We start from the raw sequence: 144,179 nt of genomic DNA on the forward strand, positions 1-144,179 counted from the left end.
GTTATTTCTCCTACTGGATTATTAAGAACCTTGAAGTCTGGAACTTAATCTTGGTCATTTTTGTAGCCTCACATTACCTAGGAAGGATCCAATATATAAGTGCTAAAAGAATATGCAAATTTCCATGTTCAAATGCAGAAACATTCATGGTTGTAACTTCACTAATTGAAAATCACTTTGAAGGAGTCTGTCTGCCTGAACATCATAAATGTTCCAAGTTAGAGCAAACTAATTATAGGATATGAATAAACTTCCATAAATACTACTGACATTTTTACATTAATTGTTGTGTAATCCAAGACCCAGATGTTCCAGATTTGTTGTACTAAAACAACTTGAATCAATTTGGCTCATTCACACCCATGGCAGGTTTTGTGACAAGTCAAATCACATTTTGTCTTTCGTTGGATTTGTCTCCTTTTTCTCCATTATGGTAACTTGAACTGGCCAAAGATGGAAGCATTTATTTTTTAATTTTTTTAACGTTTTCATTTATTATTGAGAGACAGAAAGACACAGAACGTGAGCAGGGGAGGGGTAGAGAGGGGGAGACACAGAATCCGAAGCAGCCTCCAGGCTCCAAGCTGTAGCACAGAGCCTGACGTGGGGCTTGAACTCACAAACTGTGAGATCATGACCTGAGCCAAAGTCAGACACTTAACCAAAGCATTAAGAGAGGGTTGTGAGAATCAAAAAAGATAAGTTTATATTGATGATTTTAGAAGTTTCATTTAAATGTGAACTTTTCATGAAAATATTAATAATGATGACTTTATTTTAGACAAAATTGTGTTTATATCGATTTTTAAAAGAATTTTTTTTCTTCAGAAGCCTAGATGGACAGGTGCACCTTGTAATTGTATTAAGGCAGTGGAGATCTGGGTACTGGGTGAGCCCCACTGCCAGGGTCTGAATTCTAATTCCTCCACTTAACTAGCAGGGATCTTGAGCAAGTTATATGACTTCTGTGTACTTCAATTTCCTCATCTGTATGTGGATTTAATTATAGTACTTGTCTAAGAGTAGACTTAGGCATTAAGAGAGTTCATGCATGCAAAACTTCTAGAACAATGCCTTTCTCATATGTAGATGTTGATTTCCTATCATGTTAATGTTGGGATTGGAGATCCAACTACAACTGCCTCTTCATTTAAATGATGAATCCAGGGTGGCTCAGTCTATTGAGCATAGGACTTCCACTCGGGTCATGATCTTGTGGTCCGTGCATTTGAGACCCGCGTCAGGCTCTATGCTGACAGCTCAGAGCCTGGAGCCTGCCTTGGATTCTGTCTCCCTCTCTCTGCCCTTTCCCCATTCACGCTCTATCTCTCTCTCTCCTTCAAAAAATAAACATTAAGAAAAAATTAAATGATGAATCCATATGTTTGTCAAATAAAACAATGAAGACATTTGAGCTTAAAATATACACATGCAATAACTTTGGCGTATCTTTTTTAATATTCTTGCCAATTCTGGTGGTGTCTGATGTTGGCATCAGATATGTTCTTGATGACCTGAATAACTGAGTAAGAAACCATTCTCAGTCAAACACAAGACAAGTTCTCTGAGAGTATACACCTCCCGGTTGCCATTGTTGAAATTCTCTGAGATTATATTTTAGGAATTCCTGTATTTTCCAAATATTTTATTGTTCCTTTTTATTTTATGAACAAATTAACTCAATTTAAACATTTTATTTTATTTTTCATTTTTTGTTTTGAGAGAGAGAGAAGGTGCAAGGGAGCGAAGGGCAGAGAGAGAGAGAGAGAGAAAGAGAGAGAGAGAAGCAGGGTTCACCCGAAGTGGGGCTCATGGTAACCTCATGTTCACTCCAAGTGAGGCACAAGCTCACCCTAAGCAGGGCTTGAGCTCATCCGATGCAGGACTCAAACTCAGTGAGATCACGACCTGAGCCGAAGTCAGATGCTTAATTGACTGAGCCACCCAGGCACCCCAACATTTTATTTTATTTTTTTATTTTTTAAAGAAAGATAGCGTGAGAAGGGCAAGGGGCAGAGAGAGAGAGAGAGGGTGAGAGAGAAAGAGAGAGAGACTCTTAAGCAGGCTACATGCTCAGCAAGGAGCGCGACATGGGGGCTTGATCCCATGACCCTGGAATCATGACCTGAATCAAAATCAAGAGCCAGACACTCAACCAACTGAACCCCCCATCGGCCCTGATTTAAACATTTTAATTAACCACACTTTTCAACATCTTAATCATCCATTGTGAATTGAGTATGTATTCCAACTCCACATCTGGTTTTGACTTTTAATGTCAAATGCTATGTTAATATTGAGATTCTAAGTGTACCTTGAGATAATACGTTACGGGTCAGACTTTGCCGGATGAGTAAACTTTGAAGTATAACTTGAAACCTTATTCGCCTAATGACTTGAAAAATTAAGCACACCTCTGAAAACACCTTGAACTCAGTGAGTTGTTGATTTGCCCCATGGGACTTACTGGTTTTTATCACCAGAAAGTGTCTTCTTTAATAATGGTTGAAATGTAGGTTTGCACTTGGATGGTATTTGCGATTATCTCAGTTCACTAAACTGCAAACCTGATTATTCTCCCAATTAAAACAGCAGTGGTTGCCTATTTCTCAGCAAGACACATGGAGCCACAACAGGGTCTTGAATGACCAAGATTTCATTTCTTTCTCAGAATATTTTATACGATTCAGTAATCAGTAAAATTGGTTCTTCTACAATGGGCCTCCTATGTCATTAGTGAGAATTAGCAAAGTTCTATTGCCCTAAAAAAAAAAATAATAAAGTGGCCTATTGCTGTGAATGAACCTGCTTGTGTGTGTGTGTGTGTGTGTGTGTGTGTAAGACTTCTTTTAATTTTAAGGAGGGCTTTCATGCTTTTGTGTTGTGAATTAAATCACCATTTCATGAGGTTTATCTTTGTCCAGGAGGGAAGAAAATCAATCTTTCATTAAATCTGTGAGACCGAAAATTGTGCTTGCCAAAAGGACTGTAGACCTGGCACATCCAGAAGTTTGTCAAATACAGGGTGTCCAGGGAAGCATTACTCCTCATCCAATGCCCACACTCTGCAGAACGTACATTAACATATCTGTTAAGGAAGTACCATTCAATGTGGTTTTTTTTTTCAGTTTTATACAGGTACACTGATGTCAATATTCCTTAGTTAAGTAGGAATTGTTGGGTTGGGTTTGGATATATGTGAAGTTAAATCTTGCATGCTCTGAAATGTGACACATGCAGCCTGGGCTGGGAGCAATCACAAGGACTGTAGAGTTGTTATAAAGGGACCCCTCAGCATCCGAGCGAGTTGTTGTTTCCTGGTGGGCTTGAACTTCCAGTGTTAAGTCCTCTACAATGCTGTGTGTGTGTGTGTGTGGCCATCCTGTGGTTGTGGGTAGAGATGAAGAGGGGGATAGCAACCCAAACTGAGATGACAAACAACATTGGCATAGTAACAAGAGACTAGGCCTTGGGGCTGTTCAAATCCTAGCTTTATCACTTACCTGCCATGCTACCTTGGGCAAGTTCACTAGCTGAACCTTGGCTCCATGTGTATAAAGTGGACATCATACTTAATCATGTGGTAGTTGGGAGGATCCTTGATATTGTCTATGGTTTACCCCATAGTAGGTGTATCAGTTAGTTTTTGCTGCACAACAAACCAACCCCAAAGGGGCGCCTGGGTGGCTCAGTTAAGCGTCCGACTTCGGCTCAGGTCATGATCTCACGGTCCGTGGGTTCAAGCCCCGCATCGGGCTCTGTGCTGACAGCTCAGAGCCTGGAGCCTGCTTTGGATTCTGTGTCTCCCTCTCTCTCTGACCCTCCCCCATTCATGCTCTGTCTCTCTCTGTCTCAAAAATAAACATTAAAAAAAAATTTTTTTCAAAACAAACAAAACAAACCAACCCAAAGTCTGAAGCATGAACAAAAATTATTTAGTTTGCTTGTGATCCTGAAGAATGGTATGTTAGACTGGGCCCGGCTGGGTCCTTGTGGTCCTGGATGGCCTCCCACATGCATCTGTGAACAGCTCTGCTTATGCCATTTTTGGGGTGCCTCTTTGTGCTTTTTCATCCTACATTAGTGCACACTAGTTCCTTTGGTGGAGGCCAACCTCCAAGGGAGCAGAAGTGCTGAAAGCCTTTTGAGAACAGAGCTTTAATTGGCCAGTGTCTCTTCTGCCATGTTCTGTCGGCCTAAGCAAGTCACCAGGAAGGCCTAAATTCAAGGTAAAGGGAAATAAATTCTGTCTATTAAAAAAATGATCTGTAAAGTCATATCGCAAAGGGCATTGAGATAGGGACGCCATTTATTGAGGTCACCAATGTAATATATATCCCACAGTATGGACAGAGAGACAAATAGAGACAAATCTGTCACCTGGAGTAGAGTAAGCCACTGCTTGATTTTATAAATAAAATCCTATAGGAACACAGCCACACCTATTTGCTGACGTACTATCTATGGCTTCTTTCACACTGTGGTAGCACAGATGAGTAGTAGCAATGCAGATGCTATAGCCTGGAAAGTCCAAGATACTCCCAGTTCCTTACAGAAGTCTTCTCCAGAGCTTTACTACCCTAAGTGTGGTCTACGGAGCAGCAGATTTGGCATCACCTGAGAGCCCGTTGGAATGCAGAATCTTAGGTCTACTGTTTAAGAGTCTGCAAAAAGCTTCCTCTGGCAATGCACACTAAGGTTTGAGCCATGCCAGGGCTAGATACCAGCTACACGGGTTGGACACATTCGGAGGAGCGTGTAAGGGTCCCAGGGATTACTCCTGAAAACACCGGCCCTGGCCGTAAAGCCCAACAGCTGTAGTTCATTTGGGAGCCCGCCTGGCTGCCGCGTTGGTTCCGGGAGCTCTGTCCATCTTTGGCAGAGATCACGCCCTCAACCTAGAGATACAGAAGGGAAAGGAGGTCCCAGAGTGCAGATAGCGAGAATGAGGCTGTGGGCGCCCCAGGAAAATCGGCTGATCAGGACCGGGCTCTGATTTCTGAGGGACCAGAGGAGGAGGTACCAGGGAATAGTCAGGAGCACGGTCTGAATCAAGGTGGCAGAAGCCGGTTCTCTAGCTTGGAGTCCTAGAGGGTTAAGGGAAACAGGCAATTCGGGGGCCACCGTAGTACTGCAGGTGTCGAGCATGGCTGTCAGCTGAGACTTGTAGAGCCGCTGAGACTGGGCCGCTGTGCCTGCACTTGCGGGTGGGGTGGGGGTGCCGGCTCAGGCTGTCTCCTTGGGATTTTAGTTTTTTAATTTTCTCAAGAATATATGAGTGAAAACAAGTACGCATGAGGGGTTTCTGTGAGGCTATAATGGGGAGTCCATAAAACTGGAATATAACAGAACCTGCCTTGTGGATTTCTTGTGAGCATTGAGTTAATTCATACGAAGGCTTAAAATACTGCCTAAAACATACAAAACCCTCAAGAAGTGTTATCTATTATTTCAATCATTTTCTTCCTCCTCCTCCTCCTCCTCCTCATCAGCATCAGCCTCAGAACAAGAACCTAAAAGCCATCAGGGCTTTAGACAGCTCTTGGGATCAGCTTCAGTCCTTGAGTCTCTCTTACCTTCCTCCCATCTCTCACCTGTCTCCCCTCTGCACACCACTCTTAGGGTATCTTTCTCTTTCTACGCATCATCTTCCTCCTCCTCTCCTCCTTGCGTCTCTGGCCAATCACAACTTTGAATTACAAATATCCTTGGCTTGCCACGCTAAGCTCACGTGCAGCTTCACTGCCAGCTGGAAAATTCTCTTCAAGTTTCCTCTCATGAAAGAGTCTGATTTGTCCAGCTTATTCTGCCTTGTCCATAGATGGTTAGATAGCCAGCCTGCGATTGAGTCCCCTTGGGTCAGATGTCCACCCCTGGTCCAATCAGCTATGTCTGGATGAGGGTGGGTGGTTTTCCTTGGAAAAGGGTGTCGGTGGGAGAGATACTGAAGTTTGGTCTTCTCTATGTTGGTCTGGGGGATGGGAAAGGAGCCCCTGAGGACGCAGGTGATAGAAGCTGTTGCTTTTATTGTCAGGGTGAAGGGAAAATTGAGAGATAAGATGTGCCTGAATTTCCAGCTGGAGGCTGGTTGAGGTTCCAGCTTGGAAGAAGTGTGGAAAGACATCAGAATAAATATGGAAGGGGCCATATTACCAATACATACAACTCTGAAAACTAGACGTTCAATCCACAGTTAGGGATTTCCACCATGTGCACAGACCCTTATCGAGAACTTCATATTCCGATTATCAAACACCACTGAGCATTTACTATGTGGCATGTCACTTATAATAATAAATATTATTCTAAAAATCAACATTTACTGGGTGTTACCATGTGCCAGGTAGTAAGACAAGGCCTTAACATGCTTTTCTGACTGAGACCTCACAACAAATTGGGGTCAGACGGGGAGATCCTCAGAATGCCTCACAGCCTATATGGCCCAGACATCAAGAAGTCTGAACAGATGCCAGCTAGAACCAATTGGTAAGACCACAGAGTACACATGGGTTTAACATCAACTCTAGATGCGGTTTGTATTATTATCACCGTTAGTAAATGAGAAAACTAAGACACGGAAAGAGAGACGCATGCCGGCAAGTCATTGTGCTGAGTATTTGCAGCTAAGGCATGTAATTCCAGAGTCCTCTCATCCTTACCTACAACGTTTGGAGCTCTGAAGAGTCATACTTATTCCTGAATTAACCAGAATTGAAGTAATGGTAGCCACCAGCCACAATATTAGTTGGATTATATATAGGCCTATAGCTGGCGTTTTTATTTAATGCAAGAACAACTGTTTTCATGTCCCAGGATAATAGGAAAGCTAATCAATTCCTACTTGAAGATTCAGCCCGAACATTGCACTTTCCTTGCTGCCTCTCCTGAGTGTCCCCACTCTGGTCCATACACACATTTAGAGACATGCCTTGCTTGATATAAGGACTACTTTGTACATACCTCTATCAAAGTGTTTCCTACATTGCATGGAACTTGAGCATATGTATACTTCCTCCAGAAGGACTGTGAGCTCTGGATGTCAAGGGCTGCGGATCTTTTGACCTTGTGTTCCAGGTATCAATAAAACATTTAGGACATAGCAGGTGCCCTACACATGTTGCAAAATGGATGAAAGAATGAATGAATTGCTGACATAACAAACTGCTCACGGTAAAGGCTATGTTCTCATATCATTCAATCCCTGTGAGAAGACAGTCAGATCATGTCGCTAAAAGAAATGCAAATATCTAATAAAAATTTCCACTACATTTATTCTGATTTGTGTATTATTTATTCATTTATTTATTACTACAATCTATTACATCTTGGGGCGGGGGGGAGGAATGCTCAAATTTTTTGACAAGGAAGATTATAAAAATCATTGGTCTCAAAATGCACCATGACATTGTTTTAAAAATCCCTACAAAATGGGGGTGGGGTGGGAGGGAGGGGAGGGGAGGTGATGGGCATTGAAGAGGGCATCTTTTGGGATGAGCACTGGGTGTTGTATGGAAACCAACTTGACAATAAATTTCATATATTAAAAAAAAATCCCTACGAAAAACGTAGCTGTTTTGTTTAAAAACATTTTTTTTATTAGGTGTTACTTCCTCCTTCTCCTGTCTCTGACTTTCCCTTTCCCCACCCCATAACATCACGCAGCACTAAGATGCCACTTCATTTATTTAGATTCCATTTTAGTGGATTAGTCATTTACCTAATGGAGCTGGTCTCTCTCATAGGGAAAGCAAACATACTGAAAAGTAAATACAACTGAACAGATCAAGTAACAACGTCCGGTGGTTGCACCTGCCATTCAGACCACTTTCCATGGGCAATTTGAAAAATATCTGGCAAATTTCTGTATTTACCTTCTGAAGGTGGAGTAGAAAGAGCACTGGAACATGAGTTAGGAAATCTGGGTCACAGCCAGAGCTTTGATCTTAAGACCATTGTGACTGTTGGCTGGTCACTTTCCTCTCTGGGTCTTGTCTTCCTGGTCTTTAAATGGAGGATTGGACCAAATTCTCTCTAAAAGTCTTTCCAATCTTAAAATTCTACATTCATTCAGGTAATAAATATTCATTCAAGACCCACTCTGAGTAATGCATTCTGCAAGGCATTTCAGGGGCTACAGAGTTGCAGACAAGATGCCTTCTGCTCTCTCAGGGCTTGAAAGTAACCAGAGTGTGGACATAGGATCAAAAACAAGCTTGAAATGTGTGTTAAAGTCATTTGTTTTAAGGTTATCTATTTAGTGTATGTTATACATTTTCAAAGAATGGTCTTCCTTTTTTTTTTTTTAATTTTTTTGATATTTATTTTTGAGAGAGAGAGAGATGGAGCTTGAGTGGGGAAGGGGCAGAGAGAGGGGGAGACGCAGAATCTGAAGCAGGCTCCAGCCTCTGAGCTGTCAGCACAGAGCCTGATGGAGGGCTCGAACCCACGAATTGAGAGATCATGACCTGAGCTGAAGTCAGACACTCACCCGACGGAGACACCCAGGTGCCATATATTAATCTTGTTTATTAGTCCTGGTCTCCTTTATTAATCTTCTGAATTTATACTTATACACTCATTTAATTAAATGCTTGCTAAAAGCTCCTCTAAGGACAATTAAAAATGAAAGCCATAAGTGAGAGAAACATTTTCCCATGGTGAATGCATCTTTTTCTTCTCCTTCATTTGGCTAATGGAATTTAACTATTTCTTTTTTTTTTTTTTTAATTTTTTTTAACGTTTATTTATTTTTGAGACAGGGAGAGACAGAGCATGAACGGGGGAGGGTCAGAGAGAGAGGGAGACACAGAATCTGAAACAGGCTCCAGGCTCTGAGCTGTCAGCACAGAGCCTGACGTGGGGCTCGAACTCACAGAGTGCGAGATCGTGACCTGAGCCGAAGTCGGCCGCTTAACCGACTGAGCCACCCAGGTGCCCCTGAATTTAACTATTTCAAGTCTTAGAACATGAATCATGGATTCTCTAACCTCTTGCCTTCAGTAAGCCAACAAAGAACTAATTGTTAACCTTATTCTCTTGAGCTTTCCAAAGTCAGCACCGGAACCCAGCTCTGAGACCCACCTGTTCTGACATGGGCAAATGTGAGGACACTACAGATTGCATTTGTGCTTCACCTAAATTTATTTTCTTTCAGTTGTGGTATGAAGCCTTTCTCCAGACTTCATTTCAGTCAAGTTTTTTAATGTTTGTTTTTGAGAGAGAGAAAGCACAAGCTGTGGAGGGGAAGAGACAGAGAGAGAGGGACAGAGGATCCAAAGCAGACTCCGCACTGGCAGCAGAGAGCCTGATGTGGGACCCAAACTTCATGAACTGGGAGATCGTGACCTGAGCTGAAGTCGGATGCTTGACCAAATTATATTTTTCCACTGAAAAAAATCTTAACAGGTCATTAAGCACCAAAATTCTAACCTCCAAGAAGTCATTTTGTCCCACCAACCATCTGCAATAAAATAAGTATCAGATGTATACTCCCAAGATAGTGCCATTCTAACATCTGGAATAGAAATATATGGGCAATCATTTTGGGTTAGGTGATTAAACATCCTTGGGGCGCCTGGGTGGCTCAGTCGGTTAAGCGTCTGACTTCAGCTCAGGTCACTATCTCACGGTCCGTGAGTTCGAGCCCCGTGTCGGGCTCTGGGTTGATGGCTCAGAGCCTGGAGCCTGCTTCCGATTCTGTGTCTCCCTCTCTCTCTGCCCCTCCCCCGTTCATGCTCTGTCTCTTTCTGTCTCAAAAATAAATAAACGTTAAAAAAATATACATATATATATAAACATCCTTTATAAAAATAAAGACAATATTTTAGTAGCTACTTTGGGGAAAAAATCAATATATGGAAATCCACATTTATGCAAAAATATATTTGTGATGATTCACTTTGTAAAAAGATTCATGATAAAATTATACTTATTATTACATTTTCCTAATACATTGAAAGTAAGTTTATTAATATAAATTTTACTTAGATCCAATTTTAGTGGCACTTACCTATTATGGAAATTATGATCTTATTATAATTATATTACTATATATTATTATATTATAACACTCTTACTTTACTACTTGCCATTTACTGCCTTTTCATCATAATTAAACTCTCTGGATTTCTGTGGGAAATCACTGAGTATCTGAATGTTATGGAAAACTCTGCATTATAATGTATTTGAAATTAAGTAAAGATGGGAAAACAAAATTTTGAAAAAGACAAGTAGTTGGCAAATGACCCCATGCTGTACATGCCCCAATCTCTGCAAAAATGTTTATGATAACTTTTTATAATCATTAAAATAATTCCACTTAGATATTCAGGAAATAATGCCTTGTTTTATTCAGTGTGCTACCATCTGAATTTTAAAATCTGCCTGAAAGGCATATTAGTATTATAATTATACCCTTAATGATCTACAAGTAGGAAATGTTTCTTTTTTCTTAGCAAAACTTTATCCACAATAAGCTTAACAATATACTGATAATTGTTCTTAGTTACTGGATCTAATTCTGTGCAAATGCTCAGGTCTGCCCCCTTTTCCCAGCGGTAGAGGACAAAGTAAAGTCACTTATGTTTTGTTAGAAAAGTGGTTGTTGTCTCTGTCAGTGCCAGAAGAGAAAGAACATAAAATAAATGTTTTATATCAGCAAGAAAGGCGTACTTGGGGGCAGTGGCTTTCAATATTAGTTGTACATTGGAATTACCTGGAAAGCTTTTAAAAATCTCATTCCAGAGGCTACACTTATTCCAGTTAAATCAGAATCTCTGGGAGGTGTGGCCCAGATACCAGTGTTCGGTAAAGCTCTCAGAGAGGATCCCAATGTGCAGCCAAGTTGAGAACTGGGGCTGTAGGATGCACAGGAGGAATAAAACATCTGACCTTTGACGGCCTTCCTAGCTCTCATTACCAGTAGCCCGCATTTCTGAGGTGACCAAATAAAAACATTCAGCCACCTAGAACTTTTGGTCTTTAAAGTCCTGTTCTCATAATAGGCAAGGGTCCCAATCCCTGACCTAGGATCTTGCGCTGATGTCAATCTGAGAAGGGCTCTTCCAGGGAAGAGCTGTGCCCCTGAGAAGATGAGGGCCATCCGCTCCAATCCCTCCGCCAGCAGCATGGCAGCCCCTCTGAGGTCATCTGCTTTGTGTGGCCTGGTCCGTGTGTAGCTTGGCTTTTGCGTGGTTGCTTAGACAAGAGTAGCGATGGTATCGCTCCACGTACTACAGGAGCCCTCCCCTGTGTTCATTCTCCCCTCCTTGAGACCTGTTCTGACAATTGCCCGTCAATTACAAGTATATCTCTTCACCTAAGCAATGCCCAGCATTTGTAAAGAAGAAAATAGAGGTTAAAAATACCTGCGTTAGTATCAAGGTAGAATTCTGATCAAAAAACGGTGCTGTAGACATATAATACTGTACTATAAATAAAATAAGATACCTAAATGTCCTTTCTTGTCTTGATTCCAAGGCTTCATGTAAAGTGTATTTTTTTACTCGGACATAATGTACTTTGGACTCTCTTTTTCCACTTCTCTCCCAACCCCCTTTAATGCCATTAATGTTTTCTCCATTTACTTCTAGACATTTGTCCAGTGTGTCAGGGTACGCCGTCTTCATACTATTATTCCTGCTAAATAACCAATGATAATTCCCAAATACATAAACATCTCTGTAGGTCTTTATTTGAACCGATTTCAAAAGCAAATGTTACTTCATGTCTTCAAAGAACGTATTTAATGGCAAGCATTAATAGAAGCAAAGAAAAAAAGCAAGAGGCTATTATCATATTATCCTATTTCCACCAAGTATCAGGGACAAATGTAATCAATAGCCATCTGCAATGAATAGAATTGAAGTAGTCCCAGAGATTGATATAGAGTGCATTTTTCAAAACTTGAGCTTGACTCCAACAGTATAAAAAGTCTCTAATACTGCTATCTTGAGATCAGAAAAATTAATTGGAAACAGACATCAGAAAACCCACCTCGTGATGACATTACGAGTGGTTTTTTGCTATACAACCTTAGGCAAAATTATCAAGTTCTCTTAACTCCAGTGTTTTTACCTGTACAGTGATAGTAATTCTTGGAGGTCATAATTGCTTCACAGAAGAGCACCTCTGTGGAGTCAGAAAGATGTGCCATTGAATTCCACTTCTGTTAAATACTAGCTGAGCAATTATAGGCAGGTTACTTGACCTTTCTGAGCTTCACATTTTTCGTGTGAAAAAGAGTGAAATAAACCCTTGATTATTTAACGGATTAATAAGATAACATGTTTAAAGTGCCTGTTTAGATGCTGGGAGCACTCTAAGCACTTTCTAATTGGTATTGATTATTATTTCTCCTAAAGTTGGAAGCTAATGCAAAGATTAGTGATTGTAAGAACCAAAAACTGGGCCAAAAATTCTTAATTTGTTCAGTAAATGTGTATTGTGCCTTCATGCATAGAAGCCACCATGCAGAAACAAAATAAATGCGTACAACATTATTTTGCCCTCAATAAGTCATAATTCATTTTTTTAAGTTTGCTTATTTATTTTGAGAGAGAGAGTGTGTGCACACACCCATGCACAAACGAGCACATGCGAGCAGGGGAGGGGCAGAGGGAGAAGGAGAGAGAAAATCCCAAGCAGGCTCCTGGTTGTCAGCACAGAGCTCCACTCAGGACTCGATCTCACAAAGCATGAGATCAAAATCAAGAGTTGGAAGCTTAACCGATGGAGCCACCCAGGTGTCTCCTAGGTCATAATGTAGAAAAGACATGACACTTATACAAGCAGTGTGTTGGGTACTAAGTACCTCATACCTGGCTGGCCAGCCTAAGTGTTTTAAGAGAGCAGAAGTTTCCAGCTACAGCAATTTAGATTCTAGAGGGAAGAACTGGCCTTTGAGTCAGGCCTTGAAGGAGCTGGATGGGCCAAAGGGTATCCAGGTGGGACAACTATGAATTAGCCAATAAAGCAGCCGAAATAATGGATAGAATTTACTTAATTTGGTCACATTTTTGACAGAAGCGACCAGAAGTAATTTGATAGCTAACCAGTTATTATGAGTCATCCTAAAATTGTCCATTTGATTACAGATTCAGTCAAAGTAAATCCAGAATAGACTAATATTTAAAAAAAAAACAAACACAAGACATGGAGGCATTCTGTATAACTATAACATCATTTGAGAACACTCAGGCGGAAATATGCCATGTGATCGAGAATATCAGGTCTCCCCAAACCAAATAATATTGGTTTGACAATTTCTTTCGAGAGAACGTAACTGGAAACCAAAGTGACTTTTCCTAGGGAAGTTTCATTGGGTAAACATTTGCCGTACATTAATTTACCTCTTTATCAATTAATTCTATTTTAAGAGGGCAGGATTTAAAGGATTTGGAAGAATACCAAATATATTCAAATGATCTTATGCCATATGACTCTGTACCATATGTGATCAAACTTAATTAAACTGACTTTAAAAAAAAGATGTCATTGTTTGCCTACAGTGTGTGTATAACCCTTGGAACCTAAACATTCCAAATATTGGAAATGAAGTCATAAAAGTAGTTCAACCGTGCAAAGATTTAATATCTTTTTAAAGACATAGACCTGAGAGAAAGGGATTATCTGTTCATATGGTCAGTGTAAACAACCCACTTTTGGGCCCAACAGATGGAGGCTTTGAATCTGGGAAGGAGAAAGCAGAGAAGAATAAAAATGCAGAGCTTTAAGTGACCATTTGAACTATGTTTTAAAAACCTTCTTCCCTGCTCAGTGTGAGCCTGCAGACTCATCATTACAGGTATAAGGAAACATGAAAATCCTCTGGGTCTGAGATTTCTGACCCAGAAATAGATGACTATAGTAGTAATTCATCAGTAGGAATGCTTGGTTTTACTATTCAGAGTTAATTTTATAAAAACTGAATTAAATAAAATTATCAGATTTTGTTTTCTTTATTTTCAATAATTTATTTCAGTTCCTTTATATTTACCTTGATAATACTATGCTTTGCAAGAAACAAAAATTTTTTTATGATCTTTAGAAAAGAACCAACCATAAAGAGCAATATTTGGTAAGTTTCAAGCCTATGAATTCTTAACTTGGTCAAATGAAGGCTTCTTTCTCACAGAACAAGCACCATTTTCTCCAAACAAACAAAAAAATTTACTTTTAGTAGTATCATGTTAATATTTTCAGTTAACATTTAATCAAATTATATTGAGAAAATGTACTGGACATGTGCATATAACACAACCTAAGGCAGCTAAGTGCCTTGTCATTTCTGTAGTTTTGCTTGAAAAATAGAACAAAAACAAAGATTTCATTTGTTCCCTGACACCGTAAAATAATTTGAGTCCTGGTGAACGAATCTAACATTCTATTCATTTTATATCAAGGAACATTTTATGTTATGAGCATATCATTTATGAAATCAGCATTTCTTATGCAATTCCCAACAGTGGCTATTTGCTACTCCATTCAGGGATAAGATGTTGAAGTGCTGTGAGGTTGAAATGAGAAAGCAGAAATACAGCTCTGGGCCTCTAGCTCCCATGCCTACCCCCAGGCCAGTGGTCTTCCCCACGCACACCCCAACCCTGTCCTCTTTTCTCATGACTTTTTTTTAAGTTTATTTGTTTATTTTGAGAGAGAGAGGGAGACAAGAGAGAGAGAGAGAGAGAAAGAGAGAATCCCAAGCAGGCTCCACATTGTCAGTACAGAGCCCAATGTGGGGCTCAAACTCACTAACCCTGACGTCATGACCTAAGCCGAAACCGAGAGTCGAATGCTTAACCAACTGAGCCACCGAAGTGCCCCATCCTCTTTTTTCATGACTTCTCCTCCCTTTAAGATTAACTTAACCCAACACCTTCTCTCACACCTTCTCTCTGGGACTCTGCTTGATTGCTGTTGGTCCAGCTGGGAGAGCTTCTTGACCACTCTGTATTTATCTCTAGTGGTTGGACTTGGCTATACAGACTGGGAATGTAAAGTTTGTATTAAAATGATCATTCAGGGGCGCCTGGGTGGCATAGTTGGTTGAGCGTCTGACTCTTGATCTCAGCTCAAGTCATGATCTCATGGTTGGTGAGATTGAGCCCCAAGTCGGGCTCTGTGCTGACAACATGGAGCCTGCTTGGGGTTCTGTCTCTCTCCTTCTCTCTGCCCTCATCTGCTTGCATGCACACACACACTCTCTCTCTCAAAATAAGTAAATAAACATTTAAAAATAAAATAAAATAATCAATCAGGGGTGCCTGGGTGGCTCAGTCGGTTAAGTGTCCAACTCTTTCTCAGCTCAGGTCTTGATCTCAGGATCCTGAGTTTGAACCTCCCATTGGGCTTCATTCTGGGTGTGGAGCCTACTTAAATATATATATTTGTATATGTATATTGTGTGTATATATATATATATGTATGTATATATGTATACATATATGTATATGTGTATATATATGCAATATATGTAGTTATGAAATATATCTAGTTATGAAAAGAAAAAAAATAGCTAATAGCTCTTAAATGTTCACTGGGTGGCAGGATCTGCTATTGTACGGGTTATCATTTCAACCTCCTAACTGGTATGCATTATCATTATTCCCATTCTACAAATGAGGACACTAATGCTTGAGAAAAGATAAGCAATCTGCCCAAAGTCATGCTACATGTCATTTGCAGTGAGGGAGCACTTCAACCCAGATTTTCCAGACGTCATAATCTGTTCTGTTAATCATTGTGATGTGCTACCTTTCTTTAGGGTTTTATTCTATGCTCAAGACCTAAAACTTCTTTTGAGATATAAATGCGAAATTTATAAGAAGCATTTATGAAAAGAAAACTTCATTTAAAAAATTTTTTTTAATTAAAAAAAAATTAATTAAATAGGATCCACACCAAATGTGGGGCTCGAACTCATTACCCAGACATCAAGAGTCGCACGCTCCACCAGCTGAGCAACCCAGGTGGCCCTCATTGTCCTTTTAAACAATGAATTGCAGAGCCTGCTTGGAATTCTCTCTCTCCCTCTCTCTCTCTGCCCCTCTCCTGCTTGCGCTCTTTCTCTCTCTCTCTCTCTCAAAATAAATAAATAAACTTTAAAAACAACAAAAACAATGAAGTGGTTTTCTTATCAAATGTTCGGCCATTGTATAATGAACTTTTAGCATATACTACTACTCTTATTCACTTATGTCTCTGGAAATCAGCATGATGATGTTTAACACTCACTAGTCAAACGGCATGACCTGACATTACAGTAAGTCAACAATAAAGTACTCAAAATAGTTTGATTTAAATTATCTTTGGCACAGTCTTCATAGCTAAATGATAATTCAAGTCAAGGAAAGGCAGTTATTTAAGGGTTCCATGTGAACAAAGCATTTTTAACTTGAAAATTAAGTTGTCTTTTTTTCAGACTTTTAAAAAAAACGATAGGTATACATACATATATGTACACATATGTAAATGTATGCATAATATGTATATGCACACATATATATATTATAGAATATGTAAAAAAGATTTTCTCATTCCTTTGAGAAACATAAAGATGTAAGAGCGACCTTGAAAATACCAAAGATTAAGGAAGTCATGAAGGACAGGGATTTTCTATTATTTTGAGGCAACTTTTTTGGAGCCAAATAGAAAAGGGGTGATATTCTGGTGTAACACCCTCTTGCTGTGGGTGAGAAGCCACTTAACCTCTTTGTCTTTTAATTTCTCCATCTGTAAAAACTGGGTTATTGAAATAATTAAATGTAATTATGTATGTGAAGATGTCTTCAACAATGTTGGTACCTGGTCGACTCTTTTTAAAAGTTAGCTCCTTTTCTCTTTCTTTTAACCTTTTTCATACATTTATTGACCCCCTACTAGTGTTCTACTCATGGTTCGTTCCCTGGGAAAACAGAAATTGACAGACAGAATTGAGCCTCCAAAATACTCCGCAGTTTACTAAGAATGATCAGAAGGCCAACAAACAAAACACAACATAATCTGTGCTGCACAGAGGTGAGGACGGCCTGGGGTGAGGAGTGGGGGTAGGAGTGGGGGCCGTCAGAGAGGATGGGTGGTCCAAGCTTGTGAACACTCCCACAGACTGAGAGTCAGCTTCTTTACTCAGTTTCTCCTTTAAACCTCACAACAAACCTGTATGTTACATATAACTGTTTCCATTTTCCAGATGATGAAATAGAAGGGTCTGGAGACTACTTCCCAAATGTTCATAAAGATGAATACCAGAGAATAAATAAGGATGGCAATAATAGAATACCATAATTCAAAGGCATGGCAAAAGAGGGTAATTGACTAAAACCAGGTTGCTGGGCCAGAGTCTCAACATAAGTAAAGCAAGAGACGAACATCAACTCTATATTCCAGGCTGGAGTGAGTAGTGTTCTAAAAACACCAAAAGGCCTCATCCGAAGTCTTTGGGGTGGGGAAAAGTTAGGGAATGTCTGCAGTAGCTAAGAAAACCTCCTTACGTTATCCCACATCTGTCTTTTCCCCGGTCCAACTCAATCCAGGAGAGAAGGCAGCACTCATAAGAGGCCGCTGAGTAAACAGAGACTGCCTAGTTTCAGTACAGCTCATATTAAATAAGAGAACAAACTCAAACACAGGGAGAGGACAATACCAAGTGATGCAAATCAGTCAGCTTTATGTTATCATACTGAAAGACTAATATTACCCATTCGTTAGGAAACAAAAGCCGGGGCGAGTGAACGTACCAGTCAACCCTTAGATTTTCTTGCCTTCCAGGAAAGAGTTACATATGTCAACATTGACTCAGCAGGGCTGGTTGCTATTTAGAAAGAAAGCCATGTTACACCCACTAAGGTTTTTGTTCAATTTATGACAATATTGCCCGAAAAACATCAGCTTCCGCATAGTTAAAATTACGATCTGAGTTGAGGCAAACAAAAAATTTTTTCCCACTTTCCCAAAAATTACATCCTTCTCTCTCTGTTTAATTTTATAAAGGACTCTAATATATTTTGTTTCTTAAATGTCAGTTGAGACTCTGAGATAAAAATGCAAAGAAGTTTATCAGCTCCTATAACAGAGATTGGGCTTGCCTTAGGCGTGTCTCGACTGGCAGTTCCAGTGATGTCGCCAGGCCCTGGTTTTCCTGTCTCTGAGATCTTCTCTCCTCTCTGTTGGCTCCCTTCTCTTGCTGTCACAAGATGGCTGAAGCAGCCCCAAACTTCATACTTCTCACCCTCATATCTAGTAGGAAAGGCAAGCCTTTTCCCCAAGAGAACCTACAAAAGGTTCTGAGACTGTTATAGCTTTGCACTGTGCCCACCCTGGAAGAAAACAATCATTATGGCCACAGGAATGCAATATGTTGACAAAATCCAGGGAAGGGAGAGGTAAACGATAAATACAGAGTGTTCATGAAATACGGTTCAAGGGTCCTTCAAAGGAAAAAAGGAAGAGAATAAAAGCAAATCAAGCTGGTCTTTAAGGGAATGTTAGGTGAGAAAGAGTGTCACCATTCTTATAGAGGTTGACTTATAGCAGTCACACTACTTCAATAGCAAGCTTTATTTTATTTTTTTAAGTTTATTTATTTATTTTGAGATGGGGGGAGAGGCAGAGAGAGGGGGAGAGAGAATCCCAAACAGGCTCAGTGCTGGCAGTAAGGAGCCCAACGTGGGGCTCAAACTCCCGAACTATGAGATCATGACTTGAGCCGAAATCAAGAGTCAGATGCTTAACTGACTGAGCCACTCAGGTGCCCCAACAAGCTTTATTTTCAAATGATGTTTTCCTTGTTTTTACAAATGTCACTTTTTCTATTCACTTATTCTCAGAACCCTTCACCAGATTTTTCTTCTTTGTCGTTCCCTTGAGTGTGAGTGTACTTAAAGACCTGCCCTGGGGATTCTCTTATCATTGTGTGTATACATCTATGCATAAATCCATCCACTTCCATGGCTTCAAGCACTGTTCAAATCCATACCTCAAATTCAGATTCCCTCTTTGGTGCTCCCAAAGAACACCCCTTTCTTGGACTCTCAAGTTGCACTCATCTAATATTTATTAAGCACCTGCAATATGCCATTCACCACTTGATATGTTAGGGTAACAACAAAGCAAAAGTAGGATGTCATTCCTGCCTAGTACTCATTCCGGCATGGAAGGTCAGAAGTAGGTGAGTAATTGCAAATGTAATTAGTGCTACGAAAAGAGAACAGGATGGACTGGTGGTCTCTAAACCCATTCTGTGAACTGCTTGCTGGAAGCTTATTAATTTTTTATTTTCTTTTGGGCATATACATTTAAGACTACAGTTTTAGCTGCATCCCTTAAGTTTTGCAATAAGTGTTTTCCTTCCCAAGTTCTAAATATTTTAAGTTTTCACTATATTCCTTGTTTCTAACATAGTAGGGATGTTTTTTAAAGTTGGAAAGAGGGATAATCTTTTTTTCTAATTGTTTTGTTTTGTGGTTGAAGAATGTGGTCTGTGTAATATTAATTCTGGTATTTATTAAGTTTTCATTTGTGACCTTCTACAGACTCATATTTTGTAAATTTCCATATAGCTTTAAAAGACATATTCTATAATTATTTTATGCAGGATTATTTGTATATATTCATTATATCACCTTTGATCTTGTATTATACATGGATTAAAATTGCCCATGTAAGTTACAGATTTGTCAATTTCTCTCTGCAATTTATTCAGTTTTTGCTCTATACAGTGTTAAGGGTTATTTTCTTAGGGAAATATAGATTCATGATTTATATATTTCTGGTGAATCATTTTCTATGTAATGATAATTTTTTTTTAATGTTTATTTATTTTTGAGAGAGACAGAGACAGAATGTGAGTGGGTTAGGGGCAGAGAGAGAGGGAGACACAGAAGCAGAAGCAGGCTCCAGGCTCTGAGCTGTCAGCACAGAGCCCGACGCGGGGCTCGAACCCACGAGCCGTGAGATCATGACCTGAGCCGAAGTCGGACGCTCAACTGACTGAGCCACCCAGGTGCCCCTGTAATGATAATTTTTTAAATAATGTTTTTTGACTTAAAGGCTATTTGAAATTTATATGATTATACCAGTTATATTTTGATTTGTAAATGCATGGCATATCTTTTTCTATCCTTTTATATTAAAATTTTCTGCATAACTATGCCTTAGCTACACCTTTTATTTTAAAAAACCACACCTATAACTGAATGTGTGGTTGTACTTGTAGTGTTTGCTCTTAAAATCCAATCTGGAGATTCTGGGAAGATGGTAGTGACAGTGTGGTTTTTTTTAATCTTTTTTGAATCCCCACATTAAAGCAGACACAGCAATTAAATAGCGAAACCAAAGATCCATGTACAAAATTACAATAAAATTAGCAACAACGTATGCCCTAAAGGAGCAAATGGAGACAAGCCAGCAACAGTCACAAGACACACGTGGTATTAGCATCTGTGCAGGACAAAGTAGAGGGAAGCAAATAGGGTTGTGTCTACTGTTGACCAGAACCCCCAAACAACCAACAGTTATTTCCTGGGAAGCACAGAGGGGCAATTTGGACCACCAGACACCACTGAGAATGGATTTTTCTCTCTCTAATCCCAAGTGGTTGAACGAGTTGGAGCACTTTAACCCTTATGAACTTTCAATCCTGAAATGCCCTTCCTTTCAATAAAGAAGCCACGCTGTGGAGAAACTACTAGAAATAGAATAAAGTTGAGCAATTTAAGGAAAATTAAGATGAAAAAAAGAGAAGATTCAGATCCAAGTGGAGTAAGGAAGACAGTCAGGAAATCTTAGGAAACAAGGAGCCATAGTTTTAGACATTACATAAAAATAACAGAAGAGGGAGCTTTGTGACATTAGAATAGCGTCCCTGAATCTTGCCTCATTCTGAAAGGTCAGGATAACCAATTTCACATAAATATGAGCAACAGAGAAGTATTCAAGGGCAAATCCCATGTAAAGTTATAATAAGAAATGAGGCAACATTTCTAGAGAACATAAATGGAACATAACATTTCTAGAGATGATGAAAGCATGCCTGAAAATTATGTTCACCAACAGATCAACATGCAACTTACCATTTCAAACTTAATTAAAAGACACCAAGAAAATTATACAGGATATTAAAAAATAACATAAATCAGAATTTTTCAAGCTGAGACCTGAAATGACAGAACTCAGGAAAGTATCAAAAATAAGAGAAAATATGCTTTAAGAAATTAAGACCAAAATAGAAGGATACAGTGTAGAAAAAATACACAGCAAATGAATGAAAGGAAATAGAAAATGAAAACTATTTTTTTTTTTAATCAGGGGAAATAAAGATACTACAAAGCTTCAAGAGAAAGTGACAAATACAAAAATGGACAAAGAAGATCTAACATACAGATACTAGGAGTCCCTGATGAATAAAACCAGAGCAAAAGACTAGGACATGTGCAGATTTTTTAATTAAAAAAAAAAAAAATCTGAAATAAAAAAAAAAAAAAAAAAACTTGTCACTACCTGACACTATTGGCTTAAAGTGACCACTATCAAGAAGAATCCTAGAAAAATCAATAAACTTTCAAGAAAAAGGGAAAAAAATCCTTTGGGCATCTACTAAAAAAGATCATGTGATTTATAATGGAAATAAATTAGAATTATACCAGACTTTTGACAGGAAAGTATTTTATTCCTAAAGAAAATAAATAGCATCACTAAGGTATTTAAAGGATAAAAGTATGAGCAATGGTTTTCATATTTACTAAAACTGACTTTAAAGAATACTGGACACAAATGAACTGTTTGTGAACAACATGCAAGAATGAATGGAATACTGGGGTGCCTGGGTGGCTCAGTCGGTTAAGCAGCCGACTTCAGCTCAGGTCATGAGCTCGCGGTCCGTGAGTTCGAGCCCCGCATCGGGCTCTGTGCTGATGGCTCAGAGCCTGGAGCCTGCTTCCGATTCTGTGTCTCCCTCTCTCTCTGCCCCTCCCCCGTTCATGCTCTGTCTCTCTCTGTCTCAAAAATGAATAAATGTTAAAAAAAATTTTTTTTTAAAAAAAGAATGAATGGAATACTATTCTAAAGGGCCCTTCCTGAGGAATTTACTACAGAATAAGTTTCAAAGAACCTAAATGAATGAAGGACTAAGACTAAATATGAGCTTGAGGGAGAGAGGATATTATGTAATAGATGGATGCTCAGATAATGTAGATATCATAATGTAGATTAAAATGTGATCATAATGGCAAGAACTATGTCACATACCAAGAACCTGGAGCGAATGTTACGTTTCGTGACAAAACATTTAATTTGAAGTCGTGAACAAGTCAGAGATGCCCCATCACCACTTCTGTTCACTATCACGCCAGGGCTCAAAAGAGGTTTGAGGTTAGGAGCAATTAAGTAACTCTCCCAAGATCAAGGTCAATTGGAGAGTAAGTAATGGAGTTAGGACTTATATCTGCATCTGCAGAACAGCAGCACCTGGTCTCTTACTTACTACTCCACAGTCTCTCCATAAAATATTGTCATTTCTCTGGTTGAAACTGAGATGGTATGTTTTCACCTTAAAATCAGAGTAAAGGAAAAATTATATAATCTGAATAAATTCAAAGCAACCAGTTATCTCTCCCAGAAATATCATTCTAGAACTAAACCAACATCATTGTAATAAACATTTCTAGTCTGCTGCTAAGAAACGCACAGGTGACCAGCAGGTACTTTCAAAACAAAAAAAAAATTTTTTTTAAGTGTGAGAAACTTGGAGACTGTGCTGTGTCCTGAAACATGAGTAAGCCCCTAATGCCCCATTTATGGAGTAGGTCTTGCATTGACACATGAAGAAGTTCTTTTAATTAACTGGATAGGAATTTAATATCTTCACATATGCAAGGCAAGTCGACTTGCCCAGGCAACCAGATACGCCAAGCTTTGTATATTAATTCTGCTCTTTGGCTTCTGAGCGAACTTTCTAAGTCATGGGCATTCAGAGTTGTCTTAAGTAATTGATTTTTTACTCAACTGTTCCTTGGAAAAATTAGGATATGCTAACCAGTGGCAGAGAGCACAAGGTGACCCAGTGAATGAAAAACTAGTAATGATAATAATAATAATAAACCACAAGAGCCCAAATAAAAATAGCCAGGAAATTAATTTGCTGAATATCATGTGGTCCTTACTAAATGTGGACAAAGACATCTTGAGAACCTTGCCAACAGGTGAAACTCGCAATTAGGATACCATGCAAGTGCATAGCTGTTCTTGTACGACTTTTTCCGAAACCATTTCCAGGGGTGCCCATACTCAGCTAGTTTTTGTGTTCATCTTAGGGGTCCCTTGAATTCTCAGTTTAACAAAATTGAGGACATTTTTTCCTAAAAATAGAACATTATTTCATCTGATATTTTCCTTGAAGAAATTTAAGAGTGTCACACTTAGGATACACAGAACACTTCCTACAACATTTCTTAACTGTATCATTTATACCTTTAGCATTTTATTACCACTTTATTCAATGTATTTCACTAGGGTCACAAACTCTGTCTCTGTGTATGAAATTATATAACCCTAAGAGTAACTGTCATAATTCTGATTTATTTGTAAATTATCTCCCCATCAAAATTCATTTATGATTCTTTATGCAAAAGCGCTACAAAACTTGTCTGCTTATATTCCTGTCTTTCGTAAAACTTGACAGTGATTACTATCCAGGGGAGACTTGTAGTAAAATAGTCTTTGAGTGGAAATAAGTTTGTTTATTTTTTTAAGATTTAACTCTGCTTTATATACTAAATTCTGATTTTTCCCCTCATTCAACAAATGTTTATTGAGTCTGTACCGTGTGCTGGGAACACGTTAATATTCTATTCTTCGTAAAGCAATTTTTTCACAGAATTACAAAAAACAAGATCACAGAATTTCACAGATGGGAGGTGCCTCGGGTTACTCATTCAACACACCGATTTTAGAGAAGATGAGGGGATTTCGCAAGAGATTGCAAAAGTAAGTTTGCAAAAATAGTGTGGAGCCTAAGGGAAATTAGCGGGTTGGTGCCGCGATGGGACTGACCCCCAGATCTCTTGACTTCGGTGCCAGGACTTCCCCTGTCATGAGTGACTTCTTAGAATTTCTAGGATGTTTGTAGACGAGAAGGCCATCAGAGCGTGCCATGTACTGCGCCTGGAAACGGTTACTGGTTATTTCTGGTCACAGTGCCTCTACTTCAACAGAAGAGAAATAAATCCGCACGAAGAATGTTTATGATCACAGCCGAGAAACTTGAAATTGCGTGCACGCGTTGATTCAATAATTCTACTTTTAGGGGTGTATCCTAGGGAAATAATGAGAGATACACACAAAGATTCATGTGCAAGTTTATTATTGCAGGCCTTTTATCAAAATGTCCCACCGTAAGTTATGTGACACCTATCCAGTAGAATACAATGCAGTTTGAAAGGATGTGGAGTCGTGGGGCAAAATTCACTTAGTATAATGTTAAGTTTTTAAAAGGTACATTGCCTACAGTCTAATTTCAGTTTAATAAAATGAAATTGGATGTGCGAGGTGGTACCTTTCGGTCTGAAAAAAGTAGACCAAACTTGTAAGTGTGATTATAACCACACTGATGAGTTGGGTCTGTTTTTTGAGTAATAGAATTACCAGTGTTTTTAATTTTCTTCTTTTATTTTTTCTGCATATCTAATTTTATAAAACAAACACATATGCACGTATAAAAGTAGAGGGAAAAGAAATGTTATCTTAAGAATACCTTCTATTCAAGGTACACTGGCCAGTGGCCAAGCTGAACAGCCACCCACAAGAAAACAAATTTGAGTTAAGTGAAGCCATGATACCCCTCTATTTCAAACTTTTGGATGGTCTCTTCATGGCTGGTCTGCTGTAAGGCTGTCTTTCCTATCTGGATAGAAACGGGGGCAGGGGGCACCCACAGAACCATAAAGGCTTCAAGAAGATAACCCTTGGCAGCCTGGCCACGTGGTCCCTGCAGGCAGCTGTGCCCTTCCTGCTCCACACGCTCTCCGCCTGCCCGCCCTGGCCTTGAGACCACGAGGCTAATCCCATCATGCCCTTGCATACCTGGTTATGACCCCAGGTCCTCCCATGCCACCCTGACTCTCACCCCTATGCATCTCTGTGCATCCCCTAATCTGACCCAATCTCGCGTGCTCCTTCATGACTCCAGACGCTTCTACTGCAGCCTGGGAAAGGCTGTTTGGTCAGCGGCAGCATGCCCTACATTGGCCACCTCTTCTTTGAGCGTCTCCTTCACTTTTGTTCTTTAACTGAAGCCTGACTGTCCCCTGGAGCCATCCTTTAGTTGAGAGGGACTGGTGTTTTTCTTTTAATTTTTTTGAATACTTATTTTTGAGAGAGAGACAAAGCACACGCAGGGGAGGGGCAGAGAGAGAGAGGAAGACAGAATCTGAAGCAGGCTCCAGGCTCCAAGCTGTCAGCACAGAACCTAACACGAGGCTCAAACCCACTAACCGTGAGATCATGACCTGAGCCAAAGTCGGACACTTAACTGACTGAGCCACCCAGGCGCCCCAGAGAGGGGCTGTTTTCTCATTCTCTACCACCGGCTGGAGGGTGAGTTACCTCTGTGTTTCTCACTGTGGCTTGTGAAACATTGTCGCCCTCCACCCCCTCCCCTCCAAAATACCAATTCCGGTGGAGTTCAGCCATCAACATGTACCCTGTCTTGGGAATATATTTCTTTAATGCGCGGCATTGTTAGTTTCAAACCTGATGGCATGACAACGCTTCTAAAACACGTACATCGAGTGAACCCACACATGAGGCCTCCCCACACTGTAGGTCCCAGAGTTAGTGCCACCGTACATCAAGTTGTGCCATCGTAGCCGGGGAAAAATGAAACCAATCATACTGTTGAAATGGTTGAAAGAGGAAAGGGTTTAATGCAGAGCAGACTGCCCCACTGACTACTGTGTCCCAGAGGATTCAGAAAGGAAATGAGCGGCTGTCCCATCAGGAGTGAGCCAAAGAGAGAGCCCTGGGGACCTCGGCCCCCGCAGTTCCCGATGGCCCAGGCACACAGCAGACCCTCCACACATGCTTATCAGCTGACTCAACAACGGATTTCAGTGCCACTCCACACAATTTAAACTAGTTTAGCCTACAAATTCCTAAAGGCTGACATTTCCCGTTCACTAATTCACAACTTAGCAGGTCATGTGATCTTTGTGTGCAACTAGTTTACTTCAAGACTGGACTGGGTAGGGTCTGTCCCAAAGAATAGAAAACAGATGGACTTAAGAGCTAAGAAATGATTGTTTACTTATAACTCCCAAATTAAAGTCTAAAGCAAAAGCACACCCTGATCATATGGTACTTTCATCCGATTGGATGACTGTCTCCATCTCTATGTTTCTCCTCCTCTCCTTTATTTATCTGGCTACCTGGGCACACGGAACCAAGAACATTGCCACTCGTTCTCTACAGTACTTGCTGTCCTCCAGCAAATACTTATCAAGTGAGCTCCATGTGGCAGGTGCTATGGGAAGTGTCAGGGATGTGACAATAAATAAAACTGATTATGTCCCTGACCTGTTTACCTTTTACCAAAGTGGCAGATAAGTGCCTCACAATATTTTGATTCTATTTCTTATTTTTTTAACTAATTAATTTATTTTGAGAGAGAGAGTGTGTGTGCATGTGTTTGTGTTGTGTTTGTGTGTGTGTGTGTGTGTGTGTGTGTGTGAGAGAGAGAGAGAGAGAGAGAGAGAGAGAGAGAATCCCAAGCAGGCTCCATACTTTCAGAACAGAGCCCAAAGTGGGGTTCAATCTCATGAACTATGAGATCATGCCTTGAGCCGAAATCAAGAGTTGGATGCTTAACTGAGCACCCAGGAGCCCCTATTTTGATTCTATTTCATCCTGTTCCATTTTAATAGATTTAGAGTTACATTAAAAAGTGATAAAAACCATTTTAACAATAATTGAACATTAACAAAGTAGTTTTACACCCAGTATCTTATTTGACGCTCAAAAAAAGTCCCATGGAGTAGGAAAGGGGAGGCTAGTTTTACTGACACCATTTTACAGATGACACAGGCAAAGCATTGAACAGAATGATATTAGCTGGAGTCATTCCGAGGGTACATAGAAACTAAAACACACATCGGGTGGGGGGCATGGCAAGTGGGAAAGGGAGAAGACAGGGGTTAGCATCTGCTAGAGAAAATACAGTCCAGACGCACTGCCTGCCATCACCCTTCAAAATTTCTTAGACTGGTTTGTTAGTTGATTTGTTTGAGTTTTACAGGACTCATGCCATTGTCACATGCTATTGACCTCCATGCCTGAACATCTTGCCTTGGAAGGTCTGTTGACCAAAGCTACCTTTGATCATCCTTTTTTAATATTTCGTTTTATTTTTTTTAATTTTAGAGAGACAGAGAGAGAGCACAAACGAGGGAGGGACAGAAGAGAGGGAGAGACAGAGAGAGATTCCCAAACAGCCTTCACATTAGCCCACCACCCTGCAATCATGACCTGAGTGGAAATCAAGACTCAGACGCTCAACAGACAGAGCCCCCATATGGGCCCCTACCTTTGATCACCCTAAACAGATATCCTCTCGCTGACTTTTGGTGGGAGACCCCTGGTAGGGTGTAATCCATCAGCTTTACAAGCAGAGAACAGCATGTTTGTCCAGACAAGTTTGCCAACATCCTCTGAGTTTACGCTCCTTGAATACAGGCACTGTGTCTTCCTTCTATTAACTCCCACCAAAAGCTTCTAAAAGCACCAAACAAGTGATTACTGAAGAGGTCTCTTTAAGATCAAATCACCATAATTGAATACAAAAATATATTTTCATTTGGAAATGATGCCAAAGCTCTGAAAACTAGACATCCAAAATAGAAGGAAGAAATCTTATAAAACTCAATCTGCAGGGCTGGTTGTATTTATGTGTGTATCTTTCATGTTGCAGGGCAGATGGCCTAGTCCTGGACCGTCCAGCTGAGTGCTATTATTCAAGAGAACGTGCATGCACTGTGTTACCAGAGAAGTCGGGGAGGGGAAATTTCTATTAGATTATCTAGTCTGAGCAGCCCCTTCTGCAAAGTTCTTTTTGTCTGTTGTCAAAGTGGCTGTGTTTGTATCTCTTTGTGGTTTTTAAATTCTAAAGAAATTTAAAAAAATAATATAAAGGAAAGCAAAGGAACGTCAACTTGGTTAAGGTAAGCGTGTGCAAAAGTGGGGCCATCTCTTCCATTCCTGTATAGATTTGGGGTGTAAAAACATCAGTCAGTCGGAACCCAGGTTAGTCTTGAATGTTTCTTGCTTACCTTGACTATTTAAACTTTCTAAGTTGGTTCTTTTCTGTTCTTCATCTTTTTTTAAAAAAAAAAAAAGTAGAGTATTTTTAGATTAAAGAAATAACATATTTTGTGAACAGGTGGGGAGCTAGAAAATTCCAGTCACCAGGTGTCACACTATCAAACAGCAGGTGTAAAAAGTGGAAAAATAACATTCTAGGGTATCTGGGGAAAATTCCAAGAAAGACCAGACAGTTATTATCCTAACCCCTGGCAGCCATTTCGCTTTGCAACTTAACTACAAAGAAAATATGACTATTAAAAAGATATATGCTAATTAGGAGCACCTTCTAATCCAAACCCAGGGAGAAGCATATAGAGAGCAGAGTAGAAGCACACAGTGCCTGTTTCCAGCGTCCCCAGCTTTTTTCTAAGGTTATTCTCAGAGGCAGGGCCCGTCCATCGTTCACTCGCCTGTGGAAAGACTTCCAGTCTCAGAATGTTTTCACTTCCAGAAACTGTCCTTGGTTCCAGTCAATTCACCAACACTGTTTCAGGTAGTAAGGGATCGGCAACAATGAAAATAGACACTGGCCTCATATTACTGAGCGTCTAATGAAAAGATAGACAACACACATTCAACAAACATTCATTGAGTGCCTACTGTGGGCCAGGCCCTATTCCCGTGATACACATTAACATGGTACATATCAAAACCAGGTACTGAGGAGGGAAAAGAGGAGTTGTAGTGTGTGTGTGTGTGTGTGTGTGTGTGTGTGTGAATTTATGCAAGTTACAAGCACATAAGCAGTATCACAATTGTTCATAAATTGGATTCGAGTTATTAAAAAATAATAACAAATGACATTTCAATCATGATTTACAGTCTACGAAGCACCTTCACATCAGGATATTATCGGATGCTCAAAGAAGTCCCTTTGGATGGGGAGGACAGCTAGTTTTAATGACTTCTTTTTTTTAAATTTTTTAAATTTATTTTTGAGACAGAGAGAGAGGAACACAAGCAGACGAGGAGCAGAGAGAGGGAGACACAGAATCCGAAGCAGGATGTAGGGTCTGAGCTGTCAGCATAGAGCCTGACATGGGGCTCAAACTCTCAAACTGTGACATCATGACCTGAGCCAAAGTCGGACACTTAACCAACTGAGGTGCCCCTTAATGACTTCTTTGTACAGATGACAAATGCAAAGAATCAGTAACTGGCATAAAGTTATAAACACATGACCTGGAAGGTACAGCAAATTCAGCAAGGGGCTGCCTCTAGGGAGGGAGGAAAGATGAGGCGTGAGGTGGGCAAAAGGAACCAAGGTGACTTGAAGTTTGTCGGCAACGTTCCATTTCTTCTATTTAAATGAAATCTGAAGCTGAAGGGGCAAAAAGTGAACTTCAGTTAATTCTTGGTGATGAGTAAACAGTTCCCCTATGTGATACTGCTTTTCTGCATTTTGAAAAAAAAAATCTTTCAAATAACAAAGAAGGAAAAAACTATGACAAAAAGGGAATTGATAGCATTTTAAGAATGCTTACACTTCCCTCCCTGTTGTCACCATGTACTGCAAGAATTAAATGTCATAGAGAAATGGAGTTTGTAGCCTGCATTAGTATTGGTGATTAGCATCTAATAAGCTGTCTTTTCTTTTTGTTTTCTTTTTCATTTCCTTTCCTTTGCTTTTCCCCTTCTTTTCTTTGTCCCTACATTCAGCAAATACATTACTCTGATTTATATAACCATTACAGCAAGTAGTTTACAGGTCTTGTAATCCTGATTGTAATCTTGAGCATCCTGAATGCAGGTCTCCTGTCTCAGTCACCCTTGTATATTCAAGGACTGGCACCATGATTTGTTAACAGGTATGTAATAAATGTTTGTTGCAAAATACACACACACACACACACACACACACTCACACACCACAAAAACCACCAGTAGGGATCAAGCTCACCATATCTTTTAAGTGTGGCTGTCTTAATTATAAGTCCTCCCAAACTTGTAAGCAACATTGCGTGGCATTATAGTTGGAGAAAAACGAAGACTTGGTATTGATTTTTTCCCCCAATCCGAAGAGAGTGCAGGTGTTTAAGCATTTATGAAATTGATTGACTCCCCCTAGCAGCCAATTGATAATACGTTTAAGCTTCGGAGTGAGGCTGTAAAAGGTTTGATTATATTAACAATACTAATAGTCATGGGTTCATAAATCTTAAGAGAAGGGATGCATATGTCACATACACTGCATGAAAAAGTTGTCCTTTTATCATGGATAACTCACTATTGTGTGGAGACCTAGTTGATCAGCTCTTCCATTATTTGAATAAGTATCTGATGTCTTGTTTTCTTTCAAGAAGGCAGGTGCAGGATGAAGCAGGAAGCCTGCCAAGAAAGATGATAAATTACCATTTGGTGCCTGCGACCAGAGCCCTATGATTGCAGGCTGCCAGGAATTAAGAGGAAAGTAACCAGAAACTAGGAGGGAAATGACTTCTGACTACAACTCCAGAGGTGTTTACTTTCTGTCTTCATGATCTTTGTGGTATTTCAAGGGTCTCTGTTAGCTTTGTAACCTGCAAATGAAGGGCTGTTTTAAAACAATCATACGCTACCACAAAATGCTATGTTACACCTGCCAAAGTCAAATAAAAAATCAGAGTTGAGAGAGAACCGGTCACTGAAAGCAAATAAATGTCCTAAGTAGGCAAATGACAGGGTAAAGCGAAGGTGAAGTGTGGCTGGAGCTTTGTTTGAGAGCAAGCATCTGGGCTGGCCTCGGGGGAAGCCTCTGGTGTGGCTGCTCCCACCAGTTGCACTGAAGAGGGGCACACTCATTTTGTGTTTCATCTTCCGAAACTCAGAAAAAAATTAAGAACAGTAAGTAGCAATCGCAATCATGGTCTTCGGAATCAGTCTGCTCCATTCTCATCTGTCCGCCCACAGGTTATCTTTTCTGTTATCCTATGACAAGTTTATAAACCAGTTTTTAATATTCATGCAATGACTATTGGAATCACCACGGGCAATGGCTGTTCTTCGTTGGTTAAATTCAACAAGGATTTATTGAGCCTCTAAAAAGTGCCTGGCGCTCAGCTGGGTGCTGGAGATACATGGACAGAAGACCCAGAACTTCCCCTGAAGTAATGGTGTGGTGGGGGAGAGACAAAGTCAATGCAATATGCTCAGCACGGTTGTTATGGTACCAGGGTGTCATGGGAAAGCACGGAAGTTGTCCCTTGGGAACCAAGTGAGCTCAGGAAAGGGCTCCCAAGAGTGGTGATGTTCAGACGTCCCCTGGCAAAGGGTGGAGGAGGGGAGGTCCTCTGGGTGCTGGGGAAAGAATGAGCTAGAGATGTCGACATGAACAGCATAACCCTTTTTAGCATCTCAGCTTTATGTCTGCAGCTCAGGATAAAAGTGTGGATGGTGAGCTACGAAATGAGAGCTTCTCAGGGTTTCATGACAAAGGATTCTGGATTTCAGACTAAGGACTTTAGACTTTATACTGAAATTAAGAAGAAGTCCCTAAAGGATTTGAGCAGAGGAGCCATGTGGCCCATAAGCATTTGGCAGCAAATATTTATAATATAATATGGTGGGCACTGTGAGAGAAACACGATCGAAGTACTATGCAAACATAAAAAAGCAGCTCTTTGCCCTGGGGGTGGAGAGAGGTAGGGCAAAGTAGTTACACTTCAGATGGGTTTTAGTGGACCAGTAGGAGTATACCAGACACAAAGGGAATGGAAAGCATTTCCAGTAGATTGGGGTGGGGGTGTTGGGGAAAGATTAAGAAAGAGAGAGAGAAAGGGAGGGAGGGAGGGAGGGAAGGAGAAAAGGAAGGAAGGAGGGAGGGAGGAAGAGAGGAAGGAAGAAAGGAAGGAAGAAGGAAAGAAGGAGGTGGGGAGAGAGAGAGGGAAGAAAGGAAGGAAGGAAGGAAGAAGGAAAGAAGGAGGTGGGGAGAGAGGGAGGGAGGGAGGGAAGGAAGGAAGGAAGGAAGGAAGGAAGGAAGGAAGGAAGGAAAGAAGGAAGGAAGGAAGGAAGGAAGGAAGGAAGGAAGGAAGGAAGGAAAGGAAAATTTCTAGAGAGCTGTGAAAAACTAAAGAAACCTCCGATTAGATTATGATTCTTGGTTTTCTGTTCTCAATAATCTTACAAAATTTAGGTCTTAAAAATGAAAGCAAAATCCCAAACATGTCGGCTTGATACGTAAAAGGAGCTGTAACCAGTACTCACTTTATTCAAACTGAGCCTATTGCTGTTCTTTAGTTACAGCAGTAGCAAAAGTGAGATCATTTTGACAGTTTCCTGGAGTAGGGTAGGAAAGAATTGTGAAATAGAGGACAAAAGCAAGAACCCAGAAATGTGGATCCTATTGTTTCCTCTGCTGGGGACAAAGCAATAATTCTGTAAGTGTTTGTTTTTTTCTCAGCTCTAAATTAGCCAGAGGGTACCTTGTTGTGTGTCACAAAGGGCTGTGTAACTTTCACCAGCCCCAGTGGCCTCCCCTGCAGAGGGGGAGGGAGGGCGTTGGAAATACTCCTCTCCGCTGGAGGGCTCAGCACCTACCCTCGGGGTCTGCACTCGAAGTTGGAAATCACTTGTTACTACATTGAGTACACTAATAGCCTAACCACAGCAACCAGACAAACAAGCCGCTTTGAAATCATCGTCCTTGGGAAAATACAATGTTCAGATGCAACTTTCACACAGCGCTGAGACTGACTGTGTCTCACAGGCAGCCCTAGAGAGTGGCTTTGAATCCGAGGGAGAGCAGGAAAGTGAATCACAGAGGAGCAGAGACCCATCCTCTGTGATCCTGGGTCTGCCTCTGTGCCACTTGTGGGACTCAGCAAGACACTCTGTTTGAGTCTTAGTTTACTCTTCTGTGAAATGGAGACACTGATGCCTATTTCCCTGGGTTTTTATGAGGAGATAAAGAACTATGACCAGCATTTTAGAGACTGTGGAGTAAATAGAAAGTCTGGGTGGATGACGGCGAGGCTGGATTGCTCACACCACGATGAGTAAGAACGAGGGCACTAGCCATCGAAGGAGTCAGTCACTCTGAGCCAGTCTTCGCCACCGGCAGGCTTCAACTGACACTTCCTTCCAGGACGTTCCTTTAATGGTCTCACTTATTTCTGCCATGTTGCTAGCTTTTGATTATTATTTCAGAAATAAACACAGCACTGATGTTGGCCACACTGCTATGACCAACATAATTTTGGCTCCACCACCAACTCTGTGATGTTGGGCGCATCTCTGAACTGTCCTGGCACATTTTCTCATCTATGAAATGAAAGATGCGCACTCTTTAATTTCATGTCTGTCCATCTGTCAACTTTACCAGTATACAGAACGCGGTGACTAAAGCCCTAAGAGGTGAGAATAAAGAGGTGGTGTGAAATTGGATGACTAAATTAAGCATGACGTTGGCGCCGTGGAAGAGGAACACGCTGTCCTGGGCCGTAACATTGACCGTGACTGTGTTATTTCTCCTTCTTCAGCACTGACTCAACGGTGTTGACCTTAAAGAGACACTCATGCAGTCTGCTGAGCTGAACATGTTTAGAACGAGTAAGGAAATGACCAGAACACTGAGTGCCTACTATGTGCCCAGCACTGTGTGAAATCTCTGCACCCTCCCCACGGCCCCCCTGAGCCAACTGACCAAGGACCACAGCGATTTCACACCTTGATAACTGGGAAGCAGCTAATCGGTGATGGTACCAGGGGTCTGCCTCCGACGCTTATGCACCAGTCATTAGGTTGAATTGCCCCGGTGGGAAAACTGGATTTCATTTACTACATTTTACATAAAGAGCACTTTTGTTTTCTTTCATTTTTTTCTTTTTTTAAAAAATGTATTTATTTAAATCCAAGTTAGTCAACATAGTGTCATAATGGTTTCAGGAGTAGAACCCGGTGATTCATCACTTACATACAACACCCAGTGCTCATCCCAACAAGTGTCCTCCTTAATGCCCATCACCCTTTTAGCCCATCTCCCCCATACCCCTCCAACAACCCCCAGTTTGTTCTCTGTATTTAAGGGTCTCTTATGATTTGCCTCCCTCTCTGTTCTTATCTTGTTTTTCCTTCCCTTCCCCTATGTTCATCTGTTGTGTTTCTTAAATTCCACATATGAGTGAAATCATGTATTTGTCTTTCTCTGACTGATGTATTTCACTTAGCATAATACCTCTAGCTCCATGTTTTTGCAAATGGCAAGATCTCATTCTTTTTGATCGCCGAGTAACATTGCATTGTGCCGAGTATGTGTGTGTGTGTGTGTGTGTGTATATATACACACACACACACACACACACACACACCACACCTTCCTTATCCATTCATCAGCCAGTGAACATGTGGAAAGAGCACTCTTCTTTTCTTTTTTTTTTCAATATATGAAATTTATTGTCAAATTGGTTTCCATACAACACCCAGTGCTCATCCCAAAAGGTGCCCTCCTCAATACCCATCACCCACCCTCCCCTCCCTCCCACCCCCCATCAACCCTCAGTTTGTTCTCAGTTTTTAAGAGTCTCCTATGCTTTGGCTCTCTCCCACTCTAACCTCTTTTTTTTTTTTTCCTTCCCCTCCCCCATGGGTTTCTGTTAAGTTTCTCAGGATCCACATAAGAATGAAACCATATGGTATCTGTCTTTCTCTGTATGGCTTATTTCACTTAGCATCACACTCTCCAGTTCCATCCACGTTGCTACAAAGGGCCATATTTCATTCTTTCTCATTGCCACGTAGTACTCCATCGTGTATATAAACCAAAATTTCTTTATCCATTCATCAGTTGATGGCCATTTAGGCTCTTTCCACAATTTGGCTATTGTTGAGAGTGCTGCTATAAACATTGGGGTACAAGTGCCCCTATGCATCAGCACTCCTGTATCCCTTGGGTAAATTCCTAGCAGTGCTATTGCTGGGTCATAGGGTAGGTCTAGTTTTAATTTTCTGAGGAATCTCCACACTGCTTTCCAGAGCGACTGCACCAATTTGCATTCCCACCAACAGGAGCACTCTTCTTTTCTAATGAACAACTTGGGACACATACTGGGGGGACTGCAGTGGTTTCTGTTTCCTACAGAAAGTAGGCTCGTAGAAAGCAGCGTGAGATCAAAACGAGATAGAACTCTCCACTTGGAACTGTTGGTCTCTTTCTTTAGAGAGAATTTAGGGACCGGTCCATCTGAACCTTTCCTTACACCCAGGAGAAAATAGCCCCGGACACGCGGCTGGTGAGAGGCAGAACCACTCAGGCCTCCTGACTGGCCTGGGACCCGCCTTTCTCTGTTTATTGACTGTCACCCAAGCGTACTTTCTGCTCACTATTTGATCACGCTTTCCGCTTCCACGAAATCACAAGTTCATCATACTCACACATGAAGTCGAGTTTTGCTCACTTGTTCCAGCTTATTCTTAAGCTCCCCATGTGTTCCCTGTTAGACACAAAGCAGAAGAGTATTTTTAATGCAGGTTGTTTTCTTTCTTACATCTTAACACCTGCTGATGTTTAGCTGTCAGGATATTAGTCACTCTTTCTATGCTGGCGTGACTCAGTATCGGAGCATCTGACAGCTCAAACTCATGTTTCCAGCCTGGATCCTCCAGGGACCCAGCGGGTGAAGCCTTTTTAACCTTTTAGCCACTGAGGTTAAAAAAAAAAAAAAAAGGTAATAAAAGAATAAGAATGTGTTGCATGTACATAATTTACTACCTAGTGAAACGATAAATAAAATGTTGATGGCTGTAACGATTGCTTTTAGGAATTATTTTAAAAGCAGACACATCATTGAATATTGGCCACGTCCTGCCATAATGGAGGGCGGGAAACCTCTGGGGACACGTCTCCGTGTCGTCATTTTAGCTTCACCACCTCTGTCGTCTTCGGCACATCACTGAACTCTCCTGGCGCATGTTCTCATCGATTAAATCAAAGGTCTGGATTCTTCATCTATTTAAATAAGCTTCATGCCCAGCGAAGAGCCCAATGCTGGGCTTGAACTCACAACCCTGAGGTCAAGACCTGAGCTGAGATCGAGAGTCCGAACTTAACTGACTGAGCCACCCAGGCGCCCCAGGTCTAGACTCTTTAATTCCTAATTTCATGGCTGGAAAATCTGTCAAGTTTGTTAATATGCAGGATGCTGTGTCTAAAGGTCTAAGGAGTGGGGCGCCTGGGTGGCTCAGTCGGTTAAGCGGCCGACTTTGGCTCAGGTCATGATCTCGCGGTCCCTGAGTTTGAGCCCTGCGTCCGGCTCTGTGCTGACAGCTCAGAGCCTAGAGCCTGCTTTGATTCTGTGTCTCCCTCTCTCCAACCGTCCCCCATTCATGCTCTCTCTCTGTCTCAAAAATAAATAAACGTTAACAAAAAAATTTAAAAAAATAAATAAATAAAAAATAAAGGTCTAAGGAGTAAGAATAAGGAGGTGGTATGGGAATAGGACCAGTAAATGAAAAAACCAGAAACTGGGGAAAAGTAAAAGAGAAGAGGGGAAGGGGGTGGAGGCAGAGGCAGAGGGAGGGTGTGGGAAGGAAAAGAATAGAAGCCCCAGTGTATACTTGATTTCTGAATTGGTCTGAGGCAGCATTGACATGTCCACAGTTTCAGAATTGACACACTTGTGCAATGTCTCCCGATACTGGTTCTTTTACTTTCTAGTTAAAGTCCAAGAAGGGAAAGCAGAATTGTTAAGTACTCAGTGTGCTGTCTAGGGTCAAGAAAAATCCTCCCAAGAGCATCCCTATGCCCTCCCCTGCTTCCCCATTTTGTCCCCTTTCCAGATTCACAACAGGGTATTACCGAGGCCTTATTCGGGGACAGAAACCATTGCGAGTGCTTTACCATGCATTCCTCCATTTAATCCTCGCAACAACCCTAGGACGTAGGTACTGTTAGTAACTCTGTTTTACAGACCGGGAATTTGAGACACAGAGAGGTTGAGTAGCATACCCAAGGCCACACAGCTGTCAAGTGGTAGAGCAGGGTTCAAAGTCAGACAGTGTGGCTGTGGTATCTGTGCTCGCAAATGTATACGTGGCTGTCCGGAATCAGACCCTCTTGGGCCCTCACATATGAGATGGTTAACCTCGGGTGCATCTTTAAACCAAGACTCATCTGGGCATAGAAACAGGTATTGGTTCGAGCATCTGGGTGGCTCAGTCAATTAAGCGTCCAATTTCGGCTCAGGTCATGATATCGCACGCAGTTCGTGAGTTCAAGCTCCACGTTGGGCTCTCTGCTGACAGCACAGAGCCCATTTCAGATCCTCTGTCGCCCTCTCTCTCTCTGTCCCTCCCCTGCTCATGCACATCCTCTCTCTGTCTCTCTCAAAAATAAGTAAACATTAAAAGAAATAGGTATTTGTTTGTCTGAGGTTTGTCAGTGTATGTGTGTGTGTGTGTGTGTGTGTGTGTGCGCACGCATGCACACTGTGTAGAACCATATTTTCGTATGTACTGAATAAATGAATCCTTCTCAAGTTTTAGCATTTGCTACTGGGGAAAAAAGCCCCAGAAATACAGCTTGTTCAGATTTAATAAGCAGAAGTTTCCAGCTGTTATTCTTTCGAGCTAGCCAAACACTCCATGCTCAATTTGAAATTTGTTTCCTTTAGTTTCCAAGGTCCTGACTGATATGCCAGAATATCTCTTTCCTCCTGATATCTTAACTACTTGGTTCTATGTACGGTTAGGACATTTCAGAGTTTCCTTTTGTGAGAAAAGAGACAATATTTGGAGAAAAAAATCACTCCTTTTTTTCTCATCTATGGCTTATTTAAAAGACTTAAGTGAATGCCTTACCGAAGTTCAGCTGAATTTTAATCCTTAATTACCAATTCTGCATTTTCGTCGGTGTATTCTATATCTCCATTTTCCTATGACTGACTTCTGGAAAAGAAGACCCTTACTTCTGGGAATAATTCATCTAGAAACATTGGGATAATAATTTGATTGAAAATAAATTCATTGAAAATTAAAAATCATTTAAGATGAAAGAAAAAAAGTTGATGGAATTAGGGGAAAAAGATATAATAGTTATCTTTTATACTGTAAAAGAATATCATGAAAAACCTTACGCCAATAATTTTGAAATCTATATTAAACGCATTAATTTTTGGAAAAAATGTAAAAAGTCTGTACTGACACGAAGAAACAGAAACCTTGAATGCCCCACCTATTAAAGATAATGAAATCATATGCATAAAATCCTTTCTCTCCCCTCAAAATAAAGTTCTAGCATTCAATTTATTATATCACATCTCATTTAGCTTCTGGAAAATGAAAGTAAAAAAATAAATAACTCTTTGCAGTGCCTGGGTGGCTCAGTCAATTAAGTGTCCAACTTTTGATATCTGTTCAGGGCATGATCTCACGGTTTGTGAGTTCGAGTTCATTGTCGGGCTCCACACTGACAGTGCAGAGCCTGAATGGGATTCACTTCTCTCTCTTTCTGCCCTTCCCCTGCTTGCGTGTGCATGCTCGTGCGCGTGTGTGCACACACACACACACTCTCTCTCTCTCTCAAAATAAATAAATAAATTTTAAAAAATAAACTTAAAAAAACTTTCTTACTATAATTATGAAAATCATTTTTATCTTGCAGACTCCTTGAAAGGGTTACAGGGACCACTAGAAGCTTTCCGACCATACTGGACAACCAGTGATAAATAAACACATCTGACCCTGATCAGGATAATTTTTAACTCTTTTAAGGGATACAACAAAGGCCTGAATAAGATGGAAAATAAATCATTTTCATGGGTAGATTGACAACATTGTTTAAAGTAAATTTCTGTCTCAAAATTGCTCAATGAATACCAAAAATTCCAGCAAGATTTTTGGGGTGGGGGGGTGAAGTGGGTGAGGGAATTTAATGAACTCATTCAAAAATGAAAATATTAAAATAGAGGTACACAAATAACAAATTTTTAAGGAGAGCAAAAAAATTTTGTTAAGACCACGTAGTTTTATTGAAAACTACTAATTTTTATGTTAAAGTGCTTTGTTCTCATCTTATCAGAATGTAATTCTACAAAGTTGTGAAACTAAGAGTAAGTGATAAAAAATATTGACTGAATGGGTTGCTATGGAACAACAGTATTTAAATTACAGTGTCATTACCACCAGCCTTGGCCTCCAAAGACAGAAATTGAACAGTGGGAGCAGGAATTCTCTAGTGCAGTACCATTGGGATGGATAAGATAAAATGGTTTTCCAGTTTAAACATTTCTTCTTTTACAGGGAGCCTGGGGGGCTCAGTTGGTTAAGCGTCCAACTCTTGATTTCGGCTCAGGTCATGATCTCACGGTTTGTGAGTCTGAGCCCCATGTTGGGCCCTGCACTGACAGCATGGAACCTGCTTGAATTTTCTCTCTCCCTCTCTCTCTGCCCTCTCCCCACTTGTTTGCACATGCCCGTTCTCTCTCTCTCTCTCTCTCTCTCTCTCAAAAATAAAATAAAATAAAAAATAAAATAAAATAAAATAAAATAAAATAAAATAAACTTTAAAAACTAAATAAACATTTCTTCTTCGAAAAAGTCATGTAATATTAGAGACAGGGCATCAGAACATGACTCTGATCTCCTCAGATTTCTGACTCAAACAAAGCTGTGAAATCCAGTCACATCCCTCAGCTGAGGGCGTGGGACACCCAACTGGCTCCACTCAGTAGATGCTGGAGAGGACCCACACGGCTTAAGCAGTACTCCATCAACAGTATGACCTGATGAAGAGGGAATTCTCATTGGAATTCCAGAAGGTTTGCATTGGCTCAGCAAGCATTCACTTTAAAGGCCTTTCTTTAGCTGTTCCATGGGTCCCTCCAAAGTGACCCCACTCAATGGACACACGGGGGAAATAATCTCTCAGAAAAGTTGGTTCAGTTCATCTTCAGATGTATCAGCAAATGAGGGGACAGTTTTCCTCCTGATCACCAGGGCCAGCTCCCACATGTGAGACTCCCCTTGGCTCTGATGGACATCACCACTTGCCCAAGAATTGACTTGAATTCAGTGTTGTCTTTCACCAGGAGTCTTAAAATGTATCAATACTGCATCAACTAATTTGTGTAACATACTTAAGATAATATTTATTCATTGAAAGACCAAACATATTTCTATGCAAGATCACTTTTCAAGAGCAAACCACAACTTTTAATTACACTAGCAAAGTTCATAACTATAATTGTTGTCTTTTATCGTTGCCAGAAAAGAAAAGAAAATAGGCCAAACCATTTTCATTTTGTCTTTCGTTCTTACAGATTTGAGTTTGAAAGCCATAGGGTCAGGTGTTGATTATTACCCCTGTGTAACCCAGACATCCACGTGGGATGTGCTATTATGTGCTATTCCAATCCCTAGCAAAATGTAAATCTCAGCCCCTCTTTACTTTCCCAGACAGAATCCACTGCCCAAAAGTACAAGTGATTGATAGAGATATTACTCAAGATTGTAATGAAAAACAGTAAAATCTTTGACATCATACATTCCACAGGAGAGCACAACCTCAAAAATAACTGACTTGTCTTTTCTCCTAGGACCCCCACCTGCTCTCCCAAATAGATATTCTACATTGTTTTGCTCAACACCCTGCCCAGTCTTCATACCTTGCTTTCCTTCTTCTCACTTTCTAGGATTCCCCACCCCCACCCCACCTCCCCCCCCAGTATAGCCCTGTCTTAAACTGGGAAAATGAGTTGCATCCCATGCCTTCCAAACTTTTATATTCTTTGTCTGGGTGCTGGGCAAGCAAGAAGCTCTCTGGTGATCACAACCCACTTCCTAGGAAAACAAGGAGGATTCTAAATAATAGCTCAATGCAATTATAACAGTAACATCAACAATAACCTTACTCAATAGAGTCTCAATGAAAAGTAAATAATGATTGGCCATTTCCACTGATTCACCCTTTCTGCTGCCAGTAGCTGCTCTGCCCAAGATCTTGCTGTACTGAGGGCAACACCAAGATGCTGAGGTATGTAAAGCAGTGAGGAAAATACAAAACAAAAATCTTAACTTGGTCATTACTTTCTAGAAGCTTATTTGTTGACGAAAGTTTATACTCTTGAAAGGTTGCTGTACATAATGCTCACCCATTCAAATATTTTTATGCCTCTATTCTGATCCAGAAGCTTAAATCTTAAGGATTTTAATATTCATCTCTTAACAAAAGTCATACCTGCTATTTTTATTACTGTCATATACAGCACTCTGCCATGCTGGAAATATCTGATTTGTTAACTTACTGCCTTCAGAGGGATCAACTAACCCGGGCTCATGTAGATTATAGAAAATCCATTTAAGAGTCAAAAGGTTATAAATGTAGCACCATTAATTGTTATTTAGGGTGTTTGTTTTTGCCTGTATTAGTCAGGGTTCTCCAGAAAAACAACGAACAGGGTGCATGTGTGCACACTCGTGTGTGTGTGTATAATATCTATCTATCTATCTATCTATCTATCTATCTATCATCTATCTATCATCTATGTATCTGTTGCAGCTTCATTCTGTAGGCAGTCTGCTAGCAGAGTCCCCTCCTTCTCTGGGGAGGTCAGTCTTTTCCTTATAGCCCTCGATCGATTGGATGAAGCCCATTTGCATTATGGAGGGTGTTATGGTCCAAATGCTCATGTCCCTCCAAAATTCATATGTTGAAATCCTAACCTCCAATGTGATGGTGCTGTGGGGGAGGGCTTTTCTTGGGACGGTGATTGGTCATCACAGTGGCGCTCTCATGAATGGGATTAGTGCCCTCATAAAAGTCCAAGGAGGTTGCTGGATATAAAATCAACCAAAGCATCAATAACTTAATACCAGCAAAAACACACGAATGATACTCATCTCTCAAAGAGGTGGGCCATCACTCCCCATCTTTGATGTTTGGGCTGTGCATAGCAACTTCCTTCCAAAGAGGACAGTATGGAAAGGTAATAAAAAGAGTGACTTTACAGGGGAGGAACTGGACAGTGATTTCTCTCACCTTCTTTCTGCCATGTGGGGACCCAGCAAGAAGATGGCCCAGATGCAACCCAGAGAAGGGCCCTCACTAGAACTTGACCATTGGTGGCACCTTGATCATAGACTTCCAGCCTCCAGAACTGTGAGAAATAAATTTCTGTTGCTTACAAGCCACCCAGTATACTTTGTTATAGCAGCCTGAACTAAGAGTATAATCCACTTTGCTCAAAGTCTATTGATTTAAATGTTAATCTCATGTAAAAAATACCTTTAAATCAATATCTAGATGTTTGACCCAATATCTAGGTACCATGGCCTAGCCAAGTTAATACATAAAATTAATCATTATGTTAACAAATGTAAAAGTGGGAAATATTTTCTATGGGAAGCCTCAGAAGCATTTTTGATTATTGATTGGATCTTTTTACGATAAAGGAAAATGGGGGCGCCTGGATAACTCAGTCTGTTGAACATCCGACTTTGGTTCAGGTCATGATCTCACGGTTGGTAAGTTCAAGCCCTGCGTTGGGCTCTGTGCCGACAGCTCAGAGCCTGGAGCCTGCTTTGGATTCTGTGTCTCCCTCTTTCTCTGCCTCTCCTCTACTCGTGCTCTCTCTCTCCCAAAAATAAATAAACATTTAAAAAATTTTAAATGGTAAATGAAATTGAAAATAGCTATTTTCAAGATATACTTCTAGAAATCATTTTTTCCCCTCCACTGGACAAAAACAGGCTTTAAAAAAATCATCTCTTTTATTCTCCACTAAGAAAAAAGAGGAAGCAAAAACAGTCCAAGTGGTAATATCACAGACGAAGCATTATGGGATTTGCAAAAATGAAGCCTGCACCGTCATCTGGAAGGAAGGCAAAGGGAGCACTGGAGGGAGTTTTGGGGATGCTGGATGGCTTGTCTCTGCTCACCCACTTGGCTCTGGCTGGGCGCGTTGTATCTGTCATCAGCATGAGTGAGATGCCCCATGACCTCTTGGTACGTACTGATTCAAAACAGCAGGCAAAGACAGGTAGACGAGACAAACCCCTCTTTGGCTGTTCACATTAGCAACATGGACATTTCACAAAGGCTCTATGTGGGGAAGACACCCTGGGGAGGAGGGTCTGATGACACCTCATGACAATGGTTTTCAAGTTATTCCATAGAAACACCTTTATTATCAGAGGCAAATGACGTGTGCATGAGTGAGTGCACAGACCCATACACGGACACCAGGAGGCAGAGCCCAAAGGATCTTGGCCCAAAACGAAAATGTCTTTGAAGTCTTCCATTTGGGCTTTAAAATGTCATATGAATGTTTCATTTTTTTTCCCTATTCTTTTTAATGTAATACAAAACAACATCTCAAACTGACGTCTGAAATTGACAAGGTTCCCCAGCATTTCATCCTGTGCCTTGGCGTGTCACCATCATAATCTGTGGGCATGGAGTGAGGTGCTGACAGAGAACACAAGAGTCAGTGGCTGTTACCAACAGAATCTGTCCACTTGTTCGTGTCCTCAACCGCCATCTGGCTTATCACCCTCAGTAGAAAATCAACATTCTCAAAAGCAAGTCCAAAGCCCTCATGGTCTGGTCCCCATCAGTGTGTCCAGCCTCATCTCTGACCACAGTCTCCTCACTCTCCGTGTCCCAGACAAACTGGCCTCACACATGCTAGTTTATCTCCTCTCCATTCTTGGACCAGCTAATGTCCTTCCTGAAATGTTCTTCCCTTTAACCTTGTTTCCCTTTAACTTCTTGTTTCAACCCCCTGAAGAAGTCAATTTTCTCTGAAGCCAACAGCATTGTGTGTCTCCCACCCACTGGTGCTGAGCTCCTTCAGGAGAAAGGTAATGTCTGCTCTGTACCAGTCTGTTTCTCGTGCCTCACACCTTCCTTGACATGTAGTAGCTGCTCAATAAATGCTTTATAAATGACAGAATGAATGAGCTAGGAAATCGTTCGTCTTCTTTCAGGTCCAGTAAACTAAAGCCAAGAGAGAATAAGTAACTTGCAAGAATTTTCAAATGCAATGCATATTTTCTTAAAAGTCCATTCTAATTATTAGGATGGAAAAAAAAGTTAGCCTGGAACCTTTGTGCCAACTTCATCTAAGGCACAATTTAGGTAACTTTGGGGATAAAGAAGAAATTTGAGTGGCAGAGTCGCGTCTAAACCTTGGGACAGCGGCACCTGGGTGACTCAGTCAGTTAAGCATCCAACTCTTGATTTCAGCTCAGGTCATAATCTCAAAGTTCGTGAGTTTGAGCCCCATGTCAGGCTCTGCACTGACAGTACAGAGCCTGCTTGGGAATCTCTGTCTCCCTTTCTCTCTCTCTGTCCCTCCCCCATTCATGTTCTCTCTCCCTCTCTCTCTCTCAAAAATAAATAACATTAAAAAAAGAAAGAAAAAAAAAAACTTGTGACAGAGTATATGAATCTTTCCTGAGTTCTGACCCCTGAGTGGTTGTAATCAAAGCTGTCCCCTGAGAACATTAAATGACATGGCAAGGGCTTCTTACCTTTCCAAAATTTCAAAACTGCTGTAGATATAAATAACTATTTGGAGTTTGTGTTTTTTATTCTATCATGCCTATTTGGATGCATAGGGAAACAGAATGTTTTGCTCACGAGCATCATCATCTTTTGACCATGATCTTGTACTGGCTTGAGACATATCTGAAGGAAAGGGTAGAGTGAACTAAAATTGAAGCATAGAGCATTCATTCAGTAATCATTCCACTGGCTTTCTGGAGATCCACCTGCCGCCTAGAGATGCAAGGAGAAGTGACCAACACTCCCCAACCACAAGTGGCTCAGGGCTTTATGGGGAACATGGGCATCATCACAGAGGCGCTAACCATCTGTGATTTGGGTCTGGTTCCTGAGCCCTCTCCATCTATTTCCTCACCTGCAAGTGACAGCATCTACCTCTTAGAATTGCTGTGGGATTAAAAAGATAATGGCCATAAAAGGCTTAGCAATACCTAGCCACAATGATTCACGTCCAATGGAATGCTTTTGCTTATAAGGGGCAGAAAACCCGACTAGTGGTGGCTGAAATCATGTAAACGCTTGTAATTCTGTTGACAAGAAGTCTGGAGGTGGGCTGCCCATCACCTGTTTAGCAATAACAGGGACATTATCCAGCATCTCTGGAACTCTCTTGACCTGCCTATCCAGAGTAAAGATGGCTGCCGCTGCCCTGAACTGGGACTTCTCACATGCCTCTCCTTTAACAATGATGAGTAGACCTTTCCTGAGCAGCCCAACAGATTTCTTTTATGCTCCACTGGTCAGAGGTGTGGATAAAGTGCTTAGCACATACTAAGTAATCAGTACACTTCAGCCATTCATCATTATCAGTATTATTATTACTATTACTTTGGAATAAAGAGGCAAACCATCTGTAGTTTCTCTTTATGATTAAGACTCAACTTCTAGATGTTTGCCCCTCTTTTCTGAGGTCTGACATAGAGAAGAAAAATAAATGGATCCGCGAGTATGGGAGTGAATTGGAATAAAATCAAGTATTCTATGGGATAGCAAGTAGGAAGGGTGGTGCCGAATAAATGGACGTAGTTAAAACAGGATGGAGAAGGTAGAGTCGAGGGAGGTGGACAAAGCTGGAGAATGCACAGAATCATAGAAAATCAGCCCTGAAAGTCCTTCTCATTTTTCAGATGAGGAACCCAGGGCCCAGAGAAGTGAAATAACTTATTCAAGGTAATACAGAATTTAAATTAGAAATCAGGTCTCCTAAAGCTGAGGCTTAAAAAAAAATGTAATGAAAATGCGTTCTCGGAGTAACAGAGAAAAAAATACCTAAAACAGACTCAAATTATTTGTGGGATCAATTGCTGTCAATCTGCCATATTTTTATCCCTCCACCCTGACCCAGGAGGGGTTAATAAGCAGAAGTTTTCTGACTGTTAACAACAGAGAATTCCAAAGTTTCTTCGGTTAGTTGAGTGACACAAAAGCCCAGGGGACATAACTTGCTTTCAAAAGACTTCCTAATCTATAGCATGTGCTTTAATGACAAACTGGACTTTTGATTCCTTGCCCCTGGTAACAAAGAGGAATCTTTAATTCAGTACTCAAATAGGTGGTCTGGGTTCCAATCATGGCTTGTTTTCCCTTGAAAAAGTCCAGTCTCTTTGTCCCTCTGGAAAGAGAAACAGCCACTCAAATCATAATCCAATGATATTTAATAGTATATATTGGCTTTGTTTCCTGATTTTGCAATTTGCCCATGGTCTGGATACATATACAATAGATGAGAAGTAAGTGATGTGTCAAATGCTATCTCAACATGAATACATAAATATCTGATCATTTTTTGGATCCTAAAAAATGAAGGGATAAACTTGAATATCAGAGAGAGACAAAACACAAAGAGGCACATCAGAGGCAATGGCAGCCAGAGCTAAATCCTTAGTAATAATAATGATAGCTAATACAGGATCAACACCTTCCACGTGTCAGATATTCTGCTAAGACTTTGATGTGCATTGTCTATCGAGTTTAATCTTCAGGATGACCCTATAAGGTGGGGACGGCTTTTGACGACCCCACCTGGTAGATGAGGCAACTGAAGTTCAGAGGGCATCACCCAAGTGGAAATGATAGGCCAGGATTTAAGTATATCCAATTCTATACCGTAGAAACCAGACTTCAGTAGCTTAAGCAAATGAGTATAATCTTCCTACATAAGTAGAAGTCCAAAGGTAGAGAATTCAGGGCTCACACTCCAGCTCAGTTTCCTTCTAGCTTTCAGCTGTACCATCCTTAGCTTGTGGCTCTTGTCCTCGGGGTCAGGAGATGGATGGCTGCTGCATCTCTGGGTATCGCATCTGTCATGAAGCAAGAGGGAGAAAAGCAAGGGACAAAGGACATGCCGGCTGAATCTGTTCCCTTTTCCTCAGGAAAATGGTGGTCTTTCCAGGAGACTTCTGTTTCTAACGAATTGACCAGAACAGGTTAACACAACTACTCTAGCTACAAGGAAATGCGGAGATGAGAATACTTTTAACCTAGCGTATTGTTGCCCTAAATAAAACTGGGGTTCTGTTACTAAGAAGCAGAGAATGAATATTGGGTAGACAATTAGCAGTGCCTGTCACAAATCCGGATGGCTATTGAATACTAAAGCTCAATAAATACATGTGTACATAACCTCTGTGCCAGCACAAAAATCAGATATTCTGTCCCCACCCCAAAAATGTTTGAGGCCAACTTGTCACTTGAGTGATCGTTTTTGTTACACTGCCTCTTCTGAAAACCCAGCCCCGGAGTACAGAGGAAGGGGGCCTGAACGGTGTCCAGCCCTATAATCGCCACTTGCCTCCCATACCCTTTGTCAATGCAGTAAATGACCATCAAGCCTTCTGCTCCCTGATGACCAAACACCGAAAATAATTTTCTTTGAGAAGACTTTGTTCCACCTAATTTGTGAGTAAAATTTCCTAAGGGCAGCAGTGAAAAGCCTAAGATAATGAGGAAGTCTTCAAACTCAGGGGAACGGATGAGCCCTGCTCTCCGAGTTACCATACACCATTAATCAATTGTTACTAGGCAGAGTCACGGAGCCCAGATAGAGGTCAGCAGATCACATGACCCACGGCCTGCCAAACGGCCAGTGTCCTGCTGCTCCAACGAAAGCAGGAGTGACTTTGTAACTATTCCCGCTTGGCGGAATTCACAACCCACACTGATTTCTCATCTCCACCCTTCAGTTCAGACTGCAGAGAGCCACGGAGTAAAACGAAGTAGAAAGCTAGAGGTGGGGGCTAAAAGGTCAGGGTTGGGGCGTCGCAGAGTCAGGCGGGGGACTTGGCCATACAGCTTACAAGAAAAAAAATTGGAAATACACACTACATTTAGCATTCCATGCAATTTCATTTAACGTGTCCTTATGAGAGTTCTCGGTACTTTCACTCATTATTTTCAATACACATTCAAATTTAATCCTGCCTTCTTTTTTTCAACCCAAACCACAGATGCTAGAGTTCATCATTTTGCACAGAGCACGGTATTTTGAGTTTTCAGGCATTTTCTAAACCAGACGCCATTATGCCAGACTTGTGACAGAACTTGCTCTTCATTGACTTCTGTTTGATGCTGCTTATAGGTAAGGCACTTTATTTATAAGTATCTTTAGATGGTTCTGAAGGTAAATTCATAAACATCTCAGCATCTCTAACTATTTCTAACGTTAGCAAAACCTCAAATCCAAGCTCCCCGTTAGTTCATTCTTCCTCCGATTCTGACATTTTCTTAATACTAAAGAAAAATATGAAAAAATAAAATAAAAAACAAAGAAAAATATGAATTAGAATGAAAAGTAAAATTACTCATTACAAGGAACAGGGCAATTTTTATTTTATTTTATTTTATTTTATTTTATTTTATTTCATTTCATTTCATTTTATTTCATTTTATTTTATAAATGATTCCCTCCTATCATGGTTCACCGTGTTCTTTTTAGTCATATGTGGGACACAGTCCTTGGCAACGGCCACGTTTAATGGAAATACACAAAAGAACATCCAGAGAAACAAACTGGACGATGTTAAGTTTCTGCTTCCATATCAGTTCAGATAGGGAACATTGGTGCTGTTTCATTATATATTTGGAAGCTCCCAGTTTTAGTTTCTGAAGTGAGAGAAATCTTCAATTTTGTAAAAAACGTTCCCTCAATAAAGAAAAATCTATGCAGATCTAATTCACCGTGACAAAAGGTGAAGAGGCAAAATGATTTAATTTAGGATCTCTGGTGTCTATCTTTGTTTAGGCTAAATCTTTTGTAACATCACCTCTTCTTGAAGTTCTGGAAGTCAGAGAGCATGTCAGATGAAACACTTAGCAATCTTTCTGGACAGGGCAAAAGATAATGAAAAGTTAAATCCTGCGTGTATTTTGAACAACAATTCCACTTTTAGGAATCGTCATTACAAAAATAACCAGAAAAGCACATATAAGGATATGTAAAATAGATTCATCGTATTCATCACAAAAAGTATCTGCAGTAGTGAAGTTTGGAAGTCCCAAAAATGTCCTAACATAATGAATTGGTTAATTAAATTATGATGGTACAATGAAATTCCGTGTAGGTATTTAAAATGGTATGATAACAACTATTTGTTGATTTGGCAAAGATACCCGCATTCATTGCGATAGGGAAAAAATCCAGACAGTGTGTGCAGTATGGTCTAATTTTTCCAAAAAAAAAAAGTGCAAAAAATGTAATAAGCTAAGAAAAAGATATGAAAGGATATGCTCCAAAATGTAAACAATGGTGGTCATTGGGTTATTAGGTCATAGATAACTTCCACTTTTTCCACAACAGACCAGGCATGTCAAAGTCTGAGCATTGTATCTGACACATGGAGAGTGCCGATACATATTAGGTATTATTATTATTAGGCTTTTAGCTCTGCCAGCCATTGCCTCTGATGTGCCACTGTGTTTTTTCCCACTCCAAGTAATTTCTTTTGCCATTCTTTCCTTTTTAACAATAATGATAAAACTATGCAAGAAGTGATTTCCATTTTGAGAAAAAAAAAGCTGGGGAGAGGTTAGGGGAGAGGTTCCTGCACCAAGGCCAGCCTCCCCATCTGCATGCAAAGGGCCTAAAGGGTGAAGCGGAGGGAAGTGAGGAGGAAGGCTCAGCACACTAAATGAAAGGCAAACAGTATGCATATCAGCATCCTAAGATGTACCACTCCGCTGGGAAAACCCAAGACAAAAGAATTATCGGACACAACAGTTCAAAGCATATTGCACCTGTCAAAACGTCTGTCATCTTCTATAGAAATGCACCATTCTGCGAAAGAAAAGGGAAACTTTAGCAAAGTCACTCAGGAACAACAGCTTACTTTGTCTCCTTCCTCTGGCCAACTCCTTCATCTGAAAGCCATTTAGCGCCATGCTAAAGATTGCCTGGAAGGACCGGACAATAGGAAGGTCTCTTTCATTGTCAAGGACAGTTACACTTTGAAGATGACGCTCAAAAGAGGTTAAAATGGGTCAACAAGCAATTGTTGGGCTTATGCGAGGACATGTGAAGAGAATATTGTTAAAGTCACACACACACAAAATCGCGATCTCAAAGAATTCAACTTTAACCTAGAGGAGGTGTGGGAAGGAAGGCACTAACTTGCAATACTGATTTCATCCCAAAGAAAAATTAGAGAGAGGGGAGAGGACTTGTTAATAGTTTGGGGATGGCCTTTGCCATTCCAAACCTCTACCCACAATACGTATTAGAAATAGAAGTATAATGTGGGGCAAAGTGACAAAAATGTGAGTTTTTAAAAAAATGATACAAAATGTGCAAGGGGTGCTAATTCCAAGCAGGCTATGTTTGTCAGAATGATATTTTATGGATGCTCTTTAGGAAATATGTGTAGCGTTTAGTTGGATGACAGGTAAATGGCGGGGGCGGGGGGGTGGTGTGTATATTTAAATGGAGGTTATTACTTTTGGACAATTTCTTAGACATCCTTAAAAGGAAAGCCCAGAAACCCCTCTGAGAAGAGCTGGTCTAGAGAGAAGTGCTAGGTTTATGGCCTGCATAGGTCACGTGACTTTGGACAACAGCCCGAACCTCACAATTCTGTTTCCACCTGTGCCTAAGGGGGTAACAACGATAAGCCACAGGAGCGCCGAGAGGATTAAAGCCTCCAGGAGGAATGAACACATATATCTCCCCAAAAACTTGCACACAAATGTTTATAGCAGCATGACTCGTGATAACCAAGAAGTGGGAACAACCCCAATGTCCACCAACTGAAGAATGAATAAATGCAGTGTGGCAGAGCCACATGAGGGAATATTGTTTGGCCGTGAAAAGGAATGATATACGACAACTGCTTACAACATGGATGAATCGTGACAAATCACACTAAATGGAAAAAGCCAGCCGCAAAACGCCACATATTATATAATCCCATTCATACTGAGTTCCCAGAATAGGGACATTTATAGGGACAGAAAGATTAGTGATCATTTAGAGCAGGGGCAAAGAGGAGGGGTGGAAGATAATAGCTGAGGGGTATAGAGTTTCTATGGGAGCACATTTTCATGTGATCACTAGCTGTGATCACGGCTGCACAGATCCGTGAATATACTAACAACCGGTAAAATGTACACTATAAGCAGATGATTTGCATGATATGTGAATTATATCTTAAGAAAGCTATTGAAAATAAATAAACAAATAAAAGGAGCCAAGCAGGAATGACCGTCAGATCTTCACGGCAAAAACAAAACACAAGAGAGGAGGGTGGAGATACCCTGTGATAAAGGAATCAGCATAGCACTTGGTCCATAGTGAGTTTGCACAAAACATTGACTATCAGTATTATTTGTATGAATAAATATGAATCATTGTGTATAGCTTTGGAAAAGAGTATTGCTATGTAGTCTGACTAATAGACTGACATTTCCAATTTAATCTTAAATTACTCATCTCTGAAGGTTTTTTTGTAAATGCAAGTGTATCCCCTAAGATCTAAAGACAATCTATGCCTAGTCTATTTAAAAATTTTTTTCCAAGTGAAACGCAGCTTTTTCTCTCCTTTAAAGAGCCTGCCATTTAAGTATATTAAATTATTTATGATTGTCAAATCTTCTTGTAGCTTTAGAAGTTGACTAGCTACAGAATCAAACATGGGAAAATTGAGAAAGGTCATTCATTCTGAAATACACTCATAAGTGGATTCATTCTTTAAGGAAAAAAAAAACCTCTTTGGACCATTTTTCAAAGGCCATGCATATTACGCCTTGATTAAAAAAAAAAGAGTTTATTGTGGTTATCAATTTTCAAAATCTCAAACAATTCAAAAGGATGAAAATGGTCAAATTCACTCCTTTCTCCTATGAGAATTCAAGTCTTCTCTCTTTCTTCCTCACCAACATAGATCTACAGGTGTATTTCATTTTGTAAAATAAATGATCTATGCTTTTGGCCTTGCTCAGAGATAGATTTACTAAGAAACAAACAACACTTAAGCTTCAGGGCCTTCCATCTGCAAAGGTTCTTCCCAGGCTGTCTACCCAATAATATCCATAACTTTATATTCTATTCCTTAAAAAGCCCCCCTCAAAATGTGGAAGCTATAGGCCCCATAAAAGGGAATCTTTTCCTGATTGCTACTTCCCATTCCATTCATTTCTTTGCTCCTTCTCCAAAATCAAAGTTCAAATCCTGCCACAGGAAGCCTTCTATGACTGCTCCAACTCAGACTGACTTCTCCCTTCTCTAAGTTGCCACTGCTTTTATCCATTAGACAACTTCAAAATCCTTTTTCCAAAACCCTCCAGGTTGCGTTCAGGAATTTAAATGTTTTTGTACGTGATAGTGTATAAAATGCCCTATATATTATGTAATGGTGTATAAATTGTGTTTTATGTAACACTACCCATCAGGTCCAAGGTAACCCCCCTAATCAAATATATTAATGCATCTTTGTCAATATACGTTACTATTCACTCCAGTGAGACAAAGCTATACAATGTCTGTGTCTCCCTCTCTCTCTGCCCCTCCCCTGTTCATGCTCTGTCTCTCTCTGTCTCAAAAATAAATAAACCTTAAAAAAAGTTTTTTTTTTTAAAAACTGCACTTTTCTAAATTGGAGGTTCTAAATGGAATGGTCTGTTAATTTATCAACTACATATATTGTTTTTTTTTTTTAACGTTTATTTATTTTTGAGACAGAGAGAGACAGAGCATGAATGGGGGAGGGTCAGAGAGAAGGAGACACAGATTCCGAAACAGGCTCCAGGCTCTGTCAGCACAGAGCCTGACGCGGGGCTCGAACTCACGGCCGTGAGATCATGACCTGAGCCGAAGTCGGCCGCTCAACCGACTGAGCCACCGAAGCGCCCCTACATATATTGTTTTTTAATGCACAATGTCTGTAAGCGTGGGTACTGGAGGCAGTCATCATTGCGGCGAATTGGCTTCTCTGTTTCAGTTTCCCCACCAGTAAATGGGATACTATGACTTACCCCAAGCGCTGTGATGAAGGTACAGTACTTCCTAGAGGGACACGATCACATGATCACCAGAAATAGTACTCCCTGGCAGTGTGAGCAGACGTTGGATGAAAAGTCCTTAAATTAGCCATGAAGAGGGCGCCTGGGTGGCTCCGTCGGTTGGGCGGCTGACTGGCTCAGGTCTTGATCTCACTCTTCATGAGTTCAAGCCCCACCTTGGAATCTGTGCTGACAGCTTGGAGCCTGGAGCCTGCTTCGGATTCTGTGTCTCCTTCTCTCTCTGCCCCTCCCCCACTCACACCCTGTCTTTCTCTCTCAAAAATAAATAAACAATAAAAAAATATCAGCCCTGCATAACCAATGATAGTGTTGTGCCAGTTATTGTTGGTATTGGTCACCAAAGAAGGACTTGCGTTTGCGTAATGTTCTTACTTTTCAAAATGCCTTGATTTGATAGAAAATTTAACTACCAAAATCACCTTTGCTGTAAACAAAACGTCATCCCAAATTCACAGTGACGAAAGTCCTGCCAAAGGATGGAGTGACACTGAGTTCAGGTTCACGTATGCCAGAATGCATTCTTGGTTCTCTGGATCCAGGGGGATCTCAGCACCTTAGCTCTTCCTTAACTCCCCGCTCTGCAGCATCCCATCCCTTCCACAAATCTGATGTCAGCTCCAGTAGCCTTGAAAAAGTGCTGCCATCTTTAATGAGCCTCAAAACCACCTTCTCTTCTTTTATTTTCTGAGCCTTCGTTCACAGAGATGGTGTTTCAAACAAAAAGAGCAATGTGATAATAGTCTCAGACCCCACTTTGCTCTTCAAAGTGTTGAAACATATTATATGTCATCAACCCATAGTTACCAACTCCCACTCTGTACCTTGTTATCAGGAGGAAAGGGATAAGCATAGACTTTCTATAGTTACCTCACTTAGGCACCCCTATCATGGTATATTTACAGATTTATAGATGCTGTCTGTTGTAAGTGGAATACACACACATATGCACATATATGTCAACTTTAATAATACACTATATAATAATGTAACTTTGTATATGAAATAAATTGCATAATATATAACATTAATATAGTTTTTATTTATTTATTTTTATTTTTTAAAATTTATTTTAGCAAGAGAGAGCGAGCTCATGAGCCAGGGAGAAGGGCAGAGGGAGAGAGAGAGAGAGAGAGAGAGAGAATCTTAAGCAGTCTCCACACTCAGTGCGGAGCCTGATTCCTGATGTGGGACTTGCTGTGAGGCTCGACCCCACCACCCTGGGATCATGACCTGAGCTAAAATCAAGAGTTGGATGCTCAACTGACTGAGCCACCCAAGTGCCAGGTGCCCTGCAAAGCTTTTATATATACATATATATAGATATATATAGATATATATATGTGTGTGTGTGTGTGTGTGTGTGTGTGCGCGCGTGCATATATGTGTTTATATACCTACACATACATATATATGTATCTTACAACTGCTAAAAATAAAGCTTCCTTTATCCATGAAACATATATAATAATAATTGTGAGTACTTCATAAAGCCATCGTGACTAGATGAATTAATATATGCTAATCACTTACAGCAGTCCCTAATACATAATAAACACTTAATAAATGCCACCTGTCATTATAATTATTTACTTTATATATTATCAAAGGATTCCTCGTTTGTAAACATTATTCACTGAAGAGTGTGTTAAATATTTAGTTTCTTCAATGCACCAATTTAAAAAATTTATCAATATCTATTTTCTTTTTTTTAAGTTCATTTATTTATTTATTTTAAAGAAAGAGCAAGAGCAAGCAGGGAAGGGCAGAGAGAGAGAGAGAGGAGAGAGAGAGAATCCCAAGCAGACTCCATACTGCCAGCATGGAGCCCAACGTTGGGCTCAAACTCCCAAACTGTGAGATCATGACCTGAGCTGAAACGAAAAATTGGATGCTCAGCCAACTGAGCTACCCAGATGCCCCATCAATATCTATTTTCTAATGCAAATTTCAGTAAAACATTTTTTGCTAAAGTGGCATATCATCTTCCTTACAAGACACTTACACTATATGGTAAAATGTACCATAAGTTGAATCACATACCCCTGAAGAAATATAAGCAAGTTGTAATTCAGAACCTTAGTAACAATTATTTTAAACTATAGGACTTTTTTCTATTCCTCAGTGATAGTACTATAAATAAATACATATTATTTATATCCTAAAAGCAATTCATCCTCAATTATGGTTGTTTAATTCAGCATTGTTTTCAGAAATAATGGCATTGAGAAAGATTTAACTGCATTTACATTGGGGCATTTGTGTCTAAGTTCTAATAAAAAAGTAGTCACCATTCAGAACTGGAACACCCACAGCCCATGAGTGTCACAGTCAAATTGAAAATGTCCCTCATCCATCACTATCAAAGCATGGTCATGGATGGACTGACCAAACTTCTCCCAACCATGTGTATCCAAAATGAGAAAAAAAATAACTGGAAACAGTTTGTTACATTCCTCCAAGGAAGAATGTGTTCCTGGAGGTATTTATTAAGGGATGCTTTCTTTCTTTCTTTTTTTTTTTTAATTAATTTATTTTTGAGAGACAGAATGTGAGCTGGGGAGGGACACACACACACACACACACACACACACACACACACACACACACAGAATCTGAAGCAGGCTCCAGGCTGTCAGCACAGAGCCCGGCATGGGGCTTGAACTCACGACCTGAGCCGAAGTCTGATGCTTAACCAACTGAGCCACCCGGGCACCCCAAGGGTTTCTTTCTTTAGTTCTGATACTTTCTTTACTACCTTGAAAAGAAATCCTTAATCTGAACCTTACCAGTTTACATGAATTCTGGTATATTTAGAATAGAGTTTAAGCAAAGTTTTCCCACCTGTGTTCCATAGGACACAAGTGCTACAAGATATCGATAGGTGCTATTTAAAAATATATATATTGGGGCACATGGGTGGCTCAGTAGCTTAAGCATCTAACTTTGGCTCAGAGCCTGGATCCTGCTTCGGATTCTGTCTCCCTCTCTCTCTACCCTCCTGTGCTTGGGTTCTGTCTCTTTCTCTCTCAAAAATAAATAAACATTAAAAGTGTGTGTGTGTGTGTGTGTGTGTGTGTGTGTGTGTGTGTATACACACAAATGCACACATAAATCAGGATTTGCTGACCAAAGTAAATTGAAAAACACTAGGCTAAACAGAGTTATCAGATTTTTTTATTATGCTAATTTCTGGGGATCCTTAATATGTTACTGTGGTTCTCCAAGAGGAAGCATGCTGGACAACATCCCTCACACGTATTTAACTATAGACTCCCCATCTCACAAAGCGTCTTTGTAATTCCAGTGTTCCATGGAACACACTTTGAGAAACCTCTTTACAATATGGTATACCACATATTTCACATCTTTTGCTTGTATCCCTTTTCTCAATTATGAATAGAATTGCTTCCTCTGTATTGTATTTTTAGTAAATTCATTTTTTCACTTCCATGAGTGAATCTATTGAGGATATCAAAAACATTCTCCACCCTTGTAATTAACGATTATAAATTTTTGGTTAATTGGGGCACCTGGGTGGCTCAGTTGGTTAAGCAACCGACTCTTGGTTTCAGCTCAGGTCATGATTTCACAGTTTATGAATTCGAGCCCCCAGTCGGGCTCTGCATTAATAGTGCAGAGCCTGCTTGGGATTCTCTCTCTCCCCTCTCTGCCCTTCCCCCACTCCCTCTCTCTCTCTCTCTCTCTCAATAAGTAAATAAACTTTAAAAAAATTTTCTTGCTTAACTGTTTTACAATCACTTAAAGCAATAGTTTCTTGATCTGAAAAAGTTGTACTAACTCATCATTAGATAGCAAATTAAAATATCCCAGAATCAAGGGATGCCTGGATGGGTCAGTCGGTTGGGTGTCCAATTTCGGCTCAGGTCATGATCTTACAGTTCGTGGATCTGAGCCCTGCATTGGGCTCTGTGCTGACAGCTCAGAGCCTGGAGCCTGCTTGGGATTCTGTGTGTGTGTCTCTCTCTGCCCCTCCCCGACTCGTGCTCTGTTTCTGTAACAAAAATAAATAAATATTAAAAAAATAATAATAAAAAATATCCCAAAATCAAAATTTTACATACACCTAGGAGTTAACCACACATTTCTCTCCAACCAAATGGCATGAAGTTGAACTTATAATTGTCATGTGAACTCTGGTGAGCAGGTGCCACTATCCCCTCAGGAAACAATAGCAACCACCACTGATAACCCATATGCTCTCTTACAATAAGGTCATGTTAATACATAAATACTAAAAATAAAAAATGTATTTATTATAAAACCATAGTCTGGAAGAAGGTAAGCTCTAAAGTTCGGGGATCCTTTTTTTTCCTTTAAAGCGCATTACCCCTAGCGAATGCCAGGAAATCAAATCTTCCTCAAAGGACTAAACAGACTTCTAAATGTTAAGCAGTTACTGGTTATTACATTTCATTCCTATTAAAATTTGAGACGTAAATTTGGACGTTAGATTTGATAAGCCTTGAATATAGGCATATTCTACATACTAATTTGAAATGAAGGGGGGGTCAGAATGCAGGAGGATTTATGAACTCCACTTATCAGACTCTCTGAATACAAGCCTGGGGGAGGAAAACAGCAAGGAACTTGAGTGCAAATCTCCATAGGGATGTATTGGTCTCATTGATTTGCGTTTCTCTTTCAATGCTGAGAAAAAGAATACTACATGTAAAAAACTGAAGTAAAATTAAATCATTTGATAGAGTCAGTCTCCGCATTAAATCATGGTGAAAAGACGCTGTGTTTAACCTAAGTTAACCGAAGTAAAAAGTAGTGCCTAAAATGACCGATTTGATCGAATGTTAGCTAAGGTTCTCCAGCGTTTCTTTATCACCAATAAGAGAACTCAGTATGTCTTTTGCATTAAACTTAGTTCCAAGAGTCTCGGGACCTCAAGGGAGGATCCAGCTTCGGGTTTCTGCCATAAAGACCTTAATATGGTCTGAAGAATTCCCCTAGGCACCTCAGGAGTAATCAAATTTCGTGTTAACTATTAAATTACAGACATTCAATTAGGTGTCCCAACCCTCTGTTTAGAAATTCAAAAGGCCCTTAGAAAACATCCCTAAACCACAGCTCGAGTTGGCACATGAAGCCGTTTACCTGCGAGAGCCAAACAGAGAGGGGTCCTCACAGTCCCCGCAGGCGCGGTGCGAAGTGGCACGCCGCGTACCCCATCCCCATTGTGAGGCACAAATTCTTTGTGACACCGGGAGACGCCGCAGAACAGAAATACTATTAGATATGCTTCAAAAGGAACATTTTGGGCGGCGATAGAGACTTTTGACATTATTTATTAGGTTCAAAACTGCTCCACAAAAGCCGAACAATGGTTCTGTGGAAACCAGTACATCTGAGGCCCTTTCTGTTGTTCTGGGCAGGCATTGATTCCAAGATGGGCAGCACTCGCGGACAATTCCCTCGCAGCGGTCAGTGTAAGGGAGCATTCACCCTCGGCCTAGGAGGGGCCTGTGAACAAGCCGTATGGAAACGCTGGGGTGGGCGGCGGGGGGGGGGGGGGGGGGGGAGGGGGGAGGAGAAGAGCAAACCTTGATTAACCTCTTGGAGGGAAGGTGGGTGGGAGCACCGGCGGGCAGAGGAACGGGCGCCCCTGCCAGATTGCCGTGGAGGGAGGCGTCCGCCTTGGGTCCCCTTTTCTCCCCCTCCCCCCCTTCCCCCGGATGAGGATGCTTGGGAGCATCTCCGGTGCCATGGCAACCGCGCCCCCCACCCCCACCCCCGGACTTCCGGACGCGCCCCAAGGCCGGCTTTGGAGGGGTGGGTCAGCCAGAGCGACGACTGCGTCTGCCACCCTGTCCTCCAGCTTGGGCTCTGGGGGACTCTGGGAGACCCCCGAGGAGGCCGACGGGGCCTGGCTTCTCCTGCAGAGGCCTGTGGCGCCGGGAGGCCTCGCAGGGGAACCTGGAAGGCAGACAGGGAGGAGTGGCACTGAAATGGGTGGAATTCACCTGTCCCGCCGGGACTTGCAGAAGGTCTCCGCTGATGACTGGATGTTTGAGAAATCAACATTTGCAATGTGCTGAGAGCGAGTGAGAGAGCGAGAGCGAGAGCGAGAGCGAGAGAGAGAGAGATCCCTGGCATTACCTTACATGGTTCCCCACATTGCTTTAAGAAAACAAAATGCCATCTATTCCTTTCCTGCTGTTTGAAAGCACCCCTCCAGGGGAGCACGGTGGCTTAGTTGGTTGAGCATCAGACGTTGGCTCAGGTCAGGATCTCAAGGGTCTTGAGTCTGAGCCCTGCCTGGTGTCAGGCTCTGTGCCTACAGCTCAGAGCCTGAAGCCGGCTTCAGTTTCTGTGTCTCCCAGTCTCTATGCCCCTCCCTTGCTCCAGCTCAGTGCCTCTATCTCTCTCAAAAATAAACATTAAATTTTTTTTAAAAGCACCTCCTCCAAAAAATAATTTTTACAAGATCCTCATAAACCTTGTTAATTCAAGGAAAACTGTTCAAAACTGCTAAAGAGAGGGAAAACAGAAGAATCCATGACTAAAATAGAGCCTCCAATTTGGAATCAGGGAAAAGTTTTTGCATGGAAAACTAAGTGGCATCAGAGAACATACAAAACCAGTGGATCCACAGCCCATGTAGACATCCAACTAGTAATTTAAACATCCAAAAGGCAATACTCCCTAAGTTTTATTAGAAGTTTCAAACCATGGGGCTCCTGGGTGACTCAGTCGGTTAAGTGTCCGACTTTGGCTCAGGTCATGATCTCGCGGGGCTCAGGTCAAGATCTTGTGGTTTGTGACTTCCAGCCCCACGTTGGGCTCTGTGCTGACCGCTCAGAGCCTGGAGCCTGCTTCAGATTCTGTGTCTCCCTCTCTCTCTGCCCCTCCCCTGTTCATTCTCTCTCCAAAATAAATAAAAACATTTAAAAATTTAAAAAAAAAGAAGTTTCAAACCAGCTGAAAATTAAAACAATCCAGGAATTCGCTGATCCAGATCTATACAACACCTACATACACACTAATATTAATAATAAATTCAGTGATTTTCTTTGCCCAACCAAATACTTTTTATGTAAAAGATATGTTTACAATACAGCCAATACTGAAAAAGAATATATACATATTCCATCTGATTTCCATGTATATCTATTTTTTCCTATGTAGGGTTTTTCCCTGAGAAATTCTGCCCATTTTCCTAATAGCCTAATTCTTCAGTAGTACAGTGAGACAAGTTATGGGTTTTAAACCACTTCCCACAAGTTTTTAAAGGACATTGAATAGCGTGTAGATGTACAGAGTATTTGGAACCACCTATGGGATCATTCACATTTCAAAAAATATGCATGAGATTAAAGTGCACAGTACCTTCCTTACAGTGGGTGTCCAAGAGCCAGTCTATCTCTCGGCAATTCAATTAGTTCATCGCATACTGTGCCCGGTATGTATTGGGCACCTCCCACTATACACTCAACATACCTAAGCCAAACACTGAAAAACTTCTAGTGAATTGGATTTTTCAGTGTGAGAATTATTTCCTGGAAATAAAGGTGAAATGGCATTTCTCTATCTCCAGGTAAGTAAAAGCTTTTAGAATGCCGGACATACCACTTTCCGAAAACTAGATGCTTAATAACCATTTGCAGATTTGGACTTGCAGCCTTGGCAGATAACTAATTCGTTGCCTTCAAAAATCAGTGCAAGGGAATTCCACAGAAGAACGTGGATGTGGCTCTGGAACTTTGCGCAATAAAATATAACCTAGACAGGTCAAGACACATCAAGGCATAAGCAAAGAATAGGAATTCCTTCCCTGAATGCAATGCGGTAATGATGCATTTTGTAACAAACTGTCTTACAGAGAAGTGTGGTGTCATAGAAGAAGCAAGCCTTTGGTGTCAGACCATCATAGATCCAAATCCCGGCACATCACTTGCCCTAAGCCTCTTTGTCCTTACCTGAACCATAAGGGTTGTATTACCTACTTCAAAAGGTCACTAATAGGATTAAATTTGTTCATTCATTTGTTCATTCACTAAGACTCGTCTGTTATATGCCTGCCAGTATTCTAAACATTAGAGATACAGAAAAGAATAAAGCAGGAAACATCCCTGCACTTATAGAACTTACATCCTAGCTATGGGGAGAGGGGGTGGGGACGGGGAAGTGGACTACTTAATAAGCAAATGAAGAAATGTGTAAGTATCAGCTGGTAATAAAGCCAAAGCAGAGAAATAATGTGGGAAAGGGGGTTAAGAAATGTCACATGTAGGTGATAGCTTCAATAAACACTTGAAGGAAGTGAAAAAGCAAACTTGTTAAGTATCCAAGAGAAGAACATGCTAAAATTAAAGCATCTAGGACGTAGTAAGTGCTCAATCCCCAAGAGCTATTATTGCCATATTCAAAATAAACAGAGGTATACTCTGACCTGGAGTCGAACTGGAGGGCTTGAATCCTGACTCCAGCCCTAAAGTTACAGAATCTCCACGGGCCTCAGATTCTGCATCCAAAGCACGGGAAAATAGCAGTTCCTATCTCAGAGGCTGGCCATATGGATCAAAATTGAAGACGTATGTTCAGAGTTTAGCACATTTCCTTACACGTAATAAGAGAAAAACATGTTAACCAACCAGTATCCTCAGCATCCCATGTGCAAGCCCAGCTTCCCAGAAATGAAGAAATCTTTGAATCAACATCTTTAGTAGAAGGTCTAAAGTGGTAAAGGAGAAGGTGCCTCCTTTACCACTTTGAGCCCAAGCAGTACATTCTCCTCTAGTTCAAAGAAAGTTCTTCTTTGTACTGAGTCAAAATCTGTTTCTTTCTTCCATTGGTCAATTCCAGCAAACTATAAACATTTGAAGCGAAATGTACCAAAAAGATTTTCAAAAAAAAAAAAAAAAGCTATGTAAGACTACTATAATCCTTCTACATGACAGTTCTAGAGTGTCTAGAATATACATTGTTTCCTCACATTTTCTCACCTCCTATCTGAACAACAGCCCCATAGATGCCACCACCACCATCACCACCACCATTCAGTCCCTGCTGTGTTCAGTGAACTTCATTTAGAGCAATCCTCTAATTACATCTCCTCAAGGAAGTAATTGTCGTTAGTTAACAGATGAAAATACTGGGCTCAAAGAACATTTGATCATGGCTACAGAACTGAGATGGGACAAAGCAGAGTTTGGAGCCCACGTCTCCAAGGTTTCGAAGCTCATTCCTTCTGGTCTGTTTCCTTACTTTTAATCATTACTCCCATGAGAATTTTTGACAGGATAATATACATTATCCTGTGCTATGAATTCACAGTTTCATTATCTGTAAAATGGGGATAATAACAATACCTGCCTAAAGGTTTTATATGAGGCTTTCATAAAATAATGTGAAATGCTCAGCACAGTATACGGCACATGGTGAGAGCCTGTTAAATGGGGGATGAAGCGATCGTGATAGTAATGATTGTCATTGTCATTATCACTATCATTATCATTATCAGGCGCAACACCTGAATCATCACATTACTTGTCATCAAATCACACTTGTTCTCTCCTCCAATATGATACTCGGCAACAAGAAGACTTCCATTCAAGACTGACTGATACAGTTCTCATAGAACCTTCTAGAATAAGACCTGCCATTGGGTCAGTAGCTTTGCTGTTTGTATGAGGTTAAAAACAAAATGTGACCAATTGAAAAAAAAAAAAAAAGGAATTAAAAGCCACAAGGTGATCCTTACCAAGTGGGGTGGAATCGCCCCTGGAATCGAAGGAGGGCTGATTCTGAAGCCTCATGTGTCTATTCCTGTGTGTTCCTGCAGCCTCTAGATGCACAGGAGTGACTGTGACTGGGTCTAATAGGTTTTTTCGTCATGGACTTTTCCAAAAGTGGACGACTCCAGGCCGCATTGGGTGCTCCTCTGGCTCTCTTTTTCATTTCTTGTCTGACAGCAAAGATCAATCGGGTCTCATCCCATTCACTGGATGGTGTTTGGGAGAAACTGGCCTCTCCATGGCTTTCCTCTTCAGAAAAAGCTGTACTTACAGCAGGAGACCTGGGTATACTGTACTGTTGAGCACAAAGTACTCTTCTACATGCCCCTGGAGTCTGAACCTTTCCTGGAAACACTGCAAAAAACAAACACATTCATTTAAAAGAATGGACTTCAGTATTACCTACTAAATTAATGATGGGAAGGATGAAATTAAGCAATATTTGATTTTGTTTTTTTGTTTGCTATTTCTATACTGAACAAACAGAAATGACAGAGAAGCCAAGGACCAGGGTACCAAAGTGGAAGAAGTGGAGGAGGGAAAAGATACAGCAAATGAGGCAAAAGGCTGAACATGCTTTTGCTGTAAGCACCATGTGAAGACCTGGACAAGATGAATCAGTCCTCACAAGAACCATGTCTCACAGATGCTATTATTACTCCATTTTACAGGTTAGAAAACTAGTTTGAGGTTAATGGGTTGAACTGTGTCTCCCAAGAAGGTATATTGAAGCCCCAACCCTCTGCACCTGTGAATGTGACCTTATTTGGAAATAGAGTCTTTGCAGATGCAATCAAGTTGAGGCTGTTAGAGCGAGGCCTCAACCCAATATGACCAGTGTCCTTATCAGACACAGGCACACAGGAAGAACACCACGTCATGACGGAGGCAGAGACTGGAATACGGTATCTCCAAGCCAAAGCACGTCAAGGGTTACGGCAACCACCCACAGCTAAGAGAAAGGCATGGAGTGAATTCTCCCTCAGAACCTTCAGAAGGTGCCAATCTTGCTGACCCCTGGATTTTTGACTTCTGGCTGTCAGAACTGTGAGAAAGCAATTTTAAGCCATCCAGTTTGTAGTTATTTCTTACATCAGGCCTAGGAAACTTGGGGATCCACAATAGTTCCAATTTACCCACGTTGCCCCTGAAGAGTTATTAACAGTCTGGGGGGAAAAATAAGGTGTTCAGATTTGGGGAGTAGAAGGTAGAAAAGAGGAAAAGCCAGGAGGTGTGGAATGGGAAAGGGAAGCGAGTCTATTTCCACGAGTTCTTCTGTGTGGCAGAAATGGTGCCAGGGCACACAAGTTTTTACAAGATTCCTATTCCCTGTTCTCAAGGTGTTTGTCAAGTGGCGAAGAGGGCGCTGGCCATGTTAGGTACCAGGAAGCCCTCCTCTTAAACCACAGCCTTGTCTGCAGAAGGAGGAATCAAAGCAAATGTCCCTGCAAGGGGACTTCCAGATAACAGAAAGGGGAGAAAGGGCCAAGGAGGGGGTACCCTGGAAGTACATGCCATACTTCCACAGGGGCTGGCCACTTCTCAGACCTTGTTTTATGTGGCCATGAGGGCATGTGAGCCCAGTCTAGACGGATTGTTCTGGATTTTCAGGAGAAGCAGAAGTATATTTTTTATTTATGTAAAAACTTCTGATTTTTAAGTGTTGGTAACTCACTCAAGTTTTTTAAAAAACGCAGCGTGGGCTCCACAAAACACATCTGCTCTCTGAATCACCACAGGCCATCAATTTGCATCTTTGGCCTATGGCCAGCCCTATAAAAGTCACGGTATCATTTGCTTCTGTTCAGAATTCATATTCATATTTCAGAATATGATTTTATAAGTATTCAGCTAGGCACCATGGGAATGCGTATGCAAGCTTTGTGCATAAGCAGATTTGAGGGTTCTAGACGTTTTGTCTACCTCCAACACTTTAGGAAGATTGAGCTTTTATTTTCATTTTAATCGATTGCCTCATTTCATTTTGAAGTCCAGAATTTGAAATGGTGCGCAAATCTGTCAGGCTTTCCCAAATGCAAAGAACTATCTAGAATATTTCAAAACAGTAGCTCCGGGACTCTCGATCCCAAAGGAAAACCTACAAAGCTAGAACCAGTGGCATTTGATCTGCCCTTGTTCTGTTGTTCAACCATCAAGAACAGGAGGGAAGTCTCAAAGGCTCTCTACACACCTTCACATCTTAAAAGTTATGAGTGGAAAGAGACTTTATAGATTATCTAAAGTTCAACCCCACCACCCTCATCAACCACCTCTGCTTAAATACCTCTAGGAGCCTGAATCTCACTATCTCTGCATCAGGGATTTCATCTTATTAGAAGGGCAAATAAGTAACACTGTATTTGCTATATGATAAGCATACACACACACACACACACACACACACACACACACACACATATATACATGGTTATATATAATACTACATATGAGGAATAATATTAAAGCCACCTTGGATGATGTTGGGACAGGTGGTGACTATGCTTATTTAATTGAATAACCAATATTTATTGAGCTCCTGTCATGTACCAGATACTAATCCAATGACAAAAGTTTACTCAGGCCAACAGAATTGATCATTTTGAGACTAAATTGACCAGCTGATATATAGCAAAATGGATTTCAGCACAGAAACCCAGAGCCTCTCAGGTTTATGGACACCAGAGCAAATTTCAAGTTTCCTCTATGACGCAACTACCAGGTTGCCTGAATCACATAGAACAACCAGTTGTTTTAGCATTAAACAACCGGAGACTGTGGAAAATGGAAGGCCCTTTCGTAAACTCCAGTGGTTTCCAGTCTTTAAAAAAAAAAAAAGTTTTCAAATTTATCTACCAAGACAGTGACAGAACTGGAGCCAAAATCCACTGTTCATGATTTAAAGTCCAGGGCTCTTTGTTAGGTTACACATCTCTTGAGTCTAATGCAGTATTTCCCAATCCTGACTGCACATTAGCCAATGTTGGGCATGCTTTAAAAAATACAGATATGTGGTCCCAGGACCCCAGGACCTGTGGCTTCGTAAACCCCGCAGGTATTATATTAAGCAATCAGGGAAACACTTGTCTAATTCACTCATCAGAAATTTCAGGTACTGTTATAAATACTATTCAGTCCAAACAATCATGAACGTGCCAAAGCGTGAAGTCGAAAGTGTCTCTCTCCGCTCTCTCTGTGGACAAGTCTTCATTTCAGAAACCAGCGTTCTGTATCACTTTGCAACTTGTATATTCCTTTATATGTTATGTTTTCCCATCAGTAATCCCACCTGAGCCTGACAATAACCCTCCTCCTTCCTCATTTTCCTGAGGAGGAAACTGAGGTCAGAGAGTAAACACCTTGTCCACGTCACTAGCCAAACATCAGAGAAGCTAGGGTTGGGGACTCAGGTCTTAGATTTTGAGGGGATTTTTGTTTTTCTATTACCCAATCAGTGTCAGCATTGCCAGAGCAAACTGTCATGAAGTGGGTTTGGCAAAGGAAGGAATATAAATGCCCACCATAACAGCTAGCAAGCTGTGGCACTTGACCATGGACTTGGCACTGCCCTGGGACCCATGCCTTGGCCCATAGTAAATGCTATTGGCAGTGCTTCTAATGTGCAGAGGAAGAAAGGGCATCTGCCTGTGGCCCAATGACTGGAATCAGCTTCCATGAAAGCCCGCATTCTAGCCGCTCTCCCAGGCTGCCCCTCCAACTTTTCCTATACTTGGGGTCTTTGTTTTCTGGAGTGTTGTTTGTTTAAAAAAAAAAATTGTTCCCAATATCCCAGTTTTACAAGTTCTTTTCATGTGTAGGCGACTCTGCCTGTCATCTCGCAGCTCAGGTCTTCCATCCGTTGCTAATTTCATTTGAAGTAATATCGTGGCAGACAGGAGATTTCAAGGTACAATAAAATAAGCCTCAGAGCTGAATGTATTTCACAGAAGCAATTTATCTTTCTCTCAGGCAGCAAAGTAGTTCATGATAAGTCATGACAGATTCTGATTTATTCATTTTATCCATTTTCTGTTCATTAGAAAATGACAAATATGGTGGGGCGCCCGGGTGGCTCAGTCGGTTGAGCTTCTGACTTCGCCCCAGGTCACGATCTCGAGGTTAGTGAGTACGAGCCCCGCATCAGGCTCTGTGCTGACGGCTCGGAGCCTGGAGCCTGCTTCGGATTCTATGTCTCCCTCTCTCTCTGCCCCTTCCCCACTCACACTCTGTCTCTCTCTCAAAAATAAATAAACATAAAAAAGTTAAAAAAGAAAAGAAAAGAAAAGAAAAGAAAAGAAAAGAAAAGAAAAGAAAAGAAAAAAGAAAATGACAAATGTGGTAACTCCCACATGTTCAGCCCCTCTAGATGCCAACAAGGAAGGTGCTGCCCCACTTTGTGCCCATGCCCGGCAGCTATCCCTCAGCATATGACTTCTATGTGTCTATATCCTCCCCCTCAGTCTCTTCACTTTCTTGGGCTCCTCACTGGCGTGTTCATGTCATGGGAAAACTAGAGGCAGCTGTCCTGGAAGGATTACTGAAACCCAGGGACCATTAATTCCCCAAGGTTCATTTTGCCCTTAACTGTTGGCACCAACTGGGGCTAAAGCTAATTGATGTCATCTCCTATGTATCTAAAATCAAACACAACCCTTAAACAGGTCTTTAATTAATGCTGAGAACTCCAGCGATACACTCTTTAAAAGGATTTTTGACCACATCGTGAACTTTAATGGAATACACCACCTTACACTCAGCATGTCTTCTAGCTGTGGACTGAGTCATTTTTAAGCCAATGGGGTTGAGCCCGCAGTAGGAGTCTGTGAAGCATCAAGCCCTGAGCAGTGGTAGAGCTCAGAGGCCAAGTGTACAAGTTCTGTGCCCAGACTCCTTGGGTCAAAGAAATCTCTGTGTTACCAGGCCAAGCTGCCCCACTGCCTTCTGTCCTCGTTTCCACACTCATAAAATAGCAGTAATGAGAACACCTACCATATGGGGTACAGATGCAGAGTAGGTTAATAAACAGCTCAGAGCAGTGCCTGCCACACAGGATGTACCCAGCAAGCCTTAGCTCTTATTATTATTGTTGTTGTTATTGACAATGTCCCTTCATCTCTCCTTCTATAGCTCCTGAATGGCCTGTTTCAGCAATAAGGACTCGAAGGATAAAACAATATCTTTTCCATCCATCCAGAGTTTGCCTCATTTTATTTGTTCAAAAATATTTATTGAATGCCTTCTCTGTGTCTTGCCCTGTGCTTGATCCTGGGAACACAGCAGAATAAGACAAACGTGGCCCCTGACCTCATGGAGTTTGCAAGCTCCTGGGGAAGATGCCAAAAATAGGTCACAACTAAGCGATTACAAATTGTAGTGAGTGAAGGCATAGAAAATACAAGGGGCTGACAGAGAGAAACATGGGTGGGGACTCACGAAGGCAACATTTACTCTGACACTGACCCGAAGGTTGAAAAGGACTTAGTTGTTCAGGAGTGGGGAAAAGAGCATTTCAGCCTGACAAGGACTGAGTTGTGTTCCCAACACTGCCAGCCCCAGTGGCTGAATGGAAGTCAGCGGGAGCGAAGGAGCAGGCGAGGTCTGGAGGCTGCACAATGTACGATGGAAAGCTACTAACGGTGTCACATAGATGAGCCATGACAGCCACACTCACCTTTGGAAAGATCTCTAAGGGAAGGTGGGCAGGAGGGAACAAGAGTGGAAGCCAGTCAGAAGGCAGCTGACAATCAGCCAAAGGTTGCAGGGATGGCAACTTGGACGCGAATGGTAGTTTATATAGCAGTTCAGAGCTAGCCAGTCGGTGTTAGGTCTGTCTCATCTGTAAAATGGGGACGATGATCATAAAAATGGGGGAAAATACAAGAAATGGACTTCCAGTTTCAGCTCCAGCATGGAAACAGCTTGGAAATTGACATTCTTATCCTTGCAACAGGAAAGAGCTAAACAAAATAAAAATCAACAACTTCACTTGAACCCAGAGAACTGAGTTTGCAGGATAAACTGGCACCCCACCTGGAGACACAGGTGAACCCAGAGAATCAAACCAAGATCAACGTACCTAGAGTAGAAGCCTCTGAAGCCGTAAGTGGTAGGATCATTTAAATGGCAATTTTGATGAAGCTGGAGGCTAAGCGTAGAGCAGCTTGAAAGCGAGAAACTCCTGAGGGCTACAGTTTTATGGGGTGTCTAGACTTCAGTAGGTTTTGCCTAAGAATCCTGTCTCCCCACCCCAGTTTCTCAAGCTGAGGATCTGAGAAAGATTCCTTCACAATTCTGACACAGGAAAAGGGAAGAAAAGTCACTGCAAAATATGCCCAGAGCACTCTCCATAAGAAAGGCATACCAGAGCCTTATCCCAGCCAAGGGAAGGGCATTTGTCCCACTATAGCCCCATTTGGCCATCTTGCCTCACATAAGGGGGAGAAAAGAAAAGCCAAGAAATACTTGGGAAGGTCACAACCCAAAAACACAGACCCACTAAAAGACTGAGATTTAATCATAAAATCATAAAATACTTCTCCCCACCCACACCTTATCATTGCACCACCAGGTCTCCAGTGCAATAATAATGTATTACAGCTGGAAAATCTGAAGATGAAGACTCTCTCTGAGGAAGAATAGTGAGGGAAAGCCCAAGTCCAGAGGGGAGACAGAAGCAAGAACACTGAAGAAGTATGGAGCCTCTGACATCTACAGCTACAACAAACATTAAACGTGGCCCACCCCCCAGCCCGATTAACATAAACACCCCCCCACCACCAACAAAGATCAGTTTATCTCAGTTCCTATTTCCTCATCTATCAAGATTGGCTTTCAATAAAAAATCATAAGGCATGCCCAAAGGCAAGAACAGAAAACGCAGTTGAAGAGACAAAGCAAGCAAAAGAACCAGACTCAGCTATGACACAGCTGTCGGAATTATCAGAGAAGGAATTTAGAATAACTGCGATTAATATGTGATGGGCTCTAATAGAGAAAGAAGACAACAAGAAAGAGCACATAAGTAAGTACCCAGCAAGCCTGTTTCTCTCAGAGAGACAGAAACGCTAATAAAGGATCAAAAAGAAATGCTACTTGATTTCACTTAACTGTGGATTCCAACAAAGTTCAACACACCGAAGCAGGGACAGAGAAGTGGGGGCAACGAGGAGATGTTAGTCCAAGGGTACAAAGTTGCAGTTATATAGGATGAACACATGTAGAGATCTAGTGTGCAGCTTGGTAAGTATAGTTAACAACACTGGAATACTGGAAATTTGCCAAGGGAGTAGATTTCGGGTGCTGTCATTACACACCAAAAAAAAAAAAAAAAAAAAAGGCAACTATGTAAGGAGATGGCATGTTAGTTTTAAAGCAGTAATCATTTCACTGTGTGTGTGTGTGTGTGTGTGTGTGTGTGCATGCATCAAATCATCATGTTGTACACTATAAATATATACAATTTTTATTAAAAAATGAAAAAAAAAACAAAAATGCAACAAAAAAAGAAATGCTGCAAATACAAAACACTGTTACAGAAATAAGGAACGTACTTAATGGGCTCATCAGTACAATGAACATGGCCAAGGAAAGAGTCAGTGAGCATGAAGAGAGGTCAGTGAGAACTTCTGAACGAAAATTCAGAGAGAAAGGAATGGGGGAAAAAATTAAAAATTTAATTTTTTTTTAAAAAAGAACAGAACATACAGGAAGTAGGGGACAATTTTATAGGATATAACATACATATCCTATTTGGAATACCATAAGGAGAAAAAAAAGACAGTGAGACCGAAGAAATATTTAAAGTAATGGCTGAGAACTTTCCAAACTTAATGACAGACACCAAACCATAGATCCGGGCTGCCCAAAGAATATTAAGCAAGATAAATGCCAAAAAAGAAAAAAAAATTACATCTAACTATGTCATGTTCAAACTGTAGAAAACCAAACACAAAGAGAAGATCTTGAAAGAACAGGGGGTGGGGGAGGCAGGGAGCACCTTTTAGAAGAATAATGATGAGAATCAAAGTGGATTTCTCATCAGAAACTATGAGCAGGAAGAGAGTAGAATGAAACGTTAACAAAATATTGGAGGGCACACACACACACACACACATACACAAACACACACACACACCAACCTAGAGTTCTATATCCAGCAAAATTATACTTCAACACTTAAGGAGAAATAACTTTCTCAAATAATAATTTAAAAGTGGAGAAAATTTATTGTCTACAGACTTGCCTTACAAGAAATGCTAAAATCTGTTCTCATTGAGAAGGAAAACAATAGAGGTCATGAACTCAGGTCTACATAAAGAAAGGAAGAACTCAGAGAAGAATAAATATCTTACATTTTTTTTATTTTAATTGATCTAAAAGGTAACTAACTGCTTCTAAAAGAAGCTTACTCCCCATTTCATTCCAAGATGGCCTCCCGACTTCCATCATGTCTCCTTTCCCTGTTTGATTTTTATTCAGTATAACAATAGTTTATATATCTAATTGTTTTCAAGTTTCTGCCAATCTTCCTGGCTAGAATGTAAGCTTTATGAGGGCAAGTACCATCTCTGAATCGTTTTCCACAGTATCTCAAACACTAGGCAGATAGTGCACACTCAGAAACCTCTCCTAGAAAAAACAAATGAGTGAATGAATTGCTCACCCCTCCAACGGATGCTCTTTAGCGTTATAGCATTACCCTTCTCCACGTGCAGATCACCCTCCATCCTCCCCTTCAGTAGACCTGTATGAGGGTAACCACTTCCCTTCTCTTTCCTCAGGGAAAGAAAGAACACATAAGTAAGTACCCAGCAAGCCTGTTTCTCTCAGAGAGAGAGTTCACCACAGTCACCAGCTCCAGAGCCTTGTCCCCAGTCGAAAGGGCAAACAAGTTTCATCTCAAACACCAGAAGCCCAGTCAGTTTTTAAAGGGAGTTCCAGGTCTGTGCCCTGGTTCATGGGGAAGTTGCTGGTACCCACCATGGATGTGGGACAATGAAGTGGCTACTGGAGGAGCAGGCACCTGTCACAGCTCAGGTACTCTGCTGAGTGTGCAGGTGCCTGTCCCTGCATTCTGGAGGAGGGATGGTCCTTGTCCTGGGGTCGCTCTAGTGAAAGGACCCAGAGTCCACCTTCCACTTCTCACCACACATCGGAAAGTGACTGAAGGGCATTCAGACGGAACTCACTGTCCTCCCATGACACCACCTCTTTTCCCATGATACTTCAGGCTTACTCGGTTTTTAAGTACACAGAATCACAGAAACTTTTCAACCTAGGGACATAGAAGTGGAGTGGAACGTTTTGTCTTTAAACGTCTAAGTTAGACTACAGATCCTTTCAAACATGGAGTATAATTTGAGAGTCAACGCACTTGGCTGCTGATGGATTCATTGAATGAATGTTTCCAGACCCTGGTTTCCTCACCTATAGATGAATTAAAATGATCTATAAATTATCTTCCAGGCTTCCAGTCCTATGAGTCTCTGAACTACACTAAAGATGTTCTTCTTTATTTTTAGAACACTGTGTTACCATATGCAATTGCTATTTTGTAGGACAAAAATGGCCAAATGTAGGCCATTTCATATTTTACCACTCAATATGCCCACAAGAGTATATGTGACATATACACATAGTTTAAAGAAAACAAATAGCCACAGACCAACCCAATTTCATTATATAAATATCCACTATTTATTCATCCATTTTCACATTGATGGGTGTTCGGGTGAAATCCAGTCTTGCCTTGTTTTCCAATATTACAAACAAGGCTGCCGTGAACATTTTTGCACATGTCTCTGCTGCGTGTATTCTAGTTTCTCTAGGAGTGGAATAGCCAAGTCACAGGGTATGCACATCTTCCACCTTATTATATAATACCCACTGTTTTCCAGAGTGTTTTTTACCAATTTACATTCTCACCAGCTTCTTATTGTTCCACAACCTTGCCAACACTTGCTACTACTTGATTATGTTTTTCAATCTTTGCCATTCTGGCAGGTACAAAACAGTACTGTGTTGTGGTGTTAACCTGTATTTTCCTGATAAATAATGAGCTTGAACATCTCTCCTCCCGCCAAATCTTTCATCTGAATTGCTTGCAAGCTTTATAATCATGGGTTGAGTTTCAGCCCCTTTGCCTTCTCCTGCTCTTCAAATTCTAGCCAGCTGGTGAACAGTGACATAGCCCTGGAGGACACAGTGGGGAACACTTGGATAATCCACCAACTTGATAACCTGCCCTAAATAAATAACCAGGAATTGACCCTCGGGGATTGTACTCACACAATTCAACTGCCATGACCCAGTGTAATATTTCATGTCTTGCTAAAACTCTGGCCCGGCACGATTTTGCATGCAACTAAGTACTTGGACAATTCTTTCATCTGAGTGATGAGCTTATCTCAGCCACAGCTTGCTTGAGACACAAAAGGCTTGTGCTACCTGCCTGTGGTATCGCTCCAGATGGCACCTTACTTTCTAACATGAAATGTTTTTCACATCTTTCACCCTTCCCCGGGGGATGTGTGGTTTCCCAATGACCCTTTTAAAATGTGATACTAAGACTGGAAAAGAATGGTGATTCAGTAGCACATATTCAGGAAAGGCAACCTTCATGACAGTTATTCTGCTAATAAAAAAAAATAAAAAGTAAAAGTGTTTTCCCCTCAAGCTAGAAAATGCCACAGAAATGGTGATCTTTCTTCAGTGATTCTGTGAATAAATAATTCTGACAAATAAAATGAAGGAGAAAGGTGGGGGGAAAAAGTCACACATGGAATCAGGAACAATTGAAAAAGGAATCCAGGCTACCCCTAACCCCGGCCTTTGTTGACGGGCTCACCAGAGATCTATGTAGATATTATTTTGAAATTTAGAGCTTCAACTTGTATGAACATGAATGCCCATGCTGAGTTTCTGCGTGCCTCTGTGAAACAGCAAAAAGAATCCGACAGACCCTATTCTTGCATTAAAGCAACACACTGTGGAAAGCCTGAAAATAAACCATCTATGCTTGATTAATTAGGTTTGTAAGTATTGTTTCAGAACCAAACAATATTTCTAAAGATTTCAATGGTTCAAAGATTGCCCTATGGCCGTCTGGCCAATACATCTTCCAACACACACAGTTTACAAGCATTTTTCTTCCCAATATGTTGTCTTTGGTTGGTGCGACATTGTTTGAGTGCAGGGCTATTTGGGTCATAGTGGTTTTCTCCCCTGCACAGCAGTGGTGCTGAGCACAGCACTTTGACCATACATCTTCCATGTCATTTCCATCAAAGGCACATGATACTTCCCAGTGACCAATCAGGAGTGGTCCAGCATCCTAACAGAGGGCATATTGGCAAACCAAGCTTTCTTAATGACAGCCATTGTTTGAGGCCAACAAAAGGGAGGTCCTGAATATTAACATGTGGCCCTGTGTAAAGGTCACCGGTATGGCACATCCATCATATCTCACAACCGAGAAAGAGAACTTTCTAAGTTCTGTCAGAACCCACTGTTGTCCAAATAAATGTATTAGCCTGATGGCTGACACCAGCAAGGCAAGTGATTTTGAGTGATGATCTCCTCTTTTAACAAGTATCCTTCCACTTCTTTGAATCAGCAGAAGATAATTATGGTGAGAGATCACGTTAAAGAAATATACCTTGAGGCCATAGGGGGTTAGAATAACCAGGCAACCCAATTAAAATATTAATTTAATAACATGTAATCATTAAGACCGAATGGCATCTCCTCCTGACAGGCATAACCTTCCACACTGAAAAGAGAAATCACTTATTTTAACATCTCAGGGTCTTGAATGGTCTTCTTAATAGTAAACACCAACAAGTCCATGAAATGTCTATCAGTGAGATTTGATAAAGTTGGCACAAAAGAACTCAAAGATCTGGGTCATTGACAACACTGAGTCTTGGTTAAAGGCGATCCAAAGTGAAGCGTGATGGCAGAATTGAATAAAGCTAATTGTATCACATGCATTTATTACTAAACCCAAGAGCACATTGCTAGCTTTCTTATTTGACAGTCTTGGTCAGAATCAGTTTTATGTTCAATATTAGAAATATGGGGTTCTGGTTATTAAGCTCCATCTTAGGAAGGAACTGGAATTTATTTCAAGAGATCTGAAAACAGTGTAAGAGAAAAAAATAGTGAATAAGCATATATCTCTCAGCTCTGTCTCTCTGACCTTAATCATAATCATGGTGGGAGTCAGAAAGGAGAGACAAGAAAGGGAAAGAGAAAGACGACAGAGAGTTCTTTTTAGTTCCTTGGATACATCATACTTCTGACACTGTCTCCTGACATTCAGACATTTTTTTTCTATCTGGCATTTCTTCCACAGACCCTGTTTCTCTGACCAATTTCTACTTCTCTCTTTCTTTTTTTTCTTTCCCCTAACTTCTGAACTGCTTAGCTCCTTCTTCTGTATGTTCTCATAGTTCCTTGGACTGGCTTTATAATAACAATCAACCCCTGAAATTGCTTATTGAATTATCTTGTCTTCAAAATTACTCCAACCTTCGTAAGGAGAGAGACTGGATATGTCAATTTCATCACTGTAGGTGCTCCATAAAACTTGTACGTAAATAGCAACTTTCAATAATAAAATAGGATCAAACTCTCAACATACCACCTCTTGGCTCATAAGTTTCTGTTAAATAAAAGAAATTTTCATGCTCATGAAGGAAGGAAGGATTCAGCACTGGAGCAATTCTCCTTTATTGTACTGTAGACAAGACACCCACTAACTGCAATACAGCTTCACAAATTCATCAGAACAGGGATAAGCAGATAAGGAATAAAAGGAAGTCAACTTTTGAACTATCTTTATATGGGGCATTTTCTAAGCAAAATAACTGTGTACATAATATATCAGGTACAAAGTTATGCAGAATAATGGTGTTTCAAAACACTCAGCCCCTTGCCTTGCCATTGAGTCCTCCTTTCCACCCCTGTACATTGACTCCACTTAGAATGTCTTCCACTTGGAATACTGTCTACCTGTCTACATCCTATTAGTCTTCAAGGCCCAGGAGGAGTACCACTCCTTTTACAAAGCCTTCGCTTGCTGTGCAGGCTCACAGTCCTTTGCCAATACTCAGAGAAAGTGGTTCTAGTTTTTCCTGTATTCTCACTGGACACTAACCTCTTCCTGTATTCTCACTGGACACGAGCACATTGTAATTCAAAGTCTTAGGTGAGTATGCCATTTTTAACCAAAACAAGTTGTAAATTATTTCAGGAAAGAATCTGCATATTTATGCTTCTCTGAGTCCAGCCCAGTGCCTAGCATGTTGTACTCTGTGAGGGTTCAAGAGGTGTTTTCTAAATAAATGCATTAACATATCAAAGCCATTGTTCTAAGTATTTAAGCAAATTCATAAAGAAGAATTTCTGTTGACAATGCGTTATTAAATTTATTTAGTAATCATGTTTTATTCTGTCTGCTCACACACACACACACACACACACACACACACACACTTGCTTTAGGCCAATGATCCTAGGAGTCAAAGCAGTTTAAAGAAGAGCTTCCTTATTTTTAGAATATTCCCTTCTTAACTACAATGGGAAAATCATCCAAGTTGGTGCCACACTCCCTGCACATGGTTTTGTGCAACTGCCTCAAGCTTGGACAATCAGATTCTCTCAACAGAGTTTTGTTCTTAGGACCTAAAAGACCACATCTCTACTCCTTCCCAAAGAGAGATACTCTGAAATATGAGCTGTGAGTTATTAGAGACCATGTTTTCATCCTCATTGAAGGAGCTACTCTGAGGAAACAAAGGCAACATGCAGGAAGAATGACAGGTACATGATGGAGGGTCCTAGAGACTCTCAGATTCCCTGGTTCAGATCATCCCTGAGGCTTCACCCCAAATTCCATTTACTTTAGAAAAATAAGATCAATGTAATTCAGATTGATATCCATGTCTACTCAAAATACCTTGAATAAAACTAGCCAGTATAACCATATCACATTAATTATAACTGCACTTCTTTTTAAGTTTGAACTGGTCTCCATCACAAGTGTCTCAATTCATAAGAAAGCTATTAAGCTCATCTGATAGTTCTCTTAAATAAGTGGAATGCTTACAAAAAGATAGATAAGTTATGAAGACTTTTCATACTCATAAATATAGTAAAATTTATTACCATCTCTTAATAAATTCAAAAGATCAGAGTGATATTGACAAGGTACCAGGTAATGATCTGCATAATTTCCCACTTCCCATTGGAAATACTGCCATGATGCACTATAAGAAAATTAAATTTGCTCTGTTCCACTCGAGGATGACAAAGAAAGAGTTTTAGAGAAGCTGAGAGACGTGTGCAAGGTTGTCCAATTCTTCACTGGTAGAAGAACCTTCTAGGCTCCATTTAAAGTGCCAAACGCCATGTCTAGCAACCGACAGGTGCACCTATCCATCAGTTCTTCTCCATCAATTTTTCTTCCCAATTCTGGCCTTTCTCCACCACATCACTCCTGAAGACTGTAGGTATTCCTGAGGCTGACTTCTACAACCTCCCTTTCTGACTTAGGGCAACCTCTAATCCTCTCTGCCTCTGCTTCTCATCAGAGGGAAAGAAATAGTTACTATGTTCATCCAACAAAAAGGAAATTAATGGTTGATTAGATGCCTGTTCAACACACTGAGGATGAAAACCAGTCTTCATGGTGAATTATTGAATTAGGGGGCCAACTTACAGTGAGGCTGTGTCTACACAAAGCCAAACATCCAGTCAATTCAGCCCAAAAAAAAAAATGGTTTAGTGGCAGGAAAAAATGAAATTAGTTGATCAGGACTGTGCAGACAAAATAAAACGAGAAACAAATGGCCCTACAATAGCATGGTAAACGTCCTGGCAGAATTTACAAACTTAAAGGCAAGAAAAGTAAGAGTGAGACTGCTGAAGCTGTCAGAAAAATGAAAAGGTCTTACTGAACAAACAAAAATAGACTCCTTAATTTTGTGTGGAGTTTTACGTTCCTCTGTTTCCTCTGTTATTTCTATTTCATTTTCCACATTCCAGTTGAAGATGGAAATCAAGAAAAATCCAAGCCAGTATCCACAGATCTGAGTCACATATTAGTCCAGGATATTAAAAAGAAGCGCTTTCCTACAGTAAGTCTGGCATATGACATATCATGATGCAATCACTCAATGTGATTCCGTTTCATATCTGGTGAAGTAAATATTCCCTTCATTTTCGACCGGGCAAGAAGTATACTGAGATGCATATTATCTGTGGAGAATTCTGAATAACAAAACTCATTTGATGTTCCCACACTGATTTTCCCAAGTCATTTTTAATACCATGGCAACAATCTGACAATCCTCGGTAAAGCGCGTAACTGTTTTGGTTGACTCTTTAGGTAGTAATTGTTGACTACTCAGTATTAGTGCTGTATGCGGGCTGGGCTTTTAGGAGATGTCATTTTAATGTCCTGTGTCACTTTTAGAATGATGTTTCCATTACGAGGGCTGTGTTATCACTGTGCTCTAGTATCTACATCCCCTAAGCTCCAAACAGGCTCTAAAACTGCATGAAGTTTTCATAACTATTTCATAACTATTGATTATCACGTAAGGTAGAAAGAGACATAACATATGAGTAATTTCTCCCTTCGTCAAGAATGAAATACAATGAATTAAAATGGTAGGTCTTAATTAATAACTTACTGCATTTAACTCTCCCCCAAACCCTAAAAGAATTAGCCCCAGGAGTTAGACAAAGGAAGCATTCTTCAAGACAAATTGGAAAGTACAGTTTTGTGGACTGAGTCCTGAACCCCAGGAATGAACGCCAGCAGCTGCAACATGAGCTATTTTCTGTTACCTTAAATACTGCTGGGCCATATGGAGCATTTCTGAAGACCTTCTATTTTAAAACGTTCTGTTCATATTTTATGCTTTTCCATATGTCTCATCCTTACTTAGAGTTTCTATTCATTTCCATAAAAATAAGATCTTTGTTTTACAAGAGTTCATTTTTCCCTCTCCCCTCATCCCTATTATAGCCACGAACCTCTACTTGGGTTATTACAGCCACTCTAGGACCCGCTGATTGTGGCAAGATGAATAGAGAATTATTTGAAAGAAAAACAGCAGTAGCAGATGATCCGTGGGGCTGCGGAACTCCTGTTTCTTTGCTCCTTCCAACCGACCCAGGACAGAGGATAATAGACCTGACGCTGGTGGTGAACTGCTTCGAAATGAATAAAATGTTTACAGAAATCGTCGCCGGAACCCTGAAGGCAGAGCTGAAGGAAGAGATCATTTGGTTAACCGAAAATTAACCAAAATGCGCTCTCTGAAAAAACCGAGCTCCCTGTAGTTTGGGGTTGACTTCGAGCAATTATCCAAACAAAACAGTTGGCGCCTGTGCTGGCGACAAAATAGTGTTTGCATAAAGTAGAGGGAGAAGACAAATATGCATGAAAATTAAATTTAGGCCTCTGGGACTCCCCTTTTCGGGCCATAGAAGAGCTGATTACATGTTCACAGCTGGAATTGGTGTTGGCAGGCAGGCCTTATTCATGGACAGAGGGAGGGACTCCCTTTTTGAGCGCCGCTCCTGTGGCAAAGCAAGAATGGCAGCGTTAAAAGCATCTGATGTTTACAGACCTCAAGGCCCCATGGCCCTGAGCCCTTGAGATCTGGCATCAAGCTGGAGGGTTCTCCAATGAGGAATCAGCTGGCCGAAGAGCAGGCAGCTGCTGGGACACAGGCTCTCTCTTCCACACCTCCCATCACGCTATCATGCACCCACACTGCTGTCGACAACTTCTCCATCCAGAAGGTAGCGACTACAGCCAAGAGAATAGCCAGCATTCTGGACAGCAAGAAAGCTGAGTCTTGCTACGCCAAGGTTGAAGGTCACAACATGATGCTGAAACCGTCTTGAGGCAGGGTCCTTTGGGCACGTGAGTGACCAGAAGTGGGTATCCTGGCAGCATTTGACAATAGTTCTCTCGGCATGTCTGGTGGTAGATTGCACAAATGGCCCTAATTCTCCACCCTTCCTCCGCAGCGTGACTTTGCCCCATGTCAGGATAGAGTGTGTTTCCCCACCCCTTAATCTGGGCTGGTCATGTGACTCATTTTGCCCACAAGGATGTGGTTAAAGTTAGGAAAGGCTTCCTGTGCCAACTCAAAGCATGATGGATGAGCAGAAATTAGCCTGATGGAGGGGAAATGGACAATAGTGTCCTAAGGCAAAAAAGAGCATGTTATGCTCAATAATGGTCTCTAACATTTATTGGGCGCTCATGATGTGCCAGGAACTGTTCAAAACATTTTCCTTGTATCAACTAATTTAATTCCCCACAACAACTTAATGAGGTAGGTGTAATTATTGCCCTCATTTTATTCAAATTAAGAAAACAAGGCCCAGGGTAGTTAAAAATCTTGGCCAACATCCCACAGATAGTAATTGACCGAGTTGGGATTCAAACTCGAGGCCATTTGGCTTCGGAGCCCATATTCTTTCACCATTATACTGTGGTGCTCTTGAAAAAACTGGAGAAAGATCAGCAAGACAAGAAGAGGTTGTCAAAGGCAAGAACCAAAACTTTGCCAATAGCCTCGCAACCAGGGTCCAGTGTCCATTCTTGTGCTCTTCAGTTTATTCTCGTTAGAGCCACCAGAAGGATCCTTTGAAAAGTTAAATCAGATCCTGTTTTCCTCACTAAAACCCTTCCAATCGCATCCCATTGCACTTATCTAAGAAATCAAAATGTCTTATCACAGTCACAAAGCCTTACACAATCTAGGCCCCTCTCATCTCTCTGCCCACATACCTTGCTACTCTCCATCTTTTCAACTCCATTCCAGCTTCTTGACCACTCCAAACTTGTTCCCACCCAGGTTCCATGCCTTTGCTGGTGCCTGTCCTTTAGAATGTTATTTCTCTAGACCTTGGTATTGGCTCAACCTCTTGTCTCCTCCAGGCTCTCTGCCCCCTCTGAGAGGTCTTCTTGAATCATTTCCTCTAAAATGGCATCTCTTAAAAATAAATAAATATAAATAAATAAATAAATAAATAAATAAATAAATAAATAAAATGGCGTCTCTTATTTCTATTGCTTTCATTTTTTCTTCACAGGACTTACCAGTTCCTGAAATTATGTTATGAAATATTTATTTGTTCGCTTATTTGTAGTCTGGCTGTCCCATCAGAATGTACATTCTGTAAAGTAGGATCCTTAGTGTTGTTTATTGCCTAGACCAATGCTGCCATATAAAAAACACTCAATACATTCTACAAATTATCCCAGAGCCTTGATGTTGCTTAAGATGGCAAAACTCTCTAAAATTTGGAACACTAGCCAACACAAGTATGCTCAAAGCAGGACAGGTAGGAGTGTAAGAAATGGCTAAAGAAGTGGTCCTCAAACTCCAGGGAAAAACAACGCACTTTAGTGTCAGAATCGCTAACGTGGAAAGCTCCTAGATGAATCTTATTCAGGTGATATGTGGATAAGGTTGTCAGATTTAGCAAATAACCCATAGGATGCCTACTTAACCGATAAGCAATGTATTGCAGGGGACATGCTTATACTAAAAATTAATCTGGAGGATAAACTGAGCGTCCTACATTCTATCTGAAAACATTATGTGTCACACTTAGAGAAAAACCCTGTGGTAAAGGAAGTGATGATATTCAGTCTGGAGAAAATAATTTTGATTGAGAAAGAGATGTAATTTGCAGGGATGCTCAAATATCTGAAGAGAAAAAGATCTTTAGTCTCTGTGACTCTAGAGGATAGAACTAAGACCAGATGTTGGCACCATCTTTTCAGTAAGTACAGGTGGGCAATGGTGGAACGGATTGCCTCTCATGGCAGTGGTTTTCCACCTCCAGGAGTGTGCAAGCCATACTGTTGAAAGACTTGAATGAATGTTGATAAAAGGAGTCTGTTCTGGGTGAGTGTGGATTGGTTCCAAAGTCTGCTCCAACACTAAGAATTCAGTAGGCCAGAAGGGATGAGACCAGACAGACTTCCTCTGTATTAGACGGGACTCCATTCATTGAAAGTAACCAAAATCCAACACAAATGGGCTTAAGCAAAAAACTGGGTTTGTTATTTTGCACTGAAAAAAAAAAAAGGACATTCTTGATTCAGGAATGAGTGAATTCAGGAGTGTAGAAATTATGTCATCAGGATTCAGATCCATGTCTCAGCACTATTTTGCCCTGCATTGGCTTCCTTCTCAGGCAATCTCCTCTTTCATGGTGATAAAATGATCACCTGTGTTCCAGGCCAACATCCTAGCATGTCAGCAATCTAATCAGGAGAAAAGGATTCTTCTTCTTAGTAATTTCAGCAAAATTGCAAGGACATCATCTCATGGCCTGCTTTGGGTCAGATGCCAACCCTCAAACCAATATTACTGTGCCCAGGAGAATCAAGTGCTCTGATGAGACTCTTGAGGTCATGTGCTCATGAAATTGGGAGTAGGGTCAGCCCCACCCAAATTATAGGGACTGAAAGTGGGGGAGAAGGGTGGTGTTACCAGAAAAAAAAAGGGTATTGGATGCTGGGCAGATAAAATACCAGAGAGTCCCATATTTCAAGTTCAGTCTACATCGGTGATATTAATAGCATGACACATGCTAACACCCTTTTATTAAAGTCATCCTGCTCCAGCTATGCCTTCACAATTTCAACAAGTTCTTCCTTCACACTAGGAAGATGCGTCTCCCCACCTCCCCAAATCGGCCCCCTTCCCACTGTTCAGTTCCACTGAGTGAAAACAGTTCTTGAACAGGAAACATTTCAATTCTTTAGAAAGACAACCTTTCTAATAAATACAGGTGGACGATGGTGGTATATGTTGCCTCTAAGGGCAGTGGTTTCCCACCTCCAGGGTTGTGCAAGTCATAGAGGAAGGCAGCCTGTTCTAGGTGAGGGTGGGTCAGTTTCACAGACCAGTCCAACACTAGGAACTCAGTACCTTGGAAGGAGAGAGAGAGAGAGATGGACCTCCTTTGTATTTCTTGAAAGTTTCTGAATTGAAAATGATTGTTGAGCAGCTAGTATGTCCCCGCTACTGTGTCCCCAAACCAGGAAGACAAAAGTAACTAAAGCATGGTTCATGTACTTCAGACTATCCTGACCTAGTGAGGGAGAGAAAACAAAATGCAGAGATGATAAAATGATGTGATGAGTATAGTGAGGCAGATATGCATTCAAGGCTATGGCAGCACAGGAGATGGTACTTAACACAAGGGGGCCACATGGAGGGCTCTCATCTCTATGCTTTTCATAATGCAGGGGCCATATGTTTGTGTGCGAGGATTTGCAACATCTTTTAGTTTGTCACCTTGCCATTTCAATGGTTACTAAGATAGTCCAAAAGAGACTAAATGATGAGCCATCGCATCGCTCTTTATAAAACATAAAGGCTTTTAGTTTGCTAATAAAAGCATACATATTCATTGTACAAAATTTGGCAAATAAAGAAAAGACATGGGAAAAGGGGAAAAATACATAACCACTATTAGCACTCTTATGCTATTTTTATCCAATCTTCCTCCTTTCTCTGTCTAAAAATAGACCATTGTAATATACATGTATTAATGTGGTATATATATAAAATGTATAATGGATGTGTATGTCCATGGAGATATATATGACACCAATAGTAATATAGATGATTTTATATTCTATTTTTAACTTAACCCTCCATCATTAGACACTTCCAATGCCAATAAATTTCCTTTGAAGACTTTTTTATGACTCTATAATATTGCTGTATGATAATATCACCATTCCTTTTGGACAGTCTTTTTGACAGAAGCAATAAAAAGAAATTGTCAAGTGAAATGACTCATTTTGGCAGGCAAAGACGTCAAATTCAAAACAGCCTGAGATTTACAACTCCAAAAAATTTAAGAAAATTGAAGTGCCATAAACTTTAAGAGAGATAAAAATGTCATTGGACTTCCTTTGCTCATTTACCTCTCCAAGTATAGAAGCAGTTATGAAATATAATTAACAAATAACTCTCATGTGATTTCATAATGTCTTCCTTCACATTTAGACCAGCATCAAAGCATTCTTTATTATATTTATAGTGGTGGGTTGGGATGAATATCAGTTACTTTTAATACTCCATTGAAAAGAATTTAATGAGTCAATCTTATTCCAGATGGACCTATATACAGAGGCTGTGGTTCTTAACTTCACAGATGTCCATGTGTGTTAAATATAAGTAATGATTTTCAGATTATCTTATCTTATTTTGTAAATTCAAAAATGAGGAGGTAGTTCCATTGGAGGTAAAGGAATTGCACCCAGGAGGGCACAGGGAGTTCTAATAGGATTAGACCCATTAGTCTCAATAAATCCCTTGGTGTCAAAGTGTGGATAATCTGTAACCATTAACTTTAAACTGATGTAGTTGGCTGCTCAGGCCACAACATAGAAACACTATTTGGATCTGAATTTATTTCAGACAGTTGGCCAAGACAAGCATGATTCTGTGGGGAAGGATGAAGGCCATTTGTCCACTGTCACCACTGTTCCCAAATCCTCATCTTCTGCTTTGCAATTGTATTTTTTTGTGATCTTTCTGTGCTCTAACTCCCCATGGGGCTTTATTTCTCATCACCTGTATTATCGTGAACTACAGGCATCGGTGTCCTTACCTGATTCTTTTGTTTGCAAGGATTATTTATGTCTTCCTCATCTATTTTGTTTCGATGCATCTAAACTTAAGTGTAGGAGGAACTCAATGTCAAGGTCTTACCAGTCCTCTCTCTTTCTCCCTTTTTCAAGACTGGACAGATTATCAGCTATAGGGATCACTGTACCCCAAAGCAGGAAAATAGGATGTATGCCTCCTGCCACACTCCTATTTTCTTCTATGCCTGCTCGTGTGTGCAGCAGGCTCACTGGTGCCTCTATTACCCATGCTATAAGCACACCGGGCCAAACTGCCACATTCTCCCACCCAGGTTTACCGTTCATTGATCAAACTGAGGCTTTGGTCCTATTCTGGCTCCTGTGTCAATTGCCAATTTGACGGGGAGAGATTAGTGACTGCCTACCTCCAAACCTCTATCACTCCCACTCTATGGAAATACACAAAGGCAGACATGGCTTCAGTGAGAGTGCAATCAGCTTCCTGTACCACACACACACATCACCTCATGGAAAGGCCTTGACCCCATGCCACACTCACTCACAAAGAGGACTTACAACTTTCAAAGTTCACCTAACAAGGCACTGTTGTCATCTACTACATGCAAGGCATTGTGCTACATGTTGGTCTTAAACCGATAAATAAATGAAGCCCAATCTCTACCCTCCAGAGGCCCCAGCCTAGAGACAGCAAGATAACTAAATAATCACCACATGGTGTGACAAAGGCTGTCATGGAAGCCTGCACCAGTAGGATAGGAGCCTCTCATTGTAGCCCTGGAATACAGAGTCAGCAGACATTAATATTCCCATTTTACAGATGAGATAACTGAGGCTCAGAAACACTAAGCTCCCCAAAGTTAAATGACACAAGATCATTACGCAGAGCTAGAGAAAGCTCTGGTCCACTGCATTTGCACTACGGAATGGTACCTCTGCGGAATCATAGGACTTCATTTATCCTGGAAAGGAAAGGAAGCTAAGATGATTGAGGACGTCATCCATTATTACCTAAGGCCTCTGTCAGATTGCTTCACCCCATGTTGATACTATGATTCTCTGAACCTCTCTTCTAGACCTTATGGCTCACGGGAAATTACCTAGCATATGATTTCAGGTTCTATTTATCCGTCAGGTTAAGGCTAGGGTATGCTGCAATAACAACCCTCAAGTCTCAGTGCTTCACAGAAAAAAATTTATTCTCGTTAATTCACAATTCATGTTCATTAGCAAGTTGGCTTCAGCTCTGCTCCACATCGGTGTCATTCTGGTGTCATATAGAAGGAGCAGTCTCTATGTGGGATACTGCTTGTATCATAACACAGGGGAAAGAGGCCGTGGCTCTCACAGCTTCTGCTCAGAAGTGACACACTTCTGTTCATACTTCACTGGAACAATCACATAGCCAATCCTGACGTCAATGAGGCAGAGAAGCATGAACCTCCCACAATTCAGGACAGTAAATGTTTTAAACAACAACCTACTACCTGTATTCAGGACTGTAGGGGTACAACTAAACCTAGCAACAGAAGACCTGGAGGTGAATACTAGCTTATTCATGACAGGTGAACTGAAACAAAACTCTCCTAACCTTAATAATATCACACATAAAACAAAAATAACTATTGCCATCTATCTCAGGAAGTTGATGTGAGAAGGAGGTGACAATGTGTAAGAAAGTTTCTGGTAAACTATCGAACACATTGCTCTTGTTCTAACATATTGCTTCAATTCATGTTCATATTCATATTCCTACCTATAGACAAGGAGTTACAAACAGAAACATGTAAGTATGGGGCCCCCGGGTGGCTCAGTGGGTTAAGCGTCCGACTTTGGCTCAGGTCATGATCTCGCAGTTCATGAGTTCCAGTCCCTCGTCGGGCCCTGTGATGGGAACCTGGAGCTTGGAGCCTGCTTCAGATTCTGTGTCTCCCTCTTTCTGCCCCTTCCCTGCTCATGCTCGCGCGCTCTCTCTCTCTCAAACATTTTTTTTAAAATTTTTTTTTAACGTTTATTTATTTTTGAGACAGAGAGAGACAAAGCATGAACGGGGGAGGGTCAGAGAGAGAGGGAGACACAGAATCCGAAACAGGCTCCAGGTTCTGAGCTGTCAGCACAGAGCGCGACGCGGGGCTCGAACTCACGGACCGCGAGATCGTGACCTGAGCCGAAGTCGGCTGCTTAACCGATTGAGCCACCCAGGCGCCCCTCTCAAACATTTTTTAAAAAAAGAATAGAAACATGTAAGTTACTTGTTCTGCAAACAAAAACTAAAAAACCTTAATATCCTCCTAGTTACACTTTCTTTCCAGTATTGTTCTCTTTCTTCCTTTCTTTTCTTTTTTCTTTTCTTTTCTTTTCTTTTCTTTTCCTTTCCTTTCCTTCCCTCTCTTTCCCTTTCCTTCTGTCTCTTCTTTCTTTCCTTCTATTTTAAGCTGCTTTACAAGGAAAACCAGACATATCTATTGGCCAAATTTGGCCTGTAGAACCACTGCCATCAACTGTATATTTTTTATGGAAAGAGAATCCGACTAATATATCCAATCCACAGCTTCAAGTAAAGTTACTTTTTTAATATTTATTTATTTATTTATTTATTTATTTATTTATTTATTTTGAGAGAGAGAGAGAAAGAAAGAGCACAAGCATGCAAGGGGTAGAGAGAGGGAGAGAGAGAAATGAAAGCAGACTCCACACTGTCAGAGCAGAGCCCGATGTGGGGCTCAGTCTTACAAACCATGAGATCATGACCTGAGTCAAAATTAAGAGTCAGATGCTTAACTGACTGAGCCACCCAGGCATCCCCTCAACAGTTCTAACTTTCAGAAAATCCCTTATGACATTCATGATGTTCAAGTCCATTATCAAATAAGTACTATTTATCTTATAAAAAAAGTATGGGCAACAACCAAGTATAATATATATAAGACTCACATCTGCTAACTGGTGGGTCTTTGTTAAAAAACAAGCAAATTGTCAACATGTAAGATGTAATATATGTTATATGACATAAGAGTTCATGATAACCCTGATGAAAGCATTAGCTACTTCAACAGCAAGGAAGTAATCACTCATTTCTTCATAAAATGTTTGAGCAATCGTTATATGGAAGGAGACTATGGAAGGCTATTTCTTCTTTATGTGTGGTGGAAATACAGCAATTCTCATACAATGTAGAAAGTATGAAGATAAGGTAAGCCCAGGGAGCCAAAGGGGAACATAGGAGGAGCATGTGGCCCAGTTCACTTATTGTAAAGGGGTGGAAGCCGTCACATTACAGAGGGAACTGCACTGTGAAAGATGGAAGGCAAGAGATAATGTGGGAGTGAAAAACAGGGCCGTGAGGGGAGCCCAGTATGGGAGTACACCGTGAAGAACAAGGATGCTGAGGAGGTGAGCAGGGCTAAGTCGTGTAAGGTCTTGGCAAATGCGTCACTAGCCTAGACATTTAGAATTAAATACATGAGTTGGAGGTAGAGATAGTTCTTGCCCACAGAGGAAGGCAGGTTAAGATACCGTGTAGCAGGATAGGCTATGAGGCATGAAGTCCTATGGAGAGTTAGAATAGAGAAGGGTTCTGACTCCCCACAGTGGGGAGTACAGAAAAAGATGCTCAGCATTTGAGATGGGCTCTGGAAAATGGAGAGGATTTCAGTTAATAGAAATTGGGAGGGGAGAATTCTAGGAAAGACATACAGATACAGAAATTAAGAGAATGACAATGAAAGCAATTTGTGCAAAAGGAAGTATAAAGGAGAGGTAAAAGAAGAAAATGAAAAATTGTTCCCTGTGGAGAAATTGTTTATCAAGCTCCTGAGAGCTAGGCTCTGGACTTGGTACCATATGCAAGCTGGCTCATTTAACTTTCACAATATTACCATTTCACTGATAACAGTACTGAAGCTTTCTTCAAAAGTTACTTTAAGGTCATAAAGTAAGTGGTGACCTCTCTGGCTCATTCACCACACCAATTTATTCCAGACGTAATAAGTCAGAATGGTGAAATCAGTGTTTTGGGGCAAATTCCCTGAGCAATGAAGTGCAAGGTGAATTTGAAGTGTGAGATGAAGGACAGTATGGGGAGGTTGCTGACATTTAAGAGTCCTTAACTATCAAAAATCTCTCCCCTCTCCCCGAAAAAAAAAGAGCCCAGGACCAGATGATTTTGGTCCTGGTGAACTCTACCAAACATTTAAAGAAGAATCAATACCAGTACTCAAAATTTTCAAAACAACTTAAGAGGAGGGAACACTTCAAAACTCATTTTACAAGTCCAGCATACCCTTATACAAAACCAGACAAGGACACTACAAGAAAATGAAATCACAGGCCAATATCCCTGAAGAACATAGATGCAAAACCCTCAACGAAGTACTAGCAAACTGAAAGGATCATGAAGCATAGGAAACAAAAGCAAAAATAAACAAAGGAGACTACGTTAAACTAAAAGCATCTGCACAGCAAAAGAAACAGTCAACGAAAGGGAATCTATGGAATAATAGAAAATATTTGCAAACCATGTATCCGATAAGGAGTTAACATTTAAAGTATAAAAGGGAATCCATACAACCCAACAGCACAAAAACAAACTGAAACAAACTGATTAAAAATTGAGCACAGGACCTGAATAATCATTTTTCCAAAGAAGACCTACAAATAGCCAACAGGTGCTCATGAAAAGGTGCTCAGTATTACTAATCGCCAGGGAGATGCAAATCAAAACCACAATGAGATACCATCCCACACCTGTTACAATGCCTATTATCAAAAAGTCGTACGATCACAAACGTTGGCAAGGACGTAGAGACGAGGGAACCCCTCTACGCTGTTGGTGGGAATATAAATTGGTACACTCATGGAAAACAATATACATGTTCTTCAAAAAACTTAAAATAAGATACCATATGGTCCAGCAATCCCACTTCTGAGGATATTTCCAAAAGATGAAGATGGAGTGAAGATGTCTGAGAAGATACCTGCACTCCGATGCGCACTGCAACCTTATTCAGAATAGCTAAGGTACGGATGCAACGTGTGCATCGGTGGATGAATGGACAATGAAAATGGGGTATGTATGTACAACCACCTTCTGTCTTAAAAAGAAGGAAGTCTGTCATCTGCAACAACATGGATACACCTGGCAGTGTGGAGAACATCATGCCGGGTAACATGAGCCAGACACAGAAAGTCAAATAATGCGCAATCTCACTCATATGTACAATCTCAAAAGCTGAACTCATAGAAACAGAGTAGAAAAGTGCTTCCCAGGGGCCCGGGGCGGGGGGTAGAAGAAATGGGGAGACCTTGGTCCAAGGGTACTAACTTTCAATTACAAGATTAAAAGTTCTGGAGATTTCACGCACAGCATGGCCACTATAGTGGATAATATTGCATTGCATCCTTGAAATTTGCTACAAGAGTATGATTTAAGTGTCCTCACCACACATACACACACTAAACCACAACTAGATAGATAGATAGATAAATAGATTGATCGATGATAGATACGTAGATACAGAGATAGAAGCTATGTGAAATGATAGCTGTGTTCAGTAGCTAGATTTCGGTAATCATTTCACAGTGTATACATATATCAAAACAGCATCTTATACTGTAAGTATATATACTTATATATATATACCTTAAATATATATAATTTTTGTCAATCATACCTCAATAAATCTGGGGGAACAAAGGAGGCCTTAACTGACTTCCCCAACTAAAAAAAGTCACTTGAGTTCTTATATTTGTTTGATTTTCTTTATTTCTTTTTTAATGTTTATTTATTTTTGAGAGAGTGCAAGCAGGGGAGAGGCAGAGAGGAGAGACAGAGGATCTGAAGTGGGCTCTGTGCTGATAGCAGCAAGCATGACGTGGGGCTCGAACTCACGAGCCATGAGATTCTGACCTGAGCCAAAGTCAGCCACTCAACCAACTGAGCCACCCAGGTGCCTCCCCTGTTTGATTTTCTAAATAGCACTCATCCCTATCTGAAAATATTTTATGTGCTTATCTTTCTAGTTCATGGAGCGTCCTTAAAGGCAGGACTCTGTGTGGCTGATTTGTCACTTATCCTCAGTAATGCCTGTCCCATGGTGGGCACTTGTGGTTTGAATTTTGTCCCCAGAAAGCAGATGTTGAAGTCCTAACCACTGGCACCTGGGAATGTGACCTTATTTGAAAAGAGTCTTTAGGGGTCCCTGGGTGGCTCAGTTGGTTAAGTGTCCGACTTTGGTTTCAGGTCATGTCACGATCTCACGGTTGGTGAGTTTAAGCCCCACATTGGGCACAGAGCCAGACTGGGATTCTCTCTCCCTCTCTCTCTGACCCTCCCCTGCTTATGCGTGCATGCACACTCTGTCTCACTCTCTCTCTAAAAATAAATTAATTAACTTAAAAGAAAGGAGTTGGGACACCTGGGTGGCTCAGTAGGTTAAACATCCAACTTCAGCTCAGGTCATGATCTCGCGGTCTGTGGGTTTGAGCCCCACATCGGGCTCTGTGCTGACAGCTAAGAGTCTGGAGCCTGCTTCATATTCTGTGTCTCCCTCTCTGCCCCTCCCCCTGTTCACACACACACACACACACACACACACACACACACACTCTCTCTCTCTCTCTCTCTCTCTCTCTCTCTCGAAAATAAATAAACATTAAAAAAAAAAACACAACTAAAACAAATGAGTCAGGGAGCCTGGGTGGCTCAGTTGGTTAAGCGTCCCACTCTTGGTTTCTGCTCAAGTCATGATCTCATGGGCATGAGATCAAGCATCACATTGGGCTCTTCACTGACAGCACAGAGCCTGCTTGGGATTCTCTCTCTCCCTCTCTCTCTGCCCCTCCTCCTCTGCTCATGAAAGTACATACTCTCTTGCTCTCTCTCTCAAAATGGATAAATAAAACTTAAAAAAAAAAGTCTCTAGAGATGTAATCAAGATGTAAGTTAAGATGAGCTCACACTGGGGGCGCCTGAGTGGCTCAGTCGGTTAGGCGGCTGACTTCAGCTCGGGTCATGGTCTCTCGGTCCGTGAGTTCGAGCCCCATGTCGGGCTCTGTGCTGACAGCTCGGAGCCTGGAGCCTGTTTCGGATTCTGTGTTTCCGTGTCTCTAACCCTCCCCTGTTCATGCTCTGTCTCTGTCTCAAAAATAAATAAAACGTTAAAAAAAAATTAAAAAAAAAAGATGAGCTCACACTGAAATAGGGAGGGCTTTTAATTTACAATGACCAGTGTCCTTCTAAGACAGGGAGAAGAGACCCAGAGACACACAGACAGAAGGTGGTTTGATGACAGAGGAAGATTAGAGCCACTCACCTGCAAATAAAGGAGTGAACACCTAGGACTGCTAGAGAGCACCAGACACCAGAGCCTGGTGCGAGCGCAATGCCCTGTGACACCTTGACCTCAAGCTTCCAGCCTCCAGAACTGTGAGGGAATGAACTTTGGGTAAGTCACCTGGTTTGGGCTACTTTTTTATAGCAGCCCTAGGAAATGAATACAGCACTTGACAACTGTCTTCGAAATGAATAGGGGCGCCTGGGTGGCTCAGTCAGTTAAGCATCCAGGTTAAGCATCTGACTTCTGCTCAGGTCATGATCTCATGGTTTGTGAGTTCAAGCCCCGCATCAGGCTCTATGCTGACAGCTCAGAGCCTGGAGCCTGCTTTGGAATCTATGACTCCTTCTCTCTCTGTCCCTTTCCCGCTCTCTCTCTGTCTCTCAATAAATAAATAAATGTTAAAAAAAATTTTTAATTTAAATGAATGAACTGTGAGGTGATACAAGTTGAAAGAATTGAGAGTTGAATGCGGGAATGGATGGAAAGAATGGGAAGGAGGTACATTGGAAGCATCAACAGGACTCGTTATGAAGGAACGAGTCTGAGTTTCTGTTTCAAAGTTGAAAAGTCATTCTTGAAAGGATTCACTCCAATTTGGGAAGATTCCCATTGTGGATCCTCAACTTCAAGAGTTTTAGATCTGTAGGCAGTATACCAGAATGGTTAAAAGTAAAACATTGAATGAGACAGGCCTAAGAAAAATCTGGGCTTGGTTTCTTATTGGCTGTGTGACTTTGGGTAGTTATTTGACATCTCTGAGCAGGCCCTGTTATCTACCAGTGCTTCCTCTTACCTTTAAAAAGCAGACTCTGTTTCAGGAGATCTGGGTAAGAGGCTGCATTTCCAACAAGCTCCTGAGTGGTGATGCCCAAGCTGCTGGTCCTCAGACCATACTTTGAGCAGTGAGGGAGGGGCTAGAAAACATTTGTTTTTAAGGCAATCTCAAGGATGGATTCAGCAAACAAAAGAAGCCCGAAATGAAAAATGACCTGGCTGAAAATATGTTAATACTTGAGCGAACTAGAACACTTGGCCAGCAACAGTGCATAAATCCACAATCTATGGCCCACGGACCAAATCTGGCCCACCTGTGTCCTGCAGATCTCAAATTGCTTACTATCTTGACCTTCACGGAAAAATTTGCTGACCTTGGATTAAAAGGTCTGCTTCTGTTTTGAGAATCAAATAGTCAGGAAGCCACTCCAAACTGCATAACACGGAGCTTGAAGACAACAAAGAGAGGGATTTCGGATGGCAAGACACGAAACCGTAAAATGCTTGTCTCATTGGGCCACAAAGGAAAAGTACACAAACTCGAGAACAGAGTAATGGCCTTTTGCCCAAACCTTACCAAAGGTTAAAAATAAATTTCGGAAACAGGGAAGAAACGTAAAGAAGAACAAAACCCATTTTTCCTTGTTCAGCTCTAAGCAGGTACACTGTGCTCTCACTGTAAGAACTCAGAACAACTTCCCGGATGAGTTGAAAAACTCCCAGTGTCCTCTTTCCCTATTATCTTGTTGTCTTAGAGCCAAACGTGCCATGCTAGACATTCAAAATGTTAAAAAGTCAAAAGAAAAAACAAAAAAAAAAAGACCTATAATTCTTCCATTTCAAATCACCAAGTGATTTTGCTCACAAATTGTAAACCACTGTAGTTGACAATCAGGATGTGTCTCTGAGGAATTCGCTTGGGAAGTCAATCTCCAGAATTAAGACCAAGAATAATTCCTCATATTTAGGAGGTAGCAGGGCTATAACTGAAAATAAGAATAGCAGTAAATACTTTCCTGGGGCCGTAACTTTGCTGCTCTAACCGCAAGTGTCTCTTAATTAAAATTTCAGTTGCTGAGTGAACAATTTTTAGGTAAAGCTGTTTTTACGCATGTAAATGCCCAGTTAATCTCTAACTGGCAACATCTTCTCCTTCTCCCGTCTGGTTTGTTTTGGACAATGTAAAATCCAGAAAGCACCCAAGCTGTGCCTGCACGATGTCCACATTACCCCTGGCCTTCCTGCTGCACTCGATCCTCAGGAGAGGGAAAAAAAAAAAAAAAATAGCCCACACTAACTCCTTTCAGGAGGTTTGAGTATCCCGAATCTAAACCAGCTCTTATCTTAACTTGCCTATGTGAGATTTACAAACGGGAAGAGAACAAATAAAGAGTAATTTAAATTTTAATTTAAAAAACCCTCTATTTTCTTATCCCTTATCAAACTGCCAGCATTTTTCCTGCTGACAATGAGCAAGTGTCATTGGCATAGGCCAGACCCTACCCACAACCAAGGAATCTCTTTCATCTAAAACCCTGATCCCTTTAATAAACAAAATACGAAAAGGCAGTCAAAATTACGCTGTGGCTTTATAAAAGAAGGCAGGGAAATCCTCTGAGTACAATCCCCTGCTTGTTATTTTCACATGCCATGTGACTCCAAGTCATTCTGAAGGATAAAGAGACAGGGGCTGCCACCAGATCCCAGCCATGATTTCCCCTCCGTTCCCAGCCCTGGTCCATCTGTTCTCCAGAGGCCACATGAATGGCATATGTCAAGAGAGTCAGAGCTGTGCAAACTGCCCAAAGAAATCGCTCGGCCAACTTCCCTTTGCTTCCACGGCTTCAGCAATTGTTGCTGGCCAACCACCATATGGCGAATAATGAGTTTTTCGACCCCACTCAAGAAAAATGTCCGCTTCATTGCCAAGCATTAGCAATATGTGTGTTAATGAACAGTGGGAGCTGAATGCCTATACATTAACAAAAGTTGGGTTTTTTTTTTTTTCTTTTCCAGCTTCAAGCTCTGTCTCTTTCGCTCTGCTTCCTTTCAAGTAGGTGACAGTCTAGGAGCAAACTGTAATTTTTTTTTTTTTTAATGAGACTCCACAACCCAATGGGAGAAGCCTAGATTTCAAAACCAAAAATCTTTCTTTTAATCAAATGGCTTTCTACTTTTTTAAAAAGTGACGAATGCAGTCCATATAAAGATTGGGACGTCAAAGCCGAGTACCTGCATGCTTTTTGCCCTTGATGCATAAGAGGTTGAATGCCATTAGTGCTGTCTCAAGCAGGATGCACTTTTTGGCCTCTTTAAATAAACACCTACCTCCTTACTCCAACAGAAAATGCACTTGATGTTCTTTAGTGGGAAGATTTAAGAACCCAGTTAAGATTTCAAGTTCACTACCCCAAGAGCAAAAGCCTGAGTAGGCAGATAATTTCTCTCAAGAGAAAAAGATCTTTGTACAGTCAGAAAATAAACATGCATTTAGTATAGATGCTGCAAGACAAAAATACCTAAGTTTGCACCCATTTTTGCATTTTCTAGGGCAACAACATGGATTTACCCCTGACAAGTTGTTTGTGTTTTTTTTCCTTTTGAATCTGACTGCTTTCTGACCTTGGCCTTCACATTCTCTGCATGCAAACATTACAAACCCTGAGAAAAAAGAAGATAGGCAATTGACATGTTCTCTAATGCAATTCTCAGAGTCCGGCTATAGGTCAGTGGTTCTCAAATATCTTCAGTTTGCAGACCATTGTACCATGGCAGAAGTTCCAAAAGATCCTCCCTCTTATTTGCAGGTAAAAAAAGAAAGGCCTTGCTGGAATAAATCACCAGAGGGGTACTGACTTAATGAGACAGTTGAGAGGAATCTCACAAGCAAACTGTGAATCAGTGCCAGACACAGTGAATGACTACTGTCATTCTCTTTTTATGTTTGTGATCTCTTAGAATAATACCTGCACCCTCTTCTAAACTATAAACTTATTGGAGACATAGATTGCTTCTTTTTGCTCGTTGCTGTATTCTTAGTAGCTAGAGCTCAGTACCAGCTAGATGGTTGGGGTTACGATGGATACGTTTTCAATAAGCAATCGTTGAATAAACACTTTCAATATTTTAAATCATCTTTTTTTTAATGTTTATTTATTTTTGAGAGAGAGAGGCAGAGCATGAGCAGGGGAGGGGCAGAGAGAGAAAGAGACACAGAATCTGAAGCAGGCTCCAGGTTCTGAGCTGTCAGCACAGAGCCCGAGGCAGGGTTTGAACCCACAAACCATGAGATCATGACCTGAGCCAAAGTCGGACACTTAACTGACTGAGCCACCCAGGCGCCCCAATACTTTAAATCATCTTGAATATGACACCAGACGAGTCTAGGACCCATGAGCATTTTATAGATCACAGTTGGAACTCTGCCAGTGGGCACAGTAAGTTGATACTGAACATTACATCTATTTAATGGTATTGTCCTTCTGACTGCCACTGGCCTATAATTATAGTCTTCCTGTGTTTCTGCTCTAAAACTCTAATTGTAAAAAAAAAAAAGAAATAAAATTAAAAAACATGCTCTATTTTGGTCAGAGAGCAGCTGATATAGTGTTTTCTATACGTTTTTTGGCCAGAAAATCTAGGGGCAACAGCATAATTTGAAAGTCATATATCTCACGCTTCACTCCACACTTCACCTTTGACTAACTCCCTCTTGATTCCTCCAAGCCTCAGTTTCTCTATCTGTTGATAAAAGGTGGTAGGAAACAAAATAATACCTCCTTTGTGGCATTTTGTGGATTAAAATGTAAGTTATGCAAACTACTTAGGGTGGTGCTGAACATATAGATTACAAAGCTTGGCTATTTTTGAGTTCACAATCAATGAATTTATTCTCAAAACATCAAATCTGTCTGATCCCAGAGTTTCTTATTTGAAGGAACCGCTAATAAATGCTAACTTGGAACATGAAAGGAGTTTATTATGGGTCTACTCTCTTATTTTGAGCCAAGCCTCCCCACCCCCCGCCCGTAAGTTATCAACTCATAAAACACTAAAAATGCATCACTGGGGAAAGAAACAGCTTAAAGTAGCCCTCTTCATGGCTCACACAGGGCATTAGAAACAAGCCCCCTTCTGCTTCCATCTTGAAGAGAATTCGCAAAACCTTGGTCAGACAAAGGATTCTCAAATCTCTGGCATCCTACCTTCATCCTGCTGGTGGGCATCAAACCTGGTTCAAAGTTCAGCCCTTGAGGGAAAGTTGGGGTGCTTCGCCAATGAAACTGCTCTTAATGGAAATACTTCTGCTGCATAACCAAAAACGTGATCCTGCAAAGTTACAGTGAAATGAGCTGGAAACTTATTAAAGCAGAGTTGCTGTTCTGATCGGTCTATAGCCGAGAAAGGTATTCAAGGAGAAACCAAAGCCAAAAGTGTCAAGTCCACTGTAACTGAGATCACTGCTGGCAGACCTCCTCTGTCCTGGTGCTGTCTGCTCCTTTGTGCACAGCTGAAAAGTTTGTTCCGAGCCGGCAGCTTAGGAGTCCCTGGTGTAGGGCTGGGGACGAGGGTCTGGGACCATGCAGAGGAGCAGACAGGAACGTGGGAGGGCCAGGGAATTTTAATGTAAGATGTGGTTTCTCCCTTGGACTGTGTCCCCCTAGCTGGGTCGCCTCTAGTAAGCCACACGCACCATGCCCCCCCCCCCCACCAGTCCAAGCCCAGTCTCTTCTTCCCTCTCCATGCTCATGCTACCCAGCCTCCCTAATCCATGGTTAAATGACTGCTGTGTAAAAATGATTCTCTGAATATTCCCCTGAGGAAGACTGCCCTGCTTCAAACGAGCTGATTGGGTACATGGGAGGTGACAATCGGGGTTAATACTACAGAGTTTGGAGTGGGTCCCGACGCACATGCGGTGAGCTGACCTGTGCTCTAAGGTCCCCTTGCCCTTCCCAACATGTGTCTTTACTTGGGCTCACTAGGTTACCCTGGAATTCTTACTCTTAAATACTCATGGTCTTGGGGTTAAGATATTGCCTCTAGAAGTTCTCCATTAGAAAGCCAACATTTTATTTGGAAGGGGATGTTGCATGGGTTCCTTCTCACTCTACTTCATTTCTGTGGACTTACCATGGTAGCCATGCAAACTTCCTCTGCTTTCCTCAAACCCAGAACCTCATCCCCAGCCTGAGACTTACCCCACCCAGTAGACTAAGCCTTCTACCATGAACCCCTTTATGGACTTCCTCTGTCTGCCTCTACCCAGCCACTCTTTGTCCTCTCCTCCTTGTCAGGACACAGGTGAGCCTCTACCTGGCCTCTTCCTTTCATCCCCTGCTACCTCTCCCATCACCTCATTGTGTCGACTGTCCCCATTCCTGTTGGAAATCTCCATCTCTTCTGTACCTATAGACAACTCAGATCTTTTAGCTCTGATACTGCTATCTGACCTTTCTTTTTTCCTGTACTACCAAAACTTTTGGGGAAAGGGCGTCCTCTCCATTCCGAATGCCTCCATTTTCTCACCCCCAACTTAGTCCTTAATCCTTCTATTTGAATTCTGCCTCCACTCCTGACACTGTTCTCCTGATGTCCATCACCACACCACAGTCCCCCAGCCCAGCAACCACTTCTCTGTCCTCTTCCTTCTTGTCCACCAGGCAGCATTTCACTGTATTTTTTTTTTTTGCAGCATTTTGCCATTTTGTATGTTTCTTGCTTCCACGACTGTCCTTTCTCTATAGACATTGCCTTCTCTGCTTCACCCTCCATATTTCTGATTTTCTCATTTTCTGTCTACTGGCTCTCCTTCCATCTCTGTCTAACCCTCCACCTGTCTAAAACATAAGCATCTCCTAAAGCAGCACTGTATGAGAACTTTCTGCACAGATGGAAATATTCTGTCCAATGCAGCAGCCACTAGCCAGATGTGGCTGATAATACAGGACATGTGTTTAGTGCAACTGAAGAACTAAATTTTACATCTTATTTTACTTAAGTTGCATTTAAATTGCTAGATGTTACTAGTGGCTAGTATCTTAAGCAGCACAGCCACAAAGTTCTGTCTCTTCTTTGGTATATCCTTCCTTAGAGACTTTACCCTCCCTTGTATCTTGCCCTATCTCTTCTCTTCAGAGGACAACCATACTCTCAAACAGGACAAAGAAACAGCCCCATGTTTCCTGGTTGCCTTTGAAAATCTATTAACAACTCTCTGACCAACACCTGGAACTCGACATTTCAGATTCTGTGTTTTACTGCTATACTGACGCACTTGAAACTGATGTCATCCTGGCAAAGTTCAGAGTAGCGTCTGGCTTCTGTACAGCAAGCTGTTCTAATGAGGACTGAAGCAGTGTTTCCTGCTCACTTGGGATTGCTCTGTTGCATTTAATCTTTAGAATCCTGTCCTTCCAGATTGTACAGCTTCATAAAGCCCTTTCTCAAGGTAAGAGCTTCTTCATGTGTTTCTATTTTCTTCCAACACTTTACTCCTTTCAGTTTTCAGATCACAGCTTCACCTCGTTGCCTATAGTTCTTGGGTCCTTGGCACGTGTCCAAAAACAGAGGTGCTTGGTGGATCCTCTGGCTGATTCTCAGTTCATGAAGGTTGGTGATATATCCATTTGCAGACAGAGAGGTTGGAATGGGAAGCAGGGTGGCAGGAGTGGGGATCAGAGAGGAGGACAATGACAGGAGACATTGTGACTAACTGTTCAACACTTTTACCAAATTATTAGCTGAATCCAATTCTGTTAAGCCACCTAGTCTCAGGGCACGAACTTCTGTCTCTTTTACGGTAAAGATTGATATAAAAGCACGTTTTTAATTTTTTTTAATGTTTTATATATTTTTAAGACAGAGAGAGACAGAGCATGAGCAGGGGAGGGGCAGAGAGAGAGGGAGACACAGAATCTGAAGCAGACTCCAGGCTCCGAGGTGTCAGCACAGAGCCCGACGTGGGGCTCGAACTCACAAACCTCAAGATTATGACCTGAGCCGAAGTCGGACGCTTAACCCACTGAGCCACCCAGGTGCCCCAGAAAAGCACATTTTTAGAAGAGCCATCTGGAATATTTGTTTGAATTAATTAATGTAAATATGCCCAAGTTTCATCATTTTCCTGATTTTTAAACTCCAAACAGATTACATTTAGAAGACTTCTCTTTTCTTAACTTTCACAATAAGAATAATTTAAGACATAAATATTTTTTTCCATTTTGGGTCTCTAAGGTAGGATGACATACTGAGATCCATATATTATTGGGTAAATTCAAATATACATAGTATTTGACTTTACATTTCATCTTCGTGCTTCTCTAGCAAGGATATTTATTTCAGAACTGCAAGTGATATTCAAAAGATCCACTGCACTCAAATAATTCCATCGGAATTTAAGTAAAATAAACTATCATCACATTATAAAATGCATTGAACAGTGTTTCTTGGGAAGCGGAGAAGACTTCTTAAAAGCTGCTGGGAAAAAAATTTACAAGTAAATCAGAAAGCACAGTGACACTGGAGGGGTGACAGAGGCGGAGGTGATCCTTGAGACTGTCCAGCTTACCACCTTCACAGAGCCCTGAGCCTTGGCACCCTGGTGGCACCCAATAGGGGAACCTTGGCAAACAATTTGAACAGTCACTTCACCCAAGAAGATCTGTGGATGACAAATTAGCATGTGAAAAGATTCTCAACATTAGTCATTAACATGCAAATTTAAGCCATTACTCACCTGTGTGAATGGGAATCAAAACCAGTGAACCCTTGGGGGAGATTATGGAGCAACTGGAACTTTCACCACTGCTGCTGGAACTTTACAAAATCAACGTGAAGAAATAAAGTTAAACTACCAGACAATCGAACCATTCCCCTAATAGGTATTTACCCAGGAGAAATGAAAACATATGTCCATATGAAGGTTTGTACACAAACGTTTGCACTAACTTTATTTGTAATAGTTCTGAACTGGAAACAACCCAATCCCTTTCAACAGGTGAATGAATAAACCGTGTGTACTACAAAACGCTACACTCCTGAGCAAGGATGAGGAACAAACCCCCGGTATGTGCAACACCATGGATGAATCTCAAAATAATGATACTGAAAGACGACAGGTCCCCTCCCCCGCAAAAAAACCAACCAAACAAACAAACAAAAAAACAAAAAAACACAGCACATACTGCTTGTTACACCACTGTCATAAAATTCTAGAAAATGCAAGCTAGCCTTTAGTGACAGAAAGCAGACCAATGAGTGGTTGCCTGGGGAAGGAAAGCATGGAGGGATGGGAAGGAGGGATTACAAAAGAAAAATGAGGAAACTTGGGGGGTGATGGATATGTTCACTGTCATGAAGTGAGCTGGAGGTTTCACAGGTGTATACATAGGTCAAAATTTATTATATTTGTGTACCTTAAATATGTGCAATTTGTTTTATGCCAATTATGCCTTGATTAAAAGATTGCCTAGCTTAAGTCCATTTTACATTTTAAAAAGAAAGAGAGAAAAGTTCCCTTAACTAGAGGGAATGTACTTTGGTGTTATAGGCCCATCATCTTTCAGTTTCTTCCTAGTCTATGATATTCACTACCTACCATGCTAGTATAATCAATACTTCAAATAAATAAATAGATGATGATGATAAAGAAGAAGAGGAAGAGGAGAAAGAATAAAAACTAGAAGGAAGAAAGAAAGAAAGAAAGAAAGAAAGAAAGAAAGAAAGAAAGAAGAGGAAGGAAGAAAGAAAGAAAGAAAGAAAGAAAGAAAGAAAGAAAGAAAGAAAAAGAGAGAAAGAGATGAAGGAAGGAAGGAAGGAAGGAAGGAAGGAAGGAAGGAAGGATGAAAGGAAGGGAGAAAAAAAAAGGAAGAAGATAAAGAAAGAAATGGCTGGCTGGCTGGCTGGCTGGCTGGACAGATGGATAAAACATCTACACCAAACTGATCAATTTGCAAGCATGTTTGCATTTCTACAGATCTCCCGGCTAGAAGGGTACTGGGTTGGATACCTCTGGCACATGATGAACCTCAAGACTCAGTAGATACTCAAAACACTTATGGGCCTTCTCAACCTTTTAACAGAAGAAACAATCTCCTAAGACTGAAAAGCTTGTAAAGAGATCAAGCAGTGGTGTCACACTTCATCTCTCATCCCGTGTAGTCTGGGATTATGGAGATCTAGACAAGGAAGGATGCCTTACCGGATCCCATTACAAATGATGCTCAAATACAGAGGTGACAGAGAAAAATGAATATATATTGAGAACCTACTGTACTGGGCACCGAACTAGGTATTCTATATATACCATCTCCAGTCCTCAAATGTACCTGTGTATTATTACCTCATAATACATGCTCCTTAAGAAACTTGAGCGAAGTTAATCTGAAAACTTGTTAACTAGAAAACACCCTTGCTCTTTGAAGATAAAAAAAATGCAAATTCAAAGACCACATACGCATTTTCCTCTATCTTTCTATAAAAACAAGCCCACTCTTGAACAAAACTCCACGATAGAGGCTACAGAATGCAGAGACAGCTGGATGAATTAAATTACAGAGATGACGTCAGTTTCTGAGGGTCAGCATTGATAGGAAAACCTCATTGTCCTGTCACCAGGTCTCTGCCACCCTTCCAGATGCCAGAAAGAAAATAACCAGACAAGCACCGGGGACAGATTCAAGGGCACTGCTTGAGAGCACTTTGCCTGCTCCCCTGTTTACAACTCCTACTCTGCGTTCAGAGGGCAGAGAGCTTTAAAAACCTGTCAGAGATGTTGTAATATTGAAAAAAAATAAAAGGAAAATAATAACTGTTAGAATTTTGGTACAAATCCAAATACAGTGATCCACTTTCAAAATTTCAATGTTTGTGGCCAACGTTATATAACAAAATGAAGTTCTAATGCTCATGAATGAAAGCAAAGCTCTTCTATATTCCAGCAGACACACAATGATTCCCCCAAATAACTTCCTGTAAAAAAAAGGAGATATTTAATATCTTCTTTTAATTTGTTTCCATATAGGCATTTGAAGCACAAAATCAATTCGAGTTGACTTCTTTTTACCCTGTGAGGGGTTGGGGGAAGATTCAGTGCCGCAAAATTAAAACTTTGCTTTAAAAAGGGAAAAATCAAAGATCTTTCTCAAATCAGACTGTGGACAAAGTTCTCCATTTGAAACAGAATATTTATAAAAGTCATCATGTAGTTGAACATCTTAACAGAAGCAGTAGGGTCAGCTAAGGAATACTTCCTGAGATGCATTTTAATGGCATTTCAGAAACCAGAATTGTAGTAATGCTTGAATAGAATCACGGGGAGAAAGTCCAACATTTTTCTCCAGGGCTGCTAGTTTTAATGGTACAAACTTATTGAACTGGCACCACAATAAGCACTACCAATTAGTGTATCTATGTGCCCTGAATGTACATATCCAGAAGGAAATGTTTTTATCTTTTTCATCTTTAAATCTGGACAAGAAGTAGTGGCCAAGTTCAAGAATGTTACCAGCTGATATGACCACAATAGAGAAGGGCCATGCATCTGAAGCCTCTCCTTCAGTCAGTTAAGCGTCGGACTCTTGATTTCAGCTCGGATCGTGATCCCAGGGTCATGAGATCAAACCCCACACTGGGCTCTGTGCTGAGTGTAGAGGCTGCTTAATATTCTGTTTCTCACCCTTCCTCTGCTCCTCCCCCGCTCGTCCTCTCTCTCTCTTTCTCTCTCTAAAAAAACTAAATTGTTTTTTGGTGGTTTTCATCTTTGTTATACAAATAAATAGGGAAGGTGGGGCAGCCGGGTCTTGGATCAAAATAAAGAAATCTGCCGGACCTCATCCACAAAGGCGAAAATTAATCTAATCAAATGTCCCCAAGCTGTGTTCTCATGGCACAAAGGGGGCCACTGCTGAAATGGTCGTGAAGATGCCAGAGCGTGGCCAATGGACGCTGAAGTCTTCCAGGAGTCTTCACTGTGTGTGAGAACTCTGTGGGCTGATCAACAAAAGCACCAGTAGGTGGCAAGGCAGTCCTTGTCGTCTCCTTGGGAAGCTCTGAGTTTTGCCTACCTGATTCCAATCAGTAACAAATACATCACCCTCTGCTTTGCTGCCCGTACCCCTCCTGAGAGAAACAGGCCCACCACAGCCTTGTACCATGTGACCCACACTCACCCAGCGTGGGATAATCCTGGGCCAGATTGGACCAAACAGACCCTCCAGTCTCAGAAATCTGAAATCCAGACCCAGGGACTAAATCAACTGGCCGAAAAGTCTGGTAGACCCGGGGACAAGGGCACACTTGGGGCTGCCTGTGATAGTTCAAGTATGAGTGCAGCAGAGGAAGGTGGTCTACAGAAGCAGAGTGAAGCAGGTGTGCATGGAGTAAGAAGGAGAGAGAGAGAGAGAGAAAGCGAGTGCACGTGAGCAACCCCGGAAAAGAGGATGAGAAAAGACAATAGAAATCACAACAGGGTGCGGGAAAGGGCATTTGCCTAGGAGAAAGCAGATGCCTTCCAACCCAGGATCTTCTGCTGTTCATGAGGTAGCTCCGTATAAATCATTTGACTTTGCTCAATTCTGGTTCCATGCTGACAGTATAGCTCACAGCTAAGCTCTCTTCAGCAACTTTGGGGTCTGGCAAAGTTGGGTTTAAATCTGTGCATTGATCTTCACAAGCACTGTGACCTCAGTCACCTGACTTGTCCTCTTTGACTTCAAATACTTCACATGGAAAATTGAAATTTTACCCCTAATAAGGATTTGGGGAGGAATAAATAAAAGGTTACATGTAAAGCAGTTAGTAGAGTCAATGACATAAGGTATCCAAGAACTACCAGCTCTACAATAATAAGGAATTATTAACCTCTCTGTGTATGTTTCCACTTCTACAAAATAAAAATAATAACGATATCTAACTCACAGCGTTGCTGTAAGAACACAGAAAGCACAGAGAAGAGCGCCTGGCATAAAGTGAAGGCTCATAAATTTTATTTGTCATTATTAGCATTGTTGACATTGTTGTTAATTACTACTGCTATTATTACTGTCATCCCAGTGCTTTGCAGAACCCGGCAGTGCTTTCAACATCACCATTTTTGCAGATTAAGCTAGTTCATCAGCAAATGATAGAATTATTCTTGCCTCCGTTCAGGACTTTGTAAATCTTGGATGCTTCATTAGGGCTATTCTTGCTGACACTCCTATTAAATATGCTGACACAGAGCAATAGTTTATGTTAATGTGGTTCTTGAATTCTATCCAGGCAAGCATTTCAAAGTTATTCATGAAAGGAAAAAAATGAATAAAAGCAACCTGTTTGTCCCATAAGGGAGAGATGCTTAATTCAATGATGGAAAGCCAACGGGGTATAGCATTGTTGAACCATTAAAAGAATGGGTAAAAATGGGGGCGCATGGGTGGCTCAGTTGGCTGAGCATCCGACTCTTGATTTCGGCTCAGATCATGATCTCAAGGTTCATGGGATTGAGTCCTGCATCAGGCTCTGTGCTGACAGCATGGAGCCTGCTTGGGATTCTCTCTGCCCCTCTCTCTCTCCTTCCTCTGCTTGTTCTCTCTCTCTCTCTCTCAAAATAAATATTTTTTTAAAAAAATATGAGAAAATGTTTGTTGGACAACACGATGAGGCATTAGAGAAAAATGATGTGATGGTAAATTAGGGCAGAATATATACAGCTTTACATTTTCTATGATTGAAGTTCTGGTAATACCTACACATATGGGGAAAGTCTAAATAAGTCTTTGAAACAATGATAAGTTTTGTCAAGTCAGGAGGATCTGAAAACTCACTGCTCTGGCCATACTTTCTGCAATGACTTTTTCATAATAATATAAATAATTATATTGTGATCTATTAATTAGATTCTTCCAACATTTAATGATGAAAAAGTCATAGAAAACAAGTCCTGTTGTTTTCAAATATAGAGGAAGCTTATGATAATCCTCCATAGTTTTTTTTTTAATGTGTTGCTTTTTTTGAATTTTTTTTAAGTTTACTATTTTGAGAGAGAGAGAGAGAGCACAAACAGGAGAAGGGCAGAGAGAAGGAGAGACAGAATCCCAAGCAGACTCCATGCCATCACCACAGAGCCTGATGTGGGGCTTGAATCCACAAACTGTGAGATCATGACCTGAGTTTAGATCAAGAGTTGGATGTTTAATTTAAATGTGCCACCCAGGTACCCATTCCTCCATAGTTTTGACAGTGATCACTTTCCTTAATTACACTCCATTAAATGTTAAATTAAAATTTGTCAAAGTTTAAATCTTTAAATAAATAATATGTTATTGCTGATATAACTGTGGGCTAATTCACCTTAATTCATTGCAGCATATAACTGTGGTGCATGAGTGGATAAACATTATAAACACTAGCACTTAACTATATACAGTTAACTCTCGGACAACTTGGGGTTAAGAGCACCAGCCCTTGAGCAGTAACTTTTGACTCCCCAAAAACTTAACTGTTGATAGCCTACTGTTGGCCAGAAGTCTTACCAATAACATAAGCAGCCGATTAGCACATATTTTGTATGTTATATGTATTATATACTACATTCTTACAATAAAATAAACTAGTGCAAAGAAAATGTTATTAAGGAAATCATAAGGCAGAGAAAATATTTTTACAGTACTGTATATTATGTTTTTAAAAATCACATATAAGTGGACCTATGTGGTTTAAACTTATGTTGCTCAAGACTCAAATGTACAAAAGAGCTTTCTTTTTATAAATCATCTCAATGCCATGCTAGAAAATGTTGAAATCAAGTAAGCCTCTAACAGATGTAGTTAGCAAAGAAGAATTTTCATTCCTTCTAGAAGCCTCCGTGTGACTTCAGGAGGCACTCCTACACAAATGCATCGGTTTCCAGTGGCTTGGCCATCCTGGGCAGAATCCCTCAGCAATTGACATGATTTCACTAAGTAGGCCTCCTGTGTCCAGATGCTCTGTGACATTGCTCCTGTGAGATCTGTTGTCATGTCAGGTAGAATCTTGGTAGAGTCACAGGCTGAAGCGAAGACTAGCTCACAAGGTATTTATGAATGAAGACAAGTTTCACTACATAACGTCAAAAATGCATTCTTGGTTATCTGTGTAGTCTCATTCCAAGCCTTAATGGTGAGAGAAAGGGGCGAGAAGCTCAGTGTGAAAAATGAAGTGATTTACCAAGCCATGAGAAGTATGGAGGAGCTGTTGTCAGCCCATCTCAGAGCTGACATCACGGAGTCACGGACAGCCTGTGCCATGTAATTACCACTTTTGTGGATGCTATAAAATGAGGTTACACAGCAAAAGTTCTATCATCTCAACATTTCCGAGTAAAAATCCATTATTGGAAGAACAGTGTGAACTTCTGGCCATCATTCCCCGGTACAGCCTCTCCTCACATTTTGTGAAAAGCTAAGCCTGTGAGACACTGTATGATGAATTCTAAGAGCATTTTTATGAAGAATGAGATGGAGGAAAGAGAGCAACTGCCAATGCCATAGCCTTACTTTGGAAGATTAACAAAGGAGCCCCAGCTAATGGGAAAATAGGAGGGAGATATTTCCCCCACCCAGTTGTCCACCCAGCCCAGCCCAGATAACAAGGGTCTGTGGGCCAGAAAAAAAATAAAAACAAATAGTCACCTCTATGTACTGCACACCGAGATTTTGAGGCAGGCCATGTATTTCTCTGATCCATGCCCTAACACCGTGCTTGAATCTATGAGGGACAGAGGAGAGTAGCAGATGCACAGCCTATCCCAAAAGATATAGATCCTATATGTCAAGTGTTAGGACAGAGGCTAGCTTCGTGGTAACGATGCTTGCTGGAGTTGTAATCCCTCTTACAATCTAGGAGTACCAGAAAAGCAGGCAGTGGGTGGGAGGTCCCACCTCACCTTGGGAAAGCAACACCAGGTGGAGGTGTGGTTAGGGGTACGATGGAGGCTAAACCCTGGGAACAGGTCCGGCCCTGTACCATCAACCTACTTATCAGCAGTAGGCCTGAAAAAGATTCTAACAGCTTCCGGGTGGATAATGAACAGAGGCAAATGGCACTTGTACATCATGTCTTCTAGAAAGCACCAAGGACCCCAGACGGCTGCTCACTCAAAGATGAAAAAATATGACTTTATATACTGCTGTATAAAATGGAAATGTAGTTACATACGGCAAAAAGAAGGCGAGAATGAATCATCCTGAAGGCTCACAAAAACACCTCCTGCAACCAATCATTTGGGGAATTTGAAAAAACAGAGCTTGGAGATGTAGACACAGACTGGTCTTCCTGGCCGGCGAGAGGCAGAGTCCTGCAAGCAGGACCTCCTTTCACAAACTGGAACGTGAGACTGGAAGTCACCGAGAGACCTTGAGGAAGAGAGAGATGACGTGAAGGGTTTCGAAGGCTCTATGGAGGCGGGCTTTCAGGGCTGGCTGGAAGACGTCTGCGCTTGCCCAGTTCAACGACGGAAGATGAGATGGTACATCGCTGTCAAACTGCTTGGATGGTCTTAGGCTCAGGGCAGGAAATGAACGTGAAGGGGAGGCACCGTTGTGCGCTGGAGAGCGGAAGAGATTTCCAGAGAGGGGAGCTGCGAATTCGGAAGGAAAATAAAAGTGTCTGATGGAGAAAGATTAAGTAGCGTTTGAGTCAGGAAAAAAACAAATGAACAAACCAACAAAACAGAGCTCAGCGTCCTTAATGGGAAGAACATAGCCTTACTGAATAAGATCAGAAACCTGCAAAAGACCAGGATGAGACGAAAGCACAGGAGCACTCGGTGACCAAAAAACAACAGGATGCCAGGCAAAGCTAGTAAGCAGAGACAAGACAGAGCAGGCTGAGATAAGGACCACTTCCAAGTAAATTAAGTGTCCAATAACAACATCAAGATCTTCTTGGGACGACTAAACGGAATCACCAACATTACAAAAACAAAACAAAACAAAACAAAACAAAACCCCCAAATTAATAGTAAGGAAAATGCAGCAGACGCTGTTGTGAAAACAGCTACAGCATGCATGACACCAGGTTGTCTGCAAACAGAAGCCACCTTTCTTTCGGGTAGCCACACCTCTGAGAAGTAGCCTGACCCCCAGTCTGAGGAAAAAGCTCTGTTAATGATAATCACATTCTGTTCACCGTGATTGGCTTAGAGGAGGACACGTGACTTAGTTAAATGTGATGAGACCTGCAGGCAAGTCGGCTGGGGGCTCCGTAGAGGAGTTTGCTCAGGAAGATGACCGCACCCGGAAGACAGCTCTTCTTCTAGAAGGTAAGTCTGTCTTACTAGGGGGAGGGGAACTAATTTGAAAGCAGGCCCCCACACTGCGCTTGGCAGGCTTCTGCTGGTTGGATTTAAAAGAATTCTGGTATGGAGGACAAACAGGAAGCTCACGCCTTGTGAAATAAAAAAAGAACAAACCAGGGGCACCTGGGTAGCTCAGTCCGTTAAACATCCAACTTTGGCTCAGGTCACGATCTCATGGCTCGTGAGTTCAAGCCCCGTGTCGGGCTTTGTGCTGACAGCTCAGAGCCTCGAACCTGCTTCGGATTCTGTGTCTCCCTCTCTCTCTGCCCCTCCCCTGCTTGCACTCTGTCTCTCTTTCAAAAATAAATAAACATTTAAAAAAATTTTTAAAAGAACAAACCAAATAAGTATACTCCTTTAAAATTTTACTTGATAGTGTCCCTAATAACCTGAAAAGTTAATCAAGAGTAAGAATTAAAAATGAAAGGTGGGGCGCTGGAGTGGCTCAGTATGTTAAGCTTCCAACTTTGGCTCAGGTCATGATCTCACAGTTCATGGGTTCAAGCCTGGTGTAGGGCTCTGTGTTGACAGCTCAGAGCCTGGAGCCTGCTTTGGATTTTCTGTGTCTCTTCTCTCTCTCTCTCTCTCTCTCTCTCTCTCTCTCTGCCCCTCCCCTGCCCATGCTCTGTCTCTCTCTCTCTCTCAAAAATGAATAAACTTTAAAAAAAATTAAAAATCAGAGTTAGCAGAAGGCTGAGGGTGAACACAGAAAACAAAATGTAAGCATAAAAATTGGTTTTAAATGATTATGGTAAATAATATGGTTCAAACACATCAGGGGAGCTATATAGTTGAATTAAAATCAATGTACTTATAATTAATTAAATGAAAGATTTACTTTAGTAGATAGTAATCCAAGTTCTAAATGACATAACTACAGACTGGGAAGTTAAGGGGCACTGGGAATAAGCATGGCTTGCTAAATTCCTTGCTTATGAAGGAAAAGTCAAAATACACTTTTTGCATACATTTTCCATCCTAGAAATACATATCGAAGAATATTTCATAAAATATTAAAGATTGCCACTAACATAAGACCCTATTATAATCTGAGTGTTACAGTAGGAGGAAAAGGTACAGACAGATTAAAATCTTCCCTCAGGGGCATCTAGGGGGCTCAGTCGGTTAAGTGTCCGACTTCAGCTCAGGTCATGATCTTACAGTTTGTGAGTTTGAGCCCCGCATCAGGCTCTGTGCTGACAGTTCGGAGCCTGGAGCCTGCTTCAGATTCTGTGTCTCCCTCTCTCTCTGCCCCTCCCCTGCTCATGCTCTGTCTCTCTCTCTAAGATAAACATTAAAAAAATTGTTTTAAATTAAAAATAAATGAATAAAATCTTCCCTCAGAAGAAAGGATAAATGAATGTGCCATTCCTCTCAAGATGGGCAAGACCCCTCTCTGCCTATTGTCCCTTTCACTGAATTATTATCTGTGAAACCCTTGAATGTGTGCCAAATATTTCTTGCTGTGCCCTTACTAATACAACCAGTTATCACTTTTTCTGTGCCCTTAAAACACTAACTTTTCACTTCTTAAAAAATTATTTATTTATTTATTTTGAGAGAGAGAGAGAGAGAGAGAGAGGCAGAGAGAATCCTAAGCAGGCTCCCTACTGTCAGCCTGGTGCAGGGCTCAAACTCACAAACCATGAGACCATGACCTGAGCAGAAATGAAGAGCCAGATGCTTAACTGACTGAGCCACCCAGGTGCCCCCAAATCTGTAAATTTTAAAAATTTACACCAGGCATTTAAGGGTAACAGATCATGGTGATTTTATCTTTAGTTTTCAGAAGTTGAATTTGGATGTGTCTTTATGTGGATTTCTTTGAGTTTATCTATTTGCAATTCTCATAGCTTCTTGAATGTGTGTGTTTACATTTTTCACCAAATTTAGCACATTTCCAGACATTATTGCTTCAAATTATTCTTCAGCCTCACTTCCTCCCCCCTTTCTGGGCTTCCAACAATAAACACTTTGGTACCTGTTCCACATAACCACTAGAACGTTCTTTTCTTTGCAGTCTGTTTTCTCTCTTCTGTTCAGCTTGGATACATTCTATTGATCTTTCCGAAGACTTTATTTTTTTTTTAAAGAGAGATGTGAGGAAATCTTATTAAAAATATACTTCCTAGGTCTTGCCCTAAAAATTAGTAACATACTTTTCTTCCCCGAGCTCTTCATGTAACTAGGTCCTCCTTATTTTTCTGATCCAGACTTAACCGTCACTTTTGCAGGGAGTTGTGCCAAGTTTACTTCTACTGTGTGTTTTTGCACAATCCATAATTATGTTGCTTATACATTTTAGTGGCTTCATTTGCTGCATCCTCTCCTACAAAGCCAGTTCTGAAATGTCAAAGACCGTGTCTTGCTTGCTACTGGTTGGCACAGAGTGGGCACTTGGCAAATACAATTTTGAATCAAAAGTAAAGAGACCAGCTACCCCATATATGCACAAAGAGAGACAACGGGCATGCCCCCTGTATCTTAGTGAGGGTGCTGAAGCTGGACCAAGAAAAAGATGGCACATGTACCCACCACCCGGAGATTCTAAGACGGGTAGCAGGTAGCTCCTAAAGGGGGAGCCCACCTGTGGCCCCCTCTTGCTTCGGTGTGCCTAGATGACTCAATAAAATAAATTTATAAAACATTTAAAAATTTTTTTTAAAAAGGGAGCACCTGGGTGGCTCAGTTGGTTAAGCTTTGGACTTCAGCTCAGGTCATGATCTCACCATTTGTGGGTTTGGGCCCTGCATCGGGCTCTGTGCTGACAGCTCAGAGCCTGGAACCTGCTTCAGATTCTGTGTCTCCCGCTCTCTCTCTGCCCTCCCCCAATCATGCATGTGTGTGTGTGTGTGTGTGTGTGTGTGTGTGTGTGTGTGCACATGCGCGCTCTCTCTCTTTCTCTGTCTCTCTCAAAAATAAAAATAAACATTAAAAAAAATTTTTTAAAGAAATGTTCAGACGAAGCATAGAAATCTATCTACTGGATGAAGGCACCATTAAACAAGGCTTAAACGAACCAGCTCTAGGCAAGGAAGTACCACTGGTTAGGATCTCAGCTTGGGAGAATGCTGGATCTCAGCCTTCTCTCAGTTCCACCCCGCAGCAGTGGCATGAACTCCAGTCAGATACTGGACATTGCTGGTCCCAATTACTGTTTCAGAATATAGAAATAATACCATGGCATCTCATAAGGTCTCTGAGGATTAAATGAATACTTCAGGTGTAGGCGTAAAACAACGTCTGGTACCACAGTCCCACTCATCGAAAATTAGTTGTTGTTCATTTAGACCTGGGCTGAATGATCTTATCCCAGAAAACAAGGCGGCTTGCGTTTATGAAAGTTAAATAGGTTAAAACAGAGTCGAGACCAGCATACACATTCCTAACCGAGCCCTTATCTAGTATCCTTCACCATGCACTACATGCCTTTAACTTAGTCATTGTTCTGTAATGTGCTACTCTTCACTCACAGCAAACTATGCAAAGTGTAGGGTCCAAAAGACACCCTGGGTTTTCCCCAAGGCACAGAGGTTGGTATACAAGCTCAAACAAGGGTTCTGCACACTGAGAAACTCAGAGAGCCTACCTTCTAGGGGGGTTGAACCGATGGACCAATGGCCAGCATAGAAAATGCCTCATAGAAAATGAGAAATTTACTTATAGAAAATGCCTTTTGTTCCTTCAAAGTTCCATAGAATTTTTTTTTCCATAGAATTTTAAAAAGCAAGGCGGTGGGGGAAAGGCAAGTACAAAGGCCAGGAGGCACCAGTGAGTGGAGGCGACTGTGTTTTATTAATCCATGCGATTAATCCAGCATGCTAAGGAAGACTCTTTAGAGAATCAAAATTTGTGTGATTTTCATCCACACAGATTAGAAAACACTGTTGCATTCACTTGCCAGTGCCTCCTTTGCTTTGTGCTTGAGTTGTATTCTTCAGAGTCCGGTAGGAACAAAGGAGAGAGAGCATTTATATGAGGACTAGCAGCACAGGCACTTTGACAAATGTCCTTCTCCCCCTCCCTTTCTGCAAAACACTTCCTGAATTTCCCAAGAACTAATCCCTGGATTTGTATTTGCACCGTTTCCTCTCAAAAGCCAAATGACTGGAAATTGCCCCCAAATGCAGATTTCTGTCAACCCATGAAAAGTGGTTTTCACCAAGGGATGGGTGGATGGCAAGTCTCACCCCAAGCTCTTTGCAAGAAAGTGGTGAGAACCGTACATTTAAGGTTCCAGTGGGAGCCACCATTTCCTCACGAGGGCAAGTGACCTGAAAGAGTCCTGTCAGAATCGGAGAGTTTTCTCACAAGTTTTAGTAGGAGAGGAATGAGAGCCTCTGGATATGACAAAGAAAGAGCAAGAGAGCTTCAGGGACACAGACCCTGCAAGACCCAATCAGCTTCATCCGCCCTTAGTCGGCTATAATGTGATTCTGAGAACTGGCAGGAGATATGTCTCCTTATTTTGAAGCCATTTCCTCTCTTATGGGAAGAGCAGAAATGAGTCTTCCCCAGGAAGCCTTTGTGGTCTCCAACACAGGGGTCTCCAAATTTGGTGAGACTTTTCCAGACAATGAATTGTGGTGAGGCTGATATCAGTGCCAACAGAATAGTGGATCAGGGTAGTGATCACAGAAACCTTCCCAAAGCACACTTATGGATGTGGGAAGTGCTACCCTCTCAGTTCTGAAAAGAGAATGGTGGCTTCCCAGTGAAACTGGGTGAGTGTAGGAAAGCAAGATCCCAGCTTGTTCCCCCCATCCCAACCCCCATCTTCCCATGGTTCCCTTACTCTACTGCAAAGACTGAGGCCAGCAGCAGACCTCCCAGGTGATATGTTGAGATCACCTGGTGACTATCAATCAACGTACCTCATAGAAAAAAAAAAAAAAAAAAAACAGAAAGTTTATGAGACTTCTGATTAGAAATAATTTTACACTCTCCTTATTTTTCTCAGGCCTCTCTCCCCAGTACCCAGCACAGTTGTTGACAGAGCATTCAATAAATATTTGTTGAATTCTATCATAGATCTTATTACCAGTCAGCTACCTTGTCTTTGGTAAATTCCTAATCATCCCATTAAATTATAAACTCTTCAATGACAACCATCCTAATGGATTTATCCATGTGTCCCCCAATATCTAGCAGAAAACCCAGAACATGGTAGGTTTTTAGTAGGTGGAGGGTCGAATCTGTGGTCTGTGACATAATCTGCTTATGTATAGTCTTGTTGTATGGGTCTCAGGACCACAATTTGTGTTTGTTGGTGCACACATACATGAATGCACTCTCGTCTGCATTTATTACTATATTGGCATGTATGTCTGGCTCTGAAAGGAGCAGCACCAAGGAAAATGAGAAGTGGGGAGCCATAAACTTTGGCTGGTCATCGACCCTCCCATCTGAAAAATTTTTTAAAAATCACTTCTAGAACATTTTGCTGACTGACCATCTGAATTCCCATTGGTTGACTGACAACATTTCAAAATGTAGAACAGATCACCAAGTCTCCTCCTCCTCCTGCTTTATAGCAGAGAAGACTGATCCAGAGAGTTTAGGAAGCTTGTGCAAGGTCACACAGCCAACGATGGAGCCAAGCCTGGATCACCAGAAGTCTCATTTCCTCCTTGAGCCTCAAGTCTCAGCAGCCTACTTTGAGCTCTATGACTCTGGGAAAACTATTCTTGCCAGTGTTCCCAACACATCTAGTTATTAGATCAAATAAACATTCTTAGTGTGTTTCTTACTCGTCTTTCCTTAGTATTTGATGACAGATAGTTTCTCACTCCTTGTTGAAACCCATTGCCTCCTTTAAGCGTCATAACAATAATGCTAATGATTACTGGGTATGTACTATGGGCCAGGCACTGTTCCAAAAACTCTAACTATATTGTGATATTTATCCCACACAATAAACCTTAGGAATAAACCTTAGGAGTTAAATATATTAGTATCCCCCCATTTTAACTTAGGAAAGTTAAAGAAAAGAGAGGTTAAGAAACTTGCCCAACATTACACAGCTAGTCATTGGTTACTCTGGAATTCAAACTCAAAAATCTAAATATCAATTGGGTACTTCAAATCGCCATGCCTCTTGTTGGCTTCTGCTTCTTCCTCACCATTCTAGATCTTGCCTTCTCAATTCCCCTCCCGTGCATACTCCTTAAATACTATTTCTTCGAGTTCTGATCTCAGCCCCCAGATTTTCTTCCCTTTCTTAATCAGGTCATCTGCTCCCAAGACTTCCTTACAACCTTCTCAGGACTTCACAATATTTTCCTCAAGTTCAGAGCTTTATTCTAAGTCACAAACAAATAAAACATCTATAAATATGCCCATTTGAATGTGTCTGTTCAGTTCCATTAGATAGAACGGTCTCCTTCGCTAACTTCTGCTCAGCTGATAAGAAAATAGGTTTAGCTTCCTTTTTCTCTTCATGCCACTTGGGTTTGGTTCATTTAGAGCAAAAATAGCACTCTAATTCCTTCTTGTTACTTAAGTAAATGTGCATTTGTTGCTTTTAACCAAAAGGTTAGGTGTGTTACAAGAGGAACATTCCATCTGTCTGCTGAAGGGAAGATCCTGGTTGCTTAGTAGGCCAGTTGGGACTCCAAAAACTCCTTCTTTGACCATTGCCACCATCCTGGGCCTGGCATCTGACATTGTGATCATAGCCCAGGAAGGAAAGTCCAAGGCTAATGTTCTATTGATAACGTTAGCTGGAGTGACAACTTCAAGTTTCGCATCATCCAGGAAGTTAGGCTGAACTCATTCATGGAAAGATGGAAGAGTTTCCTTCAGTAAGACAGACAAGCCTCAATGTACAAGTACTTTTCAACATTCTATTTATGTCATGTTTTCTAAGGTTCCAATGGCCAGAATAAGTCATTTGGCCAAGCACAGATTCAAGGAGTGGAGAAATGAGCTTTACCTCTTGATAGGAGGATTGAAAAAAAAAAAAAAAAAAAAAAACATTTTAAAGAGGCATACTTTTGGGGGTGCAATGAATTATTGTAGCCATTTTTGTAATTTTGTGGATTGTCCTTAGTCCACAAGAATAGAAACTTGAAAGATCCAGGGATGTGAGATTACTGGGGTTATTCAAGGAACAGTGCGTTGAGAGGCAAAATCTGGGAGAAGCCATTTCAAGGGTGAATGTGATTGATCTAGACTAATCAAGATGGCAATCTCCAAAATCTCCCAAACTTTGTGACTCTCTTTGTGTCTATGAGGGAAATAAGCTCTTATTCTACTCTTTACTCTCCTCCCTAAAATGAATCCTCACTAATTCTCCAACCAGGTAAGTGACAGAACCATCATCCAGTTGGCTCAAACCAAAGAAATAAGAATCACTCTGGATCCCCTTATCCTCATATCCTAACCATCAGCAGGATTATTGGTTTTATCCATCTACAACTTATTTCTAACTCCCACCCACCTGCTCCCATCTTACTGCCATAGTGGCCATCTGGTTCCCCTTCATCTTTCACTTGGACTTTTACTGTAGTCTCCTAATTGGTCTCCCTGCTTTCGCACTTGTTCCCTTTATAGTTAATTACCCAAATGACAACACTGAGATCATTTAAAAAAGGAAATCAGAAGATGGTACAGCTCCACCCAAAATCTTCAATGGCCTCCCATTACATTTAGGATAATATCCAAAGCTCCTCACTGCGACCTAAAAAGCTCTTCACAATCTGCACTTTGCTTGCCTCTTAATCTCAGTTTATGCAACTCTCTTCTTTATTAACTATATTCTAGCCACAATGGTCTCTTTTTCTCCCCCCCCCCCGGCTGAACACATGAAATATACAAATCATGGGCAGAATGTAAACTCTTCATAGACAGCTTTCCTGACCTCCATATTTTAAATACCCCCAGCCCTCTGCCATGCCGGTTATTCTTATCCATTAATCCATTTTTCCTTATCTTTTTCTTATTTTTTTACATTTTTGGTATACAGGCTTTTTTCATGTGGGTTTTACTGAGGCGTGATTTATATAGAGTAGACCTCATTCTTTTTAGTGTCCAGCTGTATGAGTTTCATCAAACACATACAAATTTGTAACCATTTTCACAGTTATGCATATGGCATTCTAGAAAAGGCAAAACTATAGGAACATTAAATAAATCAGTGGTTGTCTCAGACTGGGGTAGAGGAGAAGCTGATTGTGAAGAGGCATGAGGCAACTCACCCATCTTGCTTATTTGTTTACTTGGTAATTTCTGCCTTTCTGAAAAGACACATCCCAACAGGACGGAAACCTTGTATGTCTCCAGAAGCTAGCATGGGGCCAGTCACCAAATAGGTGCTCAATCTTCCTTTGTTGAAAGGCTTAATGAATATATAACCCTCCCCAACTTGGCCCTCTCCCTCAGTCTTCATCTGTAATCCATGGTCACGTCCTATGGATGTTACCTCTTAAATGTCTCTCTTGGTCACTCCCTTTCCTCTAACTCCCCTGCTGTGTTTCTGCTCTCCTTGTTCCTCACTTAGATGATTGTAATCGCCTCAAAAATGGTTTTCCTGGCTGCAAGCTCGCCCCCTCAATCATTGCCTATGGCTGCTGCTAGGTACAATTGAATGACATCACCCCTTTGTTTAAGAAAGAAAAAAGAAATGCTTCCCCATTGCCTCGCAACCGAACCAAACTAGCTCGATCCTCCTCTGCTCCCAGGTGCCTAACACTAACTGCCCTCCTTGCTACTTACAGGGCTCTGCTCCTATCTAGATATGGTTCCCAGGACCAAAGGCTGCTGCTCATCTGTGCTGTTTACAGCCGAGTAAGCCCCTCGTCTCTGCAGAGTCCCTGCTGTCTTCATATACCCCTCAAGGGGGTGCCCCTTCAATCCCAGCATGCCTGAAGACTTCATGTCCCCAAATTTAAGACAAATATCAACATGGCAAGGAATTTAGAGCTTTCAGAGCAAGCCATGTAATTGTTAACCATGATGTTTCTCAAAGGTATGGTTGCCCATCAAAACCATCCAATTCTAGTATACCGACTCTTGAAGCCACACACTTTTCAGAGACCAGTAGTGGCAATTATTTTCCATCCTTTCATTGTATTTTGAAAATAATTAAGAGGTTGGAATTGAATTATATCAGTTGGCTGGCACTAAGCCCAAATTACTCTCTATAAAACTAACAAAAGTGGACTGGGTCAAAAATCTAAATAATTTTTAATTTTATTTTATATTTTATTTTTTTATAAATTTTAATACATGCCATCAAGGCTCCAAAATATGAAATCCTAATTATTTCATTGGGATTGGGGAATTGGGGAGGGGAGAGAATGAGGGGGAATCACCAGGGTCCATCAAGGAGACTGGCTAAATTAAGGTATATTCTTCAAATATGTTACTCTGAAATTGTAAGAAAAAGAAAAAGTAAACTCTCAGTGTACTGCTATGTATAGAGCCCCCAAGTTATTATGTTAAGTGAAGACAGCAAAGTCCAGACTGCTGCAGCTTACCTGCACGCTTTTATTTGCTCATATATACATGTTTATTTGCTTAGAGAAAATGTGGAAGGATTCCCAAGAAACCAGGAAAAGTGGCTTCCTGTGGGGGAAGGGGAATGAGGCAGACTGCAGCAAAGGGGAACAATACCTTTTTATATTTGGGGTTTTGAACCAGGTGAATATATGTCTGCCTTCCACTCAGTTTCCTAACGTGTTGTTAAAAAAAAAAAAAAAAAAAAGGAGTTTGAGTGGGCATCACAGTGTGATTCTCAACAGATCTCATTCAAATTGCATTACTCCAGGTCTTTGAAACTATCATTAAATAAACAAAACCTTTCAAATAATCCTGGTATCTACACATAAGCAACAGACTTGTTGCTATATAAATACAAGTAAATAAATAAATACATTCTAAAATGATACATTGTCCAAATGAGAGTGTAACAATTATCAGCCTTATCAATTGCCCTAAAAACTTATTTTCTCTTAGGTAGGAAACTGGACATGTAAATTCATTTATCTTTTCAGGTCAGCGAAATGGTCCAAAGTTATAATACTTCAGGTGGCCGCATTGTATAGAATATAATTAATGCATGTATGTATCATTTTGGCTTGACACAAAATGTCAAAGTAAAATGTCCTGTATCAATTTATTTGGGGGAAACTATGCCTCCCACTGTCCTCTCCACCCACCCACCCCTCATACACACATGTATTTTGTGTAATTAATGCAGCCGTCAAGGTTAAATGCCAAAGTACCAAAAGTTGACCGGTGTGCTCTATTCTCCCACAAACCTGATTGCTCCAGAAATGAACATGAGACTCAAGTCTGGCCAAGCAGAGTCACTGGGTGGGAGGTAGGGATTGTTAAAGATGCAGAGCAAAAGAAGGTTTCTCTGCTTTTCAAATTAGAAGCTCTAAGGATTTTATAAGCCTGTAGCTGCCAGGACCCATTATTGCTATCCATTCTGAAAATAAACCCAAAGTGAGAATTATATCAAATGGAGATTTAAAAAAGAAAGAAAGAAAGAAAATTATGATAATATCAGTGAAGAGTGGATCCAGCCATGCTTTGAGCCAGTCCGTCCCGTGGATTTACCAACTTCATAAGCCAATGAATTCTTCATTGTTGCTATTTGAAACATTTCAAATGCTCCTCAACAAAGTCTTTATGCTTTTATTTGTACATATTCTAGAGTTTCTAAAGAAATTCTGGTCTTTCTTGGGATTGTTTCTTAATTTACCTGAAAATGCAGAAAACATAAACTTCTAAGTTTAAGAGATTCAGAGAAATTCTTCATGTGATCAGTGAATCTGAAGGAAGGTAAGCAAGTTCTCTCATGAGAAGTGCTGGGCTATAAGGTAGAGGGGAAATATACAAAATAAAATGAGGTCTCTGGTTCCTAAAATAATCCATGCCATCTGCCATTCTTACTTCCATAAGTAAGTGATATTTTAAATTTTTTTTGCTTCTTTATCCTTTAAATAAGATGATCCTGAAAGCAATGAACTTCCATTACCTATACATGCACATCCTTCCCATATATTTTATTCATGCAGCTAATTAACTTACTTATCTGTCCATTCAACACATTTTTACTGAGTTATACTACATACTAGACATTATTCTAGAAACTGGTAATAGATGAAGTCTCTGTCCTCATAAAGTGACATTCTAGTGGAGATGACATAAAAATAAATACATGTATAATATATCTGATGACAATTGTTTTATTGCTAAGAAGAAAAGCAAGACAAGGTAAGGGGGATGGAAAAATGTTAAGGATAGTGTACTAATTTATATACAGAAATAAGAGATGCTTTCTTGGACAAGGGGGCTTTAAAGCAAAGATTCGAAAGCAGAGACGGGGTAGCCATGTGATTTCTTGATGGGGGTAATTCCAACCACAGTCACAGGGCACAGGGAGACACAGGCCAAAGGGAAGGAAAACAGAAGACTGAAGCAAAAGGAGGTTTCAGGTTGGGCTTTGCCATCTTGAAATAATATTATAAAAAATAAAAATGGAAAATAAAGAGGAGAAAGGTATCAGATAATTAACATGAATAAGGTCATAAATTAGGACAATCTGATTCAATTTTAAATAAAACAATTCAGCAAACATGTAGTCAGTTCTAACTTCCTATTAATGTTTGTGTGTGAGATTGGTTGCTTGGATATGATTGGGTATTATTGCTTGGATGCTGTATGTTTAAGGTGGTGTTAACCCAGTGGATCTATGAGTCCAAACCACTCTTGCATGAGGAATAGGATCTTACCTGAAAGGTGAAGTTTTCACCCCACACCCATACTCCCCCAGCCCATCCATTCCCTGAGGAAAAGGCTTGTATTGCAAGCCAGAACCTTTACACCGAGAAGGAGGATCTTAGGAAGAAATGAGTAAGAACTCTCCCTTGGCCATGACGACAAACCAAGGAGCAGGACAGACCTGCAGGGATGAAATTTAAGAGGACACATAATCTGTTAAAAGGTGGGAAGAGGGCCAGGAACCGAGTACCCCAGGCCAGCTGCCCCAGCAACAGGGTGTGAGAGATTAACTGAGGCAAGCTCAGAAACCTGTAGCTTATAAATTTCCTCCACTGCCAGCATTTTTTCTAGCAGTATTTGTTCCATCTTAAGTCAAGTCTTTCTGAAAATCATCTTAGATGAGCTAAGGGAAATGAAAGGGAAGGGCTTTCTACAGTTGTAGAGAGGCAGGGGTAGCTCAGGGGTGAAGTAAGAAACCTCGAGAGAACGTGAAATGAGAAGGAACTTTTCATAGCTGGGTGAGTACCTCTGACTACCTGAGAGCATCTCTCCGTGGACAAACCTTGGAGCTAAACGTTCAGAGCGGGGACTGGGAAACAGTGAAGGTCCATATGGAAACCTCACCTCCACTCCTCTCCACCCAGGGGAGCTGGGACAACTCACCCTCCCCACTCCTCCATTTCTACCTTTGCAAAATGGGCCTAATATTACCTCACAAACACCATCGTCCATGTTTTGCTGATGAAAAATGAACTTGCCAAGTCTGTGTAAGTAGTCAGCGTTAAAGACAGCATCAAATCTACTCTTTCCCACTCCCCAGCCCGTGTTCTTAACCCCGCACCCCATTGCTTCCCCATCTTATTGGCACAACCAGCAATTTAGACATCCAAACCAGAACCTAGAAGGTCACTGTGGCCTCCCCCAACTTTCTTGACCCGTAGATCCACTCATAACTGAATCCTGTCAGCCTCATCGCTTCTCGGCCTTTTGGCTAAGATCAAGCGTGAATCCTGTCAGCCTTACACTCTCAGTATCCTTCAGACCCATCCCCCCTACAGTCCTGTCTTAGCTTCTCCACCCATTTCCTGCCTGTGGTTCACCTCACTGGGATTCCCTTTACACCTTCTCTTTCTACAATCCAACATAATAAATACAATAATAAACAAAGCACTCACCTTCCTAACTGTTCAATGGTTTCCCATCAACTAATTGATGATCAACTAACTTTAGTATGCATAAATATCACCTGGAGAACATGTTAATGCAGATTTTGATCGGGGTGCCTGGGTGGCTCAGTTGGTGAAGCCTCTGACTCTTGATCTTAGCGCAGGTCATGATCACACAGTTTGTGAGATCAAGCCCCGCATCAGGCTCTGTGCTGACAGCTCAAAGTCTGCTTGGGATTCTCTTTCTCCCTCTCTCTCTGTCTCTGTCTCTGTCTCTCTCTCTCTCTCTCTCACAAAATAAATAAACTTAAAAGTAAATAAGGTGTAGATTTTGATTCAAAAAGTTGAGAAGGGGGCCCAGGAATGTACATGGCTAACAGGTGTCACACAGGTGATTGGTACAATAATATGTGGATTCTTCTTACTCAAAGTGTGTCCATGGACCAGCATTATTAACATCATCTGGGAGCTTATTAGAAATGGAGACTCTGTGGCCTGGCCTTAGAATCAGAATCAGAATTTTAACAAAGTTCCCAGCTGATTTGTATGCATGGTTTTTTTTTATGTTTAATTTTGTTTATTTTTGAGAGAGAGAGAGAAGGAGACAGAGGGGGAGGTGCAGAGAGAGAGGGGGAAAGAGGATCCGAAGTGAGCTCCACGCTGACAGCAGGGAGCCCAATGTGGGGCTTGAACCCACGAACCTTGAGATCACGATCTGAGCTGAAGTCAGACGCTCAACTGACTAAGCCATCTAGGCAGCCCTGATTTGTATGCATATTAAAGAAGTAGACTACACGTTGATCTAAAGAATCAAATATAAAATCTTTTCCATGGTATGAGAGGCCAGTCATGACCAGCATTCTTGCTGTGATTTAAGTTTGACACACTGGGGAAACTGAGGCACCAAAAGCAGTTGTCTTCTTCACCTTGGTCACCCCAGTGCATAGCACACTCCCTGCGGCAAAAGACATGCTGCTTTATTGGTACACATGGAGTCAAAGTGAACTACATTAACGCATATTTTTAAACAGATTTTGAAGTACAGTATTACAGCCGAATTGTATCTTCGTCAAGGTCTGATTTAACGGGAGTGAAAAAGAATGGAGGGAGCAAAGACGATCAGTGTCACGAGCCAGATACATTTTATTCCTTAAAACGCTGAACGTGTCGTCACTGGGCGGGCGGGGGGAGTACTGAGTTCCACCTCTGAAGTCCTTGCTATTCGCAGTTGATTTACTGCCTGAAGTCAAATCCATGCCCTATATATTAAGGCACAGCCCCCACTTTTTTTGTGTTTTGTTTTGTTTAAGAAGAGCAAACTTTCCCCACAAAGATACAAGAACAGTCAATATTGATCTTCTTGACGGATGGTGCACCTCACGCCACAGGCCTCTCGAGCATCTGCTCATTACCACCCAGCCCTCCCCTTTGTGGGGGAATAATGCCAAGTGGCCTCCTGTGCTATCGGCCGCAGATTGCAAATATTTAAAAGAAATAAATTTCTCTGAATGAAAAGCACCTTTCATTGTTCTCCAACCCCCTCTCCTCCCAAGTCATGTTGATTTTGGGGCAGTGCCTACTGCCAGCACCTGTACTGTTCAATTGTTTGCTTGCCAACATCACCGTGGTTTTCTTGCTTGGGCTTAGGAACCATTCTAAGTACAGTAGCCAATGACGGTGACTTTTCTTTCTCTCCTGGCAAAATCTATAGGGGAAGCATCAACTTCAGGACACCTAGCAGCAACTGTAATTAGAGACACGGGAAGAGAGGAACAGAAATTGGGGCTTCTCTGTCTGTGTATGAGTATGTGTCCCCACATGATAATGAAAATGGACCACCGCTGCAGTCCGGAAAGAAAGGTTTGGATTTCCTCAATACCGTAGTATTTGGCAGGGAGTGCTTAAACTTGATTTTGGGAAATCCAAAACCTTCCTTTAACTGAACGTGAAGACCCACAGTAAGAAATAAGGATGGGATTTCAGCAAGAGGAAATTCGAATTGTGATTGAAAATAGCCACTTAGAATATTACCCCGGGGGTCTAAATATAAATATAGAATAAAAAGATTATTTCTTCTATGTGAAGCATTACCCACCATTTGGTGAAGTAGGATCATGCCCTGTGTGGTCTTAATCACTGCTCTTAATCTCTTCCCACTCAGCATTAGAGTAAAATGCACTGCAGCCAGTCACTGTGACAGGCCAACGTCGATGAAAAACTGAGTGTAAGGACAGTCTACGTTTAAAACTTTAGCCCTTTCTCTAGCCCAAAGCTGACTTCTCACTCAATGAGAGGGGTACAGCCTCCATTACCATCACCCCTGGGGAAGGCATTTGTTACTTTTCAGACTCTACATACTTTTTTTCTACTTTCTACAAGTATTTAGGCATCCATGTGACTCCAAATTTTTTTTTTTAAGTTTATTTATTTATTTTGAGAGACAAAGAGAGCAAGCGGAGGCAGAAAGAGAGGGAGAGAGAAACCCAGCCCAATGCAGGGCTTGAACTCATAAACCATCAGATCATGACCTGAGCCAAAACCAAGAATGGGATGCTGAACCGACTGAGCCACCTGACTGAGCCACCCAGGCACCCCTACATGACTTCAAATCTTGATCCGTGTGGTTTACATTGAGTGACTCCCCCCAGACTTCAGGGACAAAGCAAATGTCCACATCTGATTACAATAGCCCGTTACATTTTGTTGGCTGCAGGGATTGAAATTCAGAACCAATGGGATGTCATGAGGTTTTGTTGAGACTTCCAGTATCAAGGTTTGACAGTGGGACACTACAGACTCCGGGGCCACCACCGCCACCTTACCAATGAGGCAAGCACATGTTGGCTTTGAATTGCTTTTTGCATAGGACGGCTTGAGTTGGGTGAAGTGCACTCTCTTGACTGTTCTGCCTGGTGCCCAGGGGACCTGTTTGTGATATGAGGATTCTGTGGTCGTGGAATGGTTTATTTCACTCTTGGTAAAACTGATCAATTCTGATAAAGACAGTACTGATACTGATAAGGATGAGGCCCACTTTGCCTTAGTTGACATCATTCTCCAATTAGCTGGGCCCAAAAATCCTAGGTCATTTCCTTAGCCCCCAAATGAAAAAGATGATATTTGCTACAAACCCTTACAACTAAAATAAAGGGGTATTTTTCTGTTGTCGATATATGGACCGAACCACAGTGTAAGGAGCTAAAACCAGCCTCCTTACGTGCAGTGAGGTAGGAAGATCTACATGGACTTGCATAACAAGTGTTTTGAATTATATGAAAAACATCAAGCCACTTTTAGTTTCTTGTAAGACCTTCACAAATTACAGAAATGTCCAGAGGAAACCTGAAAATACCATTGTATAAATTTAAATTTAAAATTAAATTCAGATTTACACAAAACAGATTTGTATGAAGAGTTAAATATTTTTAGAAAAATTGTCTGCAAAAATCAACTCTAGACATACTAAAATTTATATTTCAAAACAATTTATCATAAATGTGTCCCAATGTTGTCACCATTTCTAAAAATACTCTTAACAGCTTGAGTAACAGTTGCATCAGCATAAAAATTCTTCTGAAAATTAAAAATTATAAAAGCTTATTTGCAATTTTGGCTATCCATTGGTATTTAATAGTAAGGCACTACAAGCTATCTGCAAACTCTAGATTCACTTGTTGATTACCCGGCTTCACTGTTGCATCACAAGCAGTGAGCTTGACTTTCCCATGACAGATCCCTCAAGGTCAGAATGTGAAGGGCATTTCTCTGGTTTCTCCACAGAAGAATGCTCCAGGAAATATTTGTCTGGTTGATCGAATTCTGGGGATAGACCAGGAAAAAGGGTCTGAAGGTCCCACAGGCTACCACCTAAAATTTCAAGAAACCCCTATTTGGAGAATCCACCTCATCTCTGAGCCCACTGTCCCTGGGTTGAGAGCCACTCTACCTTAATTTTGCCAGAGAATAAATCCTTGTCTGACTCTGCAAGGGTGAGCAAAGGAAAAATGGAGTTCTGGATCCAGACTGCCACCAGCCCCTTGTTTTAAGCCCCTTGCTCCTTTCCTGCTTTAGACGCTATGTGAAACCTTCAAGTCCCAGGTTTCTTGGTGGTAGAATGAATTGATTCACTTCTCCTTGTAGGACCCCCATGTAGACTTGTGTTGGGAATCACTCCATTCTCTTAGGTCAGCGACCACATTTTAGCCAACTTCACAGCTTTCAAAAGAATTGTTCAAATTGTTCACTTGATGTTATCTCCTCTCTTTGTTTTTCTTTCTGGTGAGTGAATGCATTTTGTTTAAAAGCAATGGTTCCCAATTATTTTCAAAATCACATAAGACAAAAAGTAGATGACATTTGTAGGGAACACTGGGGTAAATGGATAAGACTATTCAAGGCCAAGGCCAACTGGTCTGACTTTACTTGCTATCCCAGCCCTCATAACACTATCAAGAGGACTAAATAGATTAATATCTCTGCCCACGTGTGACCCATTTGCAGCATACCATCTGAGAGGCTTTGTTCTGTTGCTAATTCTGTGGCGTTTGGAGAGAGGGAGAGGAGATAAGTAGATGTGGTCAGTCTACCATGTTTAACCAGCCACCCCTCACTGCTCAGTCTCCTATATTATCCAGGTTAGATGGTATTTTTCCCCCTGTGGTCATCCATTTCATAGTCCTGGAGGATCCATCTAGCTTTTCCAAATGGCATCTTCCTGATACTTCCTGCCAGGAGCGCCATAGGCACTTAGGATTGCTATCCCAGGAAGTAGTAAAAGCGATGCTTCTTACCCCAATACCTCCATCTAAAGCAAATACCTAGCTCCATGATAACTCTTAAATCACAGGAGCCTGAACTCCAGACAAATCCAATCCAGTCTGGTCCCTGGTAACTGGAGAAAGAGGGCATCTAGCCCAGCCAATGAAATAGAACTGCAATGAAGACAAAGGAAATAAACCAAAAGAAACTAACATACATACCATTTGGTGGGACAGTACAACAGAGTACTCAAGATCATGGGATTTGGAATTAATGGTATCTGTGTCGGAATCCTGCCTCCACCATCTACTGGATATGTGATCCTAGGAAAATTATTCTATCTTTCTAAGCTTCAATATCTTCCTCTGGAAAACAGATGGAAAAGTAATTCCTGCTGCCATGAATGTTTAGGTGATGAAGCAACTACAAAGCACCTATAGCACAGAGGTCATGAAGGAATGAGTGGGGAGAAAATATTAATGAGGGGTTGAAAGGAAAAGCATAATATTCACAAAGAAGAAAAGATAGGGTCTTGGAAAAAAATACCATTAAACGGAGAATGAAAGGGATCAAGGCCACAGTCTACAAACACGCTGATACTTAGGACCCCACCAGCCACAGAGAAGCAGGATATAGAGAGATATGCTATGTATAAAATAGGACATATGTGTATATATGTGCGTGGGATGTGTATGTGTGTACACATTTGTCAACAGCACTGAGGTCCTTCTATGCAATAGAAGTTCTGGGAATTAGCTTCCCGATGCTGTTTTCCAGGAAACTAACAAAGTCACCATCTTCACTTAGTTACTGATTAGCCCTTCAAACAGGGTCAGGCATCCTGGCCTTCTTTTTACATGACCATAAATAAAAATACAACCGATCTCTCATTTTATCCTCAGATGCCAGCCCACACACTATTCTACGTAGCACAAAGGGCCCAACGTGAATATTTAAAACTAATACATTGAGGGAGGTATGTGTATGTGTACAAGGCCAGACCATCACACACTTACAACTATGTGCCCTAACTTGTTGAACAAAACCTACTAAAGTGGAAGAAAATAAATAAAAGGTCAACACCTCCTTGACAGCTATGGGTACATACATTATTAAGCCTAAAGTTGTCACATCTCAAGGATACGTAAACTGAAGTTCCTTTCAGGTTCTCCTTAGGCTTGGCCCTAAGGAGCCAAGCGGGAAGCTAATTCCTAGAACTTCTATTGCATAGAAGGACCTCAGTGCTGTTTTAGATTGTACTCGGACAAAGGAATCATAATTCAATTATCCAAAGATTTATTACAAAACACTTTGCCCACACTGGATATTTTGATGTGTAAACATCAGAGTATTACACTCCCTGTATCCCAGGCTTCACATTTCAGATTTCATTAGCCAATAAAGCCAGGTTTATTGATAATAAAGTTAAGCCCTTCAAACCACTGACCATGGAAACCAGATTTTGAAATAATTCAGATTTGTGTTTCTGTTCTTTCTAATTAAGGGTAATATCGGGAAGCACAGACAGTGGGTAGCATTGTTCGAGCACCATGGATTTAAGCAAGAAAATCTGATTATCAGCTCATGTCAGAAGCCAAGCGATAATGCAGCTTAGCATTCGTTTGGGCTTTTTCTTTGGCCAAAAGATAATTACCGTTCGTGAGGCCTTACGTAAGTGTATCTAATATCTAAGGCCCTAAAATTTATGAATAGCAAAGACACACAATAGGCAAAGAAGAATTACTGTATTTATTATTTCTATGGCTTGTTCCACCATGATAATTTCATTATCTAGCAAAGTCAAACCTCGAAAATCAAAGTATAATTTCTTAAAGGACAAGAGTTAAATACGCTGGCAAGGTTTTTGGCCCAATTTCCTCTGGTGAAAGTTATTTCTAACAAATAAGAAGTAGACCAGCCAGAATTCTAATAGGAAGTTTACCAAAGGGGATTCAGAGTTACCTATTGAGGTCATTGCACAAACAGATGGTAAGCTTCTGCCGTGAGATATTTTTTTTTCTTTCGTAAGGTGTTATTTCTTAATCCTGTGCTGTTGAAAATAAATACAATGCTTCCTACCAAACAATACCAAAAACCTGAAGACTGAAAAGCACTTCTTGGCAAAGCTGATCGTGTCAGAGTGAGCATTGCTGTAATACAAGCAAGCAACCTGAGCATATATCATGCAGAATAAATTTGGGGAACTCAGAGGGAAATAGTTATTTGAAATAGGGGTTAGAGGTTTGATATATAAACCCATATCTAATGAAGAGGATCAAAAGAAAATCAAGTTGTGAAATTTCGGAAATTTCAAAAATTTCTAAATTTCTAAAATTTCAGACAAGAATGTTGAGATCCTCCAAAACATGAAGAGTCACCTGCTTTTTAGAAGAAAAAGCATGCTTGTCCTTCTCTATAGATTTTTATTTTTTTAGGAGTAGCTTTTATTAATGATCTACTACTCATTATAAACCAGTAGCAACAAACATTTTATTGAGTACCTGGTATAGACCAGGCATTGCTTTAAATACTTTAGACATAGGAATTCATCAAATCCTTATGGCAACCCGATGAAGCCAGTACTTTCCTCTCCCCATTTCACAGAGGAGGAAAATGAATCACACAGAGGTGCAATAACTGCCCAAATGGCTCCCACTGTTCCAAACACACACATACAAGTATATCTAACAAAATCGCAATTTTAGTCATCTTCCTAATTGGATTTGGTTTTAGATATTAAACTTCTAAACTTTAGCTCAAATAATTTTTCCCCTGGGGCTTCCAGAATTTATTCTGTGTGATTTATACCCAGGCTACTTGTATTACAGCAATGCTCCCTCTGACACCATCCTGAAGCCAAAGGTTCCTTAGGACTGACCGGTCAGGGTAGTTCTGTGGGCTCAGGCCTTAACAATGAGCGCTCCGACCTGGGGCGGATCACTAAGCTCTCTGTTAAACAGAAGTCAAATGGGAACAATGGAAGTAGGAGAGGGGATGATAAGAGAACTTGACGGAAGGAGACAAGTGTCGGTACCTGGGCCTGGCGGCCCTACAGCCTCCTGCTGCCAGACTCACAGATCCACCAGTAAGGAATCATTGGTGCTTCAGGCTGGGTCCACCCTGTGGACTTCCTATTTTCTATGTTTGCTTTGATCACTTTTTGATTGATTCCCCATGCCTTAACTTTTCCTCTTGAATTTTTCTTATTTTTTTCTTTTTGCCTTACACTCTGGGAAATATTTTGCAACTTCTTCTTGCAGTCTTCTGTTAAACTACTTACTTTTAGCCGGCATATATTTGATTCCATGAGCTCTTTCTACTTGCTCCGTGCTTCTTTTTCAAGGACAGAGCTGTTCTTACTTTATAGATTTCCTCAGCATTCCCCAGAAGGCGCTAATTAGGTATCTCCTAAAGTGAAAAGTTTCTTCTGGCTTCTTAATTATGTCAGTTTCTTCGAATGTCAATTTCTCCATTGGGTCTTCTTGGTCCTTTTTGTGCAATTGGCTTTCCTTAAATTCTGGTAGTTCTTGGTAAAGGCATACCTCACTTTATAGCATTTTGCTTTATTATGCTTCACAGATATTATATTTTTTACAAATTGAAGTTTTGTGGAAACTCTGCATACAACAATCTATGGGCACCATTTTTCCAACAGCATTTGCTCACTTCCTGTGTTCGTGTCACATTTTGGCAATTCTCATAATATTTCAAACTTTTTAATTATTCTTATGTTTGTTATAGTGATCTGTGACTGACGATTACAACTCACTGAAAGCTCAGATGGTTAGCATTTTGTAGCAATAAAGTATTAATTAAGGTATAAACATGGGGGTTTTTTTAGACATAATGCTTTTGCACACTTAACAGAGTATAGTATAGTGTAAACATAACTTTTATATGCACTGTAAACAAAAAAATTCATTTGACTTACTTTATTGTGATATTCACTTTATTGCAGTGGTCTCGGACTGAACCCTCAATATCTGCAAGGTATGCCTGTATTGTGAATAAAAGCCTAGTTGATGAATTTCCTTTCTGTTTGTGCAAATGTGCTTCTCTTATTAGAGAATTCGGGGTTTCTTCCCATGACCATGAGCTTGGTAGAGGCAGCCAAGACATGTGAACTGACTGGCTTCACTTCTGGGTGGGTGGGTGGGCTGGCTGGGGCTCCTCCAAACAGAATGAGAGGGTTTCATTCTTTTTTTTTTAAGTTTATTTATTTTTGAGAGAGAGAGAGAGAGCGAGAGAGAGAGCAAGTGTAGGAGGGGCAGAGAGAGAGGGAGACAGAGGATCAGAAGTAGGCACTGTGCTGACAGCAGAGAGCCTAATGTGGGGTTCAAACCCATGAACCATGAGATCGTGACCTGAGCCAAAGTCAGTCGCTTAACCAACGGAGTCACCCAGGTGCCCCAAGAGGGCTTCATGCTAAGACACCAGTTCTTCTATGAAGAGTCCAGGTCCTCCCCCATTAAACCTCTCAGGATTTTTTTTTAGAAAAAAATATGCTTCAGTTTTATACTGGAGAGAAGACTCTGCCTGAAAAATCACCCCTGCCTTTTCATCGCTCTCTACAGGTGCAGTGACCTACTTGATGGAGGAGTTTGGAGGAAAGAATTGAGCGTGGTTGACTCCGTTCACTCTCCTTCGTCTCTGGGGTCTACAGAAATCGGTTGACTCCAGTCTGCCTTTAGTCATGAGTGAAGCTTGTCAGGAAGTGTCCGTTGTCTCCCACCCTTCAGGGGAGTGCTGCCATTTCTGAGAGCTCTCATCTTGGTTCAGGCAAGGCTGCCATTCTGGGGGTCTGAATAGAAAGCCCATTTTGGCCACACACCTAAATCACATTCCTAACCTATTTGATATTTCGATGTCTATCAGCCAGCTACTCTGTCTCTCCCTGGTTCAAAATTATGCAAAGAAAAAATGAGAGCTGTGTATTGATCCCAATATAAACATGTGTCTGGTTTGTTGTTGTTGTTGTTGTTGTTGTTGTTGTTGGCGGTGGTGGTGGTGGTGGTTGTTTTGTTTCCTGGTCTATTCAGCATCAAACCAATTCTTCGCTATGTCAGGAGGCGGCACCCAGCAGAAATTGAAGAGACAGACCTTCCGTCATCTCCTCAACCCTTGGCAAATATCTTTGTTTCTCAACCTATAGAAATGCCTTCATGCTGTTTGCCAAACTCAGCTTCTAGATCCACTTAGATGCTATGAACCCCTCAGGTCCTTTCTGCAATTTGAAAATATAAAGATTCTCCCTGATACACTCCCTAGAGCCATTGTGAAGAATTAAACCCTTAGTGGTTTAGTTACATCTTCCTTTCGGTCTGTGCACTGCTCCCCTTCCAATAAGTCTTGGTGCAATTGTTTAAACTTAAGATAGGCATCAGAAGCAGTTTTCTCCACAATCTTACATACTTAAAGCCTTTAGAGGCAAGAAATATAACTGTTGCTTGGGGCAGCGCCTCCTCTTAATATTGCTATTCCATTTACCAGAAATAAAGTGGTATCACTAAAATACACATATTTTTTAAAATTATAAAAGTAATGAGTGCTCCCTCTAAAAATCTTAAACAGTATAGATGAGTATGACGATCCCTCTACTCTCAAGAAGTCATTAAAATTACAAAAATGTTCTTGGGTTGCTTTCAGAAAGTTTTGATGCATATAGAGTGCCATTATGCACATACATTTTTTTTACACAAATGAGAGCACGATGGAACCCAGATAAATCTGTTTTGTCGTGGTCCATCCACTTCAGCATGGGTGCCACACTCAAAAGAAAGCAAGGCCAGGCCCTACATGTAGGAAAGCAAGTTAAAATCTTCACATCAGTATTATAAACAATCAGTAAATAAAAGAAGTATTGCCTTGCATGGCAAATAGCAGTGTGTTCTGAAATTGTGTCTCACATCTTCCCCTTTCTCCCTAAGGTCCTGCTCTTCACACCATGATAGCTTTCTCTTTCTCTCTCCTTCTCTCTCTCTCTCTCTCTATTTCTCTCTCCCTCCTTCCCACCCACCCCCTCTGCCTTTTCCCCTCTCTCACACCCTTTGTCCTCCCTACTCAAAACAAAATCAAAAAACAAAAAACAAAAACAGAAACTCTTCAAATTTTAATCCATGCTAGCTTTAGTTTTTCCCCCTTTCCTCCTTCCTCTCCTGAATATACTTTTATCCCTTCATAGCTTTAGCTCATTCCAAAATCGATAGTCTTCCTAGGATTCTTTTAGTTCTTCTCTAGAGCCAATACTGGATGAATCCAATGAAAAGTTGGACATGGCTAGTGGGCCCAAGCAGCAAAGGCACTTTTCTCTTCCGAACGCCAGTGGAGAGGTCAAGGTTGTGAATACACACACACACATCTTGCCCTTGTCCCCCTTGTCACGGTATGATACTGTCTACAGTTTGCTTCTTCGACTTATGAATTCATCACAGGCATGCTTTCTCTTCAGCCCATGGTGTTCTGCCTCATTCTTTTTCAAAGGACATGGTATCATATAGTGTTGAGAATGCATTTAACCAGTCCCTGCTGGTAAATATATATGCTGTTTCTGATTTGAGACTACCTTAAGGAAGACTGCAATGAATAATTGTTCACATATTTCTTGTTCACATATTTCTTGATACATGAGGGAGTGTAGATGTGCTCTTGACAACAATTTGACTTGTGTTTCTCTGGCTCCACTTCCTATGATGTAATAACAACTAATACTCATTCTTTAAATGAATGAGTGAATGAATGAATGAATGAATGAGTCAGCAAATAGCTAGGAATGTGGTAATAAACCACAACCAAGGTAAATGACATACCAGTGGGCTTATACAATAGGATTTAATCTCTACTTAGCCATTCTTGAATGCAACTTTCTTCACCTGTAAAATGGGGACATGCTTTTAAATACTGTTGAATGATTAGATTAAATGACATCAAAAAGCTGCTGAACCCAGGCCAATGTAAGCTATTATTGAACTAACATCATATGTCCACATAAAATGTTTAAATGGAGTCTGGGTGCCGTGACCCTTTCATGAATACGGAAAATCACCAGAAGTGTTTGGTGCAGAAAGAGCTGCCTCAATCCCTGGAGGACATGTTCATGCCTCCAGGATTTTGAGTAGTATTCACAGCCCTGTTATGGCCATTGTTATGTCCTTTGATCTTCCAATGACAATTTCAAAAATTAATTTTTTTAGGTGCATAGTTTCTATTCTTAGAAGAAATCTATAATGACAGCTATAAAGTATTTTAAGCCTTAGGGAATTGATATGCCATCATAAGCAAAAACATTTATTAAACCATTGCTTATATGCTAGCTGATACTTAAGCCATTGTATTCTTGACCTTAGGGGATACAAAGAAGGCAACTAAATATTGTGGAAAGATCTTTGGAGCCACATAGACCTGAGTTCAAAGCCCAGCATTCAATCGTTCATTCAATCATTCATTCATTCAACAAAATTTAAGTGGTTTGAATGGCAGACACTTATCCTAACTTTTAAGTAAACAAATCTCTTTCATTGTCACTTAAAAGATATTTAAACCTTATCAAATGACTTAGCTTCCCAGGGTGCCTGGGTGGCTCAGTCAGTTAAGGATCCAACTTCCGCTCAGGTCATGATCTCACAGTTCATGGGTTCGAGCCCAGCCTTGGGCTCTGTGCTGACAACTCAGAGCCTGGAGCCTGCTTTGGATCCTGTGTCTCCCTTTCTCTCTGCTCCTCCCCCACTCACGCTCTGTCTCTGTCTCTCTCTCTCTCAAAAATAAATAAACATTAAGAAAAAAGGTTTTTAAAAAATGACTTAGCGTCTCTTTTTCTAGGGTGCAATGTCAACTTTGTAAGTTTTTCATAAAAGTAACACATATCAAGTGTAAAGCACCGTGTAGTAAGTGTTGGTTTCTTCTATTCCTTCCCAATTAAGGGCTAAAGATTCAAGACAAGCCAAAAACATATTAACACCCTCACAGAACTTAATGAAGACAATATTAGCACATAAGAAAATAAAGAGCAAAATAGTTACATCAAAACCAAGTCTGAGAATTTCAGAGATCCCAGAGCCTCAATTAGGCACATAGTGAATACTTAAAAATGTCTATCGATCGGGTATACTAATCAAGAATTCATATAATTAGAGTCTCACGTTTGACAAGAGGCAACATAGCACACTAGGAAAAGTTCTGGCACAACAATTCAAGGCTCGGGTTTGAGTCTACAAAGTGTGGTCTGCCAGCCGTGTTTCCTTGGACAAATCATGACCTTTTCCAGACTCAGTCTTCTCACTTGGGGAGCTAGAAGGTGAAGCTGCATCCTTTCTAAGGTACCAATAATTCCAGGTAAATAGTACTTGTCAAAACTTCAGAACACCACTTTGGAGTTTATTTGCTCAGACTGAGGGTGAACTGCACGTGGGTCCTCCAACCTCCCAACACCTTCCAGATATGATTGGAAGGGCCCAGAGAAGTGGCCTTTATCATTATAGCTCTGTTTTGTTTTTTACTCTGAATTTTAAAGTATAGACCAGCGAGTTAAGAAACAAGTATCACTGAAAAAAAAATCCATTTTAAAATCTAAAGACTAAAACTTAACCAGTCACGTCATGTTTTTAGCAAACACACTTACCATTGTGTGGAGTTTTATTGTCCCCGCTGGTGAATAGGAACCTTTAAAAATGTATATGCCTAGAACTGAATACCGTGTCAAATCTATTGGCACTGCGTGTTTAAACACCTGCATCTCATCATTAGCCCTCCATAATATTGTTAAACAATAATTATACTTATGATGAGTAATGGATCCAAATATATCTTTCCTCGAGATGTACTCTTTCTTGTGTGATAAGTAACCCATTAACAGAACATGCAAACTACTCAGACGAAACGGGATTCATAAATACATCCAGATCATACTCGATAAAGTTTTTTAATGATTATAATGAACTGTAATGATGTCACCTTCTATATTAGAGAATCTTTGCCTTATTTTTCTTAGGATAATTGATGTCATCATTTCTGTTTACCGAGGTTCTAAATTTTACCTGTCTTGTCAGATTTAAAAAAGTTTTACCTTGAAATTTGACAAGTTTGGTTTTATTTTCCTCAAATTTGAAATGAAAATGAAAATTTGAGACAAAGGCTAAGCTTGGCTTTATTTAAAACCAACAGTGTTGGCTGATAGACGCGCAGAGCCCTCCCCAGGAAACAACCCACCTACTTCCCCAAACAGAAAGACGACAGCAACCCCCATCACAGTGATCGAGATGGGCCAGTCTCAAAAAACCAGCCTTCAACACATTAGTCTATAAGACTCATTATCAGTTAGCGTGAGTCAAAAAACAAAAGGACAACAGGTTTATTTTTTTTTTTTAACATTTATTTGATTTTGAGAGATACGTTGAATTCAATTCCCACAACAACATTCGAGGTTGGTGCTAATATCATCCCATCTTGCAGATGAGGAAGCTAAGACATAGGAAGGCAAGACCTACCTCACAGAGCAGAAAGCAGCAAAGCCAAGACTGACCCCAGGGTTTGCTTGTATAATCACCACCCTTCACCATTTTTTCCATTTGCCACCCAGTCTAGCAATAGCCATCTGAAAGCAGGTGCCAGCATCCTCAGCATCACATTGCTAAGGAACCTGGAATACAGGCAAGAGCTCGATGGTTATTCCAAACTCTACTCTGGAAGTGAATTGGCCTTTTGGAAACCCATCTTGTCCTGCCCCCTGGTTATCTCTGGCTTATTTCATCCTTTCTCAACACTCTAAAACCCCAAAATCATCTGAACAATGTGACATCCACCATTAGTGAGGGAGGCTGCCACTCACAGTCTTCCCGAAATTGTTGTTAATGTGAGCCCTTGATCCTCAGGCATAAAGTGTATCACAGAAGAGAGTTGACATGATCCCAATTATAGCAACCCATCCTGTACTATGGGATTGCTTAAAAGACACAGAGCCGACTGAAGTCACCCTCCCTCCCTCAAAAGCAACGCATCTTTGAAGTGGGTTGAACACCCTCAAGTAGGTACCCTGGAGTGTTGACTGAGGCTCCAGGTATTAGACCTGGGAGGATGTCTTGAGAGTCTGGACAGCTCCCTGGGAATGCTTCCTGCAGAAGCCCCCTCTCTTGGGGGGAAATCCACACCTGCTAGTTTGTCTGTCACCTCCAGAAGTCAGATGAACGGTCTTGTTAAAGGGAAATCATATCCTGCCACTCACAGCCCCCCAGCGGCTCCTCACCTCATTCAGAGTACAATCCCCAATGGCTTCTTACTGAACTTACTAGGACTGGTACCTGCACACACACATACAGACAATCTGAACAGGATCTGGCGCACACATAATGACTTTGACCAATTCAGTGTGTTTTTTAGCATAAAAGGGGAGCCTACTAATAATTATCCTGAAACAACAGGCATAAACCTGGACTCTGCCGGGCAAAGAGTGAAGTCCCTGTTACCTCTCTTACTTCATCTACTACTCTCCCCTCGGGACTCTACCCCAGATGCTTTGCTATTCCCTCAATATCCTAGACTTGTTATTGTCTCAGGACTTTACACTTGTCATTCTTTCTGCCTGGAACATGCTTACTCTTTATGTAGTGACCTTCTTAACTTGACTGTCCAAGGACCTGTTTACCAGCTCCATTCTTTCTTTTTCCATGAGTGAAAACCACAGAACTGCCCTTGAGTTCCCCTCTTCTTTCTACCCAATGTTTATGCATTCATTCAACAAGCCACCCAATTAGTTCCTGACCTTGGGGCAATGTGTTGCATGTAAGTGTAATCATACAATAATTTTCACTCAGGGGATGCATGGGTGGCTCAGTCAGTTGAACACCCAACTCTTGATTTGGCTCAGGTCATGATCGTATGGTTCATGGGATCGAGCCCCACATTAAGCTCTGCACTGGCAGCATGGAGCCTACTTGGGATTCTCTTTCTCCCTCTCTCTCTGCCCCTCCCCTTACTCACCCTCTCTCTCTCTCTCTCTGTCTCAAAATAAATAAATTAAAACAAAAACTTTTCACTTAGCATAATGCTTCCAAGTTTCATCCGTGTGTTAGCATGTATCAAAACTTCATTCCTTTTAATGGTTGAATAATATTCCATTGTTTGTATACATCACAGTATGTTTATTCCCTTATCTGTTGATGATCCTGAGTTGCTTCTATGTTTTGGCTATTGTGAATGGGCTGCTCTGATTGTCACACACATATCTGTTTGAATCTCTGTTTTCAGTTCATTTGGACATATTCCCACAGCAGCTATACCATTTTACATTCCTGCCAGCAATGCACAGGGGGTTCCAATTTTTTTGTATTCTTGCCAACATTTGATATTTTCTGTTTTTCTAATAATGGTCATCTAATGGGTATAAAGTAATATCTTACTGTGGTTTTGTTTTTGCATTTCCCTAATGGCTAATGGTGTTGAATATCTTTTTTATATGTTTATTAGCCATTTGTATAAGTTCTTCAGAGAAGTGTTTATTCAAGTCCTTTGCCAATTTTTTAATCAGATTATTTGTTTTTTGTAGTTGAGTTGTAGGAATTCTTTACATATTCTGGATATTAATCCCTTATCAGATAAAAATTTGCAAATATGTTCTCCTATTTTGTGGGTTGTCTTTTCATTCTCTTGATAGTGTCCTTTGATGCATGAAAGTATTTAATCTGATGAAGTCCAACTCATTTTTTCTTTTATCGCCTGTCATAATATCATATTTAAGAAGTCATGGCCATAAATATGGCAATGAGGGTGAATAATGAGGATTTTTCCCTGTTTTATTCTAAGAGATTTACCTTTTTAGCTCTTACGTTTAGGTCTTTGATCCACTCTGAGCTAATTTTTATATATTGTGTAAGGTCCAATTGCATTCTTTTGCATGTGAATATCCAGTTATTCTAGCACAATTTCTTGAAAAGACTGACCTTTCCACATTGAATGGTCTTAGCATACTTGTCAAATATCAATTGACCATATCTGGGAGGGTTTATTTCTGGGCTGTCAGTTCTATTCCTTTGGTCTTTATGTCTGTCTTTATGACAGTACCACATTGTTTAGATTATTGTAGCTTTGTAGTAAGTTTTGAAATCAAGAAGTGTGAGCTCTCCTAATTTGTACTTTTTCAACACTGTTTTGGCTATTTGGGGTCCCTTGAGATTCCATGGATTTTAGGATGACTTTTTTCTATTTCTTAAAAGAAAAAGTTGAGATTTTGATAGGGTCGCATTACATTTCTCGATCGCTTTGGATAGTGGTATCATATTAGTAATGCTAAGCCTTTTGATCTATGAATGCAGATGCCTCTCCATTTATTTGGGTCTTCTTTAATTTCTTTCAGCATTTTCTAGTAATTTTGAACATATAAAACCTCAGCTTCCTTGGTTAAACTTATTCCTAAGTATGTAAATGGATACATATGTAAATAGAATTGTTTTAATTTCCTTTTCAGATTGTTTATTGCTAGCGTGCAGAAACACAACCGGTTTTTTGGTTGATTTTGTGTCCTGCAGCCTGGCTGAAGTTGTTTATTAACCCTAACTTATTTGATCCTTTTTTTTTTTTAACGTACAACATAAACACTTTATTAACAATCACAGATCATCCCTGTGAGCCAAGTGGTCAACCCAGACATCCAGGACCCAGCCACAGGTTCGTGCAACCTCTGAGCTGCTCACTCTGGCTCCAAAAGGGTGAGCCCATATCCCTCACACATGGGGCCTTTCATGTTGCAGATGATGGAGTGTCTCCTGTCGTCCATGAACTGCATGTGCACCTGCGTGCACTGTCCCTGGAAGCCGGTCCTGCTACATATCCTTGGTGACCCAGGCCAACTTGATAGGCTGCACACGGCTCATGACCCTGATGGCGGTGCAGCGGTGGTCGGGCAGAGAAAGCCCTAACTCTTTTGATCTTGAAATAAATCTGACTAACCGACACTGTCAAGGCACAGACACTGACAGCAGCAGCCAGACTCACGAGCTAGTAACATGCAAAGAAAGGGCAGGAAGCTCTTTCTCCTTCTGCTGCAAGTTAGAGTGTTGCATGGAAGTGACGGCAGTGCGGTCTGGGCATCTGGTTCTCAGCTGTGGAGGCGTGGAGGTGACAGCAGATTATCAGCTCAGTTCTGCGCAGTGGACTTGGAGTCACTGTTCCTGGAAGCTCACCCTTGGATCTGGTTCCGTAGCCCTCCTGAAGATCCTGTAAACCACCCAGTTTCATTTTGCTCACTCCCTTTTCTGATTAATTGACCAGAGTTAGCTTTTCTTGAGTGCAGATAAGAATCCTATCTGATACACTATCAACAATGGCCCATGCACCCATTCTCTGGTCCTACTTTTTCTCTATAGTACTTACCACTGTCTGACCTGTTGATGTACTATCTGACTTTCACACTGAAATGGAATCTCCATGAGGTCAAAGTCTTTTATTTTGTTCACTGCTAGCTGCCTAAAACCATGCCTGGTACATATTTCACTTAATGCAATTTGTTGGATGAATGAAACATCTAACTCTTGTCAACTCATTTAACACTGACAACAACTCAGGTCTGTTAAAAGGCAAAACTGAGGGTGTTCATTCGGTTTCTATGCCAATGATTCCACCCTGCAACGCAACTCGTACCCTATGAATCCAGGCAGAGACAGTTCCTGGACACCAGCAGAGTCTCTAGTGGGACCTCCTCCAGGGATGCAGATAAGCTCCTTGTGTCATTTCTGTAGGGCACTGACTTGCCAGTTATCATCTGGGCCAATTACTATTGGTTTTGGGTCTAAGTGAATGGACATTCCTCTCTTTTCCTTTCAGACTTTCATAGTGGATATTAGAAAAGCCAAACATTTCTAAAATCATCCAGGGGCCACACTTAAACGTCTGGAGAAGCACTTAGTTGAATATAAAAGGTGTCCCCAGACCATCTCAGACACAGCAGGATTAATTTCCTGCCGAAATCACACAGGAGATAGAGAACAAGCTTGCTACCATGGCATGCTGAGATGAAGACACTCCACTTCTCAAATTACTCATTCACAGAAGATCTGAAAATGTCTTCCTGTGCAAATCTGACTCACACCTGCTGAGAAACTGATGCTCTTTTCTAGGTCACAAGTGTCATGACCTGCCCTACATTTACCTTACTTCTCGCAGCCCTCAGCTCATCCACGGCATACCTACTTCCTGGCTCATTCCTAATACTTGCAATGGAAACGATGCATTCCAAGTTACTAACCTGTTTATGACCAACTCTCCTCCATGTTTTCCCATTCGAAACCACCACAGCTTGTATTCAAGCCTTGAATTGCACATAACTTTAAAATATGTGCTTAGCGTGCAATCACTGATTTGGCTAAATGTTGAAAATGTGGAATCACTTGAAACCATACTTTCCAGAAGGCAATGCAATTTTTTCCACAAGTACCAACAGTTGTATCCCAACAATGCTATGAGGAAAAGCAAGCATTGGAAGGATGGGGTTGGTGGGAAGCTCTTTGGATGGAATCCCCTTTCTATCCCCATGCCTTGAGGAGGGACGCAACAACTGAGGGTGACTCCAAACCCTGTAGAACAATCCCATCCAGTGTGGGGTTACATGCTGGGAAACAAGACCAGTGGAAGTGGTGGTACAGATGGGGGAGCTTGCAAAGCAAAGCAAGGTCATGCTAGAAACAACAGCTAAACACAGCAGTAGAAAATCAGGGACCAAGGCTCACCAGACTATCTCTAGCACCAGCAGAGTGCCCAGCTCATTCACTCATTTATTCGGCAAATACCAACTGAGCATCTAATACGTATCAGGCATCCAACCAAAAGTAAGGAGATACAACCAAAAGTAAAACAAATAGCCTACACCCTGCCCTTACAAAGTTTACATTCTAGCACATAGCAGGCCTTGAATCAATATTTGTTGAATTAATCAGTTGAAGAAAATGGCTGTGTTAGCACTTCTCTTTTTTCTAGTATAATGTCTTCATCCACCACATTACAGGGTAAAAAAAAATGATGATCTCAAATGGGTTGTCAAGAAGTTGGCCAAAATATTTGAAATTTAGTAAGAAGACTTACTGAAGACTTTATATAAAGATTTTATATCCTGTTTTAACAATGACCCTTGTGTATAATATTTCTTGGCATATTAATTAAAAGTAGTATGAAATGATCATGATCAGACATGAAAAAATAATATTCACTTTGACTTTGGTCCCATTTATTTTGAAATTTGATGGGATACGTATTTTATAATATATTTATAATATAGTTATAACATTCCAATGAATGGAGTAGAATATGTTACATAAATAAATATAAATATATTGGAAATGGGAACTTTTCTTTCATTGCTAAGAGTTTGCAATTAAAATTTGGACACAGTTATTTTAGATCCTTGGGCACAGACTAGCAGGTGGGTAATTTCAAATCCATTCACCGAGGAGAGCACCAGCCCTGCATGTCCCTCCAGACCAGGCTCCGCTGGTTCTGAGGCAAGTGGGGCCAAGCCCTGAAAGAAGGGAGGGAGCAAAGTGCATTCCAGGTAGACAGAACAATAAGTGCAAAGGGACTAGGAGGGAAGTATCCATGAAGGGCTGAAGTCGTGAATGGCTGGAGAGAAAAGGGTAAGTGACAAGGTCAGGAGGGTAGTGGGAACCAGACTGCATAGCGTCTTGGAGTCATAATAAAGACTTTGGATTTTATTGGAAGTGAAATCGAAGACCATTGGCCGTTTGTGAACAGAAGATGATATGATCTGTTTATATTTTGGGAAACATTAATAAGTCCTTAAGTCCATCTTTGACCTGGAATATATTTTTACCACCATCTGTCTGATTTGTGAGTCTACATCTCAAATGACTCTGAACTGGGAAGGGACAGCAAAGACGTATAAATTTATCCCCTAAATGACAGTATCTATCACACTAAACATGGAGTTAATTCTATAACTTGATTTTTCCACTCAGCATTAGGTTATTGAGATTTATCCCTGATGATATATGTAGTTTTCATTCATTCCTCTAAGCTACTTGCAATAGTCTACTGTATAAATAGACCACAATGTATTTGTCCATTCTCCTGTTAATGGACATGTATGTCCTTTCAATCTTCTATTATCAAAAATCAATGCAACAGAACTATTCTATGTGTCTGCTTGACTACACTTAGTCTCAAATTTCACACTTGAGGGGACATGGTTGAGTCAAAGGCGTTTGTGGAATATACAACTGTGTTGGATCCTGAAAACACTCTCCAAAGTGATTCTGCAACAGTGGGTATGAGCATTTTTCTACACCTCTGCCAACACTTGTTATCAACAAACTTTTTAGCTCATGTCAACTGATGAATATGAAACGATCCTTAATTATGGTTTTTATCTGCATTTCCCTCAACACTAGCAAGCATGAGCATTTGTTTGCACACTTATTGGATATTAGGTTTCCTCTTTGTGAATTGTCAAATATCCTTTGCTCATTTTCCAACCTCATTACCTACCTTTCTCTTACCAACTGCTAGAAATTCTCCATAAATGGTAGATACCAATCTCCTGTTAGTATTTGCTTTCCTAGTATTTATCATTAACTTATAACTTGTCTTTTGGCTTTTATTATAAATCTTGGTGAATAAAACATTTTAATTTTAATGTAGTAAACATATCGATGTACTTTTAAAGTTTGTGCTTTGTATGTATGCCTTGTTTAACAAATCCTTCCTAAGGGTTTAAGGTCACAAAAATGTTTTTTATTTTCTTCTAAAAGTTATTCCTTTCACGTTTAAGTCTTAAACTCATGCCAAATTTACTTTTCTTTCTTTCTTTCTTTCTTTCTTTCTTTCTTTCTTTCTTTCTTTCTTTGAGAGAACGCAAGCAGGGGAGGAGTAGGGGAGTGAGAGAAACAGAATGAGAGAGAGAGAGACAGAGAGAGAGAGAGAGAATCCCAAACAAGCTTCATGTTCAGTACGGAGCCCTACACAGGGCTCGATCTCATGACCCTGGGGTAATGACCTGAGCCGAAATCAAGAGTCAGATGCTCAACTGACTGAGTCACCCAGGAACCCTCCAAATTTACTTTGCTATATAGTGTGAAGTAGGGATTTAATTTCACTTTTTTTGTGTAGGAATGGTCAGTTGTCCAGATCCATTAATTAGGTAGTACTTCCATTCTCCATTAGTCTCTAATGTCCCTTCTTTCACACATCAGAATTATGTATTCTATTATATTCCATCAACTTATTCTTGAGCCAATAGCTCATTGTCTTATTGTAGCTTTATAAAAAATTTTGATATCTGGTCAGATAAGCTCCCATATCTTATTCTTCATAATTCTTTCTTCTCTTAGTCTTTTATCTTT

General features: G+C 40.9%; 1 protein-coding gene and 1 long non-coding RNA gene across 3 annotated transcripts; both read right to left on the minus strand.

Moving 5' to 3' along the window:
• Positions 1–23,789: 23,789 nt before the first annotated feature.
• LOC122240444 lies at positions 23,790–35,756 on the minus strand. 2 transcript variants are annotated; one of them, XR_006220188.1, is made up of 3 exons: positions 35,695–35,756; positions 30,575–30,675; positions 23,790–24,307 (listed from the first exon to the last, which is right to left on the minus strand). It is a non-coding gene; the product is annotated as an uncharacterized LOC122240444 (long non-coding RNA). The 2 variants fall into 2 exon arrangements; XR_006220189.1 differs by lacking the exon at positions 23,790–24,307 and adding an exon at positions 28,773–28,895.
• Positions 35,757–58,631: 22,875 nt separating this feature from the next.
• Positions 58,632–71,819, minus strand: CB4H12orf42 (chromosome B4 C12orf42 homolog). The gene is made up of 5 exons (XM_042993710.1): positions 71,756–71,819; positions 63,166–63,450; positions 59,111–59,275; positions 58,903–59,024; positions 58,632–58,822 (listed from the first exon to the last, which is right to left on the minus strand). The coding sequence occupies exons 1-5, from the start codon at positions 71,817–71,819 to the stop codon at positions 58,784–58,786; spliced, it is 675 nt and encodes a 224-aa protein (XP_042849644.1). The 3' UTR covers positions 58,632–58,783.
• Positions 71,820–144,179: the final 72,360 nt, after the last annotated feature.

Source organism: Panthera tigris, chromosome B4 (assembly GCF_018350195.1).
Source record: "Panthera tigris isolate Pti1 chromosome B4, P.tigris_Pti1_mat1.1, whole genome shotgun sequence".
NCBI lineage: Eukaryota > Metazoa > Chordata > Mammalia > Carnivora > Felidae > Panthera > Panthera tigris.

What these genes read in the sequence shown, in the direction of transcription:
- CB4H12orf42 (XM_042993710.1), bottom strand. Translation starts at nt 71,819, where the DNA reads ATGGAGGGTGATCTGCACGTGGAGAAGGGTAATGCTATAACGCTAAAG. An exon ending in CCTCCAAAGCCGGCCTTGGG is followed by an intron (nt 59,025 to 59,110) that starts GCGCGTCCGGAA and finishes ATCCGGGGGAAG; the next exon opens with GGGGGGAGGGGGAGAAAAGG. An exon ending in CCTCCAAGAGGTTAATCAAG is followed by an intron (nt 58,823 to 58,902) that starts GTTTGCTCTTCT and finishes GCTTGTTCACAG; the next exon opens with GCCCCTCCTAGGCCGAGGGT.